At 40.3% G+C, this 144,179-nt stretch overlaps 1 long non-coding RNA gene and 1 pseudogene across 1 annotated transcript; both read right to left on the bottom strand.

The window, feature by feature from the left end:
- Window positions 1-22,095: 22,095 nt before the first annotated feature.
- Window positions 22,096-29,566, bottom strand: LOC110304132 (uncharacterized; annotated as a pseudogene).
- Window positions 29,567-39,820: 10,254 nt separating this feature from the next.
- Window positions 39,821-130,933, bottom strand: LOC147001587 (uncharacterized). Its single transcript, XR_015044885.1, has 5 exons — window positions 130,888-130,933; window positions 63,855-64,010; window positions 52,845-53,002; window positions 43,152-43,241; window positions 39,821-40,246 (listed from the first exon to the last, which is right to left on the bottom strand). It is a non-coding gene; the product is annotated as an uncharacterized LOC147001587 (long non-coding RNA).
- Between the last annotated feature and the right edge of the window lie 13,246 nt (window positions 130,934-144,179).

The following is a 144,179-nucleotide window of genomic DNA, read 5'->3' as shown; positions in this document are numbered from 1 at the left end:
TCTGCAACCCTATAGGAGGAACAACAATATGTACCCCTCAGAGCTTATGTTTCTAGTTGCATATGTAGCAAAGGATAGCCTAGTTGGCTATCAATGGAAGGAGAGGCCCTTGGTCCTGCAAAGATTATATGCCCCAGTACAGGGGAATGCCAGGGCCAGGAAGTGGATGTGGGTAGGTTGGGGAGCAGGGCTGAGGGAGTTTATAGGGGACTTTTGGAGAGGAAACTAGGAAGGGAATAGCATTTGAAATGTAAATGAAGAAAATATCTAGTAAAAAATTAACATTAAAAAGAAACTGGGGTATTAAAATTAGTATTGATAAATAACTTCTACCAGTTAATATTTTATTTGTTGACCCCTCTTTCTTGCACAAGATGTATATTCTTATGATATATTTAAAACTTGATTATTCAATCAAAATGTTAAGAAAGTTATTAATCTGAAGTTCCAAAGAAAATATTTATAACTCATTTATTTGGCATTTATTTGACTACTTTTATGAAAGGTTGAAAGTATTAATATTATTTTAAAGCACACATCAATTATAAATATCATTATTAAATATCTCAAATTGCCAATGTGGATAACAATTTAAGCATTTTGGAGGATAGGGTGTCCAATAGAATTATTTTTACACTTTATACTTTGAAGATTAAAAAAAAATATCTCAACATATAGAAAACAGCATTTTATGAGCAAGAAATTTAGGTGATGCATTTCAGGTTTGTGTGTCCTTATACAGCCCAGTCTCATCTCAATCATTAAGAAAAAGTCTAGAATGTTTTGTCTCAGAAGCTGATAGCAATATTGATATGCTCCATAATGTTAAAGCTGATGGTGGCTCTGATTAGTGGAAGTAAATTTTCTCGACTATTTTATACCTGATGTAGGAGAGATACCCCAATATACCCATCTGACTATACTCTAAGAGAAAGATGTCTTGGCCTCGACTATAAGATAAGCTAATTTTTTTTTTTTATTTCAGAGTTTCTTGGTAAAGCTTGAAAATTACAACACATTGTTCAACAAAGGCTAGCCACTATCACCTAGCATCTTTCTGTGACCAGAGTGAGAGAAATAAGAACACAGTTACCCAGAGATGAGTTCTGGGCAGGGACAACATATCTACTGTGACCTTCAGTGCTTGTTGTACTTCCTGGCTTTTATGAGCTGGTGTGAGCCTTTGAAAGTTTAACAAATAACATTGCAGCATAGCAAGACCTCTCATGTCTTACAGATATTGCATTCTGAATCCAACATTAGCTGTCAACATAGCTGTATTTGGTCTAGGCTCCATGTGCTTGTGTCTGTTGGCACTAAGATAGAGAGGACTGGTCTCTAAAATAATGGCTGTGTTGGGTGTTAAGTTCAGGAAAAAAGGAAATAATTTAATGTATTCCAAATAGAACCTCTGAAGATGCCCTAATGTAGCACATATGCTAGGCCCTAAAATTACAACTCAACTCCCATTGCACATTCAAGTTCAGCAACACTCCAGTGGGGATATTTTATCTGCCTGCACATATGAGATTATATTTGAACTCTTCAAACTAATATAAAGATGTGCTAACTGACCCTACATGGAGATTTGGTGTATGTAGGGTGAGCTATCTACTTGGCTTCCTAATGCAAGTAAATAACTAGTCCAGAATAGGATCTCTTGCTGTATCAACCTCATAACTTTTGTTTCAACCTCAACCAAATGACAGGCTTAAATTCCTAAGAACAGCCAGTTTGAAGACCTTGGCAACCATCATTCAGAAAGATTCCTGAACAGGACACAGTCACATGTCTTATTCTCTCTGCCATCACCTCCATAACTGCTAAGAAACAGAAGAAGGAAACAAATTACCAACGTGAAACTGAACCAGAGTCGAATACTTACGACCTGCAATTTCTGTCTAAACAGATGTTCTTCGAGCATCTGGGACTAGTCTAAATTCCACCAAACCCAGAACACTGCCTAAGCCGATCTTTAGCACACCTTCAAATAGAACTGAACATGTTCCTCATGGTTGCAGTCATGTTGTAGTTCTAGATGATTTCTACTTAGTTTTTTAGAAGTATATGCTTCAGTATCCCAAAGTCATCCTCTTTGGGTACAGGAAAGAGATTGAACAGAGAAGACCATACACAAAGGAAAAGCAGACCATAGAAGATGCTTTCGCTAGCCTTTAACAGTAAGACAACAGGGTAGATTTAAAGACATTGTGTATCTGATAGTGTAGAGCTAAGCGTTCAGGAAATTGCAGAACATACTGCACAAATAACAATTCTTAATCACCTCAGGGAAATCATGTAAAAAATACTGCATGTACCACATCTCAGACAGTGACCAAGCCACTGTGTCAGACCACACACACCACTGTGAATACTGCATGTACCACATCTCAGACAGTGACCAAGCCACTGTGTCAGACCACACACACCACTGTGAATACTGCATGTACCACATCTCAGACAGTGACCAAGCCACTGTGTCTTTTCCAAAGAGGAAGGACAATGGATCACACTCAGCAACCCTCTTTCTTCAGGGACACAAAGCTAGAGTCCCATAGGTTAATGCTTAAGCGATGGAGGCTGCATGAAAATAAAAGACAGCAGTGGCAAGAAAAACATTTTGCACCAAAAAGATGCAAACAAATTAGTGTGCTTAAGACTGCAAAAGTCAAACAGGGTGCCAAACCGCCATCTCAGATTTTCATGGAGGATCGACAGAGCCAAGGATGTAACAACTAAAATCTCACAAAAGCTAATATATTCCATGTGAAGGTTATCCACACCCTATTAGAACCATCGTGCTCAGAGCCATTCTGCAGCAGCATGTAATTTTTATAGTAAGGGTAGAAACAGCAAATGTGCTTAAATTATGCAAAGTATTTATGTGTTTAAGAAATAAATTTTTTCAGGCCTAAATCAGTGGTGAACCAACTGTTCGATTTTAAGTAAGAGCTCATGTGTCTTTCATAACTCTTGAAATTTGTGTTGATATTCAGCACTGTCCAGCCTCAGAGGATTGAGCTGTTATGATTTTAATTAAACTTGCCAAGTGACACATTAAAAGTAGATCTAACCAAAGATACAATGAGGCAACAGGGTGAAGCTTAATAAAATATTAAGCACTGGTGTTTTGTGGTTTCTCGTCAAATACCAAAGGAGATTGAACTGGAGTGAGGGAATATTGGCTAATAAATTTCCAGAAGAAAAATGGTACTGCCTCTTTGTGAGGTTTGAAGCATGGTAGGCAGGGGAAAAAAAGACAGTTGAAAACAGATTGCTTACAATGCTTTGTTAAGTTCAACTCGTACAATAAAGTTGCTGACACCCGAAGGAATTCTTTAACAAAGTAAGATTTTGTTCCCAGAATATAGTATGTATAGGTTACATACTGAAAGCTGAGTTTTCTGAGACAATGTATAGGAAAGTTCACAAGAACATTGTGATGAATTCTTAAGCCTTAGAAGGCTGGGATAGCCCAGTACATCAAAATCCATTCCCCGATGACTTCTGTAGCCATCTTCCTTTACTTTTCCTACAGAGCTAATCCAAACAACTTGCATGCATAAAAGATGCTCAATATACAGAATATTGCATTGAGTTTGCAATGTCAGCTTTGTTTAAGAGTCATATTTTCAACTGCTTGCCTGAAGCCTGCAGCAGTGCAGACTGGGTTTTAAAGGGACAGCTTCCATTTCCATGAATGCTCAATGAAAACATTTCAGACCTGGAAACGAAGTTCTTAGTTTATATTTTCTGTGTCTTAGAAACTGTAGTTGAGCTTATTTACCTTGCATAGTATTCCTGTTTGCCATGGTGGGCTTGTGGCCCTTGCCAGCCAGAGGAACTTTGTAGAGTTCCCAGTTCCTTCTCTCAAAGCATTATTTCCCAGTACAATTTGTTTAAGTTCAACCTTTCCCCTCAGTCTCTGCCAGGCCACCCCTGCTGTTAAGGAATTTCCTCACAAAGCCTTAGGGAACTCCTTATTGTAAGTCTAGCAGTTACCAGGTATTTAAGAAGGGACATGAATCCAGATAGCCCTTCCTGCCTTGATTGAAATCCTGCCATGTGTTTGGTATCCAGCCTTAACAATACATATAAGACACTGGAGAATAGGCAAGCTTCCTTGGGCACCACTTGAAAGGACAAGCAAGAGAGTGTGACCCTTTCTGAGACAACTTGTGTGTGTGTGCTCTGAAGTGGATGTGACACTGCACAAGTTTCTTAGGACCTTTATCTTGACTTTTCCCCAGTTTCTTTTATTATTTATTTGTCTGATTGATTAGTTAGTTAGTTAAGGAACATAAAAACATAAAGTACATGTAATCATTATGAAGATCTAGAAATTTGATGTAGCTGGACTCATCTGATAAGATGTACCTTTCATAGTGTGAACATTCTGCACATTTCTCTATGGCAACCTGAAACATCTGAATGTGTCAGGCCAAGTGGTCGTGATTCTCACAGCTAATTGCTCATGTTCTGGCCAGGAAGAATCGTTGTTTGTTTATACAAACTCGGTGCTATGGTGTCAAAGAAATTAATTACCCAGGGTAGATTTATGTGTTCAGGGCCACTCCTCAGGGCAAGCTTTCACTTTGGGGTTACCAGGAAAATGGGCAGAATGATGACCCCTCTCTGAACTGCTGGATAAAATTTCTCCATCACCTCCCTGTGGCTGTACCTCTACTAAGACCACTCTGAGCTCCCTCTAGGAAGGTCTCTAAGATGCTACTGTGAGCAGAGAGAAGCGGTACTGTACACAGGACCATTTATCCCTTAAATTTACATCCATTACTGCTTCTTGGAAGGACTGCCTCTAAGAGAAGACAGCTGTCTATCATTTAAAATAAAATAAAAGGTCAGACTGTCCTACTAATAATATTACCAAGGCCAGTAGTATTTGGAGCCCCTGTATAAAAGGCCATTCACACAATGCTCAATTACTAATAGTCCTATGATAACCTTTTTAATTAAAATGCTTCTTAAATATATTAATTTTCACTCATTATGCAAACACTTCAGACAGAGACAATGTGGTGAATATATGCAATTCTTAAAGCTTGAGTTCATGGTTTTTAATAGCTCTTGGATTTCTCTAGGAATATGTGCTCTTTTCTATTGTGAGACAGTTTATGGAAGCAGTTTATTGGGTTGCAAAGAGCCTTGAGAGCGCATTGGCCAGGGAGAGTTATGAATCCATCCTATTCAAGAGCTCACGGAGTCCCTCGGCATCCTCCTCTTCTTGTAGATGTTGATAATAGTTACTCTCTAAACTAATCCCCTGAGTACTTGTTTGCATTTCAACCTTTCCTACTAGCTGAACTTTCACAGCCAAGAAAGCACCAAGTGAGTTGTAGTCCATTATCATTTCTGGAATATCTTTTCCACCTCCTCTTATCATTTTGATTAGGAACCTTGAGGTGTAACCCCTAGCCTGGTACAACCAGTAGCTGGTCTCATCACCTGTTTGCCTGCCCCTATGCTCTACCCCATGCCTAGATTTGTAGTAAAAATTTCTCTAAAACAACTTGTCATAACTTTGTGATATATGCCAAGCACTCTTAAGGTTCACAATTTCACTGAATAATGTGTTTTCTCACTTTACAGAGGAAGATTCGAGTTCCAAATACTTACAAAGTTATACCTACTTACATAGCTAATACCTATTCTAGTCAAGATAAGAGTAGAATTTTATATGACTCAGATTTTGCACTCTGGCACAGCTGCCCAATCTCCTGACAGTGTGACACAATATTGTCATCTACAAAGTTCATGCTCAAGAGGTGTACAATTGTGTTACACCTTAAAATTTCATAATGTCAAGTAAACGCACTAGGTTATGTTGGGATGGATTCATAACTCTCCCTGGCCACATGTGATCTCAAAGCTCTTTGCTACCCAAATGATGTAGCAACATTCAACTTTATCCATACAAGTTAGAGAACTCATCTTTCTAAAACTTAAGTGTCACTATTTGGGCCCTGGCTTCCAATGTTGATAGTCCCCATCCATACCAGGCCACACGCTGTTTTAGTGTCCTGGTGATTTACTTCCTTTCTTGGTGGTCATCATGCTCATCTGTTCTCTAGTCATACTTGACAAGTTGGTATTCTCCAGCAACCAATATTCCGTTTGCCTCTCCATTCTTTCACATATGCAATGAGTTCGTAAGCAATGTTAGTCCTGCTTTCTCCCACCTGAAAAATACCCACACTAGAATACATGGTTAAGGACACTTTCTGTGAGACCAGCTGAGCATCTTCTAGTCAAGCTTACTTATGCATCCTTAGGCCTCCTCCCCATTATATATCAACATTCCCCTCATTGGGTTCTCATCGCACTGTACCATACGTTCCAGTTGACTCATCGGCCTTCCCGCTGGGCTGTGGCTTCAGCAAAGCTCTGAGCTTTATTGGTTTTCAACCATCTGCTTGTAAGGCTGATTCCCCAAGTAACTGGAGAGCCTCACACTTCAGGTTTAAATATCAGCTTCTCATAGGAAACATTTCTGTCTGCCTATATGAAAGACAAATAGGAATACACAGCCCCAGCCAGACCTTTGGCCTTCTAATCCTGACACTGTCACACATTGCCTGTATCTCTCTGTTGTCTGACACACACGTGAAAACACCATCCTACTAGGAAAGACCTGTATCTGCTAGGAAAGACCTGTATTCCTAATAGCTGCTTAGTGAGAATAAAAAGTGTATGTGAATCTCTTCCCCCACAGCAAATTGTTTAAGTCATTGCTAGTGACATTGCAGGGATTTGAAACATATGGCTGTTTACTCACTGGCTTGTGCTATACACTGAAATTACCATACATTTTTCAACCCCAAAATAAAAAGTCAAAAAGACTACACTCAATGGTGCATTTTAGAAGTTGGTTAAGTGGCAAGAGGATGTGCATTTGACTGACAGTGGAAAATGAAGGAAAGGAACAGAATTCCCAAGCCCCTAAAAGCCATTAAGTGACCTCAATCTTCAATGTTCTCCTATCTCTCCTCCTTTGATCAAGTCCCTCTACTCATAAATGTTCCTTTATATCCTAAGGATTGGATCCAGGCCCTTCATAGATTCCCTAATTCACTCACTCCCAAGGTCCACATACATTATGTAGTTTCTGTATGACCTACACGCATCTTCCTGCACACTTTAGCTCTTGTCCAGGTTACTGATAACACATAATATTATGTAAATATTGTAAATACTTTATATGTTGTGACAATCATAGGATGGTGTCCAGAAGAAATTCTGTGCATTTTCAGTACATAGGTTTCCATAGTCGTTATCCATGGATGATCGAAACTGTGCATGCAGAATCTATGGATATGGAGGGTCAGTGAAGCCCCATCAAAATCTTGTTTCCTTTGAGTACTATCTCTGAAAAAACCCACTCTTTCTAATCTAAATTTGGGGGTAAACTACATGAATTACTATCTCGTTGTTCTTTTTCTTCTGGTTCCAGAATGGTGAATTGGCCTGTGAGTTTCATCAGCATCAACACAGCTGGAATCCACGAAAATGATGGAGATTCTGCTTAGTGAAATGATCCCCATGTCAAAGAATGCATAATGTTTACACCCCGACAGGATTATGTCAATTTTTCTCCTGCTCAAAATAATATGCCACAAGTGAAAGCCCTAGATTGGATGAGAGGGCATAGATAGAAAGGACTTTCTAGAGAATTCCCTTTTCACATGAGTAGTTGGACAGCTAGGACCTCCTTTACATTTCCAATCAGACTATGGGGTGGTCCCTGTAGAACATAAAATAGGTATTAGTCAATGCCAAGTAGAGTCTTTGATGAAAACCAGGATTCTAGGTACTTTCAGAGTGGATTATGAAATAAAGATAGGAAGGACACTCACAATATCATTATGTCACCTTCTTCTCCTAGATTTGCTATGAGGACCACTCCTGGCCTAAGTAGGTTCTTGTATTCCACTCAAGTGTGCTCAGAAGAAAAGGCTCTAGAGCAGTTGAGAAACTGAGTCTCTTTCTTTTGCTTCCTTTACAATTCCCTCTCATTTTCTTTCCTTGAACTCTCTCTTTTCTCATTCCCTGTCTCGTACATGATCTTCTTCTCATGATCTTTCTTTCTTCTTACTTTCTACTTATTTCTATTCTCTTCAATTATATGCATTTGTGTATGAATGTTTTGCTTGAGCGTATGTATGTATGTCAGTTGAATTCTTGCCCCCCCCCCCCAAAGCCAGAAGAGAATGTCACATCCCCTAGCACTGGAGTTAGTGACAGTAGGTTGTAAGCCACCTTGTGGGTGCTCAGAACTGAACCCAGGCCCTCTAGAGGAATGGATAGTATTTTTAATTGCTGAGCCACTTCTTTCTCACCTTTCTTCTTGTTATTCTCTTTGTCATATTATTTTCCAATTTGTTTAGTCCGCAAACCACTTCAAAGAAATATGACTTCCTCTGTCTAATCCTTTAGGGCCAAGACATTTTCTTCAGGATAACTCTAATAAAACTTCATTTTTCTCATCTGTTAAGCTTTTCACATTGTACTGTACATATCTTGTGTTTACACTTACAACATTACAGCAGACATACAAGGCAAAATGAAGAATCAAAAAAAAGAAGAAGAAGAAGAACAGAAGAAGAAAATCACAAACATAGCTGTACTAGTGCATGCTTAGAGAGTGTTCATACATAGTGGACATCAGGAAAGATTTTGTTCCTAGAGGAAACCATTAGGGAGGGCATAAATAGACATGCCTTGGTGTTATAAATATAATTGGGAGGAAATATCCCACTCAAATAAATTATCCTGTACCTATACTGGAGGGTGGCTGATTCTATCCCCCAAATGATATTCACCTTATCTTTACCATGCCATAATATTAGATCGGTGTCTATGTAATTAGGATTTTCCCAGAATCACCCCCACTTAACCCACAGACATGGGTAAGCAGGATTTCCCCCATCTTAACAGCTAGTGCATAGTGAAAGTGGCAGGCCACCAGCAGCCACTGTAAGGAATGGCTGAGTGGCAGTTCTAATTGACCACTTCTACCCATGCTCCTCTTCAGAATGTACAATATGAGCCAAGCTGTCACAGCATCCTGCCAATCACACGAAATCTGACCTAGAGGAAGCACTATATCAAAGGCAGCTGTTGATCTACTCAGTAAATTCAGGTTTCTTTGTAGTGTCATCCATTGCATCCAGGCTATCACAGTGAAGAGAATACATAATCAAAACATGAAGATGATGAATTTAGTGAACTACAGATGACGACTTCAAATCTAAATATGTTCTCTTGCTGCCCAAACAAGAAACAATTGGGTACTTGACACATCGAGTTGTAGAATTGCATATTTGTTCTTTGGGCTACTTAGCTTGTGCAGAGGCATGGCCTAGGTGGCATGTAGCTTTATAACACCAGAAAGAAAACAATGAATTCACATCATGATATGCAATGAAAACTCAAGTTGAGTGGTTTGGCTGTCACAAAAAGGAATTCAGACAATTTAAGAGACTTATGTAGGCAAATTCTATTCTACCCTTTCCTGTTTTTCCATCTTTTTATATCCAATGAGAAGTTTCTGCTGACACAATTCCAGCAACAGACATGTCATAAACAATGGGGACTGGAAAGAAGGAAAGGTTCACAAAGACAGAGTAACTAGACAGACAACAGCTTAGCAGGAGCACAGATTCATGCTCAGCTATGGTGGCATGATGTTCTCATAATAAGGCCAGACACATTGCTATTTCATTGCCTCTACCAGGGGTTAGCAAAGTGCCATTGTGTGCTAGATGCATTAAAACCACATAGAAAACATGGAGATTCAGTTAGCAATTATCACCCACATTCTATTAGAAAGTGCAGCTTGTGCCTTCAACTTCTAAAGTTATCAATAGTCTGTTAGAAAGATGACAGGCTGAGGATGCCCCATCCAGTCACCAGGAGGAAAAGAAGGTTATCAGACAAAGATGTGTCTATGCCAATTGTCCATCTATGTGTGGGCACATACAGGTGTACTTTCATTCTCAAGGGTCACCTAGCTTGTTCCCAAATGGTAATTAATTCATGGAAGCATGTGTTATTATTCACAAATATTCTTGGTTCTTCACTTGTAGAGAGTTATATTTCTATACCCCTTCAATGAGATATGGCTATGTGCTCCGATAAAGCGGGAAAAAAAACTGTGTAAGAAGTGATGTGTGCCATAAATATAGAGAAATTTGAAAACAGTGTGTGGTACCTAAGCTATCTTTCCCTCTTCTTGATGACCAGCAATGTCTCTAGGAGGAATTGCCCTATCAATCTTATCCATCAAAATTCATAGAACCAGAGATAACGCTTTTCTAAGGTGCAGAAATTTGCACACTGTTACCAAGCCATAACTTAGTCCATTCTAATATATGTGTTTTACTAAAATTAATGGACCATCTATAATAAATCTAAGAATGATGGTATCCTTGCAAGGTTCGAGACAGCTGAGTTCAAGCACCCCTCTTTCTGTTGCCATGTTCTCATTTTCCATTTGTTATTTGGATTGACTCTAGCCTTTATTAACCTAATCTTCCTGAAGAAGAGTAGCAGACATAGCAGCTCCCAGCTTCATTAAAGCAGATACATGTTCATCAGTTAATAGTGCTTAATTATCTAAGAAGAAGCAAACATGGACATTAATCTGATTAAAGTATCCTTTTCCAGGGTCTGGAAAGATGGGTCAGCTGTTAAAAGCACTTGGTACATGTGCTGCACCTACAGAGGACCCAGGTTCAATTCCCAACACCTACGTTAGGAATTCTCCAATTGTCTGTAACTCCAGATCCAGGGAACTCAGCATCCCCTTCTGATATGAGTACCTGTAGTCATATGCATAGATATGCACATACACATATACACACACAAACTAAATAAATAAAATATTTTATATAGCTTCTTTCAAAACTAATTAATTGCCTTTACAATGGACAGATATCCTCATGTTATATAAAATTCTATACTGTTAATACTAGAAAAGCTTGATTAGAGAGCCACATGCCAAGTAAAATTGGTAAGAATATAATATAACCATGTTAGAAGCTGTAGAGGAAAAAATGTACAAACTTGAAACAATTGGAATTTATGGCAGTATTCCCATTATAAAGGTGAATAATAAACTATTTTGCATAAAGACTATTGCATAGGAGGATGGGTTTCTTTTTAATTCAGCATCTAAACATTGGTCACCTTATAGGTACACAGCATTGGGGTTTTTTGTTTGTTTGTTTTTGTTTTTAGTTTTTCGAGACAGAGTTTCTCTGTATAGCCCTGGCTGTCCTGGAACTCACTTTGTAGACCAGGCTGGCCTCGAACTCAGAAATCTGCCTGCCCCTGCCTCCCGAGTGCTGGGATTAAAGGCGTGCACCACCATGCCTGGCTCACAGAATTGTTTTATTTTATGCTTAAAAAAAAAAAACCACAACTCTTTGAACTCCAATCTTTATTTGTTACTAAAAGAAATGTCTACCTGTGTCCCATTGAAGATGAGCGGTGTGCTCTTCATATGATAGGTGCTAAGTCCCTTGGCACACAGAGTCTCTAGACCTGAGAATGTGAAAGAAACTCCAGCTTCTTAGTCACATAGTAAGAGATACAGTAGGACAGAAAGGCTTCAGTTAGATGTCACAGTTAAGAAATGGCATTCAGAACCACCAAATGTCAGATTTTATTAAAAAAAAAATCACCTGGAGTCCTGAGGTTGGGAGTCTTTCCTGGGCAATGATGGATTTGAGGTCTTAGCTCTGATTTCCCTCCTGGACCCAGTCAATGCATCTCCTTTGAGATGATGGAAACATCTTTCTCAAAGAACATGGAGTTTGAGAATTTGGCATAGTAGAAATGCTAAACCTATCAAGCCACTCGGAAACGACCTCACTCTTACATCCTTCACTAGAATGCTTCCAGCTAACAGGACCTAACTGTTTCCTCTGGTCCTTTCCATTCAGCTGGGGAAACCTGTAGGGTGGAATGAAGTTTTCCTGGGGATGAACAATACTCATGTGCAATTTCATAATCCAGTTCTATTCTGATTGACAAAATTAATCTAGTCTATGTTCAAACAAAGAAAAAGTATTTTGGCAGCCAGGAAGCATTTGACAAAGTCTGCAGACACTTAGTGTTGTTAGAACTACCAGAACTGCAACAGAAATATGAATAATAGGAGCCAAGCACACCCTTAAAAATTACACAATGTGATGCACAGAACAACCTCCCATACTAGAGAACAAACTCTCACATCAGGACTGTTCAGACTGAGAAACTCTCATCTGGACCAACTCCCACTTGACATGGTTCCCTTTCGTGTGTCTAAAATAGCCTGTGTTGTTCCTAAATTCTGCCTCTGCTAATTCCCTGCAGGGTTCCCAACATTCTGTGCATGACTTTACTTACCCACTCTGCAGTGACCTCTCTGCTCACACTTCAGTGAGCCCAGCTTTCTTATTAGTTGCCTCAGAACATACAATTCTCCAGATCATACATGGAACCTGGTCATCCCAGTTACAGTGATCACAGTCCACAATGTGCTTGGTTCAACAAGAATGAACTAGCACTCGATGCCTAAAGAGTGACTTGGGTCAGAGGGTAACTTCTTCTAGATGAGGGTAGAAACAAAACTACTAGCAAAACTCACCTACTGTTTCTTGAGACCTGTTGCCAAGGCCTTTCCATGCATTGTCTCATTTAATCCCAGATATAATTCACACTATAGCCATGCTATCCCTTACCAGAGGAAGAAACCAGTCCTCAGAGAGACTGGAAAACTTTCCTGTAACTGTGCATCTGGTGAGCTTATGGCCAAGACTCAAAACCTGCCTAACCTCAAACCAGAAACTCTTCATTCCATCCTCCTCTATTCAGGGTCAAACAACATATCTTACAAAGAATAAAGTCACAGTGAACGAGTAAATTCATTTATCTTCATGTGCATACACATATGTTGGCAGAGGGCACCATCACTTCCAACCTAAGACAAGAATCCTGTTTTCAAATACACAAAGTGATAGGGCCAAGGAGGTCTCATATCTTAAGAGGACAAGCCTTTCTGTATGTTATTGCCCTTTTGTATAAAAACAAATTAACAACGATATGAACAAAAGCAAAACCCAACACTTCATGGCCTTTTGCTTTAAAAAGTTATTCCACTTAAAACTGAAAAGGCCACATCTGTCACCTCAGAAATGTGTGAGTGACAGTCAAAAATGGTTGCAACTTTTTTTTCACTTTTTTATTTCTTTAATTAGGTATTTTCTTCATTTACATTTCAAATTCTATCCCAAAAGTCCCCCAGACCCTCCCCCCAACTCCCCTACCCACCCACTCCCACTTCTTGGCCCTGGCATTCCCCCGTACTGAGGCATATAAAGTTTTTAAGACCAATGGGCCTCTCTTCCCAATGATGGCCGATTAGGCCATCTTCTGATACATTTGCAGCTAGAGACATGAGCTCCAGGAGTACTGGTTAGTTCATATTGTTGTTCCACCTATAGGGTTGCAGACTCCTTTAGCTCCTTGGGCACTTTCTCTAGCTCCTCCATTGGGGGCCCTGTGTTCCATCCAATAGCTGACTGTGAGCATCCACTTCTGTGTTTGCCAGGCCCCCGCATAGCCTCACAAGAGACAGCTATATCTGGGTCCTTTCAGCAAAATCTTGCTGGTATATGCAATGGTGTCAGCGTTTGGAGGCTGATTATAGGATGGATCCCCGGATTGCATCTTTGAAGTATCAAGTTTATCTTGTCTCCAAACTGACTATTCTTTTTCCAGGGCTTCTACATTTGAATCCTAAAGACTGAAACCTTCATGGGTCTTTCCTTTAAAAAGGGTGAACTATTTATTTCCTTTGTGTATTTCCTAAATGATTGCCTTAGCATATAATCTTTGAGTTTCATCAAGTGTGTTCAAGGATTAAATTAGTCCAGATTAGATGCTGGGGTTACAATCTTTCACTGTGCTGCAATGTGACCATGCCATTTCTGTTCTCCTGCAATGGGCTCACTTCGGGTGAACAACCTTTCACAGGGATCACACCCCAGCTATCCTATATATCAGATATTTACACTGTAATTTATCACAGTAGTAAAGTTACAGTTATGAAGTAGCAATGGAAATAATCTTATGGTTAGGGCTCACCATAACATGATGAATTGTATTAAAGAGTTGTAGCATTAGGGAGGTTGAGAATCACTGTTTTAGGTTGAATTTTTTAATTGTTAAGATGGGGTATAACATTTCTTTAATTGGGGCAAAACAATTTAACTAATTCTGCTTCTAAAATCCCACTTATCCAGTCATGATTGAGTTTCTCCTTTTGTCTTTGCCTAATGGCACATCTTGGTTTGTATTAACTATAAGTCAGTTAACTGACTATGAGTGTGTACAGCTATAATGTACCAAGGCCCTGTACTATGCCCAAGGGATGAAGATAAGTTAGCTTCCTGTCACTAGTAAAGAACTTTCAGTGTATTGGGGACAGGAAATCATGGGTCATTACACAAGTTACACCTATGAGCTGGAGAGCTGACTCAGTGGGCAAGAGTGTGCTGCTCTTCCGGAGGCCCCAAGTTTGATTGCCAGCACCCACATGTCAGGACACAACTCACTTTAACTCCAGTTCCAGTGGAGCTGATACTCTTTTGTGGCCTCTATGGAGACCAGGCATGCAGGTGCTGTGTGAGCATTCATGTAGGCAAAACATCTATACATGTTAAAAATTTCAAATAAATCTTGGAAAAGTTATACCTAGAGAATGCTGTGTGGGGTCATGGGTAACACTCCACAGAAGAGATTAACTAATATCTGAGGTAATGAGTCAGGAAACGTCCCCTGGAGAACTGATAATTAGGCTGAGGAGTAGCCATGCTTTGTTTGCTTGTTTCTTATTTTTAATTTGTGTGTGTCTTTTATCTCTGAGTCTGAAAAATGGGATTCTTTTACCCATACCCTGATACATAGTAACAACATTCATTCATCCCTGTAAATTGAGACTGCCTGTGACTAGTTTTCCAGGATCATTCTTTCATTCCTAATTCAAATACAGACTGTTTCTGCTGCTTCCCACTGTAGTATGAACTTCCTTTGGTCATCTACATCCTTCGTTATTACTGAGATAAAGACACATTAATATAAAAGTCATTCCCAGAAAATAAATTCCAATACGGAGAGAAGGGAGTGTCCATCTTGACTGACAACTACATAATAGACAGATCTGGAGTCACATTCCAGAGTCTCATCTTATTATATACATTGCTTTGTTCTGTTCTTTGCTCTGGACCAACATGCTGACTGCAAACAAATGTTATCCGACAAGCATTATTGAGTGTTTATTATATGATAGGCACTGTGGTGGGCATAATGCCATGGCCAAGGCACAAATTTTTACATAATAATGGAATTTGCTGGATGCTAATTTATACTTTATTGGTTTTGTAAAACTGGCCATCCTACCGAAGGCTATTAACAGAGTCAATGCGATTCTCACCAAAGTCCCCATGCCATCCTTCGCATAAAAAAAGAAAAATATCATAAAACTCATATAGAAGCCAAAAGGCCCTGGACAGCCAAAGCAACCCTGAGCCAAAAGAATAGTGTTGGAGGTATCACCATACCTTATTTCAAGTTCTATTCTAAAGCTCAAAGCTATAGTAATAAGAGCAGCATGGTACTGACAATAAAATTGATTCAGGATCTTTGTGAGAAAATGGGGAGCCACTAGGCAACTTCATCCTATCATTATTCACAAAGATGCCAAAATATACATAATGAATAAAAATTATCACCTTTAACATGGTGCTAAGAATCTGCATGCTCTACATGTAGATTGCTTGAACTAGATCCTTGTTTCTTGCCGCAATAAAAACATCAGCTCAAAACAGATAAAGAATGTCAATGTGTGACTCAAAACTCTTTCAGAGCTTTAGCAGGAAAAGTTCAGAATTCATTTCAATATATATGTACAAGAAATAACCTTCCAAATAGTATTCCAGTCACTCGAGAAATAAGGCCAAAGATGGACAAATGGAGCCTTATGAAATCAAAGGACTCTCTACATCAAAAGAAACTGTGGCTTGAGTGAAGAAGAAGCCCACAGAATAGAAGGAAAGCTATACAGCTTAGAGAGGGTTAATAGCTAGAATTTACAAATAACTTAAAAGAACTAAATATCAAGAGAGTAAATGCAAAAGTCAGGGTAGGACAGAGAGTTCAGGGGGTAAAAGTCTCAACAATGAATCGGACAAGCAGAGTCTGATCCCTTGAACATACCTGGTGGAAAGATAGAACCAGCTCTCAAAAGTTGTCCTCTGTCCTCCGGTTCCATGCACATGTGTACTCACACAACACACATACACACAATAAATAAATGCCACAATAAAAATGCACATTTTAATTTTTTCAATCGTGATGTTAAATAACTTTGAATCTAATGTCAATTTTACAAAATGCCCACTATGTGTCAAGGACTATAATTTTGTTTGGTAGGCTGCAGTTTTCATCAAAAAGCAAAACAATAGCTGTTCTTAAGAGGCTGATATAGGAACATTGTGTGTTTCCTTCCACCTTTCTCCCTGCTCCCCCTTTCTACCTACCTCTTCCTCCTTTTGCTCCCTGTGTCTGTAGCGTTGGGCTGCCTTAGTGTGAATCTCAGCCCTACCATTTAATAATCAGATAATTCTCAGCAATGCTTTACCTGCTCAAGCCTCTGTTAGCTAGTGGTACCTTCCTTCCCGTTCTTCATGGCGCTTTGGAAAGTCTCAATTTGTCTAGAAATCTTCAGAGTTGTTTCAAGGTAGTGAGGTTTGACTTACTCCTGCCTGGGAAAGTGGGTCTGCCCACCTAGAAGGAGGGAGGAGACATGGAGTGAAACAGCTCTCTCAGCTGAGGCTCTCAAGAGCAAGGCATATGAAGAAAATCCAGATGAAAGCAAAGATGGATGAGCATGGGCCGAGTCCATGTTCAGCATGGTCCTCCGTGCCTCAGTGTTTTCCTGGGCTTATTGGTGGAAAGAAATCCACAGGGAAACACAGGTAGTTCTGTCAAGCTCGAAAACACCACGTGTCATCCTGATTTCCAACAAATGATACCACAGCAGAAACCTGCTAGAATCTCCCTCTCTCCCCAAGTCTGTATAGGAGATCTCCATCAGTAATGCTTTCCTCTCCTTAGAGGTTGTTATAGTCTTGTTTTCTCACTGCATGCAAATAGTTGCCAGTGTGTGTGGGGGGGTGGGGGGAGATGGCATACATCCCTGAACAGTAATCCCTATTACTCTTAGGAAGGCCTCCAGTATCCAGGCCTCAAATCTCACAGAAATTAACCAGAATGCTCCTGAAAGCAGCAACTTGAGTTGGTGCCTGCCTACAGGAACCATTTCCAGTGTTGTCTGCTGGTGTCTGTTTGTTTCTCTGAATTGAACACCAGAGGTGACAAATGCTCTGCCTGGAAAGGCTGAGCGCTGAGACTACCCTGAAACCAGCGCCATAGCTGATGAATCAGTGATCTACAGACCTGAAGACTTGGGTGTAGAATAGTGAATTTCACACTGCTGTTAAAAAGATGTCTCACAGAAGCAATGGGCAGAGGAAGCCTGAATTTGGCTTAAGTTTCCAAGGGAATAAACAGTCCTTGGTAGAGGCAGGAAAGGCATAATTGTATGCGCATGCACAGAATTCTGTGAGCATGCTTGAGATTGTGTTCACAGTGGTAGAAGCCTGCTTTGGTTACTCTGTACACAGAGTCAGTATACACAGGCTGAAAGTGAGAACAGATATATCTTCAAAGGGTGGCACACCCTCACCTTCCACAAGCACAGCCCTGCCTCTTAAAACATCCCTCCTCCCGAAGTCTTCAGTAAACACAAGAAGCTGAAGTGTAAGCTCATGAGAACAAGGTCAAGAAAGACATTTGAGATTCAATGCGTAGATAGAGATGTGGATAGAGAACTGGAGTAAGGGTCCAGGAACGTGCTCAGGAATGGGGCCCTGGGATAGGTGGAGGTCAGGAACGCTTGCTGGAGAGAGCTGAGGGATCTTTGTGGGGCAATAAGTGCTGGGGTTCAGAAAGGAGCAATGCAGAAAGGAAGGACCAGAAAAGCCAGAGAAACTCAACTTTTATACTATCAACTTTACTGTTTTGATTAGTAGTCAAGCATCTGTTACTTAAAGAACTGGTCAGGGTAACCACATAATTCTCGTTTATTTTCCCTTTCCTAAAAGGGTGATTGTGAACCTTGGAGAACTGGCGAAGTTAAGTTACAAAACTGCCAGCATCTGGAAAGATCTAGGACAGCAAGGCGTGGGCCATTCCCTGCTCGGACTTTGAAACAACCTTGCCTTGTATGGTTTGGGAGTACTGGAGATCCTTCTATCCCGTGCCGTGCCTCCTGTTTAAATGCCTCTTCAGTCTAAGCCATGCATCTCACTAAAGTGCCTGTCATAGAACACCCCAAAAGGAGCTCAGACAGCAAGCACAGAGTGGTGGAGTGGCAGAGTGGCAGCTTGCTCCCCTGGAAACACTTGGCTTTCTGCTTGGAACTCAGCGGCAAGGTGGGGTGTTCTTCAGTGAGTTAGCAAGGGGGCAAATTGACTCCCTTCTTCATTAACAGCCTTAGGAACCTGAAATTTCTCAGCAGACATTTGTAGTTAAAGCATTTCACAGAGCTGTAGAAAGGACAGCCTTGGTTTTGCTTGTTTTCATTGCTTTCATTATTCAGGAAGGGGCTTAATGGGGGGTAGAGGGTGTTGATGTTCAGAGGAGAATGCTCCCCTCCAACTTGGCAGCACTCAGGCTGTGCTGTGTGTGTGGAAGCTGAAGATGTCACCCACAATAAATGTGAACTGCTACCTGATGGGGGTGAATGCAGAGGAAAGCAAGAATGTATTCGATTGTGTTTACACGATTCCTTCACAGCACAGCAGGCAGTATTCACACCATAGTACTCACCCTAACATAGATAATTTGATTTTCAACCTGGTTAGCATGCATTCAGACATAGCAATACATGAAAATATATGCTTTAGCAGTGCATGCTAAACAAGGTTGCACACTTTAAGTCAGAATTTATTAGAGGTGAGTGTTGAAGTTGGTGATTGTGGAAGTCCTAAAATTTTCAGTTCAACACATGACACCTGTGTTGAAATAAAGAAAAAAATACAATTTATTTTTGCTCTCTTGCATGAGATACAAGTATACACTGTATACATATGCAGTGTCTATAAAATAAATTTGTTTCCTTTTGACGTTTTTTTAATGATTTAAAAAGTTTTAAAACAAAATGAGAACATAGTCCTATCCCACATGATAAAAAATATCACTACTATAGCTAAGCAGGAGACTGTAAAATACCCAGCTAGGTCTGGTGCAGGAGGCGGGGGGGGGGGGGGGGGGAGGTCAAGGAAACCAATCTAAAAGCCCTAAGGAGGTTTTCCCACTTGTGACAGACACAGCAGCCCTCTGTGTGTGTTGCTTCTGCCTTCTTACCATTAGGACTAAATTAAATCAAGTGTAGGTGACCGTCTATTTGTATCACCCGGGTAAAATCAGAGCTTTGCCAGGGCAGGTCAAGTATGCTCAAGCCTCCACCAAGGCCCTGCCCCTTCTGCCCTGTAGACCACAGGCTTACTAGCTAATATAACATATGACAGACGAACTCACTGTGCCATTTGCCTCCTCATGGGGTTACGCAATGCTCTAGATTCATTTCTATTGGTATGACAAACACTCTAACAAAGAGCATCTTTGGGGAGAGAGGGGTTATTGGAATTAATACAAAAAATTTTATTAGTGCTCATGCATGAGAGCCAAATACATATATACACACATGCAGTGTATACGAAATAAATTTGTTTCCCTCTGAAACTTAAGTCTTTGAAGAAAGAAATTGAAGAAGATACCAATACTCGTGAATCAGCAGGATGAACATAGAAAACATGGTCATCATACCAAAATCAGTCTACAGATTCAATGCAATTCCCATCAAAAGTTTTACACAATTCTTTATAGACATTGAAAGAATGATACTCAACTTCATATGGAAAGACAAAAAACTATAGGATAGCTAAAAATAATACTGTGCCATAAAAAATAAAAACAAAAAACAAAAACAAAAAATACTTCTGGAGGTATCCGTGATTTCAAGCTGTACTATAGAGCTATAGTAATAAAAACCACATGGTATTGGCATAAGAAAGACAGGTTGATCAATGGAATTGACTTGAAAAGATCTTCACCAACCAACCTATACCTAGTAGAGAACTGATATCCAAGCTAAATAAAGAACTAGAGAAATTAGACACCAACAACCTCAATAACCCAATTTAAAAATGATATATAGAATAAACAGAGAATTCTCAACAGAGGACTCTATAATGGCCGAGAAGCACTTAAAGAAATGTTCAACAGCCTTAGTCACCAAGGAAATGCAAGTCAAAATGACTCTGAGATTTCGAATGGCTAAAATCAAAACCTCAAGTGACAGCTCATGCTGGTGAGGATGTAGAGCAAGGGGAACAGTCCTCCATTGCTGGTGGGAGTGTGAACTTGTACAACCACTTCTAAAATCAATTTGGCAGTTTTTCAGAAAATTAAGAATAGTTCTATATCAAGACCCAGCTACACCACTCCTAGGCAAAGACACAAAATATGCTCCACCACACTACAAAGGACACTTGATCAATTATGTTCACAGCAGCTTTATTCATAATAGCTTCAAACTGGAAACAACCTAGATGTTCCTCAACTGAAGAATGGAAAAGAAAAATGTGGTACATTTATTTATACAGTGCAGTATTACTAAGCTGTTAAAGACAATGACAGCATGAGCTTTTCAGGCAAAGGGATGGAACTAGAAAAGACCACCCTGAGAGAGGTAACCCAGACCCAGAAAAACACACACGGTACGCACTTACTTATAAATGGGTATTAGCCATAAAGTACAAGATAACCATGCTACAATCCACAGGCCCCAGAAAAGCTAAGTAACAAGGAAGGCCCAAGGGAGGATGCTTGAATCTTATGTAAAAGGGAAATAAAAAAGACATTGGGAGTGGATAGAGAAGGGGAACTGGGTGGGAGAGGGGGTGTCGAGGGAAAGGAGGAATCAAGTGTGAAGAGGGTAGAAGGAAAGAGAAGGGAATGGGTACGGGGCATCTCTAGGGTGAACTAAAACCTAGGACGATAGAAACTCCCAGGAATCTACAGAGTGGTAGCAACAGGGGATATAGAAACTGAAATGGTTACCTCCGGTAATCAGGCAATACTTTCTTTTTTATTTAAATTTAGAAATTTATTCTGTCTAATCCACAAGCTTTAAAAAGCTTTTGTTAAAATAAAATAAAATAAAATAAAATAAAATAAAATAAACAAGTCAAACCAAGACACTGCCCAGGCCCTTACAGCCTGCCAAATAAATGAGCTCTTCAGTTGTGGGTACCAATTGGAAGAGTGAGGAGAAACATGAATGGGAGCCACCATAAAGCAAATGTATATAACTGAAGGGTCCACCCTGGGTCTAGGAAACTGCCTCTACAAAAGAGGAAGAAAAGGGAAAAAGGAAACAAAACAACACAACCTCACGGAGAAAACCCAGAGTTCCAAATCAGCTTAGGAACTGTCCCACAGGGCGGCCCTGCAGCTCTAGGGCTGAGATCCTGCCACACAGCAGACTCCACAAGCAACAGAGTGAACACTCAGTCACGCAAACCTCTGTGGTGCTTCAACAGTGGTCTCACTTCTGGGCAAGCTTACAAACCTATACAAGGTTGGAAGCATAATTTACGTGGGTGCTAAGATTCAAGAGAAAAGGGAAGAAAGAAAAAAAGAAGAAAAAAGAAGAAGAGAAAAGAAAAAAACCAACCTCTTGGGGAGGCAAGGGCATTTAAAGGAACCACAAGAATGATAACAATATTCAAATCTCCCTTTTTTAAAAAAGATTTTTTTGGGGGTGGGGACTTTAAAGTATTTCACTCTAAATGTCAATGGAAGAATGTCACTAATACACCCTGGACACCTTTGTAATGTAAATCCATGCCCCCTCCCCTTTTTTAAACATGGTGAACTTCAGCCTAGCAATTGTTACAACAAATGTTATAGTCTAAAGCTCAAACACATTTGAGCAACTTTTGAAATTGAACTGAGTACAAACCAAATAAAATTTACAACATAACAAACATGTCCGCCTAGGACTGGGAACACTTGAACCTTCTGCATGGATCCCAGGGCCTTCTCCCATAAGTGTCTCTCTAAGTCATCAAGGTTGTCGTCTTCAGCTTCACTCTCAGACTCCTTCCTGGGCTCTGGTGCTGCTGCAGGCTCTTCCTGTGCTGATGTGGTGGTGGCAACAGAAACAGCTGCAGGGACTGCAGGAGCTGGGGTGGCCAGGGCCTCAGCCTTCTCCTTCTTGTGTCTTTGTGCTTCTTGTGTTTCTTGTCCTCCTCCTTCTTTTTCATTCCACCTCCTTCTTGACCAGAGTTCCTGGCAGGGGATGGGCTTGGTGTTGGTACTGCAGGTGACCAGTTTGTGACTGGTAACACAGGTGACCAGTTTGTGGAGGGTGACTGAGACTGCACAGGAGAGGGAGGTGCTGAAGGCTTTTTAGCTGCTGGCTCAGGAGATCCAGAGACAGATCTGGAAGATGAAACCCTTCTTAACTACTGAGGGCTCCAGGAGGCAGCCTTTTTTATCTTTTAGGGCTCCGGAGTTCTGGAGACTCTCTTAATAGGCCTAGTACTTGGAGATGGAGACTGCCCTCCTGGGGTGACTCTTAAGTTCCTCTTCGTACAAGGAGAGGGCTTGAGGTCTGGTTGTGGTGATTGGGCCTCCCAGGTGGAGTGGCCTGGGGAAGACCCTTTCCTATGCTTTGAAGATAAGACGGCTGAGTGTCTCTTGGTGACTGGGGGTATGGGAGGGTGTTCTTTGTTTAGGAGGTGGAAAGTGGGAGACCTGGCACTTTGCTGGTGGAGATGGTGCTACCCTTCATTGGGAGGGGATGGGGGTGAGGTGGTTCTCCTTTTTGAAGGTAGGGAAGGAGAGTATGTCCTCTGGATGGGAGGAGAGTATCTTCTTGGAGATTGTGAGCAGTGAGCAGCGTCGGGAAGGAGAAGGGGTCCTTTATTGTGGTGGTGGGTTGGCTGAGCCACCCAGGAGGCAGAGGTGGGGAGGAGCAGGGGCTGAAGAAGGGGATCATTGGCCTTCTGGTAGGAGGCAGGTAAGGACTTTTCCTTCTACTACTCTTAGTCACTGGCGACTGCCATAGCTTTCCCATCTGCATCCAAGGGGAGGTCTCTCTTTGGCACTTTGGAGGTGATGGAGAGGCTCTCTGCTACCTGCCTACCTCACCATTCTTCACATGGTGAGGATCTCTTGGGCTGTTCAGACGAAGGCTGCTGATTCTGGCATCTGTATTGTCTCCTCTGCTGCACAAGTAGCTAAATATCATTAATAGTGTCAGCTTCTTGTGGACAGGACCTTAGCATAACTATCATCTGAAAGGCTTCACCCAGCAGCTAAGGGAAACAAACTCAGAGACCCACAGTCAAGTATTAGGTGGAGCACAGGGAATCTTGTGGAAGATGAGGAGGAAGGATTGAAGCGTCCAAAGGTCAAGGATGCCACAAGAAAACCTACAGAATCAACTATCCTGGGCTCACAATTGCTTACTGAGACTGAGACTGAACCACCAACTAGAGAGCATATACATGGGATTGACTTAGGCCCCTACATATATGGAACAGATGTACAGCTTGGTCTTCATGTCAAACCCCTAAAAGCAAAAGCAGAAGCTTTCTCTGACTCTGTTTCCTGCCTTTGGATCTCTTACCCATAACTGGGCTGCCTCTTATACCATCAATAGAAGAAGATGCACCTAGTCCTACTGCGACTTGCTACACTAAGGCAGGTTTATATCCATGGGACTCCTCTCCTCCTCTGAGGAGAAAGGGAGAGGGAAAAGGAAATGGGGGGCAAGAATGGACTAGGATCAGAGGAGGAAGTGGAAGTTGCAATGGAGCTGTTAATTAATTAATTAATTATCCAGGTATAGCCCATTATTTCAGAAAAGTTGTAGGAACTGAATCAGCTAGTCATATAATAACCAAGAGCCAGTGAAATGGCTCAGTGGGAAAGGGCACTGATCACTGAGCCTGACTATTTGCATTTGACTCCTAGAAGCTACATGGAGAAAGAAGACATGAACCCAACTTCCACTAGCCATCCTGTGATCTCCACAAGTATTCCATGACATGCTAACATGCAAAGAGAGAGAGGGAGAATGAATACATGAAAGAAAAGAAGAAGAAGAAGAAGAAGAAGAAGAAGAAGAAGAAGAAGAAGAAGAAGAAGAAGAAGATGAAGAGTTGGCTCAGTGATTAGGAGTGCTTGTTACTCTTGTAGATGACTAAGTTTGGTTCCAAGCTCCCATGTCAGAAAATTAACAACCTTCTATAAGTACAGATCCAGGGAATCCTGCATTCTCTTCTGGGCTCCATGACTACCTACACAAAATGGCTCTCTCTCTCTCTCTCTCTCTCTCTCTCTCTCTCTCTTTCTCTCTCTCTCTCCCCTCACTTTCCCTCACACATATATACAAGAAAAATTATAAAATTAAAATCTGAAAAACGTAGTAACAAAACAACAGGACAATCTTCCACAACTGTGCTCACCAACTTGGTCAAGATAATTTCTCATTAAGACTCTCTTCCCGGATTATTCGAGGTTGTGCCAAGTTGACATTTAAAAGTAACCTGCATAGTCAATATTCGTAATTCCTTGGCTACTCGGAAATATAATAGAAAGCACTGATCTTGGAGGGGTTTGGTCTTGAATGTTACGGTGACCTTCTGAGCCTAGTTATGGCTTCCAAGGGAATTACAAAGTTAAGAGCTGACTGACTTGGCTTTTCATTGCTGAGAGATAAGTTCCTTTCTCGACCGTTTTGACTAGAGTCTTGAGCCAGTCATATTCAACAAGATAAGTACATTTTCTTAGTTGGTTCAGACAACTAGGACACAGCAGAAACACAGGAAACTTCATAAGGAGTGGAAGGAAGAGAGACGGGAAAAGCCACTCACCTCTTCTCAGACTTTGCATACTGTTCTATGCCTATATCGCCTTCATATCACAAATCAGCAAAGGACCTTTGATCACAAAGGTCTGAGAAGTAATGGGACAGAAAGCCTCTTAAGGAGCAGGATCATTACCAGATGTGACAAGGACCCAGTTATGGCCTCAATCCTCTCGTCTCTATGAGGCCACAGAGGACCTGTGGGAGAAAGTGTTTTAATTATTTGACAAGAGCTGTCTGAAACAGTAGTTTCTAAAACAAGTGTGAAAAACATACTTAAGGAGCAAGATGCTGTGCAATCTTTAAAAATGAATTATCTCCTAAACAGTCTAGTGGTAGATGAACATAATTGTTCCCCAGTGATACATAGAACCAGAGTGGTTTGCAGAATCTAAGCCCCCATTGCTTGGATTCACTCCTGCCTCTAGCACTCACTTACAAAGATGTTGGGGGTAGGCAACTCTTCATATCATATTCTTCACCTATAAGGAAAATATATTCCTCATTGGGTTAAAGTTTGGAAACATAAATTATTAGAAAGCAGTGCACATGCTGAACACTCATTAAAAACTTTAATTCAAGGTAACATTCTGCCTTGATGCAAAATCCCCAGGCCAGAAACCGAAGATGACAATAATTTCTTCCTTAAAGTTTTATTACTCATAAATAACTATAAGAACCAGACTCTAGAATCTCTTCAAGCATCTTCCTACCAAGCTACCCGAGGTTCTCCAGAAACACATTCTGCTGCTGAGAAACAAGGCCTGGGTATTGGGATGGAGCATGCTGTTGCCTTATACCACAGTGTGCTTGTGTTTAATGACTATTTTTATTAGTCTGGCATTGGTGACAGTCAAAGAATTAAAGGAGCAAAGACCTAGTAGCTCCTACCCCAAAGGGCACCACAAATGCTGTACACAAACCAATATAAAAAGGCACAAACTTTATACTCTGTTCTTTTCTCTCAGGCTTTCTCTATAGGCTGAGCTGTCCCCAGACAAAGGAGAGAACTGCTCTGTGGAAAATGATGGTCTCCACGGTGCTTCCGACAGAATGCATTCATTTTCCTGGAATGGAGTGCCAACTAGGCCCAGCCACCTTCTGCTCCTAGAGAATGATTGCCTCAGCCCAGTACTCAAGAGACCAGCGGTAAGTCCATGTTCAGTGGGGCCTGGGCTGAGCTCTTGCAGCCTTCCCCCAGCCCTGGAAACTTTGGCAGGCATCAGTTCTGAGCCTACATGTCCCCACCGATGTGGAAATTGTCATGTGTTACGATGCTTTAAGGGTATTGTTGAAGCTTTCATCGAAGTATAGCAGGCTCCCACCTCATGCTAAGTAAAGCAGCTGGTAAATGTTACGCTGTGGCTGCAGATGGATTGGTGGTGGCAGGCCCAGAGCTCACCACCTCTACTTAAACAGGTGTTTGACTCTGTATTTTCCAGGTGGCCAGAAGGAGCCTGATTATTCAGCGAGAGTAGAAGCCATGCGGGATAGGAATAGCTCTCCAGCACTGGCAAGAGGGAGCAGCCAGCCACTTGGCTTTAATCCATCTGTTCACAAGACATGATCTTAAAGCCAGAACTTTTCCACTGGAGATTTCCTACTTTGAATTTTAATGGTCAGGTCAGCAAGGGCATTGCGGTGCCAACTCCCATGCTTTGTCAAGAGCTGCCTTGTTGCCTGGGGAAAGGGGGTTGGCTAACTAGGTTACAAGAGTCAGAGGCCATTGGAGTTTCCAGCCAGGGTATTGCTGCTTCATCAGCCCAGCTGCCAGGTGGAACATGAGAAGATAAAGTTGCCACAGCATGTTATATTTCTCCACAGCCATGGACCTACCTTTAAGAGGGAGATCCTCTGTAGTCACTGGGAAATGACAGGCAGCATCAACAGCTAGCCACAAAATCACAATGCAAAAATAAACAGATGTTCACTGGAAGGCATACAAGCATCTTTTAGCAGCAAAAAGATTCACAAATAAGTTTTCAAGGCAATCAGGGTAAGGGAGATTGGAACCACCTGTCTATTTGAGGGATTCCTGAGATGAGCTCAAACCAGTCTGAGACACTCAGAACATCTTAATTGAAAATCATTAAAGGAAAATAGCACACTGGCAAGAGGAAACATATTTAAGTGTAGAAATGAGCTAACATCAAAAAGTCCCTGGCAAGGATTCTCAAGCAAGAAGAAGCTTGAGAAAGCCAGTTCATTTTCTTCACAGCTCAGGGTCTACAAATCTCAGGGGAACCCCTGAGCATAAAGGAGTACAGGACCTCCACATTCATATACAGGATGGGTGGGTGAGCAAGGGATACACAGCTCTCAAGTCCTTTCCAATGGCTCGGAGTAAGATGAGTAAATCTGTCATGACTTATAAATGGGAGAGAAGAGTGGGGACAGGCCTTCTCATGGGGCCACCTGCCCCAAAACTGGTGCTGTGGGTGCCCCTGCCTTTCCCTGACTCCTGTGACACAGCAGACTGGAGGGGACAGGAAGACAGCTGTCAGATTTCACATGGCACTCACTCTTGGCAAAGAGACAAGTCTAGCGGCGGCCAAACCCTTGTCATGATCCCATCAGTCCCACAATGGTGGGGCTTCTGCTGGCTAGTGGCAGGTCACAGGAGTGTGGGAGCTCCTCTGACCCCCACATCTGAGTCCCTAAATCAAACTGCTTTCCCTCCAGAAAAGCCTGGGTGAGGAATTTCTTGTGCCAACTTTGTTTATACAATGAAGAAATGTTGCTGGGATCATAGGCAGGTGTCTTCCTGCTATTGTTTATTTATAATTCATAGCCTAAGTTGCTTAGAAATGGATTAAAGAATAATAAAACCTTATATAGTCATATAAACAATTGGTCTTGTTTCTACATCAGCACTCTTGAAATTTGGGTTTAGATGACTTCTTTGAGAGTACTGCTCTGTGTTGGTGTAAGATATCTACCACTACTACTGCAGCTACTACCCAATGGATGAATGGTGTACAGCCACCTTCAATGTAGCAGCAAGAATAACCCCAGACAACACCAAATGTTCCTGGAGAGAAGAGATGTCCAAACACCCTCTGGTTAAAAAAATTGCCACATATACAACATAGAAATATGTGTAAGTGTGTCAAAAATTGTAGAAAGGAATGGCAGATCTAACTGAACTTAGTCTGAGGAAGTTCCCAATGTGAGGACCTAGTGTGGTGACTTTTAACCCTGGACTTGCCAAAATTATTGAGCACTTTCTAGAAACTCCGCTCCATGCCCTGGTTCAGAGCAGACTCCATTTCACCATACATCATTTTAGAGAAGGACAGACAGCATGTGGGGAACCAGGAGGAAGACTCTCCTGGTCAGTGAATCCGTTTTATTATCTGTTATCAAAGCAAAAGATAAATACAAGTAAAACCAGAGAAATGATTCTGGAGAATAAGACATTTGTAAAACTGACAAAAGGCCAAAGGAATGCAAAATAGTTCATTGATACAAAGTATTGATATCTAAATTCACCAAAGCTTCATGGTCCTGTTCATGTTCACCAGCATCCACATGTGCTTTACTGAACTCACATCTTGTCTGGTTGACCCCAAACTCAACCTAGGAAAGGCTGCTGTTGCACCTGCTTATACAAGTCACAGTGTCTGCCATCATTCCATTGGCATTACCTGCCATCCAACCTCATTGACAGCAGGTCAGCGGGTTCAAGGCAAAGGCTCCTGCCTTGGGCCATATAGTACTTTCTAGTTGCTAGTCTTTTCTGAAAATACCATTTGGGTTATTTTTGGTTGTTGTTGTTGTTGTTTTGCTTTGTTTTATTTTGTTTTTAATTTCACACAGACTTTTCATGGAGGACTGATCTTCTGGGTGGGCTTGGTACTATAGCCCATTAAATGTTAACTGAAGTAAGGTAAGAGCTGTCTAAACCTTTAGCCCCTAGAAGTATCAGTTATCTATGGATTTGAAACACATCAAGATATCTGCTGATGCTCCCATCCAAGCCCCAAACCTGTGCCCCCCCCCTCTCTCTCCCTTAGCACTTAAGAAGGTGGCAGGGAGCAGACCCATGGAGTGGGCAGAGGAAAGTCTCTTCTCTGACCTGGTACCAGGGTTACGGAGTAACTCTTTGGGACAAAGCCTGGTGATTTCTTTTAGATTAGTAAATCCCCAGGGAAGGAAGGCTGCCAAGCAGAGGTGGAGGAGCACATCCAGGAGGAGCACATCCAGGAGGAGGCAGTGGGTTACAGGGCTTGCTTCAAATGCCTAGGGGGACGAGGTTTATTCCTGCTCAGAACTGTGCCTCACAGGGAAGAACAAAAGCAGGAGACAAGGAGACACATGGGAGACTGGAGCTGTAGCAAGCCACCTCCAAGTCAATCACTTAGTACCAGGAGACAAATGAAGGTATCCCTTGAGTCTTTCTACCTCACCTCTTTTATGTGAAGGTTTGACAAACGATGCAAGTGAAGGGTACACGAAAGTGATTAAAACCAGCCCTTGCAAAAGCAGGGTAACCATGCTGGGCTTGAGTCGCCCGCAATTCTCTGATTCTATTATGACCCCCCCAACCCCATCACTACCCTAACTTTCCCAGAATGTTTTATGCTTTTCACATATCGACATTATCTGCTCGTCTGTATCCCTCCTTCCTTCCCTAATACACGAGTTTATTTGCCGAGACTACTTTCAAACAATAGGATTGTGCCAATGGGCTGATAATGGAAGTATTTGTTTAGTGTGCTAAAAGGCTCATCCACTTGCTGCAGTGGTGGTACTTCCCAACATGGATTACACCACAAGAACTCCTCCCAAAATCTCTCACAAGGAACCCATGCTATTGGTGAAATCCCCTGGGGATCCTGTTAAAAAGAGATTGTCCATCCTAAAGGAAGACAAACAAATTGAGAATTCCTCCAAGCAAAGGCATCCTAGTCTAAAGGAACCATGTCAGTGTCTCAGATAAGCCAAGGAAACTGCTGGGCTTCTTTATTCTGTGCCCTCCAGCTGCTTCTGCCACACAGGCAAGGCAAGGTATGGGGTGCAGCTCTGCTGATCTCTGATTGCAAGGCTTCACTTCGCCCTTGGTTTGGCTGCCTGCTTCATCAAAGTACAATGGAAGTGGTGACCTGTAAAAGGAACCAGCCCCATCAATCGAAAAAAAAAAATGCAGGGCTCAGGAAACTCCCCCACACTAATGGCTCATGCTAACCAGGCCAAGTCAGAGAACTGTAGTCACACGAGGTTCTGTCTACAAAGAGGCCTCGGATGAAGTGAGAAATATCAGACGGCATTGAGAGTGGCAAGGGAATGAGTGATGGTGAGAAATAGCAATTCAGGACTTTGTCTCAATCTCACCCGAATTCCTCAGAGCTATTGGGAAATGTCACCATGCCCACTGGTCAGGATGAGTCTCCAGTCCCCTCCGCCACACTCACTAGCAGGAAATAACTCACCAAAGTACCAGTGAGGTTCTCAGGGGAAGACAGGATACGGCTGCTTATGGTGTGTAAGCAGGTTACAAAAATGCAATTTGAAATCCAGGTCTAAAATAATAAATGATTTAATTTCACAGAAATGTGTGGCTTTTCAGAAATCTAGTCTTTCCTCCCTTTCATCCTGGGTAAAATGAGATATGAGTTACTGTTAATAAACCCTTTCTTGTTTGTTTCCATCTAATTAGTTGGTCTTTGAAGACCATTACTCTCAAGCCCCATCAGCATTTGCTCCTTGGAATAAGCTTGGGGAGTGATTCTAACCTAAGCCACAGCTAGGGTTAGCATATAGATTGCTAATACCTGCCAAGAAATATGTTTTTAAAGTGGCTCCTATATGCTCTTCCCCATCTACAGCCATTTTTAAAACATGAGCTATATTAAAACTAACAGTTATTATTGGTGGTATTATTATGTCTCAATACATGTTCAATAAGCCTATGTAGGGAGAATGGGACAAGTGGATCCCCTTCCAGAGTGGACAGTGGGAAATGTTAAGCCCATGAGGACCAAGGAGCTATGTGTCTCCTCTGGGATGGAGGATGTCTGCTATCCACAGTACTGTGTGCAGTGCCATGGAGAGTGTCAGACAAGTAACGTTGCTGAACTTTGCCTGTTTACAATGACAGCTGTCATTCATAAAAACATCTATTGAGTTCTCAGTAGACACAGGAAACATGGGTGTAAGGTGCAGATGGCCTGGAATACTGCACAATAGCAATATGTGGACCATGACCGGTCTCTGCACAAAACGACAGCATGGCATGCATCAGAATGAGGCTTACAAAGGAAATCCTAAAGAAATCCTTAGGATGAACTCTCAGGAACTGCAAAAACGAGCTTGGTGTTTGTTACCTATCCAGTCTCTGACCTTTTTCTTTTCATTTTTAAAAATCTGTCCTTCAAGGGGGCTGAAAAGCAATTTTCATGGTATGGCTCTAAATATCAGTTTATCCCTCTGACAGGGTTCTGGGCATGCCCAGTAGGGATGATTTAACACTGCATTGATGGCTTGCAACAGAACAACGTCATGAGAAAAGGTAGTGTGCCACAGCTAATGGGCTCTTGTTTCAAAGGGATGCTGTGTGTACATTACCAGTGTGTGGAGAAGGTGCGGAAAGGCCCAGGCAGCCATTAGGAATGGAACGTTGCTGATGATGAAGAGGCACTTTGCTGGTGAGGGAATGGTGAGAGAGAGAAGGCTTATCTGTCTTTTTGATTAGAAATGCATGCTTCCTTTCATCATCTGGGCTGAAAAATTGGCTTCTGCTCTTGGTTTATGAAACCATTTTTCTTTTTCCTTTCTTCCCAGGTTTGCAAACTGCTTAATAAATTAGTTACTGTGAGGTGTATGGGTGCCACAGTAACCTTAGAGGCTTTTCCCAAATGCATCCTTAATATTTTATAAGTATTTAAATAGATTTATTCAATTTGAAGTGGCTGATTTATTGATGTTGGCATTCTGGCAAGAAGCAGGGGTTCTATGCAGATTTAATTGATCAAAAGAAACACTGAAGAGGTGTTTCTGATGCATTGAAAGGTTTTAGGAAATCAGAGCAAAATGTTTGGGGTAACTAATTGAAGAGCGGAAAAACATCTAAAGCACAAATGCGTTAAGTGGGTGAATCAAGTCTAGGGTTACACAAGTGTTCTGATGGCTCATCCATGGACTAATTCACTTGTTCTTGTAGCCAATCAGCGATACAGAGTGTATTACTGGTATATTTCTATTATTCTCTCAAGTCCAGCCTAAAAATCTAATAGAACAAAACCATAAGTGCCTATTTAGCTTCAACATTTTCATCTTGAGTAGCATATAAAAAGGTAACCAACCAAAGCCTCTTTGAAGTCTGCTAAAATGCCCAAGATTTGGGGGTCCATTGGGTGGTTCTCTCCAGAAAAAGTGTTAAGTCCACAAGAACTTCCTGAAAAGTGACCCTGCATCAGAGATCTGAACAGGCTGGCAGAACAGTCAAACCGGCGGAGTCCATTAGACTCTCTACTGAGGTGAGAGTGACTTAAAGGCCACCCTGGGCCACTCTTCATTTAGCCCAAGTTCAGAAAATCAGATGCCCGACTCCAGTGGTGTCAAGCATTCAGACAAAATTCCTTGCTATGTGTCCAGGCAATTTTTGCAAAGCTAAATTCTGTCTGATTAGACGGAAAGCCAACCTGAGGATTTAGATCAAATCATGAAGCTTCAGGAAAAGTCATCAGAATTAAGAAGAGCATAAATAAACCATTTTAAACATGTTTTCCTTATTTGCTATATTCTACATGCTAATACTTGCTGAGCATTAAATCTAAATACTCAGGTAGGAAGTCCTAAAGAGAATAGAGAATGCTGGAAAGTTCACAGTGATCAGTGTCTTGAGGTATGATAGTGCCCCAGTGACACCTCAGAGAGTATGTTAACAATTGCAGTAATTACCCATTCTGAAACTATTTTATAGAATTATGCTACAAAAGAAAATAAATTACATTAGGGTCTAGATGATCAGAATGCAGCAGCCTATGTGCTGCCTCTCTGAGGCCTTTTCTTTTCTTTCTTAGTGTCTCTTTGACTAAGAGTTGAAAATTATACCATTTGTGTTAGAATCAAATGCAAATGGAATAATTGTCCCTTCTCTAATCAAAACACATTTGTGGATTGAAATACCACATGGGGCAATTTTCAGTTAATCATGGATGTTAATAAATATGACTCTAAGCTCATAAACAAACATTACTTTGGATAATATAATATAGGAAATTATTGTTAAGCTTGATCAGACATGTAACAAAAACTGAACTTTGCAGAAAGTCAGTAAATTAACTCAGCTACAGAGATGAGCATCAGCATTAATGAAAGATTAGATTGAGCTGCAGAGCTTAGACACATCAGGCATTTGCATTAGGAGACGTTCAAGCTGGCTTGGCTAAAAATGAAAATATTAATATTATGTGAGTATTAGCTTCTTCAAAGAGCATAAGCTAGAAGCTTTGTGATTAGTGAGTTAAAAGACTAGAAAATCAGGTTTACTCCCCCCAAGATTACCCAGAGCCCAAGCTGTATTAAAGCTCTAACAAGCAAGGATGCTTACACATAGAGGAATGTTTGTACCCAGTTTTCTTATGTGGTGGGGCTTGCAAGCCAGTATATGAAGCAGTTTGCCACCCTTTTCTCTAACCTTTTCTAATATGGTGTGTGTGTGTGTGCGTGTGTGTGTGTGTGTGTGTGTGTATTTTGATATTAAAATATCCCAGTCCACTCTTTATAAGACCAGGGGTAGAAAGACCTGCAGAGCTGTTGAACCCAGAATAGCTTTAGATCTCTCTCACTCCCTGCTACATATTTAAGTAGCATCATGGGTGGAGAGATGGCACAGTGGCTGTCTTTACAGCTAACCTAGGTTTGGTGCCCAACTACTGTACCTCCAGTTTCAGGACATCTGACTACCTCATCTGATCTGAACATGTATAGTACACATATATTCACAGAGGCAAACACTTGCATGCAGACATAAATAAATCTTAAAAATAATGAAAATGAATATGAATGAATTAAACTACAAAACTGGAGCATAGGATACACTAAACATTTTTTTTCTAAATTTACCTTTTTTTTTTTTTAATTGTAATGTGTTCCTCAAAAAATCATTTCACTCCCAAGAACAGGTAGGGTGCATCTTCATGCACTTGTGGCTCCCTAGGCCAGGCATGCTGGGCACTCTTCACAACTCTAAAAGAAACTGCCTAGAAAGGAAAGCAACTGCAGAGTGTTCCAATACCTAGACTTTAGGACGAGCATTGCCGTGTCGGTTGCTAGGTTTTACTTCTGGGTCAGTGTGCAGATCAGTGTGTACACCGTGCATCAGTGCAACTGATTCTAGGTCAGTGTGCAGATCAGACCTCACACCAATGCAACCGCGTGCAGCTCACAGTGAGATCATGCATTCATTGCAGCCTCTAGCTTAAATGCAAGCATTCACCTGCTGGAACATTCACCTAGTATAGTCCAGCAACACAGGCAAATCTAAGCACTTGTTGTAGGCTGTTCAAATAACAGCTTCTCCTCTCTAGCTCTGAAGTCCCAAGGCCAGAAAAGAAGACAAACCTTATATATCAAATCAGGCTTGGGAGAGGAAAGTGGAGGATATTTTTTGATACATTTACACACACACAAATATACATACCACACACACACACAGAAAAACTACAAGCTGCTTTGTACTTTATCAAAGCTTCATTACTTAGTAAATACAACCATAAGATAATAATTGCTCCTAATTTCAGAACATGATGCACACAAGAGATACTGTACTTTTGTTTCTTGTTAAATCTTTAGTCCTCATTTTGAGCTGGAAAAAGTGAAACTACAGAGGGTGGAAGACATCCCCTAATTAAGAGTGTGGCTGGATTTGAATGTGGGAGGACTCCAGTGCGATTAGTGAGGGCTGGGGAAAGTTCAATCCTCAGAGTAGACTAGTTTAGTGTTATGATCACTTCCTTTAAAGTATTCCGTGGGAATCAAGATTTCTAAAAGTCCCACTCCATAGTATGTGTCAGAAGACAATTTCTCCCCTTAACTAGAGATTTTCTTTCAGCTTCAGGTTCCTCACTTATTACTTCATCTCCTCCAATACCAAGAGCAGCAAGAAAAGAAATTTAAGTGGGCTCTATGTAGGTCCTTTGCTGAACCCATTTTTCCCTTCTTCCTTACTGAGGAGCTCAAGCATTTACGAATGTCCATGTTTTAAATTTAAATAATGAATAAGGCCTCAACCAAATCCTAAACTGTTACCAAACTACTGTGCTACTGATTAGCTGTATCACCATGTTCATGCCTGTCCGAGTCCATCCTGGGTCTTTAGTCAGAGTCCATCTAAGGCCATCTCTGAAGATGGCTGTTGGAAGACCATCAAGAAGGCCATGAACTTTCAGGGCATAGTGTCTTAAAGGAAACTATAAATGAAATAGGTCAAGGATGAGCTGGGTAAGTGGCTGGGAAAAAAATCCCTGTTTAGTTTATAGAAGTTTGCTTGCCTGTCTGTAAGCAGTCCATATAAGGAAAGTAACTTTTCAAGCCAGCAGCCTAGACATATTTCTTGGTCTTATAATTCTCACAGTTACAGACATTCCAAGGTAGAGGGTCATTCAAACAGAACTGTAACTTCTTGTGTATGTTTATTTCCAAAGTATCTTATGCATAGTTTCCCAGTGAACTCATAAATGTAGGCTAGGGGAATGCTAACTGGGTAATTTTTCAAGCATGCGTAGAATCAAAGATAGAAAAGAGTAGCTCTGGGCTTATCAAGCCCCAAGTATCACAATGTAACTGGAGCTTTCCCTAGGAGGCTCATCTAAACTTTAGCGTTTACCTTGGAAATTAAATTAGTGAAGGGAGAAGAGAAAATATTGATGAGATTTAAAGACTCCTCTGTGGTCACAAAGAGAACAGTATGCATAACAAACAGTCAGGGTGGAGGGGCAATGTGACAGAGTCAAGAACTGGCCAGGAAGTCAACCATATGCATTCAGGTGTCTCCTCAAAATGCTATCCACTAGCCAGCAGCACAGACCCGTGGTCATCCTTATCTGTGAAGTAAGGTGGGCAGACCAAGATGACAACACATCCTTTATAGGACTGACAAATTTTGCTCCTAGTCAAAATTTCAAAATTTGTTTCACTATACTTGAAACAGAACCATGTGACATCTTGAGATGAACATTGGAAAGGCAAACATAATAAAATGAAGACAGCCTAAATGAAAACTATCACAGCTGATGGTTGCTAACTCCATGATATTGTGAGGTGTGTCTGTCGTCAAAAATATTTCCTTATAAAGGCTGGATTATCCATGGAAAAAGAATCCGACAAATGATTTTTGTTTTTTCCTCCTTCATTCAGCCATTACAGAACAGAAATTGGAGTTTATGCTATCAGGAGGATAAAACTCCATAATCAAGAAAGAGGAAAAAAAATAAAGAAAAATTCCTCCAAGTCAGAAGCTATCATGTGTTTAAAGGAAAGAGGAATATGGGATCTGTGGAGCAGGAGTTTGGGAGCTGGAGAGGAGGCTGGGGTTAGGTTTTCCCATTACAGAACCATGTCAGAGCAGACTCTGTACAGATGGTTGCTGTCTGACCTATGCCAGTATCTAGTAGAGTGAGCCCTGGTGACCAGGAACAGTGATTGAATGCAGAAAGCATGACTCTGCTAGAGAAGCCACTGGACAAATCAAGCTGCAGTAGAGCCTGTTTCTGAAATTGAAGACTATACTAAAGCTCATAGAGATGCCCTTGAGCAGTTACAATAGGTCTGTGTGTACGTATGGCCCTTTATATTGTTAATGCTACAAAACAACAGGCAAGAGAGTGGGGAAGTATTGTTGTATTTAAATTAATTCACTTATTAATTGAAAATACTGTCTCAAGCATCCACAGAAATAAGTTCTAGCATTGATGAAGGACCTATTTGGATGTTAAAAACTGAACTAGGGGCTGAGGAGATGATTCAGCCACTCACACTTACGTTTGGCTTTCCAAAATGACAGTAAAGCTGGACACTTGATAGCAGGTGTATGCAGTCCGTGTTACTCATATGATATGATGAGAGGTAGAATCAAGAGACTATCACAGACAGGCACATGCAGCTGTGAACAAGAGATCCTATCTTGAAGAAGATAGAAGGCAAGGACTGACACTCAAGTAGACTCAGCACAAATAGCAATGAGAGATCCCAGGGGAAGAGAGCACAAATCACAGCCCACTACTTAGACTTTACAGGTGTGAGCTTTTGCAATACAGAGTATCTTCTATGTCCCAAGGATAGGAATGGGATTAAATGGCATGAAGGATACAAGGAATATATGTTGTGCACATTCAACAAGTACTGCTTGTCTATTGTCTGAAACAATGAATGAGGACTTTTTTAATGCTATTGAGATGAAGCCAAGAAGGGTAACTCAGTTGCACTGGGGAAGGTAAGGTCTGCCCATACACGATCAGCTGAACAGGATTTAAAGATATATTCAGAGAGAACTATAAAGTGGCTATGAAGACTTTCATGTCTTTCAATTTAAAGTGAGTCAACATGCAGGCTTGGTGGGGAGAATTCCCTGCAAGAAATTTTAGTATCCTTCTGTGTACATGTTCTCTAACACCCACTGAATCTACATGTGATAAACGACAATGAAACACACAACCACGGCAAGAGATCTATGCTCTTAAATTATATGTCTTGTTTCAATTTGGCTTTATATCTTAGATGCTTTAGCCCAGGATGGCAGAGTTTGATGTGTGGCAAGAGATGGACTTTGGGTGCTTTTGTTTGCTATGACTCCACCATCTGAGGGTCAACACCCAGGCATGCCATTCACGTGATGGCACCCATGGCACCTGGATTCCTCATGCCAGGGATGTCCTCTAATAACTTTTGTTGTATGAATTCATTTAAAATCCAACATTCATACAGAAAGTGTCTACTCCTTCCCCCTCGTTACATATTAAACGCCAGGATATAGAGTGTTATGTGATTTTCCCATGACTGGAGAAAGCAGACTCAGTCTTAGTTACTAATGTACTCAGTAAATGGCTTTGTCTTCTCTCTCATTCTCTCACCTTTCCCTCTCCCATTCCTCTTCCGTTATATCTGCTTTCCCTCTCAAATCCTCCTTTTCCCTCTTTTCCTCTTCCTCTTCTCTTCTGCCCTCTCATGAGACATGAAATACGGGTTGGGTACATGGTGGTTTTGACTGGAACATGACCTGAGAAAAGTTCCGGAAAGCTTATGGCTAAGAATTCCTCAGAGATATTTGACTCCTTTCCTCTAAGGATGTCTCCTACCTCCACTCAAACCTCTTCAAGTTGTCAACTGTGTCTACTTGAGATGCTCTGAAGAACTGAGACATTAAGCGGATAGAATGTGATACAGAGAACAGCTATATGTTACAACCTGTACAAAAGCGCATACATTTGTGGGTACTCACTGGGATGTAATATAAAGCAGCTACTGTCATCTGTGAGCCACTTCAAGCCACAGCATGACTGATGATAAAAGAGACCTTACCTGAGGTGGGCTGAAACCCTATAACCAGGCCTGTGGTAAGAGACCTAGTCTTGAAATCCAAAGTCAGGTGCCATCTTACTGGTTCAGCCATGATCAGACCAGTTTTGGCATGAGCCATTCTGCAGCATCTCATTCTGAAAGCCTATAACCTCACTAGATCCAAGATAAGAACTCTTGGGCAGACCTGCAAGGGAGCTGCTTTAGCTGAAAGCAAGGAACCAGTGGAGCCTGGAGGCAACATAGCTTCAACATTCAATTAGCTGGGAGTTCATTTAGCAAACACAATTCCCTTTATTTGATCTACTCCTTGTGTTGCTTATGAGCTGTATTCTACTTAGGAGTATGAACTCACCAATTATTTACCTTGCATTATGAATCATTTATCTAGTCAATCTAATATTCTTCCCTTATGCATCTTAATACCTCAATTAACTATTATGAGTCATTTGTTATTTGTATACCAGAAAATTGTTTTCCAAGTTATTACTTATTGGTCATAATCAATTAGGGAAATTTTTAGACTATAGCTGTCTTGTATAAATACACTGGTAAAGTTCAACTCCTACAATTTCTGAAAATTAAGTTGTTTTGTCACTTGGGGACTCTCATTAATCTCAACTTGTCAACCTTGTTTATGAAGGGTATAATGGGCTGTGTGTACGTGAAACAAAATGCTGGAAGGCTTTTCTTTTTAACTCTTTGACGAAATTAAGATTGAAGCAGTTTATTAAGGTGGAAACTTTGGTTTGTAGTATCTGAAGACACTGTCCTGTGGCTAGCCACCTGTCTATTCCAGTTCAACCCACTAGAATCCCAATGGAGATTTGTAAGTATGAAGTCAGGAAAAGGCAGACTATATCTTGAACACTGTCAGTATGTGTCCAGAGAGAGAAAACTCAAGGAAGAAAATGAATTTGTGTTGCCTCTCTTCCTTATCAATAGCTTCAAATGCTCTAGATATATCTATCCTGTGGATGAGAGAAGAGAGGAGCCATACTGGTCAGAAGAGGACTGAGCAAACACACAGCTGTGAAGGGCTACTGATGGGGATCTGATCGAGCGGAGTTTTAGATGCAAGTTCTCATGAAGGGCTGTGGGCTTAGGACCAAGACTTCATTTATCAAACATCATTATTGATGATAAATGTATAGTGTATTTATTAAATTCAGGTGTCCTTTCCTTTAGCAAAACCCCTGACAAAAATTAAATCATAAAGGGAACCCAGTTCAACAGATTATAAATATGAAAAGAAAAATCTAAGGACTTTAGTAAAGTCACAAATCACTGTGAAGGTCATGGTAGGGATGACTACAGCATTGCAAACAAGTCTGTGCACAAAGATTGTGCAATCACAGAGCCAAAGAAGAATGGCTCTGAAGGGTTGCTTAGATGCCCAAGGGAGACTGTTAATCAGAAGCCAATCTTAGAAATAACTGTAGGATAGAAATACCCAAGGTTTCTCTTAAAAGAGAGACAGAAAAAGAGCAAATACAAAGCTTTGGGATTTTCAAGTAGATGTTGGTGGCCTCCTAGCCACTGAGTACTCCACATGGCAAGATGTCCAAAATTGAGAGCTACAAGAGGACATTGTCATTGTTGGATGAAATATTTAGTAACTTGGAGTCTTCTGAGTGTCACAGTGTCCTAGAGCTGCCCCTGGAAGGCAAAAGAACCACTGTCATACAAAGAAGTTTGTACAAGGAGTGGCCCACTAAATAGCACCAGTCACCACCATTGCTTCTTCCTAGGTTAAGACAGCTAACCTCGATTGCTATGTAAGCACTATATCATAATTTCATTTATATGCACATTACCACTAGACAGTAGAGATTTGCATTCACCGGCATAGACTCTTGCTTGAGTATTTGAAAACTGCAATGTGGCTAGAGAATCTGTGGTACCAACTACTTGATCAGCATCTTGTTTTCTTTTCAATCTCTCACAGTGGCTAGCACAGATCAGATAGAGAAAATGTTGGAAAAGAATGCAAAGTGTTTACTGAACTTGACCTCTTATGCCAATCCAGTGCTAAAGTCACATGATAGAGGAATGCTGTGGAAAGCTTCCTAGGTATTACTGGCTGGCTACATGTGCTTAACCAAATAATTCAATTTATCTGAACATCTCTTTCCCCATCTATAAAGCAGGAATTTGAATCCAGGAACTACTATGAGGCTGTATGCAACGTATGTTCTCTGTCTTTATATTTTCATCTAAGGTGTTTCTTTGTCTACGAGTGACCCTGATAAACTTTCTTTTGTACTCAAGCCCCTTCCATGTACCAAGTATCTTGCATACCTGACCTGCTGTTAGCACAACAACCTGTGAAGGCAGAGCTACCACCCACATGATTAGTAATTAGCAAGAGGGCAGAACTTGATCTCATGCACTCAGAAACTCCCCAGTCTTCCAGAGCTCTCTTATTTGCTGACACTTCTAGTTAAATGTCTTCTTAGAAAGCACAAAATACAGCCTGTGCTCTTGTATGGTTTCCAATATCATCTCAATCAACAGAGCTTAGAACTTCAGAAAAAGGAGATCATTATCCAGTCGTGGCTTTTGGAATCACTGTTTCCAGAGTCACAACTATGTCTCCAACATAGCTGGAGCAAGCATCTCACAGAAATATCAGATCACTTCAGGCCTGTCAACACTTGACAGTTACCGCCAACTCTCCGAGGACCAGGCCTCTGGAGCACTTTCTGCTGTGCCGTTCAGTTGTCACTTAATCATATACTCCCCCGGCTAGCCTGGTGCTTCATGTGCCTTAGTGCCTTGCCAACACAAACACAAGTTCCTTATGGCCTGAAACTGAGCCCTAGATTTCCTTCCAGAAAACCATATCTACACCCGCAAGAGACACATTAAGTGTCCTTCCCTTTTATTCAACCTATTCAGCATATTCTCAGACATGGATAATCAGTGTGCTCTTTCTCTGCTCAACTCTCCTGAAGACTTAGCAAAGGCCACAGGCAGCAGTTACTCAAGGAAAACCACACGGAAGGCTCTCCCAGATCACATCATGTCATTCAGCCTATTGCTTGTCTACCAAAACTAGCAAGCTACAAAGACAAAGAAGGCAAAAAAATGTTGTCGTCATCTAGTGAGTGGTTCAAATAAAGTTCTTCCAAGAATAGTTAACTCCCTTCCAGATGACCACACCTGAACAATTGGTGACCAAGTGAAGAACAGCAGCACATTAAGATGTCCTAGAAACATTAATCATTAATTAGTCATTAATTCCAGCTTAACAAATCTTCCACAGCAAAGTCTTTTTAAAAATTCAAAGAACTAAGAGCCAAGTATTGTAAAAGTTGTTATTTGGTATCATAAAGGCAATTTTATCCCTGTAAAGCAACTTCGGCTTGCAAAAAAAAAAAAAAAAAAAAAAAAAAAAAAAGTCTTTATGTCTCTTGAAGCACCTGTGAACTGTGGGTAATGGCTATGAAAAGGTTACTTACAACTTTGTCCTGACACTTGGCTGTCTTTGTATATAATCCAGTATGTGTACTGTGTTTATCTTAGTTGCTTTTGTATTGCTGTGATAAGACACCATGACCAAGGCAACTACCTTATGGAAGAGTTTATTTAGTGCTGACTGTTTCAAATGGTTAGAGTCTGTGATAGGTAAGAAAGTTGCATAACACTACAAATATAGGGCCAAAGTAGAATCCTTGATTGGCCAGCAACTGAGAGCAGGCACTTTCTCCAAAGAAACTCTTAACACTGAAGCTTAGGAGTACAGAATGACTAAACAGTGTTCAGTGCTGAAATGGAGTTTAGTTTCTGTAGTTACCAAAGTTTGATGGAAAGGGAACAGTTGCTGGACGTCTTTTACTGAGCTATGCTAAGCAGGCTGCCAATGCCCTTGAGATTTGCTAGTTATCAGATAGGAGGTCAGCTGAAGGTTGGTATCAATGAACAGTTTCAAAATGCTACATTTGAAATGTTCTTTGAAAGTGCCATTATTTGCAGAAGCTGCGAAGTGTCAGAGCTAATCAGGTATCTAGCCAGGAATAGCACTCTGAAGAGTGTTGATGGAGTCTAAGCTGTCCAGCTGTGAGCGGTCCCAAAGCACTTCAAGAGGTGACAAATGTCAGAGGCTTCCTTTGGCCCTGTCCAACAACTGTTACTGACAGTAGAAACTAAAGGGACACTACAGCCAAATCCCACAACCATACATGCTTTACCTCATGCCCTGTCTGGAGTCCACCAGAACCAACCAGGGGGATACAAGATAGATACCAAGAACAAGTGTACCCTTGGCAGCCACAGATAAGAACTTAAACATCTGACTACCTAACTTAGCCTAACACAACCAGGTCCCTTCTTAGTCTTTCCACAGCCCCTGAACTATGAAGTGTGGGAAGAAGCTGGAAGTGAAGTGTCACTTTTCATTCAAGGAGAGCATGGAAAGTCATGAGAAGTAGTCACTGGACTATCTAAGTACTAATCTAAGGTACTGTGTTTAAACCCTAATCATTCTATGGGCTAGCTATGAAATCTTGATGAAATAAATAGTATTTTTCAACCTCCCATTCTTTGTTTTTATTTTACTCACATATTTTATTGTGTGCATACGCATGCACATGTATGCATATGGAGGTCAGAAGGCAACTTGTGGATGTTTCTTCTTTCCAGCATGTGGGTCCTGGGGATAGAAATCAGATTCTCAGGCTTGGTGATAAGTGCCAAGCCATCTCAATGCCCCATCATCTCCATTCTTCATTCTTTATCTCTTGAAGAAAATTACAACTTCCTTTTAGAGTTCTGACAAAACATAGATGAGTTAATTTTTAAATTGAAGATATGTGATCAATTTATTAACATGTTAACTATCTTGCATCCCTCCATACATTCACCCAGTAACAATATTTAAAAGTTTCTGCTAAGAAATTTCATGAGGCTGAAGTCTAAGAGTGCCTGGTGAAACCCAGTAAGTCATGAAGAGAGGCAATAACATAGAGAGTGCAAGTGACATCAGGGTGACTGATACGTTCAACATGAAAAAGATGCCCCCGTGTTCACAAATCCTTTTCCAGTCTTGATTGCCTCAGAGTCCTAGAAAGATTTCAGATCCAATAAACAGTAACTCTGTCCAGCACCAGCATCCTTTGCATCTTTGTTTTTACCTCAATTTGAAAAGTGCATGTAATACTGTCAGATGCAGAGATTTGTATGCAGATAAACATATTTGGAAGCCATGAGCTAGTAGTCTTCATCTGTGAGGATACTGTTACCTTTCAAAGCTAAAGTCTCCTATCTGATGCTCTGTCAATATCTCTGGGACAAGTGGCAGAAAACTGGGACTCAGTTTTCTGAAGCTGAAAATAATAATAGTTGTTATTAATAATAATATCTGATTTGAACCTAAACAACACCTGCAAGGTCCACCTCTCCAGATTTGGCTTCCCCACATTAGCTGCATTTGGGGCTCTGAAGCATGGTCCCCAGTAAATTCTAGCTCACTCTGTTGCAAACAAAACAAAACAAAAACATCCGAATGTAACTAAACAGGGTAAACTCGTGGAGCACAAGTGAGAGCATTATGCCCGTTGGTAAACCCAACTTGTTGAATTACTTGCATTGTTATCCTTGTGTGGCCATGAGATCCTTCTGATGATCAGTGTCTTACAGAATTGGTATCTGGCCTGAGGGTGAGGAGGTCTGGGAAGTGACAGAAACAAGTATCATGGTTAGCAAAGCTATCTAAAGTCTGCATTCATACTTGAGCCATGAAGAACAAAGGCCTTTGCAGCACTGCATGGTAACTTCTTCTATACTGTGTGTACAGTGCTTATCATATCCAAGTTTATATGTGAGGTGTGACCACTGCCTGCAGACAATACAGAGATTATAATTCTTTGTCTCCAGAAACATTGTTTTTCACAGCACTTTGCCCATAGCAATTAAATGAAGATATGATAATAGAAATTAATAAATTTAATACACATACACACTGAAAATGAATGACAGATGTCAACAGTTGAAATAGTTGATCTGGGGAAGAGATTAAGAGGACAAGATTTTAAAATTATGCCATCCTAGAAGAATGCAAAAAAAAAATATCAGAAGCCCTTTGTTCAAAACCCCACCTTGCTGAAGGGATTGATTAGTGGGGGTGGGAAGACTCTTCCTTATGTGTATCTAAGATCCTCACATATAAAACACATCTGACCTGTCCCAGTCAAACTACCATAATCAATAACTAAAGGGAAACCACTCCAAGAAATGAAGAGTCAGTGAACAATGGGACTGAAGACATCAGACAAGGGCTCCAACAAAGGGTCATGCTTTTCCAGTAAGTCTACTATAGGACCTTGGGAGAAACACAGCAAAGGTTCAGATAGGTCAAGTCACAAATGGAATGACTCAAAAAGGCTTTCTTAATGATTAAATATTGTTACTGTCAGACTGTATCTGGAGAAAGTCTTTATAACTACACAACTACTCCCCAGTCCCAGTAAGATATAGAAAATAGATTACTTCTATTTATTTTAACAGTCATCAATTTCACTTTGTCAGGACTACATGAACTACAAACAGGTGTAAAAAATTCATTGTTGCCTCATTTAATAGGTCTGGGATGTAGCTCAGTGGTAGAGCACCTGCCTAGCATTGTAAAGCCCTGGGGTTCATGTCTTCCTCGATAGTACTGTGGCAGGGCGGGGTGAGGTGAGGTCAGAACACAGACTAAGATGTGGGAAACAGGGAAGAGGGATGGATTCAGCAGTGTTTGCTTAAACTTTTAAGTAGTTGTATTTGTTTTATTTTAAGATTGTTTTGCCTGCATGTATATGCACTAGTTTATGCTTCGTGCCCCAAGGATGTCAGAAATGGGAATTAGATTCCTGGAATCAGCGTTGCTGATTGCTGTGCACCACCCTGTAGGGGCTGAGAGTTGAACCCAGGTCTTCTGCAAGAGCAACAAGTGCTAAGCCATCTCCAGCCTAGCTTTGTTTGTATAAAATGTTATTGGCATACGGCCATGCCCAGTTGCGTACTATCGTCTAACGGCTGCTTTCTGTTGCTGATAGTGCAGAGTGGAATAGTTTCAATGATTGTATTGTCCACAAAGCTTAACATATTCAGCATCGATTAAAATCCTTGACCAAAAGAAAAGAAAAGAAAAGAAAAGAAAAGAAAAGAAAAGAAAAGAAAAGAAAAGAAAAGAAGAAGTCCTGGCAGCCTATGACTTTCTAGACTCCTGAAAACAGGAAGCCGTTCTTCCAGTTCCTGGTCAGGCATTTCAAAGGCAAGGGAATGGCACACTTTCATCTACTTGCTGACGTATAGACTGTAAACTGGACAACAAGGAGAGAGGGAGAAAGGAGGAGGCAAGGTCTTCATTGGGGAGAGCAGCCACCAGAAGCGTGCACTCTCTTTGTCTGCCTCAAAGTGTTCCTCTTGCATGCCACTGCAGCCCATTGCAATGCTTTATGTCTTCGACCCTCCAAGCATTACGAAACAGTTATTATCTGAGCTTCTAACAAACAATTATTCCAGCTCCTAATTTATATTTCAATCATTTTAACTACTAATCTTATGATCACACCCAGGCTCTGATCACATTAGTGCCATTAACTATGCAGCAACCAATAAAATCTGCATGAAAGACTCACTCTGTATATACTCCCTTAGCACAATTTATTAAAATAATGTCGACTATTAACATTTAAACTAAATGTAATATATATATTTAATATAAAATTTCTCATTACTGTGATTAATAAAATTTTTACTGTATGCTGATATTTAGTTAGAGGAAATGAACAAGTTAAGCCAACTGAAGTATTTCAGTTACATTAATTTAATTAAATATGACTTTTTACATTATGTAGAATTACATATATACCACTGATAATTTTAACATATTTAAGGAATCAAGGAATAGAATTCCACTATCAAAGTTACAATTGAATCATCACAGGTCTTTACAGACAAAGCACACTGCCGTTCCCTCCTGAAGACCCTTCTCTTTCCCAGATAGGCCCTAAGGAAGAACACCAGCTAAAGCAACAGTGATAGATTTTCTTCCTTGAAAGAGATTATTTTTAAGTTCTCTCTCTCTCTCTCTCTCTCTCTCTCTCTCTCTGTCTATTTGTCTCTCTGTCTCTCTGTCTGTGTGTGTGTGTGTGTATTTAGAGGGAAAATCTGAGAGAGGGAGAAGTTAAAACAGACACAAAATGCAAAACAATTGACAATCTGCCTCTTTGGACATCTGTTTATATACAGAAACATCTCCCAAAATGACTCTAATGTGATGTTGGTCAATCCACTTTCTTCCTTCTGGCTCTTGCATCAGTATCCAGGTTGATATTACTTCCCTGATCCTTCCTAATTGCGGGACCTGGGACTGTTCATGTTGGTTTCTAGCTATCACTAAAATGGAATGAGGGGATAAAACAAGCCAGCCTTCAATTGCTCCCCCTCTGAGCTATGCACCTTCACAGCTGCCCGGGCAGAGTTTATATGATGGTATACCTTCTCTGAACATGATCACATGACCTGTGTGGTTTATGACCATCTTCCCTTCTGGAGTGCCTCTTAGGCTGCTCTTTTTTTCTCTCTTGATGTTGTCTCTCTGTGACTTTCTTCTAACTTCAATCTGCCCCATGAGCAATCAGGATTTCATGGAAATGAAAAGAGACCTGGAGGAGGTGGCTCTGTTGATAAAATGCTTACCATGCAAACATGAAAAGATAAGCAGGTAAAACAGTCACCTAGAAGAGTCAGCTAGTCTTGCTAGCTGTATTTCTAGCATGAAAAAGAAGAGGCAGAGAGTCTCTAAGATGCCACGACCTGCTTTAGTAGGTCCTAGGAACCAGTCTAGGTCAATGAGGAAACACAGAAAGAATAGACACATAGACACAGGACATCTGGGATTGGGCAGGCTGTGGAAAAGCTACGGGTCCAGCCATCTGGGAGGAGAAAGCTAAAAGAGGAAGATACCCAACATTGATCTCTACAATAAAAGCCTTAAAACCATGGACTGCCTCTTCTCATCGGGACCCACTGTGCTAGAGCAATGGAGCAGGTCTTCCTCTAACAAGCAGCACGTCTAACCTCCTGTCAGGAGACCTCCCTGAGCCCCAGCCATGGCTTCCTCCAACCCAAGCTGCCTGCTCAGCAACACAAGGACTCTCGACCTACGGTAACCTACCAGAGCTCTCTCCTACCCCTTTTCCTTCTGCCTGGGCCAGAGCTGCCCGCGGGTCCACACTGTCTGCATCCAGCAGCGTCTGCGATGTCCAAGACTGAGAATCTGACGTCCCTGGCCTCTGTGAGGACCAGGGACCCCAGAACCGGCTCTTCTACAGCACCCAGCGGCATCTGTGGTGCCCAAGAGTGAGCCTGACTTCAGCAGGTCAGCAGGTACCTGAGACTGAGCCTTCCCAACCCACGGGGCAGGATCCTGGGGCTTCTCACAGCCCAATGCCTGGCGGTGCCGTGGAGGTGCGGACAGTCAAAATTTCCGTCGTCTGCTTCCATGAGTGGCCCTAGCCCTGTGGCAGGCCAGACGCGGCACCCCCTTTTTAATCCACAGGCAACTGTGGATATTAAATGATTGCTGAAGATAAGAGCTTGGAAATATAAGCCTAAACTAGTCATACAACCACAATGCTCTTGACAACAAAGGAGGCAGTAACTCAGAAGAAAATACCCCTTTCCGAGGGACTGGTAACATTTCAATAGTTAAAGAGACCGGTAATCTAGTTCCAGACACAAAAGTTTCCAATAGTGAGCAAAAATATGGAGCGCTGGCCTTCTCCGACTCCCTTTCCGTTCTTTGACACGAGCGTGCTGAATGAGACAAGCCCTGCCTGGGGAAGCCATGATGCCCCTCCTCAGACTGTCGATTTGTTTGTTTGGGTTTTTTGTTTGTTTGCTTACTTTTGTTTGTTTGTTTGTTTGTTTGTTTGTTTTGAGACAGGGTTTCTCTGTATAGCCCTGGTTGTCCTGGAACTCACTTTGTAGACCAGGCTGTCCTCGAATTCAGAAATCTGCCAGCCTCTGCCTCCCGAGTGCTGGGATTAAAGGCATGCACCACCATGCCCAGCTGATTTGTTTGTTTTTTAAAACAAAAACAAAACAAAATAAAACCAACTTTTGTTTGGGGATGGCTGAAGCTACAAGTCTAGCCAGAAACACAAGTTCAACATGAAAGATGAGAATCTGTCCTTAGAATCTACTTTGAAATACAACGAGAGCCCTGATGATTGATAACTTGTGGTTTCACGCTACAAGAAAAGGTACTTCTGCTTCTGCTGCTGAGAAGGGCCAAAGATGAGCTGAAAATAAAACCCTAGCACTGGGGCTGAGATCAGCACTAATTACTGTAATTCTTAAACTGAGAGGCTAACCAGGACATAGCCTGAATTATCACCAAATCTCCGTAATAGATGTGGACAGGAAAATCTCAGAAAAGGTGCCAGCTAATAGGCTGGAACAGATATTCCCACACCAAATCCATCCCAATCAGGTGAATTTATCTGGAAAGGACAGCCAGGCTACAATGGGAGGCAATCATTAAATGCAGCAAGGTGAACTTCTGGAAGCAGAAAAGAGGCGGTGGCTGCCATTTCCCATCTTGCTATGCAGGGCCTTTGATCATCTAGCTGCTGCCTCCCACCCCTTCATTCAGCAATAATCTGAACTGAAGGCAGCATTGTTCAGGGAGAACCCTAGGATCTGCGACCTCTCCTCCTCCTTTTGTAATGAACGAGCTAATCGCACTTGTGCTTCGCCTCTGTCAGTTCTCTCGGCCCATAACCCTTACTGTATTTCCTAGTTACATTAGAAACCTCTAGAAAGGCCTTTCTCTTCTGTTACTTAACCTCCATGCCCCACCCCTAAATCCGCCCTTTCCTTGCAACTTCACTATGAAGTACTGTTAGGGACCGGTACTTGGGTCTCTGGATTTGGACTTCCTGATCTAAATTCTACGTTCGACATGGAATAATTGGAAAAATACCTTGCGCTTTCTTTCTTTCCTTGGGGTTCTTACCTACAAAATCAGGACAGCAAGGTTTCAAGTTCCTTGAGTGGAGAAAGGGAACACAAGTCAACTGAGCTTACAGAAATGCAGGGTCATTAATTTTTAAGAACTTGAACATCATTTTTAAGAACTTGAACATTGATGAGTGCTCAGTGCTTTAGGTATCATCGCCATCACCACCACCAGCACCAGCACCAGCACCACCACCAGCACCACGACCAGCAGCAGCAGCAGCAGCAGCAGCAGCAGCAGCAGCAGCAGCAGCAGCACTTTTTCAGGATTCCCAGATTCCAATTTTACAGGGTATTTTAAGAACGTTCTCTTGCTTATTTTACTTCCTGGATGTTAACAAGCTTTATTTTAAAGCCTTATGTTGTTCTACTTCACAGTCAGTGTTTTTTTTTTCTTCCCTCAGTTTTTAGACTTATTTTAATACAACCATTTTTGTACATTATTTAGCATCTAGCTAATGGGTCACTTCCTCCGAGGCTACTCTCCCTCCTCTCACTTTTTCTTTTAAGTACAGCCTCGCTTTCAGTATAGAACAAGAACTTCAGAGTCATATTGGTTGCCCCTACTTTCAAATGAAGCACCTTCTTGAGGAGAGAGACAGGGGAGAGAGAGAGAGAGAGAGAGAGAGAGAGAGAGAGAGAGAGAGAGAGAGTCGGTCTGTGTTTCTGTGTGTAATTTTTTATTTTCCTATTTGTCCTACTTGGGTCCCTTTTACTAGTATGGTTATGGATGCTCACATTTGTCTTTTCTTGTGAAAGTGAAATCATGTTTACTTTTACCTTCCAGGATGACCACTGACCTTTAAAGAACATTACAGTCTAAAATAATGTATGTGCTGAAATTAATCTCCACAATATCAGTGTAAAACGAGCAAGGTGCCCAATAGATTGCATATAGTTTTCCAATGAACCATGCAGTCAATGGCAGGTGTAAGGATGTCAGTGACACTAGTTCTAGTTGGAAGCATCCACCCAAGATAGGGAAGGATGTGTGTGTGTGTGTGTGTGTGTGTGTGTGTGTGTGTGTGTGTGTTTGTGTGAGAGACAGAGAGACAGAGAGACAGAGACAGAGACACAGAGAGAGACAGAGACAGAGAGAGACAGAGAGAGAGAGAATTAGAACAGACCATGAACACAGAAGCAAAAAAAAAAAAATGTCACTAGCTAGTCTGAGTTCAGGAGACAAGTAAGCTATGTGGTCATTGTCGGATTAAAGTTTATGTAGGTATATGTTGTTTTGTTTTATCTATATTTTAAAAGAAAACCCTATCTTTGATACTTAAATATGGTGGCTGAATACATTTATAAAAAAATTGTTCCAGTATCCAAGCAAATGAACCCAATCCTCATCTTAAACCTTTTAGATAAATCTGTAAGCTTGGGTGGGGGGATTAGAAAGGTTTTGAGCATGTTGCCAAGGACTGCGATATCTACCCAGTACATGGATCTGATGACAGTCATAAGCAGGACAGCTTGGGGAAGATAATCTGGACCCACAGGGGAAGATGATGGACATAGAGACTCATTAAGAAGCTCCAGTAATAGGTTGAAACAGAAATGGTGAAGGTTTAAATAGGGGTATGTGCCTAGGAAGAGTAATACATCTTGGGTTAATATTAAAGGATTCGGATATTGATCAGATATGGAATCCCAAGTCAAAAAATACTGCTGAGAGCATTGTTCCAGCAAGGCAGATATCTGTGGGTCCTCAGTGTGATAGAGAAGAAGCACCTATGCCTTGACCTCAAAACCCACCCTTGGATCCATTGCCATAGGCTCTGATGAAGCAGAACACCCCAACAGAGAGGGTGAGATGGGACAGAGGTACTCAGTTCATGGCATGCGGGAAGGAGAGAACAATATAAAGGATCCAGGGCAAGGTACATACACACCTAGTGTTCTGCTTCTCTAACTAGGCCTAGTTTCTGGACATTTCCATCATCTTATAGTACTAGCATCTGACTATGAACCCCTACATTGACCCATTGACTGGATCAGAGCTTCCATGACCCAATCAGTTCTCAGTGATTGGACCCACCATCTACAGGCCAAGCCTGTGGTACACACTCAAACCCCAACACATAGACATGCTTTGTATTGACTGATGTGATACTGAGGTATCTAGAGGGAGAGAAAAACTCAGAACTGACGGAAATTAACTTGGGAGTTGCAGGTGCACAAGGATGGGTAAAGTAAAATTTCATACAGTTGTAGGAAGAATCTAGTGCCTTTCAGAGAACTTGGTCACAGAAAGATTGGGTCAGCAGTTAGAAGAGGAGCACTGGCAACTGTAAATAAAGTTTTCATGGGACAGTGGAAGGCAAATATGGTCATAAGCAGTGGGCATAAAAGATACTGCATCTGAGCATTTAATAAAAAAGCATAAGCTACTCTTGCTTGTAAGATATTTACCTGACAGTGGTAAACAGATAAGGTACAATTGAGAAGAAAAACTCTAGTAGCAGGGTGCTTTGTGTTTAGCTAAGATGCTTGTTGCCTAGGATATAAAAGCCTCTAATAAAAACTAAAGACAGAAAAGTTATATGTTTTGTATTTAGGAATGGCCAAGTCTTTTATGCTTAATCTGCATGAAGAATTAAGCAGACATAGAGAGAGATCAATAGCCAACTCTTTAAAAACTAGTATATTTAAATGCAAACCCTGGGATATTATACATGCAAAATCCTGATCTTTAACTTATCTTCAAAACAAGAACATAGGACAATATTCTTTCCAAAGTTCCCAGTCACTACCTCTCCGAGTTCTTTAATTGCCACAGACTCAGAGCTGAAGCCCTATGCAGAGAGACCAAGTCTTCTAGTTTGCTGTTTTCTCCTGCTCCCAAAAGGTCCTAGTCATTCGCTTAGTTCTCCAAACTCACGTTCAGATCCCGTTTCATCTCTCCTTAGGAAGCCTTACAGCATAGTCACCAAACCTTTCAATTTGACTTAAGGTACCTGATTCTATAAACTCCATGAACTAAGGCCAATTAAAGGAAACTGAAAAATCTGTCTTCCTAGTGGAGATTCATGATGAGAAATTAGGCTGATAGTATCATAGCTCAAGGTCAGAATGTTCTTCCTAGGCTTCTCCACATTTGCTGACTAGGGTGAAGAATGGTGTCTGTAGGATCTTGGTTTAGTAGAATGAATCGTGACCTCAAGTTGACTATGAGCTATTGAAGTCTTGAAGACACAGAGCCCAAGACACAAAATACAAGTGGCAATCTTTTTTACTATCTTACCTGGACTTGTTTCTCCTAGTTCATTTTTTATTGTCTTTGTCTATTTGGAGGAGAAATGCCTTATTTTTGCTGAAATTTTCAGATTGCAGTCCATCATAGACAGGAAGTCAGAGTAGCAGGAATTTAGATGTAACAGCTGCTTTCATCATATCTACAATCTGGAGCATATAGAAATGAGTGCACACACATGCCTATTGCTCAGCTCTCTATACTTTTAGCATCAGGACTGAGTGGCTCTTACAAGTTTCTACACATGGCATCTGCACTATGGACTAGAGATCCATCAGGAAAAGAGGGGTCCATTGCAACAACAAACAGAAAGCAAAAGAAGGAAAAGGAAGCCAGGTCAGTAATAATTTGGTTATACTTAAACTAAATCTATTTTCTGAATGTACCAGAATGCTCTGAGATTTACAGACTTGATTATCTATGCATCTTACAAGCTAAAGGTTATAGGAGCACTCTGAACCACAGTGACCCAAACTAGTGGTCTCAACCTTCCTAATGCTGTGACCCTTTAATACAGTCCTTCATATTATAGTGATTCCCAACCATAAAATCATCTCACTGCTACCCCACATAACCTTAATTTTTCTACATTATCAATCATAATATAAATATCTACTATGCGGGATATCTGATATGTGACCCTCCTCCCCACCAAGGGGTCACAACCCACAAGAGAACTAGACCCAAAAGCTCTCTAAGGAAGATCATCTTCATGCAATCACAGTTGCAAGCCCAGTCAAGCCAAAATGATGTGCCTTTGGCTTAGTAGATCAGCTCCCGGGAACTCTCTCATATCAAAATCTGTCTGGACTCAGATGCCATAAAATGATAATCATGATTTCTTCTATTAATAACTGAGCATGTGTTTTCTAAAATAGTAGAGAAATTTTTCTCATCCTGATTTGTTGTGTGAGGCTGAATTTTGAAGAGCTGTATCTTTCAATTCTACCCCAGGTTTAAAATACGGTGCACCTGGGCAATCTGGCTCTCTCCAGGGACTGCACTAACTCTGCAAGTTTTATGTATCTAAAGTCCACCATATGGAACAACAGTGCCATTAAAATGGGCATTAAAAAGATTTGTTCACTCAGCTAGATTTAGGCAGATAATAATACTTGGCACTTATATACTGCCTTTCACCTGTCTACTTTAAAGTAAGCAATTTGTAAACATATATTGTTGCAAAATTCCAAGCCAGAAGTATGCTAGCTACAGAAAACAGTTCCTGCCTAGTACACACTCAGTCCAAACCACACTATGACGAAAATCAAAAGCCAGAGCAGAGCAGTGGAAAAGTGTTCTTTAGCATATCATCATTTCATACAAGCAGTAACTGCAGCTCTTCTCCTTGGGGAAAGAAAAGGAAGACACTGAGCACCTGGCATGTGTTTGCTTTGTCTTATCTAGCCTTAGATCCACAAACACAGAATTTTCATAATAAGTAAAATACTGTTACTTAAATTAACTGTGAAGGAAATTGGTTGAGACCTCATAACCATTCTCTATTACTAATTTAGTCTTCTGACGATAAGAATTAATAGGATTTCTATGCAATTTCAATTAGCTTTTCTATAAATGTCATTTTGCTTACAGTCTAATTTTATGTCTATTTTGCAATAGATCATAAACTCAAATCAATAATTCACTATGTCTTCTTAACCACTAGCACCTTTCACAGCTTAATGTGTGTATATAATCTGTCATCTAAGTATCGCCTCTGTCTGCTGTATATGCCCCCTCTTCTTTGTGATTTCTTTACTTGTATAGCTGAAAAGATTTTTAAGGAACAAACTTTACATAACCAAGAGAAATAGTGCGCTTTCAACTGTTTTAACCTATTGCACATATCTTAATATAAATTACCAAAGCATAAGCATATGTTAAAATGTATTCTAAAAAATATGTGTACATAGCAAAGTCTGATAAGGGAATAAGATAAAGTCCAGAGTATAACATTTGAATACGAAGAGGCATAAAATGCAACCAGTAGCTGAAGTAGACTGTTCAATTACATATTGTTTAAGGAAACAGAAAAATAGAGTCAAGAATCTTACATACTTAAATAATATCTTAGTTAAAATTCCAATTACCAAATTTCATATTTCACTTTTTAGAGAGGTTGCTTATTATTAGCACAGAGGTTATAATGCCAAAGAAGGGGATTGAAACTCCAATAGATACATGGGCTAGATAGTTAAACAAATGAACCAAGTATTCATATGCACAATAACAAGAAGTAGTCCATAAAAAACAATAGTTTGTTATGATTTGCATCTAAAGGAAATTATTTCCTTAAGCACATAAACTTATAGGCTTAAATGTTTATATACAAACATGGTAAAAAACCAAAAAACAAAACAAAAACAAAAGAAAAGTGTGCAGACAAGCATGCTCCTACCTCTACGAACTGAACCCTAGTATTACCCTAAGAGACTGACAGCACACAGGAGCCCTTGAACGTGGCCTCTGGCCCTCAGGGCTAAGCAATTATTTTCACACCCCAAAGTAGGTCAAGTGTGGACAATCTCTCACTTCTGGATAGAAAATGGAAATGTCAAATATATTTTTTCTTTTACAGGAACTAGATTTGTTTCTCACATATCATGATTACAGTTTTCCTTCAGTCTACTCCTAGTTCCTACATTCCTTGCCCCTGTCCATTATCCATCTTCTTTTCATCTGTCATTAGAAAGCAAACAGGCTTCTAAGCGATTAAAATAAGATAAAATGTAAAAAGACAAAAACAAAAAATAAACACATTGAAATAGAATAAAAGCAAACAACAGGAGGAAATGAAGTCAAGAAAAAATATCAGAGAGATCTTTAAGCTCTGAATATTTGATATGCTCATTAAACTGTTCTCATGACTAAAATCTTACATATAGACCCTCTAGTGTTCAGTAAAACTTGTTTATCGTGTCAATGGAGAAAATGAAGTGTGGCAGCCTGTGGAAACCAGGAACTGTCTCAAGTTTGCTTTCCAGCACTCACAAACACATTATTTTCAGTTTAAAAAAGTCCACTATTAAGAAATTATTTTGTTTCATGAAAACTGTACATAAGATTAGTCCTAAGTACCAAATGAAAAAAAAAATCATGTAAGCCACTGAGAAAATGCCATAGAAATCTGGGGGAATACATAAGTAAATGTTATGAACAAACAAATATTAAAAGAAAAAGCACGTGATCATCAAACAAAAAAGTTGTTCAATTTCTGAATCATACAACTCAAACTGCAACTTTATTAAAGATCATGAGTATGAATTATATGCAGAAACAAACCATATATTTAGGAATTAAAATATATGGGTTTTTGTTGTTGTTGTTGTTGTTTGGTTTCTATTTTTCTTTCTTTCTTTTTTTTTTTTTTTTTCTTTTTTTGGTTTTCGAGACAGGGTTTCTCTGTGTAGCCCTGGCTGTCCTGGAACTCACTTTGTAGACCAGGCTGACCTCGAACTCAGAAATCCGCCTGCCTCTGCCTCCCGAGTGCTGGGATTAAAGTTGTGCATCACCACCACCCCGCTAAAATATATATTATATGTTTATGTTTAAATTCAAACAGAACTGAACATTTTTCATTTGGAGGATGGTCCTGGACTCTATCACTGGAGATGATAGTAAGATTGAAGAAATAAAATTTAACCAGGAATCACAGAAACTGTCCTCACTCATGACTTCAGTGACATTGTATAGTTCTCTTATCTTCATACTTCTTTACAACTGAAACATACACACAACACATTATCATGTTCGTCCACATGCACATATACACATATGCATACACACACATACACACACTAATTCATGTCCAGGACCACGTAGGAAAATCAGTTATGAATTCGAATTTGTGATGTTGTTTGTTACATTTGGTCTTAGTTATGGATCCTTCCTAAGAATATAAGGAAAATAACTCCTTCTTGTACAAGACTGAATGTGTGCGAACTCTAGAAAGTTGCTGTTTGAATGCTTGGTTTTCGTAGTTGTTGTTTATTTGTTTGTTTGTTTGTTTTTTGCTATCCCAATCTCACCATGTATCTGTTTTGTATCTGTACTATGTGGGCACACAGAACTCGTGAACTTTGCCTCCCACCTGGGAAGTGGCACATTGATCTCTTTTTGTCTTAGACCCTACCTAGATGTACTTGTCATACAGCTCATCCCAGTACTTAAGCCCATTACAATGCTAGGTGGTAGGCAGGCACGAAAGTTTCTAGAGATCGAGACTGTGGAGTACATGCAAGCAGTTGTCAAAGACAAATGAAAATGTAACTGTGAATAAGTAGAAGCTAAATCAAAATCATATGGTGTCAGAAGATGCAAGAAAAGGCACACAGCTGCTGCTAAAAGATCTAAGATGACTCCTAAAAGGGAGGACCCACAGGGCATGATCACTGTTGAACTTAAAGAAGAAGCTGTAGTAAATAATTAGCAAAGCCAAGACGAGATTTATTGAGGACAAATAAATGGGAAGAAGTGGGGAAAATAATGGATTGAAAATACTTGTACAATTTGGGTCTCAAATAAAAGTCTACTAGGAAAAAACAAGATAGTCCTAAAAAAGAAAGAGTGGAGAACAGTACCTGGAAATCCTGTCTCACAGCATCTATGGCAGGTGTAACAAGACTTGAAACTGTGGGTGTGTCCACCAAAAGGGGAATAGACAGGCCAGTCTGCTGCTCAGTAAATACATCAATCCTCAAGATGTGCACCAATATGGAAACATCTTAAAAACCACATTGAATGCTACACATTAAGATAGAATATACTACATGACTTCATTTATGTGAAATCTTTTTTATTAGATATTTTCTTCATTTACATTTCAAATGCTATCCCAAAAGTCCCCTATACCCTCCCCCTGCCCTGCTCCCCTACCCACTCACTCCCACTTCTTGGTCCTGACATTCCCCTGTACTGAGGCATATAAAGTTTGCTAGACCAAGGGGCCTCTCTTCCCAATGATGGTCAACTAAGCCATCTTCTGCTACATATGCAGCTAGAGACACAAGTTCTGAGGGTACTGATTAGTTCATATTGTTGTTCCACCTATAGGATTGCAGACCCCTTTAGCTCTTGGGTACTTCCTCTAGCTCCTACATTGGGGGCCCTGTGTACCATCCTATAGATGACTGTGAGCATCCACTTCTGTATTTGCCAAGCACTGACAAAGCCTCACAGGACACAGCCATATCAGGGTCCTTTCAGCAAAATATTGCTGGCATATGCAATAGTGTCTGCATTTGGTGGCTGATTATGGGATGGATCCCCAGGTGGGGCAGTCTCTGGATGGTCCATCCTTTCATCTTAGTTCCAAACTTTGCCTCTGCAACTCCTTCCATGGATATTTTATTCCCTATTCTAGGGAGGAATGAAGTATCCACACGTTGCTCTTCCTTCTTGATTTTCTTGGAAATTCAGAAAGTTTTGGAAGTTGTATCTTGGGTATTCTAGGTTTCTGGGCTAATATCCACTTATCAGTGAGTACATATCAAGTGACTTCTTTTGTGATTGGGTTACCTCACTCAGGATGATATCCTCCAGATATATCCATTTGCCCAAGAATTTCATAAATTCATTGTTTTTAATAGCTGAGTAGAGTCATTGTGTAAATGCATCACATTTTCTGTATCCATTCCTCTGTTGAGGGACATATGGGTTCTTTTCAGCTTCTGGCTATTATAAATAAGGCTGCTATGAACATAGTGGAGCATGTGTCCTTATTACAAGTTGGAACATCTACTGGGTATATGCCCAGGAGTGAAATCTTAAAACATGTAGAAAACACTCTATAGTACAAGGATCTGAATTGCTATCACCTTAGAAGATGGCACTGTGGATAGCCATAATGAAAATGGAAAATTGGCTGGGAATGGGCAAAAGGAATCTTTCCGGTAAAATGAAATTATAATGCATCATAATGACTTCCAGAGATGTTTACGTAGTGTATACATTTAAATTTCTGTGAATATCGTCTTAACTGTAAAAAGTATTGAGCTCAATTGTATAGTATTTGTAAACAGTGAATGAAAACTATTGACTATAAAGAACTTTGAAAGGCAACAAAATACAGTAGGTGAATAGGCAAGTATCTGAAAAGTTTTGTGCTACAATTGAGATGGTGAGATTCAGGTATTCATGGTAAAATTCTATTTTGCTTTGAATTTTTTTATTGACGTGTTGGAGATGGTAGGAAAGGTTTTGTATTTGGTCCTCTTTCAAGGTTCTTTATTCCATTACAATATCTCATTATTCCATTATTTCCTAATAATTGAGTCATTACCACAGTCTCTTTGCTTTTCCACTTTATACTAGGGTCTTCTTCACCATATTTTGACCAGTTTTAACTGTGTGCTCTTACAGATGCTGCAATGATACAGGATACTGCTATGATCCAGGATGCTGCACTGATGCAGGGTACTGCACTGATACAGGATTCTGCAGTGGTACAGGATACTACAGTGATGCAGCTTTCATGAGTTGCCTATGCTTGGGAGTGGGGATACCTCTGTGTAAACTGTGAGTAACCTCTCACCCATGCTTCCACAAGCAACTCCAAGAAACTTTCTTGGATCACCAAGTTAGATGGGTGTAGTCATTTGTTTGATCTATCATTGGTTCCCCATCTTATGTAAGTAAAGGAAAGCCAAGCCACTGGTTTTGATTTAAGTACATCTACAGGTCAACTTGGGCAATCCTAACATTTCTATAACATTGAGTCTTCAACTAGCAAACATTCTATGCTCCTCTGCTCAGTTAGGTCTCTGGTTGTTTTACAAGGTCCTGAACCTTTCAAAGCCATCTTGTGTTGTGAATAGCCCTGGGCTAATTATATTTTATATTAATTCTGTTCTCCTGTGAGTAGCTGCAAACAAGTAATGAGTCAGCACTCAGGTGATTTCCTGTAAACCTGCTTCCCACCTTAATTTGTAAAATAAAGAAGAGATGATGATTGGGCAGATAAAAAGGAAGGTGGAGCAGAAGGTAGAGAGAGAAGAATGAGAAAATGGAAGAGGGAGAAGATGCAGAGAAGGAGAAAGAAGAAGAAAGCTGAGCAGAAGCACATGGCCTGGAGAAACCGCAAGTTCAAAGGAATCTCATAGATGTAGAAGATGGTAGTGTAGCAGTAGATCTGCCCAACCTAGGCACACAGCATATATTCGCATTAACTGTGTTGTGTTTTCATTGCCAGGGCATATTTGGGTTGAAGATTAACCACAACAATCTTAAACCCCCATTTGGAATATACGTCCATATTTGAAATTTCCATTACTGTATTAAAGTGCTGACAGGTATGAGGGCTTCTCCCTATAAGGATAGCTAAAAGAAGTATGGCAGAACCATGGAACGAAAGCTACCTGAGCACCTCTCTTGCTCCAGCTGTGATATCAAGGGCAGAGCAGAAGGGCACCAAACTGATACTCTAAGTGATATCATTTTCTTGGTTTGGAAGGCTCTGATTGGTCCTTAACTTTCATCATGCCAACCAATTAGAGTCAGTTTAAGCCTACAAAAGCCTATATGGACTTATAGACTCTTGGCCAGCCCCTCACTTTGAAAGGAACAGAAACAGACTGGGGGAAAAAAAAACTGTTTCCACATACATTTGATATCAATAGTTAAACCATCTTGAAAAATTAAAAAATGTATTAATGATTTGTTGCCCTTTTAGATAATCATATTAAAATACAATTTAAAAACTCACTAAACATACTTAGGAAGGATGAGAACTTTAGCATATTTTTTAGAATCGCCATATATAAAAGTGTTTGCATGTGCAAACATATATGTGTTTGCATGTGTGTGCTTTTTAAGTCTCCATATGTTCCACTCTTAAAAATAAGAACTAGTGTTTGTGAATTCCTGGTTAAACTGCCCATTGACTTCTTCAGGCAAATAAAGCTTGGAAAGAGACACATTTCAGTCCATCTGTAAGTACAGCATGTTTTACAACACAACTAGAAACACAGGCATCTGAACTTCAAACGAGCAAAAACAAACATAAAATTAACACTGGTGGGGGTCCCTGGCACTCAGTCTGTGCTGGGTTTAACACCTTCTTATTTTATATGCCCTTCCACATAAACAGTTTTATATTAGCCTCGGCTATGGTGCTTGCACAGATTCAGTGTGGAGTTGTTTAAAGGCACTAATTAGCAGCTTTAGAATAGAAAGAAATATATTTTTTTAATCCCATACATTCAAAAACACCCTTTGGGCCCTCCCATTTATGTGTGAAGTAACTCAATAGAAAATGTATTATATGGTTAATTGCAAGGCCTTCCAGGAATATAATCAATCACAAAAGAAGTATGAAACGTACCTTTACAAACAAACAAACAAACAAAAAAAAAGAACCACGATAAAGCTCATTTAATCCAAGCAGGGCAGCACCACTGTGAGTGGGTGTGTTTACTGCATCTACCTTCACTCAAGTCACGGCCAAGTGTCACAGCTGTGGACACAGCCAGTTGACCTATATGTATTGTGTTCAACTGTTGCTCATCTGGGAACAATTTTACTAAAAAGACTTTACTTATCTCTGTATCTTCCAACAAAATCCAACAGCCATACAAATTAACTTAATGTACACCAATGTGAAAATACAGAAAGATTTCATTTCCAATAATTCCAAAAACACATTCTCTAGTAATGTAGAATGTTCACGGAACCAAACTACTTCTTTAAGTACTGTGGAAAGCTAATTATAACTGTAAGGAGGGCTTTTTTATTTACAATTTTTCACATACCTTGATCAAACACTTCTAGTTAATATTTAGTACCTGTAAATAATTATGTCCTTGAGTGCTTTGAAATTACGTTAATTCCTATAACATTAAGGAAGGAAAATGTTTCTAGTTTTTGATGCCTTATAAGTAGGAGATATTAATTTCTACATGGAATTATGCATAAACAGGGAACGGCTTAGTGCTGAGGTAATGTTTAAACTTAAAATGTTAAGTATCTCAGGATTTACAAGTGATTAAAAGCAAATAAGAGAATGTGATCAGGATTATACAGTATTTGGATTGGGGAACCCTTCCCAACCCATGTGATTGTCTAGTCCCCAAGCCAAAGCCATCTTTTCATTTTAAACATAGTTGTCAAGATAAATGGTTAGCACAGTAGAAAAGTTTCAAAAGCAAAACATAGCATACTTAATTTACAGGATTATAAATATAATTTACAAGTTGTACAATATATAATAACACGTAAACAAGCAGGGATGTTCTGTTTTTGTTGTTAATAATTACTATGGCCTGCTGCTAAGCAGTGAAATTTCTAAAGCAAGGATTCAAATTTTTAATAAATGTAACCTGTCAAGTTCCAGTTACTATTTATATTATCTACTGATATAGTACTAATTGCATCTTTTTTTATTTAATAGCTTCCTAAAATGATACTGAAAGAATAGTTGTTCCATTTTCTTTTGTTTTGTATAGCCCTGGCTGTCCTGGAACTCACTCTGTAGACCAGGCTGGCCTCGAACTCAGAAATCCGCCTGCCTCTGCCTCCCAAGTGCTGGGATTAAAGGTGTGTGCCACCTTCCATTTTCTACAGAGTTCCCAAACTTGATAGATAATATTTCTTTCCTGTTCTATAGACTTAGAACCTCACATATTTGCTGTAAATCTATTTTTTTTCTCAAAAGGATAATGTGGCTTGACCCTGGGTTAGTTGCTTCTCTCAACTCTGTCTTTAAATATTTTATGTTATAAATAAGTGGGGTTGGCACAGTGCACTGGGCATACAAGACATATATACACCAAATGCAGTGACCATGTTATTGTCACAGCATCCTGACCCTTAAAGAACAGTTGTGCAAGTTGGGAATGTGTTCATACTCATCCAGCCATTGAAAGGCAGATTCCTGGGCTGGTGAGTTGGCTCAGTGGGTAAGAGCACCCGACTGCTCTTCCGAAGGTCCAGAGTTCAATTCCCAGCAACCACATGGTGGCTCACAACCATCTGTAACGAGATCTGGCGCCCTCTTCTGGAGTGTCTGAAGACAGCTACAGTGTACTTACATATAATAAATAAATAAATCTTTAAAAAAAAAAAAAAGAAAGAAAGGCAGATTCCTGTGTGCAGGAGATATAAGAGTCCATGTCACCACATGTGCTGATTGCTTCTTAGTAAAAGTGTGTTGTGATGATTTGAATAGGAATGGCTCTCATAAACTCATGTGTTTGATTGCTTGGTTCATAGGGAGTAGTGTTCTTAGCATATGTGGTCTTGATGGAGTAGATGTGACCTTTTTGGAGGAGATATGTCACTGTGTGGGCAAGTTTTGCGCTTTCAGATGCTCAAGCTTAGGCTCAATGACTCACAGTTCAAGCTGTAGAACTCTCAGGTTTTTCTCCAGCACCATGTCAGCCTGCATGTCACCATGCTTCTCACTACAATGATAATGGACTAAATCTCTAAACTGCAAGCCAGCCCCAATAAAGTGTTAAGATTTCCTTTACAAGCTTTTTTGTAGTCATGGTGTCTCTTCACAGCACTAGAAACCCCAATTAAGGCATGTACCTTACACTGTGGTGGAGTTGGGCCAAGACTGTGAGAGTTTAAGATAGAATAGAGGAAAAGACATAGTCTCTAGTTTATAGGCTGGAAATGATACATTCCATGACAATTCTACTAATTTCATAGTAGCCATCATTACAAAATCCTACAAACTGGAGTCTAAGACAAAAAATTAGTGTGTCAAAGCTCTGGGGTCCATAATTCACAAAGCAAGAGGACTGTATGATTCTCTTCCCTTTCTAACACAAACTGGGGAGCCAAGCACCTTTTGATGTTGACTGCCATCAGCCTTGCTTGTGTGTGGTTCTAGTCTCTGCTGTGTGGTGCTCCCCCTCTGCATGTCTGTACTTGTCTCCTCATAACGGGACAGTGAATTCAGGCCTACATTACTCCAACATGTGCCCATTCTAACTAATCACATCTACAATGAACCTCATTTCCAATAAAGCCATGTTCAGAGGTATGATGTCGGCATACCTTTCTGGAGATAGGCACAGTCCAAGCCACAGATGACAATTCTCTGGTGTCAATAGACATGCAGGGCTATTAGCTATCTTTCTCCAGTCATGTTCTCTCTTCTGTGCAGAGTCCTGTTACCTGGAGATGGCTTCCTGGAAAGGCCATTTTCCTCCTCTGGACAAGAGGAAAGGGGATAAGAAAAGAATAATTTAGAGGCTGGGATTGCTCAGAAATGTTCCTACTCATACAACATCCACGAACATGCAAATATGAATGCAGGAAAGTCTGTTAATATTGTTTCTGCTGCTGTTGATGCAGTCAAGTCTTTTGGGAAAAAAAAAACTTAAAATGGATTGTCAGGAAAAAAATAAAAGCAATTTTTACCACACACTGCTAGACACTATTTCTCTAAGGGCCAGCTTACTGGAAAAATCCTTGGTTGGGCCACTATGAGTGCCCTGTTCTTGTATCCCCAAAGTGACCATGTATCTATAGTCACAGGAATCTTCCAATTCACTAAGGCCAAGAATAATGTTAAAGATATGCTATAGTAATAAGGGCCAGTGAGATGGCTCGGGAGGTGTGAGCATTGGCCCTCAAGCTTGATGGCCTGAGTTCGATCCCAGGTACCCATACAGTGGGAGGAGAGAACTGATTCTCAAGCTATCAAATCCACTGACATGCACAGGGGCACCAGGGCATTCCCATGCTACTCCATAAGGAGATGTCATAATAATTAAAAGTGAAGACATGGCTGGAGAAAAATGGAGGCTGGGGTGAGGGTGGGGTAGTGCTACCACGGACAGCTGACTGCCTTCAAGTTCTTTCTGCGAAGAATTTAAGGTATGTCTTGTGGGGTTTTCCCTTTCATGTGTGTGATTTTCAGAAGAGAGAAGCAATCAATTGGATTTTGAAAAAGCTCAAAACAGAGGTCACTTTCAAACGGAAGACTCATAATCAAGAAAAATATCATTTTTTTTCAGCCATCATGACAAACAAGGAAGGCTTTATCTGGGACTCGAAGAGGCTGTGGACGAGGAGCACTGGTTTGCTATTGGCTGTGATGGGCAAACACTTGAGATGCTGCATGAGCAAAAGAAAGCACAGCAGTAAACTCAGGCTGCTCATCCTCAGCTCTCCACAAAGGCCTTCCATCTCCACTTGAAATGAATATCAGAAAACCACGCAAAGCCGGCCACTCAGTCACGAGCAAAACACTAACTTTTGAGATTTGCCTAATTGTCTTTTCTCAGTGAAAGTCAACTCTTGAAGTCTCAGCTTCATTCACATGCCAGGTATTTCCAAACCCAATCCTGTTATTGAAAGCAGCATCTTTTCATGTGAATGGAGTCATTATCGGAATCAGAAAGCAACCCCACTCCTCCAAGTAGGAGGAGCCCATTTGCAGTTTGTTTGAGATCTGGCATGGTGCATCTTAAGAAAGATTCTTCCTGTTAACCTCCCAGTAAACAGGAGGAATCCATCATGCTGAAACTGTGTGTATGCACACACACACACACACACACACATGCAACCAGCTCAGAGCCTTAGGCTGCCTGCATGTTAATTTGCCCCATTGTTTCAGGGTGACTGCTTTTCCAGTATTTGGGAACAAAGCCTTTTCTGCATAAGCCCCTTTGGACAATTATTGAATGTCTGCTTCCAGAGCCCTCGTCCCATCTTTATTGCATCTATATTAGGGAATGTCGGCCTTCTTTGTCTCCTTGTAAGGCTAAGGATTACAGGCAGGATTTACCATGTTATCCAGTATACTCCTCTTTCATTTAAAGACATTCTACAAATGTTTGAGGATCCTGTGCTGGATCAACACGTGGCCTTGCCTGGCCTCTGTCTAAAATCAGAGATAAAAGGAGAGATGTTTCTGAGGACGGGATGAATTGCAATCCAATGCAACTTTTAAGTGAGCGGCATTTAGTGTGTAACAAATGGATAAATGGTGAATAGAGAGCAAGACATTCCCAAGGGTAGAAGTCACTGTGAATGTTCCGAGAGCAGCAGAGAACTGTGTTTATCCAGATTTCCTGCACTGCCTAGGATGCACTTTCTAATCAGCTAGTGGGTGTACATGGAATGGATGACCTAGAACATCCGCCGCAAGCACCCAGCCCCTCCTGAGTGGAGAGTGTCCTGACATATAGGGAAAGTTCATTTTGCATCCCATATCTCCTTAATTTAACTCTGTGCCTAAAGAAGCAGGTGCTGCTGGGCTCATTTTCCTCTGGGAGGAGCAAAGAAAAGTAACATTAATTACTCACAACCTTTTCTCCTGCATGGGAATAAAATTAATGTTGTGACTTAAACTGACAAAAACCAGAAAATTAAAAATTAGAGCTGAAATCCCTTTGTGATTTCTTCTTTTTTTTTTAAATTGGAAAATGAGTTTAGTGAGAATAGTTTGGCTGGGGAAGACCTAATTATAAAGTTCAAGGAAGGAAAAATGTGCTTTAAGACAAAAAAGAAACCCTTCTCTCCTTCCTGCCAACTTAGAGAGGTTTCTTATCTGTACTTCTCAGATAACATATTCCATTCCCCTAGCCTGGAAACTTCCTTAAACCAAAGGAAAATGAAATTCTACTCTCCACAGTCTCCCTAAGATCTAAGCAATCTTTTTTTTTCTCTAAGCAATCTTTTTTATCAGTCTTCATAATAAGCTAACATATACTTAATGAAATATTCTAAATCAGAATTTTGAAAAGTACAGAGTGTCTGGAATTTAGAAATACTGTTCTACAGTGCTCCTTGATGTCTAACACCCAAGGGAAAAAAAAAACAAGCACAAAAAAAGCATCAGTTTTTGAGGGGTTGTATTTAAGAAAGGCTCAGCCCCTCCACTGTCTCTAGTGTTTGAAGATAAGCCAAAGAAGAGGAAAAGGGAGTGTGATTCAAGGAATGAAGTTCTAGACTGGAAGCCAGAGACTCTGAGCACCCATCTTCCCATTCCCTGGTTCTGGGAAGGAAGTCCCACAAGAGAATTACATTTCTCAGGGCTCAATAGGACTAAAAATGACTAGCGACTCCCATTTACTTATTCCAATCTGTCTTGGAATTCATATTCATCTTCTGCTCTTGCAGTCTTCGATTCTATGGTTACAAACATACATGGTTTTGTCTGGTGTACCTCCAGGCTTTGGGTTTTGATACCTCATTGCTACTGTCTCTGTCTCACTCTGGAACAATACCAACACCTCCTGGGTTGCTCACAATTTCCAGAGGTTTCTGTACAACTTGGAAAGTTGTTAAATTCCATACAATACTATGATGTTAAAAACAAAGTCGAGCTGCCTTACTTTTCTGACCGGACAAATGCAAATACAGCCATAAGCCCACTCAGATCCTAATCCTTAACACGTGAGGATTGAGATGTATTTGTCTGAGCAAACCATGTGCTGTGTTCTTATAAGAATCAAATACACAGGAACTTAACAGCATCCTGGATAAAGAAATAAAAGGGGGAGGGTATGAAAGAAGATACCAAATAAGCTCAATGTAATTTGGGGTTTTGTTTGTTGTTGAGATAGTCATGGTATATGGCTGTGCTGGACTCTAACCACCCTCCTGTCCCAGTATCCCAGCTATTGGAGGGTGGCACATACATGGAAAATTTAAGATGAGAAAGTACATTGTCTGTAAGGAGATAACAAAGACATGAGACAGAGAAGTGTCTTACCATGAATCAATGTCTTAACTCCATGAGTTCCTAAAGTGTTCTAAACTGAATTTTTATTCCTGGGTTAGGCTGTTGTGTTTGGAGATGAGTTTTTGTGTGAAAGGGAAGTCTACAGAGATGAGGGCCTTTCTTGCTGGCATTTTGGAAAGCATTGTTTTTCTAAAAAGGGATCCCAATCAAATAGAACTGGATGTTGCTGAGCCCACCATTTGAGCTGGGATTTGAGAAGCTGTAGCTGAACTAAAGATTATTACATCCCCCCACCTCCCAGTTCTACCTGTCTTGTTCTCCAAACCTTTGTTTTTTTTAAAGTTAGTTTTATAAGTTGAATTATAATTTCTTAGAAAAGCCACAGTCTTCCTATGTAGTGTCCAGCAACAAGCTGCAAGCATCTTACAAGAGAAAATTTCTAAGATGACTCCTTTTTCAGAGTGAAGGGCTTTGGTTTGCCACTCAGCCATCCTGGTACCAGTCATCCTACGGTGTCATGAGCTATCTTAATTTATATGTATAATTCCTCAGACCGCAAAGCTGATTTATTTCATAAATTAATCAATCTCAAAAACAATCTCTGCAATTTATCCTGCTTTTCCACCAAATCTATCTCAACCTTGAATGCTAATAGAGTAAATGAAATGGTTTTCCCATGTCTGAAAAAAACCATTCGTACATTGCAATCAAGACCCTACACAATGAAAACGGGCCTGCTTCTGAAGTATCTCCTACCAGAGGAAGGTGGAAGGGGTATCACTTTACAGCTTGATATGCGTTTTCTTTTCTGTCATTTCCTTAAGTACTGCAGAAGAATATGTAATTTAAAGATTAGTGTATCCTAGACCTAGTGGCATGCCTTAATGTAATGCATGCAAATGCTGCTGGAATATACATGTAACTCCTTTTTCCTCTTAATATATCTGGTCTTAATTTTTGTACTAAATTTTGATGAATTTTAGAAATTGTAGCTATAATGTTATTCTAAGTAGTATTTTTACTGCTGTGAGATCAATCACTTCAGGTTAATTTACTTAATTAACCAAACATCTACTAGCTAATATGTACATACTACTATACTCTATTTACCTTTAATAAATAGCATACAATATATACAGGAAAGAGATTAGGGCTGGGCGTCAGAAACACATGTTCCTGAGGAAGAGCTGTATATGATAACACACACACACACACACACACACACACACACACACGCGCGCATGCACGCACACAGACACACGCGCGCTCACGTGCACACACTCACATGAGCAGACACATAGACGTTCATTCCCACATGTTTATATGGTTTTCATACAGACTTCCTCATAGCAGTAGTCTGGCATGGAATGGGGATATGATCCCCAGAACCCTTCCCTCCAGGCATTTCTGTTACTCACTAGCTACAAGGTGTTGGCCAAAGCTATCTAACATCTCCAGGTCTCATTTGCCTCTAATATATAATGAGACAATGTCAGATCAAAGGAGGGGGTCTCTGAGTAGTCTAGGGAACGGCTTTTGCCTTTTCTTCATGATATCTATGTCTAAGCTACTTCCCAAACTTTGGCGCCCCTCACATGTGCCAGCTATTCTTTACTCTCACAGATTTATTTCTTAACTAATTTTTAATGTTAAAATGATATCTTTGATCATCGGGGGCTGCTTGCTATTCAGTCAGAAGGAAGACCCCAGTGCTTCTCACTAGATAATTGATAATTAGAATGTTAATTCTGTCAGCCTCTCAGAATAAAGTCGGCTACTTTATATTACTTATTTTTCTTTCATTATCAAAATGCTTTTCTGTTATTAGTTACTGTGTACAAAGGGAATGCCACCAACTCCCTGGTGAGCTGGCCCAGTGTAAGCCACACATTACATTGTGCAGTCAGATAGCCCCAGTGAATCAGCATGACATGGCCCAGCAGACAACTGAAGTCAGACCACAAATCTTCTTGCCTGCAGTGGCAAGGAGCCAGCCCCTGTTAACCAGGAGCCACTGGTCAGGGAGTGAAAGAATGCAGGCATGTCAAGCTGGCCCGGTGCACACTAAATGTGGCTTTCCAAGAACATTTTCACATTTCTGAAGGTCAAGATGGGCAAGATCCAAGTGGGAGAGGTTGTGAATATATTTTGTTCACAATTTGTAGGTTTTCATAGCTTAGCTTTGATGAATGTAGACATAGATCCAGCATCAGCAGCTTGGATCAATAAATGAGAAATGGGTACTAACTGGGAGAACTCAAAAAGAATATATGAACACACACACCAAAAAAAAAAAAAAAAAAAAATCAGCCAAAGGACTGCCTACATTGGGAAGTGAAAATTTATAAAACAAAGGCAGACATAAGAGAAGAAATTGTTTATTTGCCTTTATATAAGCCATTTGGGAGAAACATACATAGATACACATCCGTTATCTGGCTTGTCCCAGCTACACTGACGCTGGAGATGTCCTTGGTTAGAAATTAATGTGTGTAATAAAGTTTTACATTTTTCATACATTTTGAAGTATATGAGCTATATTTCTTTTGACTGCATAATTACTTTTTGTACACAAGAAAAATGAGGTGCTTAGTCCTAAGTAAATAACTTCAAAACAAACAAGAAAAATAGTTACATTCTTTTCATCTGCTAGACTGCATACAATAAATATTTACAGAAACTTTTCAAAGTTATGGTATTGGAACTTTTTGAGAAAAAAAAACAAGCTTGTATTGAATCAAAGCTGAGTTCAAGCAAAAATATGACCCACTCTCATATTGATAATTCTGTTTGCTAAGATAGCTGGCCTCTGTAGATATCAACCTTTTTTCTAGCTTATATTAACTTCCCATGTGGTTTCCTTTTACATTTTTAAGAAACCTTTTGAAGTAAGAGAACAAATATAAAACATTTAAAGTGGTTTATTCTTGTGATTGAGTTCTTTTAATGACTCCTAAAATCCTGACAGGTGGGGGTTGGGGGAGCTATCATCAATACCATTATCTTCTGCACTGACTATAGTCACACTTTTTTCAGATAAACTATGTATATAAGGCTGCAGCATTTTCCCATTTCTAAACAAAAGAACTAGCTCTGTCATTCACATCTTAAAGGTTTCATTTATATGGAGGCTATAAAATCTCAAATTGGGGTAGAGGAGCCAATGTTGTGATTTCTAGTAGCCTGATTAGGAGCCTTAGCCCTTTCTGTTAGCTAACCCATCTATAACCCCAGCCCTCTTTGCCCTTTCTAGGAACATTCATTATGACCTTATTTTATTTTATTTTATTTCCATAAAAAGCACATTGTATTAAATTTTGTGAAAGATTTTTTAAGCTTTATGGAGCTTCAGTAGACCAGGAAGATGCTGATATCTTAAGGTGCATGTAATGAATCCTACAGAAAAGAGCCGATGCCATATATTTTCCTCTTGTCTAGAGTAATAGTAATTATATGACATTTACCTTACCTAAAAATCCATAAAGTTCCCTTTCTCCACTTCCCAGATCAAATTTTGGGTGAACACATGAGCACTCATGTATAAACAAATAGAAAAACAACAGATCATGTATATGCAAACAGATAATAATACAACTTCAACCAACAATAATGCTATGTGGTTTTGTTGTAATACTTTTTTCTAATTGAAATATTCCTGTGACCATTGGAATTTTATTGTAAGGAAAACTATAGATTGTTTTCAAGACTAATTAATTATAACTTCCTGATAAGATTTACAAGATGAGTTAAAAGAAGATTTTAGACCTTTTTTCCCAGTTTGCCTCTCACATAAAACTGCATCTGCATTAAAGACGGGGAGCACAAGTGGGTAGAACTGAAGTGGGTAGAACTGAAACTATCCAGTGGGGTTTGTACAGGCCAAGAGACTTCAAAAAGGTTGGAAGAGAAAAACTGACCTGTGTCAAGTGAAAGGCTTTGAGCTGGGTAAATATAAAGCATATTCAGAAAAAAAATAGAAGATGTTGAGTTGATAGTGGAGGTGGCACTTCATGGAAGCTTGCTTATTTGTGTGAGGACCTGCTATAGAGAAGTTTAATGCTTTTTCAGCAGTTAATATTGAGGGCATTCAAGAGACTCTTGAAAAATAACATGATCTCGTTTTGAGGAGGACCACCCATGAATAGACAAAATGCCTTGAGCATCATCATCATCATCCCTGGGCAGCACTGCCTATGACCGTAGCTTCATACAACCTGACCGCTTACGTCAGGACACTCAGCTGACGTCTTTCTGTTGTTAATTGTTTGTCACTGCCATAGAAGCCCTCAGCCATTTTGAAGGCTTCTAGGTGATCAGTAGGCCAAGTTTTGTTTCACTCTCTTTGATTTGGAAATGGTGTGTATCACTAGGCGGTGTCTAGTCTGTATCTCTCACACAAGCATTTTGTATATTGCTTTAAAGGTCCTCTGTGTCTTCCTATTGCTAGTAGAATAAGTCACATATTCTCCTCCTATCTTAATGGTCCTACCTAACAACTATTGGACACAGACTCATCTGAGTTCAGACCACTCTTGTCTCTGTATTTACCATCAATTTTTCAGAGACTACAAATACCTTCCAGATATTTCAAGCATATCTGTTTTGTGCATTATGTCAGAAATACTTTTTCTAGTATCATCTGCTACCTACCCTTAAAGACTCTATCAAAGACCTCCCAAATCACTCAACATACTTAAAAGTTCTTTTTCCATATCTTTATAAGAAAGTAGCTAAATTTCACCATGCCTATGACTATGGATGTCAATTCGTGAACATATTAATGCTAATGACTTATAAAGAGGAACGGCTTCCTGCTTCCCCCATCTTTGTGCTACAGTAGAAGTAGGACATTGTTCTAGAAATGTGATCTAAATGCTCACATCTGACTGACTGTTGTTTCAGACTACAGATCTGTAAGCCTGGATCATTGGAGGCGAAATAAAGTCAGATTGCCTGCTAAAGTAATCTCTACTTCTTCAACCCTCCCCCCCTCATGTCCCCTGCCACTGTAACCCTCCCCCCCCTCATGTCCCCTCCCACTGTCCTTCTACCTTGCTGTAACCAAGACTTATATTAGTTTAATTGGACAGTTTCCCTTAGGTCCTGCCACAAGTAAAAAGTAAATAAAACAAAGATCCCTCTTCATTGCAGAGATAATTTTCTTCTTTTCCATTTACAAAGAAAAGCCAAGTTTCTCCCTTCAGGTCTTCACAGCTGGCTAGAAGCCAAAGACAGAGGTTAGAAGACAAAGGTTTCAACAATAACTTCTCTATTTATAGATGCCGAACTATACTTTGTGCATGGAACTTCAAGGCAGTGACTCAAAAGTCCAGTATTTATCTACATAAGTCACAGAATGTAATGCATTTTGAAATATAAATTACAAATGTTAGGAAAATATTGTTTCTATATGTGTGTAACTAATATTTATTTGGAGACATTGCCTCTTTTCATTGAGAAACAAGGAAGATATCTGAGCAGAGTTATTCATGCAGAGTAGGACACAATAATACTGTGAAGGAAAACAAGGACATGATTGTGAGATATAATACGAGGTGTCCCTCTCAGAAATGGTATTTTATGTAGATGAGGCTGTTTTTCTGAGGTGCTCAGTATTTGGGTGTCTTGAAACTGTGATACTGGACTCACATGACAAGATATCCTTAAGGTACAATAATGGTTCTTAGATCTAGGGCCAACACACAAAATTATCTAATTGGACCTTTTTTGTTTTGTTGTTTTTGTTGCTGTTGTTTTTGTTATTTGGTTGTATGGTTTGGTTTATGGTTTGTTTGAGACAGGGTTTCTCTATGTAGCCTTGGCTGTCCTGAAACTCACTCTGTAGATCAGGCTGGCCTCAAACTTTTAGAGGTCTGCCTGCCTCCGCTGCCCAAGTTGTTATATCACTACCACCTGGCTGTCTAATTGGACTTTCAAAACCTGCTGAGGAGAGGCAATTTTTGTCTTATATTGTAAATCTAGATAACTACCCATGGCTGGTGAAGTCATACAACCTAGAGGAGAACCTACTATTGACATTTTTCTAAGCCCGTAAAAAGGCAATTGCATTCAAAATATATCTCCTTTACCCGCAGATAAGTGTAGCTGCCACCCCTTAAAAAGGAACTTTCTCTTAACAGCAGATGAAGACCATTATAGACGTCACAATTGATAAAATGCAGAGACAAACCAATGACAGTGTCCCTAGTCCCAAATAGATGCATATACAACATAACTCCTACACCTAAGGCTCAGGGAACATCAGAGCAAACGGAGGATGAGAAGATAGTAAGATCCAAAGGACCAGGACACCTGCTGTGAGATTATCTCTTATATATAGCACTGTCTTAGTCAGGGTTTCTATTCCTGAACAAACATCATCACCAAGAAGCAAGTTGGGGAGGAAAGGGTTTATTCAACTTACACTTCCATACTGCTGTTCATCACCAAAGGAAGTCAGGATTGGAACTCAAGCAGGTCAGAAAGCAGGAGCTGATGGCAGAGGCCATGGAGGGATGTTCATTACTGGCTTGCCTCCCCTGGCTTGCTCAGCCGGCTCTCTTATAGAACCAAGACTACCAGCCCAGAGATGGTCCCACCCACAAGGGGCCTTTCCCCCTTGATCACTAATTGAGAAAATGCCTTACAGTTGTATCTCATGGAGGCATTTCCTCAACTGAAGCTCCTTTCTCTGTGATAGCTCCAGCTGTGTCAAGTTGACACAAAAATAGCCAGTACAGGCAGGAAAACTATTCCCTGGAAATTGCCAGAATATGGTGTCTAAACAAGACCTCACAAGGCTCCATCCCAATATGAAGAGCTACAGGGAATAAATGACTGCATGAATGAGCTCTTTAATTTGTTATCCAGTACTAAGTGACCCATCTTAATATCATGTGCAACACTAAATGAACTCATCAGGTTATATTTATAAATTTTATATACTTACACATATGTGACCATGTTAATTAAGGAAAAAGAGGACATAAATTTGAGAGGAGGACATAGTAAGAGTTGGAGAAAACAGAGTGAAAATATGTAAGTAAGTCACTAAATATATAAAATTTTTATTCTTAAAGAATTATAATATTTCAAAACCAAAGTCTCTCTTACAGGTGAATTAGCATTTAATTTTATTTTCCACTATCTTTGCTTGTTTGCTTATTTTTAAAACTTTTTATTGATTTTCTGTGAGCTTCACATCATGCAACCCAGTTCTGCTTAACTCCCCATCCTCTCATTTCCACTCTTTGCCCTTGCAAACTCTCTCACAAATTAAAACACAAACAAAGCATAGATAACATCTCAGCATAGTGTGTCTATGTGTCCCACAGTCTAGCCCTATGTCCACACATCTTCACTTGAAGTGTTCATTGCAATGAGTCATTGGTCTGGTTGGAGATCTCTGGCTTCTCTGACACTATCAATGCTCACTGGGATTCCTCCTGGTTATCCTGTTGTTGCCCTATGTCATAGAGGTCCTACATCCTTGGAATAGCAGGACCGGCCCTATCATGAGTCTGAACCATTCACGGATGACGTAGATTTCAGGGTAGATCAACTCAGAGCCCTGGATCTGGCCTGGATGGTAGCTGAGCTAGTCAGCCCAACAACCCTCCCTATCCAGACCACCAAAGCAAGTTCTCCAGCACTGCTCTGACTGGACCACCCAGTGCCACCATCTGCAAGAGGCAGGGTCAGCTCCCCTGCTTTCAAGCTCTCAGGCTGGCTAACCTGCACCCAGGCCTCCAGAACCAGCTCCAGTGTGCTGCCTAGTCAAGGTGTGGGCCCTGTTCTCCCAAGTGCTGCAGCCTGTGAAAGACTGGTCCAGCTCTCCTGCTCCCACACCCTCAGGGCTTGCTCACCCAAGCCTTCACTATCAGAGCCAGGCTCTATCATGTTGCCCAAGCAAGGGGCATGGGCCCCTCTCCAAAGTGCTACAGTGGTGAGGGGGCAGGGTCAGCTCTTCCACTCTCAGGACCCCAGGGCCAGATCTTCTGGCTACTGTAGGTGGTGAGGTGTCAGGGGAGGACATCACCCCTGTGCCTAGGCCACCTCATGGAAGACAAGTGTCAGGGCTAACTCTCCTTTGCTCTGTTCTTGAGGCTGCTTCACCCACAGCCTCTTGACCAGGGCCAACCCTACTAGGATGCCTAGGCAAGGTGCAGGGCCTGATTTCCTAAGTGCTGCAGGTGGTACAGGGCAGGGCCAGCTCTCCTGATTGCCACGAGTGGTGAGGAGCAAGGAGAAAAGGCATCACCGGCACACCCATTCCACCATACAAAAGACGAGTGACACTGCCAGATCTCCTATACTATTACCCTAGAGGCTGTCTCACCTGAGCCCCTGGACTGCTGTGCTGTCTAGGCAAGGTACATGGGTCTGCTCTCCCAAGTGCTATAGCTGGTGAGGGATAGGGCTAGCACTGACAAGCTCATAACCCTATGGGAAGCCTTTTTTTGATTGCTGAGAGGTGGGGGGAGGCAATCACCTCTCTCCCTGTGCCCCCCGCCCCATGGCAGATAAGTATTAGGGTAAGCTCTCCCATACTCATGCCCTGAGGGCCTACTCATCCCATCCTACCCACACAGTTCTACCATGCTTCCTGGGCTAGGTGCACGGTCTGATCTCCTGAGTGCTGCCCAAGGGAGAGATGGGGCAAGCTCTCTAGTGCCCCACATCCAGTGAGGGACAGGGCCAGTTATGCACAGCCCCTGGACATCCACATGGTCCCTGCTGGATGCCCTGACCAGGGACATCCCCGTTTTCTCTAGTGGTTATATGAGCCTTGGACATCTATTTTACCGCTGTTGCTGCATAACCACAGGAGTGAGACACAGCACTCAGCAGTAGCTCAACCTGGGACCTCACGATGGCCTCAAGTGGCAGCACTGGCCACTCACAACAGGCTACTCCTCTCCACTTTTGAGTGTCCAGTTCCATCTCACTTCATAATGCTCAAGCATTTGTCTTTCTCTCCCTTCTAACTACCACATACTCGTACATTGTGATGGCTCCTGGTTCAGGATAGCACTGGATGGCATCTCTATCCATGCTTTGTGGTGTGGGGCAAGTGGGTGTCCATGGCCTTCCTGTGACAAGCACTGGTGGGCAGGTATGTGGGTGGCATGGCAGTCTCCAGGTGTCTGTCTTCCTCCAGCTGCTTTGCCCTGCCTGTATTTGATTTGATTTGATTTTTATGAGTTCTAGGCATAAGACAGCTTTGACCACCAAGCCAGGCATCAAGCTAGCATGAATAAAGTATTGCCATCTGCTCTGCCCCTGATTGTTACAAGAACAAAACCACCAACAGGGTGCCTCCTTGCCCATTTCTAGAGAAGAGTGAGTTGCCCATTGACAGGGAGGGTTTCCTTATTTTAATCATGGATATTATAAGAGTCATTTGAGATGCTGTATATTTATGTTGTGTTTTCCGTGACAAAAAATAAATCAAGTATGACACAGAGACAAACTTTTACAACTTGTGTCCTATGTTTATTGAACAATTATATTAACGCTTCCCATTTATTTGGAGGATGCTCAGGGCATCTGGCCCAGATCACAGTAAAGAGGAAGCAAGCTGACTATTTTAGAGTTGAGTATGCTCTCAGAACTATTCATATAAGCTGCTATACACCAAACTGACCTAAATTTGGAGAGAAACTCAAGCAATGCAATGCTAAGTGAGGTTTGGGCACACACTTAGCACATGCTACAGCGCTGAGCCATGCAAAAGACTGCTAGGAGGTCACTAAATATGGCCCTAGACTCCACTTCCCAGAGCAGCAGTCAGGTATACGCAGTTATCTCACCAAGCTCTGAGCAGCGCAGTGTAACTGAAAATGTTCTTCTGTGTCAAGGAAGGCCTGGTTTATAAAATCACAAAAGGTAATAAGCTATGCTCTTTCTCTTTATTTGGCTAGATATTGATATTGTGGTGACTCTGTGAGCATATACTGAAAAGGGCACAACCTCTGTCAATCTGAGTCCCTGAAAAATAGCAAGAGATAAAACTTCTACTTGCCTATTAAGTTTAAAAAAAGAGTTTGATCGTGTGATATTTTGTAGAGAGCTAGAAAGGAGTCTAAGTGCCTACTATCTTAACTAATCCAAGCAGTGTCTCCCATTCTGCTACACTGTCCCCAGCAAAAATCCCAAAGGAAACTATTCCTTGGTAGCAATACTAAGGCAGGTGGGTGTGAATGAAAACAACCATGTGAAATGCTAACAGGGAGAACTCACAGACACAGACAGACAAGAAGACCACAATTCAAAACCTGGGTCAGAAACTTCTACATCAGTTTAATACTCAACCAAAGAGCAGGTATTCAGAAAGTACCTCATAAGTGAATGAGGATGGAGTTAGACCGGGATATGGCTCTGTGAATTTGAGTATTCCTCCTTCAAAGACTGAATTTCCTTTTTGTAAAATTTTGGGCTCAGTCATAGTTTCTACAAACTTAAAATCTGAATCCTTTTCTAAAGGTGACAGTCCCTTCTCATAGCTAAATTAATAAACTGTAGATCCAAGGTAACTGCACTATGATAGCTTATGCTCTCTGTTGCTTCTGGGTTATTTCATTCTAAGTACCTTCAAAAACTCACAAAAATATACTGTTACGCCTATAGGATGCTCTAGAGAATTGTGTAATCGACACTTCCACATCACAGGTGAAACAAATTAGACCCCTCGAGGCTCCAGCTCACTGTCACTTCATCCAGCCAAGGCTGGAACTCAGACCTGCTTGGCTTAGAATCCAGTTTCCCAATTATCCACATTTTTACAGTTAGACACACTGGGCCTACTCCATGTTTGGCTTCATCAAGGTTTACAATTGTCTCTCGTCCTTAAAATAATATAAGAACAATTTTTATCTTTGTGATTGGTTGTTTTTTAAATCATGATAGCCAACATGGCACACCCTTTCTTATATATCAGCTCTGTAGCAAGCTCAGAAATCAACTCACTTCCTAGTTTCCTTTGTGATGAGTATACTAAACACAACGCCATATTGATTGTGAACATAATGGCAGCTTTCTTCAATTTGCTCATATTATCATTTGATATGGGGTTCTGGAGGTTTTACATGAAGGACCACTCTTGTGTGAGCTTTTCCCTACCAGACTTCAATGGGTTGATGTGATCAAATGATCCTTCAGATCCTAGACAAAGATTAGTGATGCCTGTGAAGTTAGTGTGGCTTTAACCAGCAAAGTAGGAAATCTGCAAGAAAAAAAATCATCCTACAACATCCACAGCTGCTCAGCCTGCCAGTTCTAAGAGGAATGTCACACTGGATGTGAGTCAAGACACTGAAGGAAGGAGAGGCATGGTAGAATAAAAATCATGCCAAACACAGAAAGAGAAAAGCTTTAGCCAAGTCACTCACACAGTTAGCAGTGGAGCCATGGCAAAACAGCACAAGTTAGGCAGAGAAGAAGAAAACACAACCTGCTCTTGAGAGTCTTGTGGGCTAGCTACCTACTACAAACTACCTAGCTACCAGCTACCTACTGCCTGCTACTACATAGACACACACACACACACAGGGAGAGAGAGAGAGAGAGAGAGAGAGAGAGAGAGAGAGAGAGAGAGAGAGAGAGAGAGAAAGAGAGATTTTCTTGTTTTAGCTCAAATAGATCAAATTCAAGTCTGTTGTAATAATTGATGGTGACTTATTTTGAATCAAAATTATATTGATTAATATGCTAAGCCATGTGGCTCTCTTTGTCTGTGTTCTACAACATGAGAGAATTGCTACAGGACTTGGGATCCAACAAGAGGTCGTAGCCTAGATGAGAAAGGGCATGTGTGCTTTAAAAAGAGCTCTTGAGAACTAGACACTGACCACATTGCCTCTCCAGTTTGACCTGAGTACATTCAAAGACTAAAGTGGAACTTTTGGGTTCTCACAGGCTGTATTTAGAAAGCAGTTTTAGTTTACTGCAAAATGCAGCATGAAGTTCTGAGAGTTTCCATATACCCTTGTACCCATGTATGTACAGCTTATGAATCAAAACCACCCAAGAAACACCAAATGATTCACTACAGTTGTCTACATCAAATTTGGAAGCGCACATTCTATAGGCTTGAGTCAACACAAGGCATGTGTCACTCCAACAACATTATAGAGAATAGTTTCCCTGTCCAATGTTCCACTTTGGGAGGCTAAATGGTTATGGTTTTACCCTTTTGCATGGGCTATTTCTTCGTTTTTTTTATGAATATTCTCTCCTGCTTCAAGATTGTTATTTTTCCATTCATCTTCAGGGAAGCCGGGGGGGGGGGTGTCATTTTCTCTCTTATTTTCTAGAAGAACCAGGTAGAGATCTCTGAGAGGGTCTAACTCAAAATTTGAAGATGACTGCAGGGGACTAGAGCCTTTTAGAATTTCTTTCGATCAAACTTGTCCACACTGGACCTCCAGCTACTTTTCAATGGCAGCCAAGGTTTCCTGCTTCTGCTCTAGTTTCTGCAGAATGTTCTGCTCTTATAAGGTCGGATTCGCAGCATATGCCACTAGAATTATGGAGACAAAAGAAGACTTCCTATTACCTCATTTGTCCAGGATTCCTAAAGAGTTGTTGGTTGTTTTGTAAGTTAAAATATACATCATTTGCCCTTTTCCATTTCCAAACTCTAATCCCTACCAAGAAACCCCTAACCACTCCTCCTAAAATTCTTGGCTTCTTTTCTTAATTATTATTGTTATAGGCATATGTAGATACATGAATATATAAATACAACCTGGTGAGTTCACTTAGTGTCACTTGCTTGTATATACTTTCAGAGATGATGACTTGGTATTGAATAGCATTTAGGGGGCTTATGCCTAGAGAAAACTAATTCTCTCTCTCTTAATAGTCATTGCTTGTCTATGGTTCTCTGTCTAGGAGTAGAGATATCTACCTCTTCTATGTTAGCATGTCCATTGATGTTGTCATTGTTTAAGCAGCCATATGTTTCATATATAATAGGTATTCTTTCTCTATCATATCCAAGGAAACACAGTCTCACAATAAACTTCCAAGTCCTCTGACTCTTACCATCTTCCTTTTCCAGGATGCTCCCTGTGCTTTGAATGAAAGAGTGGTACTGTAACTGTTTCAGTTTAGGCCTGGCACCTCAAAAATGTTGTTCTCTGCATTTGCTCTGTTGTGACTTCCCATAAAGAGTTGTTGATTTTTTCAATTATATTCATATTTATTTGTTGTTAAGATGGAATGATGACACCTAAGCTCTTTACATGCTGGGTGAGAGAAGTTCCTTTTTTATTAGAAATAGATTTTTAGGTAAATAGAGAGAAAACCTGGGCCTGAATAGTCATCTACCATTTACAGTCAGAACTCAGGGTCATCTTTTACGTATTTCTAACCTATGGAAGATTTATTGCACTTCTTTGAGTCATGCTTCCTCTCTTACAAAAAAAAAGAAAGAATATTAAGTTTTAACACCAAATACATCTATGTACATTCTCAGTTCAGGATCTAATTAGTCATAAGTGATTAACAATTGTTCTTACTTTCAAGCTCTCATCTTGACAGTTGCCATAGTAAAGCAGTTAATCTTTGGGAAGCTGTTCTTTTATCTTTGATCTGGGAAGACAGAGACAGAAGCTTCCCTGGGACAAGCTGGCTCTACAGACTCAATAGATTGGCAAGATCCAGGTTCAATGGAGGAACTTTACCTCAGTGAATAAGATGAAGAGCCATTCAGGAAGCCTCCTGATGTCCACTTCAGGTCTCCAGATACACCTGTACATGTCTGTGCACATACATGCTTGCTCACAAGCACACACACATACATATGTATGTGTGCCCACACATATGAACATGCACACAAAAGCATATGTACCGCACACATGCACATGAAAGAGTAAGAGAATATTACCATCATTATAATAATAATTATTGTTATTACAAATATTCAAAGCTGCACCTAACCCAGCTGTCTTTATGAAACTCAAGAATAAAGCACAGAAGTCTTATTTGACAATCCACCCTGGGAGAGTTTCCAATCCAACCCAGTCTGCATGCCTTGACATGTTTTCTTCAATAGTCAAGCTTGTGCCTCACAGCATCCACAAGAGTGGTCAAGAAACTTTTCTCTTGTTCACCCTGAGTTTAACTATTCGGTGTTCTTGATGCTAAAACCGAAAGCTATAAGTTGAGTTTTGTTCACAGAAGCCATCTTGTTGCCCTTTCTCTTGTCACTCCCAGTTCAACGTGAATACATGTGGACAATGAGCCAATGAATGAAAACCCCACAGGAAACGGTATTCTTACACAGCTGGAAGGCAGGGAGGGGCCTGAAAGCTACCCAGTGTCTTTCTCCACTCTCCTCATTTTACAGGGATCTCCCTGACAGCAGTTTCATCTCCACAACAGTCCACTTAGTATCATGGCCCTGCCAGGTTTAACTCATAAACCCACCATGTGGAGTGTTGTAAGATCTAAAAATAATGTGTCTTACCAAAATATAACTCCGCCCAAAACATTCTCCTGAAACCCATGCCCTTGAGCCTACCAAGTTATGTTTTTCCCAGCCCAGGAGCTACAGCACAACCAGTAAGTTTCCTCTGTTGCCTCCTTAATGCTGCTGTGATGGGGAAGCCCCAAATCACCAAGAAAGGCACTGCATTTCACACAGTCCCTTGTCACTAAGCTACACCCATGGGTTTGAATGTTTGTAAAAGAATGGTCCTTACTGGTGGATCTTGTAGCATCAGCAGGTTCCTTTATGGGGTTGTCTGTTACTGTCTCTAAAACAATCCAGTGTACTCTAAGTCCTCCCTGGTATGAGTGCTCCTTGCTTCCTCAGACAGTCTGCTTCCTTGGCATAAATCAATACAATGCACACCATAAACACCAGAAGTGCTAACCCTGCCAATTGGCTCTCTTTAATTGGTTTCAGCTAAAAAACCTGTAAAGCTATTTGAAGTGAAAAGGCAGACATATCAAAGGCAAGATGAATGGCCTGTAATTGCTGAGCTGGGGTTTGCTAACACCAGCATGGTGTTTTTCATCTCTGCTCTGGGTTCTTGGGGTTTTGTTTTGTTTTGTTGTTTTTGGTTTTGGTTTTCATTTCCTTCTGCTATGGTACTTCTGTGTTTTAGCAGTGTCCACATTTGTGCTTGGGAGAAGAGTGTGTAAATGTTGCTCAGGCTGAACGGTGAGTTTCAGGAACTGTGTTAATGGAGGAAACAACATAACGAGAGCCAGTGACCCACAACCAGAATGATAATGGCGATTTCTCGCAGCTACCTTCCATGCTAACTGCATAGAAGACTTCTTACCTCACGTGCTGAAGCAGCCCCCTCATATGCTACACAAAAATGGCAGATTAGCACTATGATTTTTATCTTGCATCATGTTGATCTTTCAAATATAAAAATCAGAGGCTTACATTCTTCTTTGTTGTCCTCAAGTGTTAGATTAGAGCACAAGACCCTATCACTGAAGATACCATGTGCTTTGGATATAGGACAGATACAGAGAAATCAAGCTGGAACTAAATCAGAATATTGGTTTCAGATGACTAGGGTTCATTGGTGCAATGGTGCCTGCTGAGGGAGAAAACTTACCAGTGTTCTTAGTTAGCTGTACATTCTGTGTGCTGGCCTTCCAGGCAAGATATGTCTGGAGATACAATAGTGTCAGAACAGCCTAAGAAATAACCAACAACTTTCTGATTTGATTTAATGCTAAATTCACAGGAGGAACATATGCCTAGTACTATAAACCTGGCCAAAAGTCTTTGGCTGGGGAAGTCATAGGCATTAATAGTATGACTGTTACTATTGATAAACAGATATGTTGTCTAACTGCTTTCTAATTACTCATTTTTATGACCATTGATTAATAATATGACCAGCCTTGAGCCAAGAAGCTGGGGTTTGGTTCAGGGTTTAATTTATTCTACAGTGTGTAATGGTTAAGGTTCATATGTGGTCTAAGTGCTGAAAATAAGGAAATGGAGAGTTCTTGGCTCTAAATGGGACATCTATTGTACTCCCTTGAGGCAGATTGACAAGGAATGGCCAGGAAGACTGTAAGAGCCAGAAGACAAGCAGGAGAGCCATGAAGTATTGTCATCTGGATATTACACAATGATTTTACTCCTGAGCTCACTGCATCCATATTTGACTACACAAGGCCTGTACAAGATTGAGCTTTTCAGCATTCCATCATGTCAGGGAAAGAGGCTATCCCAGAATCTATCAATATCCAGTAGGCCAGTGAGAGGGTAAGGGAAAAGGCTGAGTAAGTTCACTCCTCTTCCATGATTAATTGTTACTAAGGCCAGTCTTGTATGGGCTCAGTGCTGGTGACCACAGATGTGAGTTAATAATTGCATTAGTTTCTGGGTCTGAGGATGTCATTTACAGCCCTCATCCTATCCCTTAGCTTCTTCTGCAATGCTCATGAGCCTTCCATGGGAGTGGTGTAAAGATCACACTTAAGGCTGAGCTCACAAAAGTAACGTATTCTCAGCCTCTTAAGGAGCCACAAGACTTTGCATTTAGCACTATTTGTTAGAAGGAACAGTCCTTCTGGTTAGGTTTGAGCACAAGTTTCATCAGGATAGGGGTCAGACTACATGATTTGCAATACTGCAAAGATAGAGCCTATGGTTATAATTCTGACATCCCCCATGTGACAGTGGAGCCTCAGAGCTACTCCTTTGGCCTTCCCCCAGAGGAGCCTCACTCAGGCAACAGGAGGAAGCCATTTCCCTGTGAGGTCTGAGCCAAGGATGGACAGGGTATTTTTTTTCAACCTCTTCATCTGCTAGGACAGCCCTCTGTTCACAACCTCACAGCACAGAGGGTGTACCCTAACACCAGAGCTGACCTTGACTGATACCAATGTCATTGCTGATTGGCACACCTTGTGCTGACACCCATCCCTCCTAAACTGTCTCGTAGGCAACGCAGGAACAGCTTCATTCATGGTAGGTGCTGTTTTCAAGTGAGTTCAGAAAATAGCCCACAACATGGCCTTTTTATCCCTCCTAGACTTTTCTCTTTCTGTCCAGTCACTGTTGTGGAGCTAGAAGTGGGGTTGGTAATAACGTAGCAGAATGTGTGCCTACCAACAGACAACTGGAAAGACTTAGAAAATGCTACATTGGGTGGCCTATTTTTACAAATTTATCAGGAATGTGATTTAAAGTTTCCTTACCCACCCTGTCTTGATGAACTAAGCAATGTAAAATAGACCATCAGGACAGTGGCCAAGTATAAGCCACCATGAGTGTGTCCATACACCCAAAGAACTTCTCATTTCCATTAATAGAGCTCTGCTACACACAAACACAGATATGCTTTGAGTACAGAATCCCCATCCTAACTTTCTCTACCCCTAACATCCCCACCACCACCAAATGTGAAGAGCCAAGTGTCTGGTTTTGGACAATGCTAACTTGACATTCACTATCCAGTTACAGGCTGGAGAGAAGATTTTTCTCTGTGTCTTTTTCTTCTCTTTTTCTTCCCATTTCAAATTTAATCTTTAAAATGAAGAGAAGCATCTATAGAAAACTCCCTTAACAAAAGTATATACATTGCTAAATATTCTCATTAGAATGGCTCTTAGATAGCTAAAGAGCTTCAGTACTACTGTACACTGAAAGACTGAATGCAGGACTGCATGCAGCTGGTAGAACGGCCAGTTTCTAGCTCTAATTAAGTTTTTGTTGCACTATAGACCCAGGAACATGAACTCCTCCACCTTGTGAAGGAATTAGCTACAGTCTTGTGTTCAGAAGTTGGACTCAGTGATTATGTATTCAAGCTGCCATTTTTGTTAATGGGTCCCATTCATCTTTCCTCTCCAGAATGGTCTAAACAAGCCTTCAGTGATACAGTCTGAGAACTAGCATTTCCAAACCATTGAAAACAACTGCCTACAAACATCAGTGCATTCTAGCCAGCAGCTCCTTCAGAATTCTACTGAGTTCTCTCCCATTTCATAATCATGAGCTCAGCTCTCAGACATGGGTCTCATTTCCCTTATGATTTCTTCATTTTGTCTCCCTTTACTCCATCAGTATGGACATTCACAGAGGGAAAAGGCTTCAGGCACCCTCTCCCACCTTCCCAGCAAAGAGTTCTTCCCCCGTGTGTTCTGACACTTAAAACCCCAGCAATACCATGCACTTTGGTGGTCTGCTCAGATGGTTGAGTAGCTGTTTGGTTTCTCGGAGCTAGGGTCTTTATAGGTAGTCCTCTGGTCCTTAACCTTAAGAACTTCTTGCCAGTACTGAGACCATAATCAGGAACTCTCCTCACTATCTCCATGCAGGAATTTCGCATCCTCACTGGTGAAATTAACTAATTCTTCTATTGTCATGGAGAAGTAAATGAAAAGGAAGATTTGGTGTAATAAAATTATCCCAGACACCTGACTACAGTTACTGTTTTTTTTTAATCAAGCAAAAGTTTGGTTTCAGGTTTTAATAACAAGACTCCCTAGTGGCTTCCAAAATAAATGCATCAACATTCTTATTTGGTAGCATCTGCAAAAAAATGACCATGGTCAGCATTCAAGTTCAATAATGTAAAGATGAAAATTATTAGTTGGGAAATAGGTTTCAGCATCAGGTCTATGGAGGATATCCATAAACAGAAAAAAAAAATTCTCTTGGAGTTTGAGTCTTCAGAATACCTTGCTGGTGTGCTATATTTAGAATCAGTGTATTAGCAACAGTCCCCCTTTGAGTCATGAGTGTTCTTTCAAATCAAATAGCTTTTAAATACAAACTGAACTTTCTAAATTATAGAAATCTATTATATGTCAGCCTTTCCTGACGTGTTCCTCCAGAGAATTGAATCTCATAGAAAATTATGTGAGTGACTTTTCTCAGTTACCCAAAGAAAGATACTCTGTGGCACTGATCAGGAGGCAACCGTTAATCCGTGAGATATGGATACTTTGGCATGGAAACTTTATTCTCTGGGAAGTCTTGAGAAGGATGCTAGATATTTCAATGAGCATAGAAATGTCATCATAAGCTGATTTGAGTGCTGCCTTAGCATCTCTCTTGTTTTACCAGCATGACCTCCACTAGAAGATCTACCTGCTAGCCATTAAAGGAAAAAGGCTAGATTTTGTGTGCCATGTATGAGACACTGTCAGACATGTAAAAATCACCAAAACAATGAATCATAATATGAGTTAAGTTGTTGTTGCTATGCTGTTTCACAACTGAAGAGCTGACCGAGAACTCAACTGGCAAATGCCAAATTTGAACTTGATTCAATCTGGCTCTTACCTGCCAGAAAGGAGATGAAACTTTTTTTGAGAATGGTGCCAAGGTGTGGTAGGGTTAGAAGACTAACAGAATAACAGCCTTATTCCCCTGCTGTAACATGCAGGAAAGGGGAAGATATCAAGAAGGAAGTTATGTTGGTCAAGAACCACAACCAGAAAGATAAAGCCATAAAATGGAGAAAAATGCCTGAAACAGTAACTGGCACCCCAAAACCAATGGGATTCATGGCAGTTCCTGGGACTTCCTGAAGAGTTGACCCATGTAAAGGCCTCAGAGAAATAGTACAACAGATAAACCAAAGGAAAAAATTTTAATGGTAAATAAGACCAGTCTCTTCTTTTCAAGGAAAGCATAAAGACTAGAATAACTTTTAAAAAAATCAGAACACATAACCCCAATATATAGCACCCTGTCATACTGATTATGTTGAGCTGAAGTTAACTGAGGAAAAGCAGATGAGATTACAGCTTTCTGGTCTCCAATTTACTGCCTAAAAACTGAGCATAAATATTCCAGAAGATAAGTGCCATGCCGGTACCAGGAAGAGGCAGGAGGTCAGGGGAGACAGGAGTTCACAATGAGATGAAACTACACAAATCTGCAAGCCCCCTTATCTTCCATTAGCTTCCCTCTATATATTTCCCAGAACCTTCACCACAATTTACTGCTGGGATCCTAAATAGTTACCCTTTCCTAGCCTTGTGCCTTTCCTCATTAAAGTAATATGTAACCTCTCAGGTAGACCCTCCTTGGGAGGGAATTTTCATTTCTTGTCTATGGAGGCCTCTGTGTACATGTGAAATATTAATATCATGTACAATCCATAAGCCTTTCTTCTTTTACTATGTTTGTCTTGGTTTAATGCTTATGTCCAGCCCAGGAATGAGGAGGATAAAAAAAAAAAGGGAAATGTTTCCTTATACATACAGTCTTCTCTCCTTCCTTTCTACTACCTGCCACCATTTTATTCTAATACTAAAGAATAATGTCTCCAGCATGACTCCAGTAATAATAACATGACATTAAACAAAATGTATAGTGTTGAAAAAAGAGGAAGAGGAGTACGATCATTAAAAAATAATAATAAGTTGTTGGTGAGGGCACAATGTCCATGCTCAAGACTAACAGCTACAGACACAATCTGCCCTTTATTCTTATAATTTCTTGTCTCAGTTTCTTCCACTTCACAGTCTTACAAATCAGTAAAAGTTCTATAATTTCAAAAGAGAATAAGTCATTTTGATGTTCTGAATTTAAAACAAAATTTCTATCAGTTGTGCCCAACCTTGGGATGTGGCAACATGACATTGTCATCTACGTAATTCATTATTAGAAACCACCCAATTAGGGTTTCCATCTCTGCCTGTAGTAGATCCTCTGCCACTGGGATCCATAGCCAAATAGTGCCGGGAGGGAAGGAGCCTCCCAGGGGTGTGGATAAGCCTGGGAGTGCAGGTAGGACCAGCACTGCTGCTTAGAAGGACCCACCCTTAACACTCAGGACACAGGAACCCAGGGGCTGCCTGAAACAGGAGTCTTCCAGTCTCCATCTGCCTGGAGAGCTGATCCTGTGCCACAGAGCTACATATACAAATACAGCCAGGAGAGAGTTGGTCTCCCAGGAGTGCATACATACATTTGAGCACAGGTAAGACCACCATTTCTCTTCAAATTCCTGGACCAAGAGGGATGGACCCTCACAGAGCCATCAGAACACAGGAATTAAGGATCATCTGGGAATCAAATCCTTCTGATCTCTCTTTGCACCCAGAGCAGACCCTGTACCATAACTCTCCATACCCAAATTCCTCATGGAGAGAACTGGTCTCCCAGGAGTACTGACAAACAGGCTTGCAGGAGAGACTAGCCAAAGTCTGAGACAGCAAGACCAGCTAAATCCAGAGATAACCAGATGGCAAAAGACAAATACAAGAAAATAAGCAACAAAAACCAAGACTACTTGGCATCATCAGAATCCAGTTCTCCCACCACAGCTAACCCTGGTTACCCCAACACACCAGAAAAGCAAGACTGATTTAAAATCACATCTCATCATGATAAAAGAGGACTTTGAGAAGGACATAAATAACTCCCATAAAGAAATACAAGAGAATACAGGTAGACAGATAAACGGCCTTAAAGAGGAAACACAAAAATCCCTTAAAGAATTACCAGAAAACACAACCAAACAGGTGAAGGAAATGAAAAAAAAAAAAATCCAGGACTTAAACATGGAAATTGAAACAATAAAGAAATCACAAAGGGAGACAACACTGGAGATAGAAAACCTAGGAAAGAGACCAGGAGTCATACATGCAAGCATCACCAACAGATTACAAGAGCTATAAGCAAGACTCTCAGAAGCTATCATAGAAAACATTGACACAACAATCAAAGAAAATGCAAAATGCAAAAAGTTCCTAACCCCAAAAATCCAGGAAATTCAGGAAATCCAGGACACAATGAGAAGACCAAACCTAAGGATAATAGATATGGAAGAGAGTGAAGATTCCTGATTTAAAGGGCCAGTAAACATCTTCAACAAAATTATAGAAGAAAACTTCCCTAACCTAAAGAAAGAGATTCCTATGAACATACAAGAAGCCTATAGAACTCCAAATAGATTGTACCAGAAAAGAAATTCCTCCCATCACATAATAATCAAAACACCAAATGTATAAAACAAAGAAAGAATATTAAAAGCAGTAAGGGACAAAGGTCAAGTAACATATAAAGGCAGACCTATCAGAATTACACCAGACTTCTCACCAGACACTATAAAAGCCATAAGATCCTAGACAGAGGTTATACAGACCCTGAGAGAACAAATGTCAGCCCAAGCTGCTATACCCAACAAAACTCTCAATTACCAGAGATGGAGAAACCAAGATATCCCATGACAAACCAAATTTACACAATATCTTTCCAGAAATGCAGCCCTACAAAAGATAATAGATGGAAAATGCCAACACAACTACACCCTAGGAAAAGCAAGAACGTAATTTTCTTTCAATAAACCCAATAGAAGATAACCACACAAACATAAAAATAACATCAATAATAACAGGTATAAACAATCATTATTCCTTAATATTTCTTAACATCAATGGACTCAATTCTCCCAATAAAAAGACATAGACTAACAGACTGGATACATAAACAGGACCCAGCATTTTGTTGCATACAGGAAATGTAAGACAAGGTAAGTAAATACATCCTCAGAGTAAAGGGCTGGAAAACAATTTTCCAAGCAAATGATCTTAAGAAACAATGGAAAGTAGCCATTCTAATATCAGATAAAATTGACTTTAAACAAAAAGTCATCAAAAAAGATAAGGACACTTCATACTCATCAAAGGAAAAATCTACCAAGAAGAACTCTTAATTCTGAACATCTATGCTCCAAATGCAAGGGCACCCACATTCATAAAAGAAACTTTATATTCAGGCAGTGGTGGTGTACAACTTTAATCCCAGCACTTAGGAGGCAGAGGCAGGCAGACTTCTGAGTTCAAGGCCAGCCTGGTCTACAGAGTGACATCCAGGATAGCCAGGGCTACAGAGAAACTCTGTCTCAAAAACCCACCAACCAACCAAGGAAAGGAAAGGAAAGGAGCTTTACTAAAGCTAAAACCACACATTGCACCTCACACAAGAATTGTGGGGGACTTCAGCAGCACACTCTCATCAATGGACAGATCAGGGAAACATAAACTAAACAAAGACACAGTGAAGCTAACAGAAGTTTTGGACTAAATGGATTTAATAAATATCTATAGAACATTTCATCCTAAATCAAAAGAATATACCTTCTTCTCAGCACCTTATAGCACCTTCTCCAAAATTGACCCTATAATCTTTCACAAAACATACCTCAACAGATATAAGAAGATTGAAATCATCCCATGCATCCAAACAGATCACTATGGATTAAAGTTGGTCTTTATAGCCACAAAAACAACAAAAAGTCCACATACACATGGAAGGTGAACAACACTCTATGCAATGATAACTTGGTCAAGTAAGAAACAAAGAAAGAAATTAAAGACTTTTTAGAATTTCTTGAAAATGAAGCCACAGCATACCCAAACTTAAGGGACTCAGTGAAAGCAGGGCAAAGAGAAAAACTCAAAGCTCTCGGTGCCTCCAAAAAGAAACTAGAGACAGCATACACTAGTAGCATAACAGCACACCTGAAAGTTCTAAAGCAAAAAGAATCAAATATATTCAAGAGGAGTAAACAGCAGAAAATAATCAAACTCATGGCTGAAATCAACCAAGTAGAGAAAAAAAGAACTATACAAAGAATCAACAAAACCAGGAGCTGGTTCTTTGAGAAAATCAACAAGATAGATAAACCCTTAGCCAGACTAACCAGAGGACACAGAGACAGTACCTAAATCAACAAAATCAGAAATGAAAAGGGAGATATAACAACAGAAACCAAGGAAATCCAAAAAAAATCACCAGATCCTACTACAAAAGCCAATACTTAACAAAACTGGAAAATCTGAATGAAATGAACAATTGTCTAGACAGATACCAGGCACCAAAGTTAAATCAGAATCAGGGAAATTATCTAAATAGTCCCATATACCCTAAGAGAATAGAAACATTCATTGATAGTTGCGCAGTGGGGATAAAAAAAAAAAAGCCCAGAACCAGAGGAGTTTAGTGCAGACTTACAAAGATAACCTGATGCCAATACTTCTCAAACTATTCCAAAAAATACAAACAGAAGGAACTCTACCCAATTAGTTTTATGAAGCCATAGGTACTCTGATACCTAAGCCACACAAAGACCCAACAAAAAAAGAGAAGTTCAGACCAATTTCCTTTATGAATATTAACGGAAAATATTCAATAAAATTCGCACAAACCAAATCCAAAAACACATCAAAATTATCATCCATTATGATGAAGTAGGTTTTATCTCAGGGATGCAGGGATGGTTCAATATAGGGAAATCCATCAATGTTATCCACTATTAAAAAAAAAAAGTAAAGAAAAAAACCATATGATCATTTCATTAGATGCTGAGAAAGCATTTGACAAAATTTAACACCTAACACTCTTTCATGATAAAAGTCTTGGAAAGACAAGGAATTCAAGGCCCATACCTAAACATAGTAAAAGCAATATACAGCAAACCAGTAGCCAACATCAAGCTAAATGGAGAGAAACTTGAAGCAATCCCACTAAAATCAGAGACTAAACAAGGCTGCCCACTCTCTCCCTGTCTATTCAATGTAGTACTTGAAGTCCTAGCCAGATCATTTAGACAACAAAAGGAGGTCAAAGGGATATAAATTGGAAAGGAAGAAGTCAAAATATCACTATTTGTGGATGATATGATAGTATACTTAAGTGACCCAAAAAAATTCCACCAGAGAACTCCTAAATCTGATAAACTACTTCAGCAAAGTAGCTGGATATAAAATTAACTCAAACAAATCAGTGGCCTTCTGCTACACAAAGGTTAAACAGGCTGAGAAAGAAATTAGGGAAACAACACCCTTCACAGTAATCACAAATAATATAAAATACCTTGGTATGACTCTAACTAAACAAGTGAAAGATCTACAATGACAATAACCTCAAATCTTTGAAGAAAGTAATCAAAGATCTATGCTCATGGATTGGCAGGATTAATATAGTGAAAATATTCAACATCCTTAGTCATCAGGGAAATGTAAATAAAAACAACCTGGAGTTTCCACCTCACACCAATCAGAATAGCTAAGATCAAAATTTCAGGTGACAGCAGATGCTGGTGAGGATGTGGAGAAAGAGGAACACTCCTCCATTGTTGGTGGGATTGCAAGCTTGTACAACCACTCTGGAAGTCAGTTTGGTGGTTCCTCAGAATATTGGACATAGTACTACCTGAGAACCCAGCAATACTACTCCTTGACATATACCCAGAAGATGCTCCAACATGTAATAAGCACACATGTTCCACTATGTTCATAGCAGCCTTATTTATAATAGTTAGAAGCTGGAAAGAACCCAGATGCCCCTCAACAGAGGAATGGATACAGAAAATGTGATACATTTACACAATGGAGTACTACTCAGCTATTAAAAACAATGGATTTATTAAATTTTTAGGCAAATAGATGCATATGGAGGATAGCATCCTGAGTGAGTAACCTAATCACAAAAGAACTCACATGATATGCACTCACTGATAAGTCAATATTAACCCAGAAACTCAGAATAACCAAAATACAATTTGCAAAGCACATGAAACTCAAGTAGAAGGAAGACCAATGTGTGGATAATTTGACCCTTTTTAGAAGGGCGAACAAAATACCCATGGAAGGAGTTACAGAGTCAACGGTTGGAGCAGAGACTGAAGGAAAGGCCATCCAGAGACTGCCCCACCTGGGGATTCATCCCATAAACAACCACCAAACCCAGACACTATTGCAGATACCAACAAGATTTTGCTGACAGGAGCCTGATAAAGCTGTCTCCTGAGAGGCTCTGCCAGTGCCTGGCAAATACAGAAGTGGATGCTCACAGTCACCCATTGGACAGAGCACAGGGTCCCAAATGAAAGAGCTAGAGAAAGAACCCAAAGAGTTGAAGGGGTTTGCAGCCCCACAGGAGGAACAACACTATGAACTAAGCAGTACCCCCAGAACTCCCTGGGACTAAACCACCATCAAAGAAATCATATGGTGGGACTTGTGTCTCTAGCTGCATATGTAGCAGAGGATGGCCTAGATTGTCATCAATGGGAGGAGAGGTCCTTGGTCCTGTGAAGGCTGGATGCCCCAGTATATGGGAATGCCAGGACATGGAAGCAGGAATTGGTGGGTTGGTGAGCAAGGGGAGTGGTAAGGGGATAGGGGGTTTCAGAGGGGAATCCAGGAAAGGGGATAGCATTTGAAATTTAAATAAAGAAAATATCTAATTAAAAAATACCCAATTGAGTTATCAAAAGTAATCAGAGGAAAACTTCATTGAAATTAGCCTAGATATCCATCAATTGATGAATAGATAAAGAAAATGTATTACCCATGTACCATGTAATTTTATTCAGTTGTAAAGAAAAATTAAATCATAAAAATTGAAATGGGTTTGACTGGGAGAAAATTATACTGAGTATGGTAACCCAGACCCAAAAAGACAACCACCAAATGTTCCCCCTCACTTGTGAATCTGTTACAAATGTCTTGATTGTATTTGACTTGGAGTACTTGAAAATGCCAAGCAGCTAGATAGAGCTGCTGTAAGGGGGAATACCTTCAGCAAGGAAGAAAAGTAGACTCAGGCAATATGAAGGTAAGGAATAGGAAAGACTGTGGGTGGGAAGATTTAAGAAAGGATATGAGGGGCATAGGTGGGTTGAGAGACAATGAAGGATGATGAAAAGTCATATGGAAACCTACAATTTTATGTCAGTTTTAAAATATAAGTAAAAGTTGTCTTGTTTTAAGTAAGTTTATAACTTGTGTTGGACCATACTCATAGCTACCTTTTGCTGACCCAATGGGCCACAGGTTGAACATGAGTGCTATATAAAGTCATCCATGTACGAGATACCTTTTATCCAACTCTACACACGATAAGTGAAACTAGACATTGGCCTGGAGAGATGGCTCAGTGGATCAAGTCTTGATGTGCCGTCATAAGGACCCCCAGCATCAATTTAGTAGGCTAGGCACATAGTGGTATGTACCCAAACCCCCAGACCTGGGAAACAAAAATAGATCCCCTCTCACCCCACCCCCAGAGTAGGGCACTGGTCAAAGAATATAACTGGAACAGTAAGCTTCAGGTTTAATGGAAGACCCTATATCAAATAAAGAAGATAAAGAGCCATGGAGGACAATACTTGAAGTCTATTTCTGACCTCCATATATGTTACTATGATTGAGCAAACACACACACATACACACCTCATACATACCTCACCTTAATTTTTTAAAGGTTGGTTAAGTAATCTATGTACTGAAAGAGTCTGGCTGAACATGCTTAGAGTTCTGCACAATTGGAATTGGAGGTGTTCAATGTCATAGTATTTTTCATCATGACTAATATTTTATTGGATGCAAGACTTCAGAGATCATAAGATGCACCATTAATTTGTATATCTAATGCAATGGAGTAGACCCACATACCACCACCACCCAAGAGAGAGAGAGAGAGAGAGAGAGAGAGAGAGAGAGAGAGGGAGGGAGGGAGGGAGGGAGGGAGGGAGGGAGGGAGGGAGGGAGGGAGGGAGGAAGGAAGGAAGGAAGGAAGGAAGGAAGGAAGGAAGGAAGGAAGGAAGGAAGAAAGAAAGAAAGAAAGAAAGAAAGAAAGAAAGAAAGAAAGAAAGAAAGAAAGAAAGAAAGAAAGAAAGAAAGAAAGAAAGAGCAGCAGTTTGAGCAGTGAGCAGCCACAAACTATAGGATATCCCTGACTTCAAAGATCTTACTGGAAGGATGTTCCTCAACAAAAATGAAAGAGCCAATTTGTTGTCCTTCACTGCACCTCTGACAGGGTTCATATACCTCTAGAGAAATTTGCAGCTTGTTATGTTAAATAAGGACAGCACTGCCAAGTGTTCAATGTGTCTTCCAGCTTTCAGTTAGTTTCTAACCCACTGAAATCTAGGGACTGTAGTCTGTAGGTCTTATACATCCCCAGGGAACCTAGCATAGTACAGAAAGAGAGAAAGCACTCAGTCAAGTGCTTTTTCAGTTTATAGAGTACTTTTAAGACCATTTTAAAGGAGGGGAGTCCCTGTACTACCTAGTATATGCCAAGTCCTGATGGTATATAGGAGTTACTATATACCATTCACAGAACAGAGGTTGGCACAGCCAGATTAAGTAACTCCACTTGCCAGTGATCCATGTAGCCAGTAGTGTCGCTGTTAGGAAAGCCTGAAATGTCTGCCTCCAAGATCTATGCTTGCTCCATTTCTGTTACCATTCAGTTTCTAGAATGAAATGCCTAGTGTAAAGTGTCCACCTGGTGTTTTCTCCTCACCCGGAGACTGGGACGCAGCAGGGGTGGCTGAACTTTGTGCCCTGGGCACTGAGAAGCCCTCCTGGAATATCTGCCCTTGGCTTTGAGCTCCTTTCATGTTCTGTTCAGTGGAGCTTCCCCGGATCACCAGCCACGGAGCAAAGGGAAGCAAAGCCATTCGATCAGAGATAGTATCCTCTGTTTAAGTATTTTCTGAGACACACCGCGTTTGAATCAAAATGCATTTTAAATCTCCGAATACCTGTTTCTCCTTGTTAGAGAGCAAACATGATAGCAACCTCTTGAACCCCATGACCTCATCATCATCCTAACTTGCATCTCTCTCAGGAAGGAAAAAGAGTCGAACACATCACCTTTTCTCTAGTCCTTGCCATCAGCAAACACCAGAGCACACCATATACAAAGGTTTTTGGGAAGAGTGTTCAGGGGTGATTGTCTCTTCATCCCTTTTGCCCCTGCCCAGATTTGTCTAGAAAATTCAGAAGACAGTGAGCTTTTCCCCAATGGGGTATCTATCAGGCAAGACTGAGCTTGTGGGAGCTTCACTGAAGATGCACTGTCCCATTAAACAGTAAAATACACTGTGCAGTTTCCCAAATCCTCAGACCCAAGGGCATTAAGTGGGGCTCATCAAGCAGCATCCATGCAGAAAGAGATGAATACATTTTTTACCTAGCACATACATATTTCCTCTGTAGCTGCCTCACAAGCTTACCTTCCAATGGATCCGTGCTCACTCCTTCCCAAGGCAGACAAAAGGGAGGGAAGAAGAAACAGGAAGGGCTAGATTTTATAGGAAATCTAAAGGAAAGGAGACTTGGAAAGCCCGTAGATAAACCATTATGTAGAATTATTAAACATGTAGTACCTTTAATTCATGTTGTTTTGCTTCATTCACATTTATAATGTGAATTTCTAAGTAATTTCATTTTAATTCTCTATGGCCAGGCTTATGGTCTGTTTCTGATCTGCTAATTGAAATGATCAAATATTTTATTTCCATCATTATTTTTTTTTCTTCAGTTGTGGTACAAAATCCCTGAAACCTTGAGTGGCTTGTTGAGGCTTACATAGTGATTTTAAATAAAGATAAAGTCGTGAATTACATTGCATTGCCCACTAATTGTCAGACTGTGTAGAAGACTCTAATTAAATCCCATAGGAAAAAAACCAGCAAGCAGTGGAAGACAGAAAAATCAGCCATTTCAACAGCCTCACTAAGCTTCAAGTAGCTATAGAAAATCGTCCAGAAAATGGTTGTGTGCCAGGTTTTTATTTTGTTTTCCATTTTTCAGTCAAGGATAAGAAAAATCAAGAACAGAGAAATGTTGGGCTAGATAATGATATTCTAAGCATTTGAAAGGTAATGTCTATAAAAACTTTATGAGATGTGCTAAATTTATTCCAGACAAAAATCCTCATCGACTGACTGCCTATTAGATTGTCTTTACTGTCTGTCTTTCTTTATAGAGCTGTCACAGGGAGATTCCTCATGCTCACCCAATCATGGAAGATTCTTTAAAAACCCCAGAGAAGAGAGAGATTGGTACATCAACCTAATTCATGTAAATGAAAGCCCGTTCTCCTGTTCTAGTGATAACAGCTACCAAAGATTTAAAATTAAATAAAAAATAACGTCTCAAGAGACAATCCCAGACAGCACAAATGATAAATCTTCCCAAATATAAAACACACTTCTCCTTAAAAGATAAAAATCACTAAACTTGGACCACAGCACTAAACTATTCCTGAGATTAAAAGAAGGAAAGGTGTGCCATGACTGGCAGGCGATTGGCACAGAGACAGATGCAGATGGCAGGAGAATGGCACAGAGACAGATGTGGATGGGATGCTCATCCGTACCTGGATACACAAAGAGTAGGGAGGTACATTTTCACATGTTCTATCTAAACACAAAAACCCACAGGGCTGAGCATCTTCCCAAAGCTGTTCACTACTTAGATCAAAGCAAAGATCACTCTGCTCTTGCTCTCTCCCCACCCATGGACCACGGTGACCAGGATGTGATAAGGACTGGTAAAGAAGAGCTGGCTTAAAGAAGCATTGTTCTATAAGCTCTTCCACACATCCAACTTCCTTGAAATAGAAACAATAAGTTTTTGCTTTTACAGCCCACTAACTCTGACTGGATATTGTCCATCTTTCCTAGCCAAGAGCTCCTTATATGATTAGAAAAAAAACTAAACCAGGAAAGGCCCCATCTAACAGTTCTACCAGCCACATCTCCTGGATATCCACTCTTGCCTCCCTTCACATGACTTGCCTGAGGAGAGCTCCTGCCTCCCGTTAGAGACTAACACCTCTCTATACTTCAGTATTAGCAGAGGCCATGGTTCTCCAACCATACCCTCTCTCACTGGACAGTTCTAATAACATTTCCCTACTCTATATAATCATACTTACAGATAGAGCCCACAGCTACATTCCCAAACATCTAGAGAAAGCTGTATTTATCAACAGACCTAATACCCTACAAAGGATTATCTAAGACTCTTTTGTGACTTCTTGGAAACAGGTGTTCACTTCAAACAATCTAGCTATTGTTTGTGCTTTGTAAAGAGAGATGTTGCCCAGGTCAGCAGAGCCCAGGTACAGCACAGAACAGTTTACCCTCCTCTTCCTAATCCCTTCTCTAAGGGTTTGATACTGTGTCCTAACTTCCTATGGAAACTCTTTCTTCTGAAATCAGCAAGATCTTCCTTTCTGTCTGCCCACCCCTCTGCTTCCCTGGATACAAGTTAAAAGGCCAGGCTGTCATCAAGTCAACTTCATGTCCAAGAAACAGAAACTTACTCAAAAGGTCCTGTCTTCTATCAGCTCTTCAATCTGGTAGATTCATTAGGTTTTAAGTTCGGTATTCCCACACCACACTCTCTTACATGGTTAGCTTCCTATGATCAACATGTTGGACATTCCCCATCTGGATCTTCATCTTCCCAGTCTCCACAATGTATTTGTTTATGTCCCTAAATAAATTTCACAGAAAACATACATTCCATTTCCCTCTTGGTCTTAAAATTCATATAATTCAGTCACTAGAGAGATAGCTCCACATTTAAGACCACTGGCTGCTCTTCCAGAGGACATGGGTTCAATTCCCAGCAGCCATGTGGTGGTTCACAACCATCTGTCTCGCATGCATTTAAAACACTCACATGCCTATAATAATAATAAAAATAACAATAATTTCAAATAATACTTGAGACATAGCATCACCGCACTCTCTTCGAAGGTGCCATTTTTGTGGGAAAGAGAGCAAGAAGAGAAGTCAAATATTTTCTGTCTCATGTTTTCATTTATTACAATGATTTTACATGTAATAGCAAACATCCCCCTACATCAGATGTCAGGCGTAGAAAAATGCCCTGACAGTTTTCAAACTGCACTTATACTTCTACTCAATAGCATAAATTCACTCTTAGGTTAAGTTTCTATGTCTATTTTTCCTTGCAGTTTTGATGGATAGTATATCCATGTTTTTAAGTCCTCCCATGATTTATCTTTGAATACCTTGTGAGTCTTCTCTGCCTAGTTTGAATTCATTAACCAAACTAACCCTAAGAACAATGAGGAAATATTAAGGCATACAGGGAGTGGGAAAGTAGAAATTTCTAGTGTAAATACAGGCTCCAAATCTATTTTGTTTGACAGGGATACTGGTGCAGGAAGTATGAATATAAAACAACCATTCTCAAGGCTGCTCACCATATAGTTAGGAGCAAAGAAAGCTGTGAGCTTTAAGTGGACCTTGTTGAACATTTCAAAATTTGGATTAAAGGAAATAGGATCTACATACAGCTTAAGAGGCTGGGCTGTCCATCAAGTGACCTTTAGTTCAAGAATTTAAAATGACTATTTCACATTGTTAAATTTCAATAAATACGCCTACTTGCTTGTGTTTACATTTAAACATAGGTGCATCTCGATGATGTCTTTTGACTAGTAAAAGGTGAGTGAAAAGTGGATGCAAACTGAAGTCACAAATCTTTGAATGCAACCCATAGTATTATCCCATTGGTCTTCTGTCATGGTCACCGGTAATGCTACAGAAAGGGTGGTTGCAAGCAAGAGTCCTGGGGCAAAGTAATGTAGAGAAATACCTCCCAGCCAATCTGCAAAGAATGCAATCCATGAGCAACAAGGCCTTTGTTCTTAGCACACAATATCTGGCTCTACACTGAACAATACTCTTCCACCAAATCTGGCATCCTAAACCCTCACTAATTAAACATTTATTTGTGAAGTCTAGGAACACATTGATAGTTTCAGGAGATTTCTCATGTGATCCTATGATAGGAGATGGGGTGGGAGTAGGGTAGAGGTAAAGAGTGGCAAGTGTGTAGGAAGAAATCCTTCTTGTCCTAAGTCTCCTTGTCCCAACCAGTGGCTTTGTAGCTTTTGAACTCACTCTTCTCAGTTCTGGTAATACTCTATTTTTCATGACTAGGTTCTCATGAGTCAAGTCCCTGTTATTGTCACCTCTTCTGGAAGGTCTTTCATGGTTGCCTTTCCAAATATTCCCTCTACTGTGTACTTTCCAACATTCACATACTCTCAAAACTGCTATCACCAATAGAAAGTATCTTTCTTGTCTGTCTGCTTTTATATTATATTGTATTGTATTTATAATTGAATTTCTTAACAATGGTCCTTTTTCTTCTTTTATCCCTTTCAACCTAGTCATTTGAAAAGCATTTGTTGTATAATATGCACCAAATAAACATTGGTAGAAGCAAAATAAGGATCTTGCTCCTTATTCTCTATGTATGAGGGCACATGGGTTGAGTCTATAAATTCAAATCTACCGAGTGGCTAGTAGTTGACATGTTTTGAGGCTTGTGACTCTCTCTCTCTCTCTCTCTCTCTCTCTCTCTCTCTCTCTCTCTCTCTCTTTCTCTCTCCTCTCTTTCCCTCCTTCCCTCCCTCCTTCCCTCCCTCCCCCTCCCTCTCCCTTTCCCCCCTCTCTTTCTCTCTCACACACACATGAGAGACAGAGAGACAGAGAGACAGAGAGAGAGACAGAGAGACAGAGATCTAGAGAGAGGAGTTTTTACTCTCCACCACTCTTTCAAATACACAATGCCTATTCAAGGGTTACAGACTTTTCTCTATTCTGTTGCTTATTTCTGCTACTAATACTGATCCCTCCTGCGTACATACCCATCAGCTTTCTTATATGACACCCATTATGCATACATAGTCTGCTGCAGCATGGGAAAAGAGGCTCCTGCTCCTGGGGTGGTTGGGCCATGTGATCAGAAAAGCAGATTTTGCTAGTCACAAGTATCCATTAAAAATGGGAAGCTGCTTCTTAAATGTCTGTGGAGTCTGTAGTTTAGTTCACAATATCTTAACAGATTAAGTAAATGCAAGTAACAGATGCATTTTGTAGCAAGAAGACAAATGTTGGGCAGAATTAAAGTTATTCATATGTAGTCACAGTGGGAATATTTTTATGATATTTTGTTAATTGCTCCAAAACATGACTTGTAGAAAATAAACAAATGGGAAATAAAGCTATCAAATATTAGCTCATTTCTTTCTCTTTGAAACCCTGATGTCTCCCTTCAAGTGCTCATCTTTGTTCGCCTAGTGATACCATCTCGTCTCTTGGACTTGTTACCTCTGTAGAGACACTCACAGCTTACCCTTAGTGATGCCATGACACCCAGAAGCACTTAAGAGACCTTCTTTCCCTCCTGAGGTTCTGTTCACCTCCTTCTATGCATCTGTTTTCTCTGGTGTCCTGATAACATGATCACACTGGTAATCCACTATACTTGTAAACATATTGAGTCTGTTAGTTTTTCTTAAAATATTTCAGTTAGCTTGGTCTTGTTGTTGGTTTATTCGTTGTGTGTTACTTTATAAGACACCATGAGTTGGAGAGTTATAGCAACATACATGGAGTGTATCACACTTTTGGTACTTGAAAGAATAAAACCAAGAAGGCTGCAAGGTAGACTCCATTAAAAGCTCTTATAAACAACGGACTACATGTTTGTCTCAGTTTCTGTGGCTAAGGTAATCCTTCTCATCCATTGTCTATAGATAAATGTAGTAGTTTCAATAAAAATGGGCCCATAGGCTCAAATATTTAAGTACTTAGTCATCAGGGAGTGGAACTGCTGGAGAAGGACTAAGAGGTGTGGCCTGGTTGGAGAATGTGTGTCCCTGGGGAGACTTTGAGGTTTCAAAAACCCAAGACAGGCTTAGTACCCTTTCCTTCCTTCTGCCTGCAGATCCGAATATAAAACTCTGCTTCTCCAGAACCATGTCTGACTGCACATCGCCATGCTTCCTGCTATGATGATAATGGACTAAGACTCAAACTGTAAGCCAGCCCCAATTAAATGCTTTCCTTTATAAGAGTTACCCAAGTCGTGGGGTCTGCTCATAGACAGCTGACTGAGACAATATCCATCCTTTCTGTGTGTATTAATGTGGCTCTATACTTCCAAGGACACCAGTCATATCAGATTTGAGACACATCCTACTCCAGTTTGACCCCATATAACATAATTACATCTACAACTACCCTTATTTCAATTAAGTCGGCATTCTGAGGAATTAAAGGTCAGGAATTTAACATATCCTCACCTAGGTTTTTCTTTTCTTAGTTTTTGTAGCAGAACATATTATGACCCATTATACTATGAATCTCCAACAGGTTATGACTATATAAACTTATAAATATGAGTATATATATTATACTAACCTACTTATATTTTGTTTTTGTTATGTCATATATTTCATAAACACAAAAACAGAAATTTAAAACTTAAAAAAAATTAGGAGGGGACAATACTTGTTTCCTGTGATCCCCAGTGAATCATCTCCACCTTCTTGTTTTGAAGAATACTGCCTGACTGACCATAACAAAGATGAACTTAATTTTGTGAGGCAAGAAAAATTCAAAGAGATTCAAAAGAGAACAACAACATAACTGAAAATTACAATTCTTGAAAGAATGTATCTGACTGAACTGACAACCAGAGAGCCTGCATGCCTCTGATCTAGGCCCTCTGGATATACTACAGTTGTGTGGCTTGGTCTTCTTGTGGGACTCCTAACAGTGTGAGCAGATGCTCTCTCTGACACTTTTGACTGCTTTTGGGACCCTTTTCCTCCCACTGGGTTGCCTTGTCTAACCTTAATATGAGGGGTGGTGCCTAGTTTTACTGCAACTGGATATGCCATGTTTGGTTGATGTCCATGGGAAGCCTGCCCTTTACTAAAGAGAAAAGCAGGGTTGGGGGAGGGGGCTAGAAGGACATGGGGGAAAGAAAACTGTGGTCAGGATGTAAAATATATAATTTTTAAAAAGGGAGGTGAGTAGCATGTTTCTGAAACAAAGCTGAAGTTTGTGATTAAATGCCCTAATTTTAACTCACCATAATTTAAACAATCAGTGTTTCATTAGAAGGGTGGTAAAGAAATTAGAGTCGAAGGCTGTATTACTACTCCAGTAGTAGAATGCTTGCCTTGCATTAACAGGAATTGGGTGTTGTCATCCATAACCATAATGCTGTCACTCTGGAGGCAGAGGCATGACAGTCACTTTAAGGTCATCTTTAGGCACAGAGCAAGCAGGAGGTGGTGTGGAGCACGTGACACATTCTACACGCTCCATTAGAAATCAGGAAGCAGGCATCCATTCTCATTCCACTTCTGTTTTCCTTCTTTGCCTCAGTAACTGACTTTTTACTCGTGTTGTTTAAGCATCATTAAAGAGCTAAGTGTGATGGCAAACGACCTTGAAGATCTTAGTTGTGCAAAGCCTAATAGTCTGAGGAATCGTTGTCTTTGCCCAGAGATTCAGTTTTGTGAGTAAGACATGGGTAGCAATGCCTGCCTTGGGTAGTAACACCATCCTCCAGGTTTCTTTTAAATCTGAACATGGCACCAAAAACAGGTCAAGCTTTAAGTGTGTCACACAAAGACCAGCTGTGACTATACAAAACAACTAAAAGTACACCGGTGGCTTACTAATCAATACCTGAGGTGAAAACACCATCACTGTAAATCACACCAGTTGGGTATCTATAAGATGGAGATAGTAAAACTCATCCTGAATCACCCAGAAGGATTTGGTTAGAATGTAATAGGAACACATAAAGAGGAGACTTTAAAACTGTAGAGCTGGCTAGTGTTGGGTTGAGAATATAAATGTAATTTTCTGATTAGTTTGCTACACAATAGCAAAAGCTCTGCACTAAGCCTGAAATGGGAAGAGAAAAGTCAGCATCCCTCAGTTGGCTGCTGTTTAAAGCCAAATCTCAGAAACATTAACAACAAACAGAAATAGGAGTGGAAGGCTCCATGCCGGAGAGCATTCCTGGTGCTGAGGGACATGACCAAATGAAAGCCAGGCACCTGAGTGGCACCAACATTCCCACAGTGTCATGTCAGCAGCTAAGAAACTTTAGTGAAAATTAGAAAATCCTACCTTGTAGTTGTTATTCATTGTCGATGACCTTTGTTGTTTGAAACCCTCATTCATTTCTGGTTTCATTGATCTCACCTGAAACTTATATTTATTTTAAATGTTTGGAGTAAGGGGATGCTGAAACAGACTGCCTTGTTTGCAGACATCACACTGAATAGACCCTCTGTCTCTTGAATGCCCAAGTGAAGCCAGGTGGAAGCTGAAAGACGTTCCCTATAGTGTGAGAAATCTACCATGATTCGTTTTGATTCTAAACTTGCTTGGTTTAAGAATGACCTGGAGCACTAATGAGTCAAGCATTTGGAAAGTCTGAAAGGAGGTTCTCTCAGAAGATTAATTGGAATGGAAGTGCTAACATGAACTTGGGCAGCATCATCCCTGAGGCTGCATGCAGGCTTGGACCCAATGCGAAGAGCAACAAGAGAAAGCCTGCCAAGCAAGGGGCAGTGTCTTCTCTGCCTTCACCTCTGCCAAGATGTGAGCAAGTAGACTCTGGCTCCCCTAGCACACTAACGGCTGAGGCCACTGCTCATGACAGCAAATGATATCCTCTCTTGCCATAACCCACAGGAAACCCATCCTCCGTAAGTATTCATTTGGTCACAGAAATAAAAGGAACTCATATCCTGTCAAAATGTCACCTGCTGGTCCCCTACCCCCCACAGACCTTATAAGCCAAAATTTCTCAAAATCCTGTACACACCAACCTACTCTCCCCATACATGTTTATATAGCTTTGGGAAGATATGTGTATAAGTAGATATATCAATCAAGTACTCACCATAAATCACAAAGTAACATATTAAAAGTTATATGTTCATTTACTCTGTGTCTATGTGTATGGTGTAAGTGGGAATTAGGGCACACATATGCTATGGCATAGATGTGGAGGCCAGAGACTTTTTACAAGTCATCAGGGCTCTACATTTTTGAGGCAAGGTGCCTTGTGTTTCTGATGCTGAACTAAGTACATGAGATGCTGAACATTTTTTTTTCTTTTGGTTTTTCGAGATCACCTGTCTCTGACTCCCATCTTACCCTAGGAATGAAGAATTACAGATGTATGCCACAGCATCTATTTTTGTACACAACTTCTGTAGATTGAATTTACTTTGCCGGGCTTGCATGGAAACAGCTTTTACCAACTGAGCCCTCTCCTCAAGCCAAGAAATTTATTTTGCAATTATTACTTGTTATAAACATAATTTTACCATTTTCTTAAAGAGGAAGCAAATGTGTACATGGATGAGACAGATGTGCGTGTTTACTTGCATATAGAAAACTGAATCGTGGCTGCGTACTTTACATTACAGGATGAAGACATTGATCATCTTCACTTGTTTTGAAGTTGACATACACTTTGGTTTTGTGATTGCCAAAGGTGAGAATACAGATTTATATACATATGAATGACACAGAAATGACAGAAGTATTTGGAGAGCCACTTCAGAGACTGTTTCAAATCCTGCCCTAATCCCAAAATAAAGTCAATTAATGAGAAGTTTTAATTTTTAAGTTGACAACTCAAGAAGCAATTCTTAAAAAGAAACAGTCCAACACAATCCAAAGACCAACTAATTGACTCCTTTCTTGATGGAAGAAAAATGTTTAAAGTCTTTGTTTCTCATTATTAAACCATTATGTGTTTCTGTAAGGGAAAATTTTGCTCAGTCAAACTTCACATAACATGTAGTCTCAAGTCAGAGCCAAGGTGTTTCAGGTTGTATTGATGGGTATTCTGTGATATAACGGTGGTGTGTTCAGATCCAAGGCTTCTGTGAATCTACAGAGATTCACAGTATACACCAAGGTACCAGCAACACTTTGGACTTCTTACACATTTTATTTTGAATTCACATTTGATCATTTCATAATCAGAAGTGTGTGAGTCATTGCAACTCTCAGTTAAAGGCTTTGACCTCTGAGCAGCAAGTGAAAACTACAACCAGGGAGTCCTGTTCCTCCCGTGCCATTTACCTCTCGTTCCTAACCCTGTCTCCGCCTTTATCTTTTATTTTCCTTTTTATTAGATATTTTCTTTATTTACATTTCACATGTTATCCCCTTCCCTAGTTTCCCCTCTGAAAATCCCCTATCCTCTCCCCTCTCCCCTTGCTACACAACCCACCCACTCGCACGTCCTGGCCTTGGCATTCCCCTATGGGGCATAGGACCTTCACAGAACCAAGGGCCTCTCCTCCCATTGATGACTGACTAGGCCATCCTATGATACATGTGCAGCTAGAGACACAAGTCCCACCATGTGATCTCTTTGATTGGTGGTTTACTCCCAGGGAGCTCTGGGGGTACTGCTTAGTTCATATTGTTGTTCCTCCTATGGGGCTGCAAACCCCTTCAGCTCCTTGGGTACTTTCTCTAGCTCCTTCATTGGGGACCCTGTGCTCTGTCCAATGGATGACTGTGTTCATCCACTTCTGTATTTGCCAGGCACTGGCAGAGCCTCCCAGGAGACAGCTATATCAGGAACCTGTCAGGAAAATCTTTTGTTGTTGTTGTTGTTGTTGTTGTTGTTTTGGTTTTTTCAAGACAGGGTTTCTCTGTGTAGCCCTGGCTGTCCTGTAGACCGGACTGGCCTTGAACTCAGAAATCCGCCTGCTTCTGCCTCCCAAGTGCTGGGATTAAAGGCATGTGCCACCCACCACTGCCTGGCTGTCAGCAAAATCTTGTTGGCATCTGCAACACTATCTGGGTTTGGTGGTTGTTTATGGGATGGATCCCCAGGTGGGGCAGTCTCTGGATGGTCATTCCTTCAGTTTCTGCTCCAGACTTTGTCTCTGTAACTCCTTCCATGGGTATTTTGTTACCTCTTCTAAGAAGGACTGAGGTATCCACAATTTGGTCTTCCTTCTTCTTGAGATTCATGTGTTTTGCAAATTGTATCTTGGGTATTCTGAGCTTCTGGGCTAATATCCACTTATCAGTGAGTGCATATCTTGTGTGTTCTTTTGTGATTAGGTTACTCACTCAGGATGCTATCCTCCAGATGCATCTATTTGCCTAAGAATTTCATAAATTCATTGTTTTTAATAGCTGAGTAGTACCCATTGTGTAAATGTACCCCATTTTCTGTATCCATTCCTCTGTTGAGGGGCATCTAGGTTCTTTCCAGCTTCTGGCTATTATAAATAAGGCTGCTATGAACATAGGGGAGCATGTGTCCTTATTACATATTGGAACATCATCTGGGTATATGCCCGGGAGTGGTATTGCTGGATCTTCCAGTAGAAGTATGTCCAATTTTCTGAGGAACCGCCAGACTGATTTCCAGAGTGGTTGTACAAGCTTGCAATCCCACCAGCAATGGAGGAGTGTTCCTCTTTCTCTGCATCCTCGCCAGCATCTGTTGTCACCTTAGTTTTTTATCTTAGCCTTTCTGAATGTTGTGAGGTGGAATCTCAGGGTTGTTTTGATTTTCTGCCTTTATCTTGAGGAAGCATTTTGGCTTCTCTCCTCTCATGTTAAACTCCAAATCCCCACCACATAAAAGCCTTTCTGTGCTTACTCCATTGTCCCTCTACCAATCCCCAAATGACATTCCTGAAAGACTCCCTCCCAGTGCTCAAAAAGTTTTGGAAATGCACAGATAAATGACAAGAACGAACTTAAAGAAGAATGTGTTTCTTTTGGCCTGTGGTGTGAGAGGTCTGTCATGATGGAAATCCATGCTAGTGCCTCAAGCTGTCACCAAGAGCCCAAGCCTATTTGCTCATGCCTTGACAGATCTGAAAGCCAAGAGTAGAGAATACGGCTCCTCTGCTCACTTTCTCCTGTCCTACTTCTGGATCAGTCCAGAATCCCAGACAGGGGGATGTTGCCTCCCACCTTCAAGGCAGGATTTTCCTCCTATGTTCTGCCTCTTACACAAAGAAAGTCTTGCAAGTCTTGTATGAAAATATAACTTTAGGCCATCCATCTTCTTCCAATTGTGCCTGCTCTCCTGTATCTTTATTTAGCACTCTTACCTTCAGGTTGCCTCTGCATGTAATCAGTGATATGTGTCCCTGCCTTAGCTTCCTGTCCATTTCTAATGTGTCCCTTACACATTTGTTTCTGAAAACCCACTCTGTATCCTGGAAGGCAGGATAGAGACAGCAGGTAGAGCATCGGTTCCATTGTTTCCAAGAAGGAACTTTAACAGGATGAAGAACTGCAATCCGAACCTTGTGGTCAAGTGCTCTGTGTTTGAAGGAAAACTGTTTCCACCATCTTGGAGATTCTATGCACTTAACAGTAGAATACAGAAAGTACCTCAGGACTTTTTATGAAGGACAAATGCTGCAAAGTAAAGTGCAAAACTCTAAGTTCCCTGGAAGTGTCAGCCAGTTGTACCTTACGTTCTATCTGGCCTGACACTTAGCATTGAAGAACAGGCAGTGAGCTTTTCTGATGACAAAGATGAGGCCAGCAAGCCTTAGGTCAGAGGTCTATGATATCATCCTGAGAAACAATCCACCCTGGGCATTATAAATATCATGATGTTCACACCACGCTACTGACCATGTAAATCAGACACATGCATGAGGGACAGAAGAGGACTGAGACATCAGCTGGCCAACTACAAGGATAGAAATAAGGAGAAAACAGAGAAAGAAGGAAGGACAGTTTTCAGAAATGCCTCATCAACTACAATTAATTATACTCTTAAGAACAACCCCATGACCAAAGTTATTCTTGTCCACTGGGGTGATACACATCTAAATGAGCTCTTTTAGGTCACTGTGTTTTGTTGAGCAAAACTATAGGTGGTTGACACCAATGGTAGACACCAAGGCTGAGCTTTTAATGGTAAGACTTCATTACAACAATATGAGCAGTAACATTGCTCCTCTTGAACAAAAGTGTGCCCCCCCCACACACACACACCATGGAGGCATGCATGCATGTATGTGCGCAAAAATCCTAAATATAGAGTTTGGTACTGTTTTCTTTCTAGATAACATGTGTACTAAGGAAAATACTTCAAAGAAAAAGCTTTAACCGGCAGGTATGTAAAGCATAATGTGATACTTCAGAAACCCAACCCAAATACAACCTGGTGTTTCTTTCACAAAGAAAAGAAACCTAAACCTTATTCTTATAGGAAGCAAAAATTGTATTGCTGGAAGTAATAGCAATCTCTTTAGCAACATCCCTCCAGGACTCACTTCAGTCTATTTCCTTAAGTGCTGTATTTTTAAAAACCCTTTTGCATACTTCCTTTTTAGACATACAGAACTGAGCATTCTAAAGTCAAAGCATTTAGGAATACAAGGTTGGCTGAAGATGTACCCCTAGAGGAAATGAGTCATTTCCATATCAGTCATCACTGCTGTGTGACTACAGAGGAAAGATACTATTTACAGATCCTCCGTTCTCAGTTTAGAACTTCCCACGTTGTACTTAGTGGTAGGATGGTTTCCTCCCCATCTTCTATCTCCCCAGGAAAAGGCAGTCCCTGACTTCGGACTCTGCTGTCTAACTCGATTTGCACTGGAATATTGGCAGCTGGGATGAAGCAAAGGAATGAGCTTGTGCGGGTGTGCTTGCTTTCCCATAGCCCCACAGCAATATTAGCGGAACGCCCCCCACTCCAAGAATGAAGACACAGACAACAGAACTGACTGTGACATGTAATGTAGACCAGGGTGTGAAGCTGATCTACCCAGGCAAAACCAAGCCAGACTAGCAAACTCAAACACAGCCTACAGCTGTGCAGGCTGGAACAAATGACTGATATTTAAGCCACTGTATGTTTAGTGTGGTGTATTATACACTGATAACCAGGGGTAAAAAAAAATACAGCACAAAAACTCATAGAGGAAAACTGGCTTAGAAACTCGCTTGGGGGGACAGACTGGATCAGTGATTAAGAGCACTCCACATAAAATATTTGCAGAGGGCCTGTGTTCAGTTCCCAGCACTCACATCACGTGGCTTACAAGTGCTTGTAACTCGAGCTTCAGGCGTCTAATTTTAGCCTCTGAGGGCACCTACACTCACATGCACACACCCACGTATTGATTCCCCCACAAACACATAATTTAAAGCTAATAATAGGGAGCTGGAGCAATGGCTCAGAAAGTCAGAGCACTGGTTGCTCATCCAGAAAACACAGGTTTGATTCACGGCATTCACATGGGGGCTTACAACAGTCCAGCGCCAAGGATCTCATGCATTTTTCTGTTCTCTTTAGGCCGCAGATATGCTTGTGATACACAGACATTCAAGTAGATAAAACTCCCATACACATAAACTAAAATTGTAAGATACAATGACAGTAGTATTAGTGATAAAACTTTAGCAATGCATTTTCTATAGCCAATAAATCATATTTTTTGCTATAAGCTGCTAATGAAAAAAAATCATATTATTCTTCAAAATAGGCACACTGTGGTCACCAGAATTGAATCTCTACTGTTGTCTTATGGAAATGAACTGAATTATTTATTTAAACAATTGTTTGGAATGTGCAAGAATTTGAAGCTGAGCTGAAAAAAAATCTGGGATCACTATCATAAAATAGCAATTTGGCTATTAACTGTAAAATGGTAATCAGCATGCCTGTTCTCCACTTGGCACTCACCACTTACATTAAACAGGATTTTTTCAGAACACTTCAGGATCATTTAAGCCCATTTTAAAGATGAGAAAACTGAGGATTGGAATGTACAGGTAATGACTCGAGGTATCACACTGTGAAGAAACAAGACTGTCTCACCTCTATTCGACTGAGCACTCAAGCTTCAGTCTTGCTCTCAGAGTCAAGTAATAAATGTGAAGGGGTGGCAGCAGTGAGAACAGCTCTGCCCCCATGAAGAACAAATCACAGTGTCAACCTCAAACGTGTGGTTCTTCCGTCTCCACCTCTACTGACAACCATGGCTTATGTTTTTCAAATATAAATACCCAATTCAATTAAACAAGTATTTCTTTGGACCAGTGCTCAGGCTCAGGATGTGTGGATGGAAGACACACTTCCTTCTTCCCAGAAACATTGAGTCTCGTAAACCATCAATATTGAAAGGATCTTAGCTTCGAGTTCCAGTGTGGGCTCTCTTGTGCTAAGTGCAGGGTGAACAGATGTTCAACTTAATGATAGCTGGGGTGGGAAAGAGAGTGAGGATTTGGGACTTAGTCACATTTACTCACAGAAAATGCATACTCCTGCCTAAAGGTAGCACATTTCTTAGCACACAGCTAAGAAAGAAGACAGATTATACATGAAAGAGAAGACAAAAAGCTCTGTGTGCCTGTTGGTCGGAGCAAAAGATGGAAGACAGTGTCAAATACCAAATGCCAGCTTAGGGTTGTCCATATGTCGGGTCAATGGAACTGCTGGGTAGGCTAGATACACTGATCCAACAAAATAAATAAATGAATAAAATCCAGCAGGAGGGTTAGTTAGAGTTCTGGAGGAGGTTATAAGACATTTCCCTGTGTAAAAGGATGAAGAGTTTATTGAATCTATGGAATTTGCTCAAGAGATGAACAGAAGTTGTGATACAGTGTTATCCTGAATCTGTTGTCAAAATGGGCCCCATTTGCATCGGCCCTTGGGTTTTAGAAATCCAGGTGTAGGATTTTTCTTCTCTTTTTTCCCTCTTCTTTTCTACAGCCACAAGACGACTTCATCTGGCATGTCCTCGACCTTGTCATCTGACTCACAGAGGAAGGACAGGATACTTCCTGATGGATTTCACAGGAAGGATGATGAGTGTCTAAAGAGATTTATCATGATGAGAGAGCATGTGCTCCATAATGTTCCTTCACCAATTAAACTACCCTAGTACTGAGTACTTAGTAAACAATTTTAATCAGAGTAAATTAATACAGTCCCACACAGAACTCCTAGGCATAGTTAACAAATTGTGCATATCATAAAATATGGGATCTCTCTTTGCTAAAAAAAAAAAAATAGGCACAACAGAATTAATTTTGTGCATAGTTTGAATTCTGATTCCAAATTTAACACCATCCCTCCAATGTCACTTGTAACTGTATGTGATTTAACTGCTACAAACCTTAGATGGCTGCCCTATGAAAAAGTAACTACTGCCAGAAGCCAAGAGTCAGAAACCAGGGACACGGGTACCTTTGCCCGATAGGAAAAACACTAATAACTCAAATCATCAGCATCAGTATCAGTATCAGCATCAGCATCATCAGCATCAGCATCATTTTGACACTGCCTGTATTTAAATTTTTCGTGCTCCAATTTTTTAACCATTCTGAGACATACATTTAAAAATATAGCTTTGTTAGGACATAAAGTATATTTAACTACATCTGCTTTCTGGAACTCTTAACTAGCTTTATCCTATGTGCAATCACTTTGTAGTCTTGTCCCTTCAGCAGCCCAGGTTTCTCAGAGTCTTGAAAAGACCAAAGTCCTCTGTATCGACTTGTTCAGATTTAGGATCTTATGTAAAGTTGATACCAACATTAAATTCTGAACGAGAAGTGGGATTTAATGGTGAATTCTGAAAGAGATGAGTCCCTTCAAAATCTTAGAAACTTGTCATGTCTTGGTTACATGAGCAGACATCAAGCATTTTTAATGAATACAGATCTGGTTCTTCTCATAGGCATTCACAGTGGTAGAGGCTGGAAGTTCATGACTGTTCTGACTGCTCTCAGTCATGGACACACAATGTCCTTCCATGAGCTGAGCCATTATCATCTTACCTTCTTACAAAACTCACCTTATAATGTGTTCACTACTTTGACTTAAAAAGACTCAGCCAACATGAGTGTCAAATAGTTAGAAAACTAACTCACTGGACTGTTTTCAGTCTTCCTATGACTGTATGAACAGCATGCACCTGTTCAGTTGAGGTGTTTGATCTGTTTTGCTACCCTGCATCCTCTCTTTCTTTGATAACAGCACCCTGACTTTCTTCCAGGATTTTGTGCAGTATCCTTAGGACCATCACCCAAGAGTTGCTGACCTACAACTAAGGAACCTATTCATTTGATATTTCATCAGTTTTATACTACTTTGCACAAAATAGCTTTGTTGGGCTTCAGTTAGAAGAAAAAGCTAATACGCCTTGCAATTACACAATGCAGAAAAATAACATCTATCACTGTAGGTGTGCTACAGCATTCATTAGCTACAGAGTCTAAAATTAGCAGGCTTTTAAGGAAGACTCAGGACACTCAATCACACTGCTCTACCTTAACAAAGAGAAGATCCAGTACTCGCTTGGTTTTCACACATCTGTTATCTGCCACTTTTGAATTTGGTGAAAAAAATTTTAATCAGCTGTTTATTTCTTGTTCTTTCTTGTTCTTGTTCTTGTTCTTGTTCTTGTTCCTGTTCTTGTATTTGTTGTTTTTGTTGTTGTTCTCCTCCTCCTCCTCTTCCTCCTCCTTCTTCTTCTTCTTCTTCCTTTTCTTCATCTCCTTCTTTTTCTTTGTCTTCTTTTTCTCCTCCTTCTCCTCCTCCTTCTTCTACTACTACTACTATACTACTTCTTTTCCTTCTTCTTTTTCTTCTTCTTCTTCCTCCTCCTCCTCTCCTTTTTCTTCCTCCTCATAACCTTGTCTTTCTCCTCCTCCTTGTTTTAATGACAGTTTATCTTGCTAGTTAAAAAAAGAGGTGAGGTCCACTGAATGACTCAATTGGTTAAAGCCTGATGACTTTCTTGGTTCCAAGAACACATGAAAGATAAAAGGAAAGAACTGATTCTCAGACTTCCACATGCTCGTCTTGGGCTGCAAAGTACCTATACTCATGTACACACTGAGGAGCATTTACAATAAATATTTGTGGAGAAGTTGAATCTCATTAGCAGTCATAGAGATATAAGCTAGGTCCACAAGATACCAAATATAAGCAATTTGACAAAAGCAATTGTAATTGATATCAAATATTATAAGATATGTACCTATGGGGACTTTTATTTTGATGCATACTTATAAGAAAGTAAACTGAAACTGGTATTTCTATTTTGGAAAAAAAAAGTGTCATTGTGTTGCAAAGAGGAATATTCATGAGCACCAAAGCCTGGGGATACCAGAAAAACTCCTCTCAAGTGTTCCAGGACACATGAATAAGAATTTTCATAGTGATTTTATTCACAGCAGCAAGTACTGGGACACATTTCAAATGCACATCAAAAGGATAATAGATGAACAAGCTGTAGTATAGTCACATAATGGAAAGTTACAAAGCCAGAAAAATAAATGGCCCAGAACATCACAAACAAAATGCATGAAGTACACAAAACTGAATGAAATAGCAAATCCCAACAGACAAGGCAAGACATGTGCTATTTCATAAAATTCAAAAGACCATCAAAATCATGCAATACACTCTCCATGTATATGGAGTTTAGCAAAGTAACCTATATTAAATTTATTTTTGGCTGAAGAGAAAGCAGAGAGATGGGGTGCAGACAACAGAAGCAATTGCAACAGCATCTGAGGGTTTAAGTCTGGGTGACTACTGACATTTGCACAGTTTATAACTGTAACATTTGCTTTACTGCTTACATGTATGCTGCATATATCCTCACACTGAAGAATATATAATTTCATCCAAAAACATGAAGAAAAAAGTCATTGTACAGATCTCCGAAGAAACTGGATATTTGGAAGTATTCTCAGTGACCATTTCCCAACAACCTCTCTTTCTTTAACTTTTATTTACTTTTATTTTTGAAAGCTCCCACACAGTATGTTTTTCCCAGGCCACTTTTCCTGGAAGCACCCATTCTCACCACTCACTAGTTCCCATAACCTACAAGAATTCAGAGAAGGTAACTAGTATTTCACAGCTTTGTTAAGTGCACATGTTTAAAATACATGTGTTCTTCATGACATAAGAAGCCATTGTTCTCAGACACATAGAAAGACTGCTTTCGTCCTTTTCCTTTCCCATCCCTACACAATCACAACCTTTCAGGGCCCTAATATTATCAGAACTCTATGCTTTGAGAAAATGCAGCGATGTTTTAGTAGCATCACTAACATGTGTGGATGACAGTGGATAGTACACTACACAGAGAATGTTGCTTTATGCTGTGCAGGCACTAAATAAAATTGCAGAGTTCACGAGTCCTCTCTCCTTCAACAGCTGTCTTCTTAAACCTCTGGAAGGGTCTCATCTTAACAGAAGGCTTTTGAAGAGATGCTTGCTTTTTAAGCACAAGAGAGAAAGACTCTGTCTGCAGCCACTGACACTAGAACTGCTCAAACAGTTGTCAAGGATGTAGGACAAGACTTGGTCTCTCTGAGTTTAAAAAGAGGTGACAAACTGTTAACAAGTATAATGCCTGGGATTCAAAAATCAGTCTAGGCATGGATTAAGTGATCTGAAATACACAAAAATGTGTTTTTCTGGCTAAATCTTTGCCTCAGCTACTCCTCCACTCCTAGCAACTGTACTTCATGCAATAAAAACATGGACTGAAGCACTAATCCATATTTATATTATCCTGTTATGCTCTGCTATGTTATGCTGAAAGCGACCTAATTTGCTAATAGCTTGTTATTTTCTAGCTGTATTTCCCCCAGGCCTAAGACCACTCAAGTGCTCCTTGGGCAGCTTTGCCAAGGAATGCTGATTGAGAGTTGGACCATCGTTAATACATTCAGCTTCTAAAGTAATCCCCCAAATGCTGTTTCTTGGTAATAAAACAAATAGAGAACAAGAAAACGGCACAAAGTGAGAGGACAGTACAAAATCCGTGTTGCAGCCTGCATCCACAAGGCATGTAAAGACATGACGAGAACACCATGCCACAGGTTTACATGTGTTGCTTTGGGAAATAATTGGTTATTTCTTCAATATTAGTATTTACTTTCACTACAGAGAATGTTTAAAAATAAGGATGCTTCAGAGATACTGAATTAGTCAAAAATGAGCAGGTTGTGAACATTTGAACAGTCTTATATCAGCCATATATCCCAGTGTCCTAATACACAAATGTTCTTTCCTGCTCTAACTCTATAATCTGCTGTCACATACTGAAGAGTCACATTCACACCATTATGCTGACAACCCAAAGTGATGGTGAAGTATGATTGTCAGCATAATTATATCAAGAAACAAGAGAATAAGGGACACTTTGGGTAGGCCTAAGAGGGTTTTCCAGTGAAGATCAACTGAGATGAAATTTTATCATCTTGTTGCTGTAACAGAATACCTGACACCAGCAACTTAATAAAGAAAGGGTCCATCTTGGCCTACAGTTTGAGGATATTTGTGATAGAAAAGGCACAGTGATAAGATTATGAGGAGGCAGAGGTAGGAAGGCATTGCTGTGCCTGAAGTTAAGGAACAGGGAGAGGTGAATGCTGATACTGAGCTCATTGCAGCCCATTCAGAGGAAGTGTATCTTCCCTGGTCATTGACACAGTTCCGGAAGTACCCTCATGCACACACCAGAGGTATGTTTTCCTGGAGATTCTAAGTCTCATCATGTTGACAATGAAGATGAATCATCATGGGAAGGAAGGCCTGTCCTGAGTAGGTGTTCCCATCCCCTGGCTGGGGCCCTGAGGGGAAACAGCTAACGAATGGTATTCTTCTCTGTCTGCTTCCAGGTCCATCCAGATGGTGAGGGAGTTTCCATCACCACACATGCAAGCAGCCCTCTCTGCCATGCCTTTCCCACTGTAGTAGATTGTGTATCCTTTGACGGTGAGCCAGAATAAGCTTTTTTTCTCTTAACCGTCTCCTTCTCAGGTTTACTCTCACAATAATGAGAACAGAAACAAATGCAGACACATTTCAGAACCTAAAATATACTTGATATCACTGTCGCTATGTCTAGAAAGAGAGAGAGCCATTACGGATATTCATAGGTGGGCTTTAAAAACTGGCAACTGGACCCGATGCGGTGTTGTATAACAGCAAGCAGTGAACTAAGAAGGGTCAGTCAAAATGAACTACCTGACAAGACCTTGTCTCAAAATCAAAAAAATGAATTAATTAATAAAATAATAAAATAAAGAGGAGAAATAAAATCGCTACAATCAGAAATAGCAATGAAAACTTCCTTTCTCCGGAAACCTCACTCTATGCTGGTGGGAATCAAACAGACAAACCCACTATGGAAATCAATGTGGATGTTCCTCAAAAGGTAGAAAGAGATGTACCATATGACCCAGCTATTCCTGTACACATACACAAGAGACTCCATCCTACTACAAAGAAACCTGTTCGTTCCCGTTCATTACTGCTTTATTTACAACAACCAGGAAATCAAAACAGCCTAGATGTCCATTGACTGATGAATGGATCATGACAAGGTGGCCATACACACCAGGGAATCTTATCCATCTGTGGGAAGAAAGTGAATTGTTATCTTTGCAGACAAATGGGTGGAGTTGAAAGACAAAATCATTCTGAGTGAAGTAACCCAGACCCAGAAAGACAAACCCGACATGTTCCCCTCTCAGATGTAAATCCTAGCTTCAATTCTTAATTTGTGTATTTATCATGGACTACCTATAGAGTCCAGGAAACTGGAAAGGACCCACTGGGTGGGAGAGGGGAGGGGAGAAAGATCTTAAGGTCGAAGGGTAGTAGAACACAGGTGACATGAAGAAAGAAATGGAAATGATAGGGGGAGTAAAGTAAGGAGGGAGAAGGGAGAGTAAGGCAGAGAGGAGGGAGTTAGGGGTCAAATAACTTACACTGGGATGTTTGAAAAAGACATTCAGTGTATGCATGTACGACGTTTTCTTTATCCATTCTTCAGTTGAGGAACATCTAAGTTGTTTCCAGTTTCTGGTTATTATGAATAAAGCTGCTGTGAACATCATTGACAAAATGTCTTTGTGGGATGGTAGAGTATCGTTTGGATCTATGCCCATGAGTGGTGTAGCTGGGGACAGAACTTGAGGTAGAACTATTCCCAGTTTTCTGAGAAACCATCAAATTGATTTTTAAAGTGGTTATACAAAGAAAGACATCATGAACTTTGCAGGCAAATGGATTTAACTTGAGAATATCATCCTGTGGGAGGTAACCCAGTCCCGTCCTGAAAGGACATGCATAGTATGTACTCACTTATAAGTAGATTTTTAACCATAAAATACAGGATACCCATGTTACACTCCACAGACCCAAAGAAGCTAAACAAGAAGAAAGGCACAAGTGAGGATGCTTGAATCTCACTTAGAAGGGGGAATAAAATAGTCCTAAGAAGGGGAGAATTCCAACCTAAAGAGCTACTGACATCTGATGGTTGTTAGTGAAGGGATAGTCAGCATTTTTTCAAGGTACACCACCTGGTAGGTTGACCACAGTACAGTGGATGGCCACATACCTGTACATACATGGATCTTACTAACTAGACTCAGTGGGTTGTGAAAAGTTTTGAAAATAGGACATGAAGTCGGGATGGTGATGTGGGGAAAATCTGGGAGAACTGGAGAGAGGAGTTGATGATATGATCAAAGTACATTTATCCAGGTATGAAATTCTCAAATAATAAATTTAAAATATTGTGTATATTTTTTAAAAACTTTCTTGCTCACTTCACTGGTCAGAGTACCAACTCTCTCTAACATAAAGAAAGAAGAAAAATATCCTACCATCAGTATGGAACAAAAACATTTGTAGATGGCAGAATTGCTGTCCTTTCCAAATTGAGGCTAGGCACAACTTCTCAAACAGGTTAACTTTTAATGCTTGCTAAAGCATGAGTTTAATCTAAAAGAAACACTATGGAGCCCATAGAGGAACTTCTTAATTATAATCAGTTTCAAAGTTGCTCTATTGAGTGGATGGATGTTTTGAACATAGCTTCAAACCAGGTTTTTAAAACAATTTAATGATACAAGCCCAATGAGCCTGGAAATTTTCAAGTTCTGCCCATTAGAAGTGAAAATTTTCAAAAGAAATATTTCCTTCTATATTAATATATACCAGAGTATCTTGAGCTATGATTATAGAGCAAAATTATTCATTATTCTTAAGGAGCCCAGAAAGAAAATGTTGTAAGTGGGATCTTTAAAAGATGGGTGCAGAAAGCCGAATGACATAAATGTTCTCTCTGTAACGCCTGAACTTTCCACTTTTACTAAATTACATCTAATGTAAGCACATTGGCCTTTTCTTTCCTTCCTCATACTGTAATACTCCAATCAAAGCATTTCAACATAAACTAAATCTTGATCCAGTACTATTATCTCAACGAGGAGCCCATTTTTAGAGCAACATAAGCTTTAATGAGACATGTGAACAATGAATATGAGAGCTGATAAGCCTGACATGCTTTTTCCCCACAAAGAGAAGTTAGATATATGAGTCCATCAGCACCTTCACAAGCTACTTACCATGGAGCTGGGGCTAATAGCTGAGCTCTCTAGTAGTGGCTGGTAGAATTTCCTTCTTGTTTCTTTGTCTTACACAACACTTGATTTTTCAGGAAAGGTATTTAGCCTCACCTTCACATTGAATGTAGGTAAAAGGAAAGCAATAGGCTCTGCTAAATGAGAGTTCCCTTTACCATTAGAGCCAGAGCGGGAATCTCAAGGCCTTTTTACATTAGGAGCTAAGTGCTGACTTTTTGGGCTTTGCATGTTGTAATGGATCTTTGCTGAAACTGGTTCCACCGCTGTAACCTGAATGAGCCATCAGCTCTAGTTAATAAAAAGGCATGAGTGTGTTTCAATAAACTGTATTTATAAAGGCCAGGCACTAGCTATACGGTCTAGGCCTCTAGGGGTATAGTTTGCTCATTTCAATTCTAAGAAAGAAGTCCAGTCTGGCTTAGACTATGACCATGCTCAGCTTGTTTTCTCACGCGTTAGCCCATTTTGTTTTTGTTTGGTCAGACTTTCATGTCCCCCTTCTGTGCTTTCAAGGCCATGATTTGTAGTTGAGTCTTATGGGAAGATGCTGAGGAAGAAAAGGAAGAAAGTCTTTGCCCTGTATTGTCTAGAAGTAGATGCAAAATTACCTGGGAATTCCATCACTCAGCATCATTTACTGGTCAAGATTGCTCCTGACTGCTTATGAAGGCAGTACAAAAGGAGCCAACCATCATCAACTCTGGCAAAATCAAAGCCTTGTGGGAATATATTAATAAGTGACCGAGACAACAAAGCATTCACACAAATCTCAAAGTGTGGTCAGGTGGGGACAAGCCACCAACAGCCTCCAGGTTAGTGCACTGCCATCTCAGCAAAGGTAAAGGCAGTATGGAACAACATAGTGGACTTCTCTGTGACTAGTGACAATCAGAGGTTCATTAGAAGTTTCACTCAGGGAAGGAATGTAAAAAATAACAGCCAAGGAGGGGCCTGAAGATTGGATAAGTCTGAGTACCACAGGCTCCCCAAACTGATGCTACAGAACTTCCCTCTGAGACAGAGACCCACAATGCTGAGGAATCCCTAAGAGTGGGGTAACATCTGATCAAGTAAGGGGTGACCAAAGTGGAGAACAAAGAATACAGACAAAAACAGCAACAGAAGCTGGCGCAGAAAACAAGCTAGGGTTTATATATTTATATATTCTGTACCTCAGAGCCACAGAAGACAGATCTATAAAATTTGGAAAGCTGTACAAGTCACATCTTTAATGCAGGGAAAACATTATTAAAACATCATTTGCATAAAAGTATTAATGTTAAGTTCTACACAGTGTTCCATGTGAGCTGAGGGGGAAATTGAATACAATTGCAATCAAAACGAAAATTATGTCACAAAGACATTCAAGACATAGAAATACACATTATTCCAAATGAGCTAAAAGAGACTATGGTAATTAAATTATAAGGCATGCAAGATGAATGGAAGCCAACATAACAACACAGGAATAAGGTGATAAAACTTAAGAAATAATTAGTCTTGTTTTAATTATGAAAACTGAACTCTACTGAAATAAAGATAATTGTGAACTCGAACATAAATATAGAAAGAAATGCCCTCTGAAGTCCTTTACAAACCAAAAAGCAAATTGTCATGTCACAATGAGTCAAGGACACAACTGAAGAAGATTCCCACTGGCCAAAGATGCAACCACTGTCTAGGCATTGCAGGGAATGCACTTACAGTTGAATTTATAAAGAAATTGCTTTTAAAAAAAACACAACAATAAAAACAACACCAGCAAAAACAAAAACAAACAAACCAGAAGCTACAGTAAGGGCATCAGTTCTAAGACACATGTTTACTTTTCACATTTCAACATATACAAACTTGAACTGCCTCTGACATCCAGTAGCATACCACAGTTTAATTGAGCAGCATTTTTGCTTCCTTATCAGTCCTCCTCCTCATCCTCCGTCATAGTGTTCTCAGATTCTAAGAAATAAGGTGTGTGTGCCTTCCAGCCCACCTGCTTGCCAGTTTCCCACGGTGTCCTTCTTAATGTCTCTCAGCACTAAGCTCTGAAGAGCACCTGTCAGGCAATGGTTTATTCCAATAAGTGTACAAGTGTATGTATCTTGCCTTCATAATCTCCCAGAGCTCCTATAACATAAATATTTTTCACTGCTACACCATAAAAAGTGCGCTCCCACTGCCTGTAGTCTAAGTTTGTCGCCACTGGGGTTCTTTGCTGATACACACAACTCACATGCTTTTATTGGCATGTGTGCTTGTTTAGAAGCAAATAATAAGCAAATTCAGAGTAAATACTATTATTCTCTTAGGCAATTATTCTGCAGACTAGAGAAATAAAATTGACCAAAAGAGATTTGAGGTCCAATAAGATACAAAGGCCCTTTTTACTTTTAGCTTATATAAAGTGAACTTTGCCTATTATTGTTGAATTTACAGAGGCCATTGAGGAGTGCTGCTTACTGGCTTGTTTCACATGGATTGCTCAGCCTGCTTTCTTATAGAACCAGGACCAAGAATACCAAGAATGAGACTATCTACAAATGTGCTGCCCCTACTATTGCTCACTAATTGAGAAAAATGCCTTACTGTTGGATCTCATGGAGGCATTTCTTTGGCTAAATCTCCTTTCTCTCTGATGACTCTAGCTTTTCTCAAGTTGACACACAAAACCAAGCAGTGCACTGGATAACTAATAGAATCATTTGAGTTAAGATTTCCCTTTAGATTCCACATTGAAAACTTCTGGCATTGCCCGTCCTTGCCTTCAAGGCTTCCATCAGCTCGATGCCACTCTAGGATGTGAGAAACCACAGCTAATGAGTTTGTAAATGTCAGCAGCTTGCTGATGCCCATCATTGTGAAAGAATATTAAGGTAAAATTTGATGAATTCATAATGAGAGGAGGAAGACATTTTCAAGTAACAACTCAATAGATACAAACTAAGGCAATAAAATCCAAAACAGCATTTTCTAATACATAGGCTATTTAGGAGAAAAGAATAGAAAAATTTTAAGTTAAAAAGTACAAAGCAAGCTCATCTCCTCTTCTTCCTCACCTTCCAAAGGTGAGGCTGGTGCCATACCAAGAATGGGGAGCCTGTGGAAAGATTCAAAGCAAGCCTGTCTTTTGTAACTAAAACAATCACTGAAGATTTTCCCCCAAACCATGAAATCAAATCCAACAACACTAACCCACAATGAAGTGGGCGGTCACCCTGCCCATTTCTTCCCCAAGGACCAGACAGAGATCTAATTCAGAACGCAGAAGCCTCACAGTATAGCACAGGGTTGGGCTGGAACTCAGAACTTCCTGTTTTGGTCTTCCTAGGGTTATAGGCAAGAGCTTCTTGCTAACAGGAGATTATCTTGATAGCCATTTTTCTCTGAATATTGGAGGAAAAAAGGCTCTTGGCCCTCTCCTTCCCTTCTTGCTCCCTCTCTCAACACCACTTCAGGACTTGGAGCACACTTAGGAGCAGCACAAAGGAATCCTTACCTTTTGCCTCTCTTCCCTTCCTTTTCCAGCCTTCTCCCCTTGGTAGCTTTCTTCCAACTAAAAGGATTAATATTCCTCAAGAAACATTAAAAGTTTGTTGGAGATGGGAAAAGTCAGTAGGAAGAGTATTAGTCCTATCATGGAACTTATTCCAAGCAAAACTTCTAGAGAATATGGGACAGTAAAGAAGAGATGGAATGAATCTCAAGTTTGATTTCTGAGTTCAGTCATTCCTAAGAACTCAGAAGCTTGTTAGATAGAAAGAGGAGGGGAAGGAGAAAGAGGGGAAGGAGAGGAGCAGGCGCAGGGAGGGGACAGGGACAGAGAGAGGGACAAGGACAGGGAGAGGGACAGGGAAAGGGAGAGACCTAACAAATGGCTTTATAGCACTTGCAAGGAGTCACTTGGGAGAATTAAGATTCAGGTGGCCTTGGCATGCTTCTGGGCTGGCTTTGAAGATGATGCCCAATAAGATGAACAAAGTATATGCCTCAGCAGGATGGAGTCCAACCTACACAGCCCCATAAGTCAGGACAGGATCACTGGGCAATCCCAGAGCTGAGCACTCAGAGCAATCTATGAGGAGCAATCGGCACTCTTCTCTTCCCTGCTCTGCTCTTTGTCCCTCCCATCTTTTTCCCCTCTACCCTCCACCTTCTACCCTCATCCCTGTCCCCTCTTTAGCTCAACCCTGCTCTCCCCCTCTATCCTTTCCTGACTTCCCCTGCCTCAAATCTCTCCTTTAAGATAGTCATAATTTTACAGTGCTCTAAGTGTGACACAGCATATCTGCTGATAGATTTAGTGCATTTAGTGCCCTCAAATTTCAGTATCATATTTCTTTCGTGCCCTCAACATTACCTAACACAGTACCAAGCACATTTGCAAGAGTACAAGTTATACTGATACATGCTGAGTTTAGAAAACCACTATCTCTCTCTGTCTCTGTCTCTGTCTCCCTCTCTCGCTGTACATGTGTGTGTGTGTGTGTGTGTGTGTGTGTGTGTGTGTGTGTGTGTGTATCACAAATTTGCACATGCTGAAGACCCAGCTGCACTGGTCCTCTTGGTGCATCCTCTGCTCTCCCTGGAACTTCTCCCTGCACAGCACACTGGGACATGGCTTCTCTGTTTGTTTCTGTCACTCACTGTGCATTTTCATCTTTTAAAAGCATATGAAAATGTGTGATTTCAGGTTCATAAAAGTCTTGAATACATGATTTTATATACCAAACATAAGCTTTGAGTGCTTGTATTTTCTGGCTTTGCATATTGGTTTCTATGAATAATCTTTACTTTTGCCAAATTGATATTATATATATAATATTTATATATACATATGTACATATATAAATATTTGGAGTCATATATACACATATGACTCCAAAAATATGAGAACAAAACTATGCAAGAAAATACAAGCATATAAATAAAAACAAATGAGCAAATGAAAAAGCATCATGCTGATAGAAAAACGTATACTTCTAGGTTGAAAATGTAACAGAAAAACACAAAAGAGAATTCTTCAAGCAATTGTGTGCTGTGGACACTCAGAGTTCTCACATCAATGATTTGTTGGGTGTCTTTCTTCTTTTTTTTCCTTTCTTTTCTTTGTAACAAGTGCAGAATCTCAGGGTACTGAACCAATTTTCTCTTTACAAAGTAGAATTAACAATCCATCCCTCTCCTCCCTCCCCATATTAGCCCCTTCCCCAGTGGCCATGCACAAGAACCATTTATATTTACATTAAAAATGATTTGGCCTGTGTACACGGCATTGTTTGACAGGAAAGATGGATGTTCACTTATAATTAAGTTTCGGCATAAATGACATCATTCAGGGGGATAAGCAATGCCTTATTCCCTCACTGCTGGTTTTCATGTATAATATTATGGGTTGCATGCAGACTCCAGTGACTTCCTGGGCCCTGTATTCCACAGATAGTCATGGAGAAACTCAGCTTTCCTGGAAAGCCTGGAGATCCATTGTGTGGAGGTTTTCTGTTTTAGACAACAGACTCTGAGGGTTAGGAGATCAAACTCATGCATTCCTCACTCTTCCCATTGCATGCAGTGAGATTATTGTCTTTTGTTTTGGGTTTTGTTTTGTTTTGTTGCAACTCTTACTCCTATGAGTAAAGCCCAGTCTTCCAAGACAAGCTACAGAATAGCCATATCAGCATCAAGCATCCCATCTGTATGTGTCTGTGGTATTTAAGAATTAAATCTACAACCTCTTGGTTATGACAGGAGAATTCCACAACCAGGTTGTATCCAAAGCCTTCTTTTTACTGATTTTTTTTTCATTCATTCTTTTTTTTTTTAATGGTATCTCAAATGTCTGGGCTGGCTGGGAACTCATGCTGTAGCCCAGACAGGTACTGAACTTGTGATCCTTTCCATGACCTGAATTACAGGTGTGTTCCACCAGGCTTGTCTTCACCCAACTCTATTACATACTTGCTGTGCTTCCATCGAACTGGATAGTCAAGAAGATGTAAGAGTCATCTTTTTAGTCATACTTGCTTGGACTTGGACAAGTCTTTCTAGTCCCTCATCAACATTAAACTATCAGTTCCAGGGCACAACATATATTTCTTATTGCAATACTTGGAGCGCATACCATAATTCCTAATGCAAGCTTAGTGGTTTGGGATCTCTTTGTTATTTTAAACAAGGGCTCACTCTGGCAGGCCTGGAGATCACTGTGCAGCAAAGGTTGGCCTCAAACACATCAACACTCCTGCTTTAGCCTTCCAGTTACTGAGACGACCAGTGTAATCCACCACCTCAAGAGAGTCACAGACATTCTTAACAAATTCATGACTGGAGAAGTTGGTAGAAAATGAGATTCACGGGTTTGTAAAATAAATAAGTATGGATTTTATTTCAGGAACATTATCCAGAGTTTTTCTCATCTGCCTAAATAAGAAAGAATTAGTACTCCACAAAATTTCTGTTAATAAGATAGAAGGAAGATTCATTTTAGTTATGTGTGGTTAGTATTACTGTGATACTAAAAACTGAGCGAAAATATCACAAGAAAAAGTCTACAAACTCATAGTTCTTGTTTTGAGAATATTAGGGGAGGAGAACTCTCAATACAAGCAAATAAATACATCAGTATGTAGAAAGAATTTCATACCAAACCCAAGAAAGAAACAGTCTAAGAATGCAGGCCAATATGGACATTGATCCATGTAATATGACATATTTAGCAAATTAAAAACAGAACTTATATGATCATCTTAACACGGTTGGGCACTAGATAAAATTCAACACCACCCTTCTGTTATTTAAACAAATAAATTAAGAAGAGGAGAAGAGAACCAAGCCCACTTGTTCCAGCTCCACATTCCAGGCCTAGCTACAGATATGCAGCTAGCTCACCCAACCAGTTTTGATTGGTGAGCTCCCCAGAATCTTGCCCACCAGTATCATTGCAACACTACCCAGCCTACCTCTGACCATGTAGTTTCTGCACAGATCATCCCTAGTAAATGGGTGAGGCTGGAAAATATTATACTGAGTGAAGAAACCCAGGACCAGGAGGGCAAACATAGCATGTTCTCTCTAATTTGTGAATACAAATCTTTAGATACAACCAGGGCTTTCATTCTTCATCAATCAAGCTTATAGCAGATGGATAGAGTATTTCAGATATGCACAACTGGTCAAAAGGCAGCAACAAAAGACCATGGAGTAACCAGCTTCAATTGATATATATATATATATATACAATGCAATCCCTACACCTAAGGCTCAGCCAACAACTCAGAAGGAGCAGAAAGACTATGAGAAACAGAGGACCAGGATGTCTGCCTCAAGATAACATTTTCTATATATGACAGGGAAGCTGCAGCCCTGAAATTTCAACAATATGGTTACCTAAACAATACCTGAATCATTATACTGCCATTTAACCTGACAATGTCTATAGGGGAAATCTTAAAAGGACCTATCCTTAGATGAAGAGCTAAAGTTATTAATGGTTGCTAAGAAAGGGAAGATAACTCTTCTCCCAGGACAAACTCACCAATATTTTATCTAATCCCAGTGTTCATTCCCAAACATCAATACACAGAAGCAACACTAAATCGACTCAGCAAATTGTGCGTGTCTATGTATGTGTGTAAAATGCATGTGTGTGTGTGTGTGTGTGTGTGTGTGTGTGTGTGTGTGTGTGTGTGTAAAACAGAGCTTAATAATCTGATAGTGAATTAGAAGCATAGAATGGAAGGAAGGTAGGTGAAAATTATGTAAATAAAGTATACATATATTAAATTCTCAAAAAAAAAATAGAGGGCTACTCCCTCACCTTGATGAAGGACACCTGCCAAAAGACAAAACAAACAAACAGAAAAACCCTATTACTAATATCACAACTGTGATAGGTGGAATTATGCTTTCCATCAAGACTAATATGTCACAGAAGCCTTCTTTCACTTATAGCTATGCATCCTAGCACTGGAAATGCAATTCAAGGTAATCAGACAAGAAATTAAAAGTATCCAAGTTGCAACTGAATAAATATTGCTTGTATTTCAAAAAATACAATTTTGTTTGTTGAAAAGCCTAAAGAATCTGTAAAAGCACCATCAAATCAGATGAACAGCTTCAGCACTGGTGCATGGGATTATGGGCTAAATCAGCTCCCACATCTGTACACTTGCAGTGGACAAAAGGAAAGTAAGCCCAGTCTCAGATGGATCCATCACAGAATCTACTGGACTTTCAAAGAACTAACACCTACCTGCCTCAAATTATTCTATAAAATAAGAAAGGAAGGAACGCTTTTAATTTTTTTACGAAGCCAGGATTATTCTGCTATCAAAATCAGACAAGACCCAAGGAAAAATTATTGGCCAAACTCTCTAATGAATATATGAACAGATAAAAAAGATTAGTCTCTACAATCAGGTTGGCTTCTTGCTAGCGATGCATGGCTGGTTTAACATATAGAACCAGTAAATGCAATGAGTTTCATTTATATCAGGATTCAAGATATTGCTGGGGCCTTGGGCATAACCTCTTGAAGACTGTTAATAAAGACACAGAGATATCCACATAGTTTAAGGCTGTTGGCCTTTTGCTGGGGCAGTCCCTCAGCTACAATCTAAACTTCACCTAGCTTCCCTGCCACTGTGCATCTCCATGCAGTCCTATAATATTCTTAAAAATAAATTTGACCAAAAAGTACAAGATTAAAACACTACAAACTATGAATATGTTGAAAGAACCTAATTTAGACCTAGAAAAATGGGAAGATACCCTATGGTCACAAATGGAAATCTTAATGTCACTGAGAGTGCAGCATTCTCTAAATGGGTCTATAGATTCACAGCAATGCTTATCAAACTACATGTGCCTTTTGTGGTAGTGGAAACAATCACTCCACATGACAAAGTAGCATGAGTCATAGTTCCCTATGTCAGAACTTACTATAATGTTATAAAGTTAAAAAGGTTGTTTGATTCTAGAATAAGGTTACATAGTTAGGTCAAGCAATGGTGTTGAACCCTATCTCACATAAACCTCAAAACAAATGAATCAAAGACCTAAACGTAAGGGCTAAAATTACTTAACACATAGAAAAGGGCACAGTGTAACTTTTTAATGACCTTAGATGGCTTTTTACATAAGACCAAAAAAACCCACAAAATTTAAAAAATATATATAGATAAATTAGATGACATCAAGTGAAAAAAAAAAGTTTGTTAAAACACAATCAGGAAAGTGGGGGGCGGGGAAGAAATGCACAGATCATACAGAAATACTTGCAAACCATTCATGTGATGAAGGATTAAGATCTGGACTATACAAAGATCCTCACAACTCAATAGTAAAAATATGAATAGCCTACTTTAAATTAAATGTCCAATGCAAGTGATTCATAAATTCAGAGGCAAATATATGCTTGTCAGGATCTTGACAGATATTAGAATGTGTTTAACTGGCAGCAGTTACAAGTTTCTTTGAAGGGTAATTAAAATCATTTGGAATTAAAGAATTCTTATTCTCAATTAAATTGTAGAAAGAACTCATTAATTTGTTAAACAATAACACATTTTGTGATAAATTAAATATGATTTTAACATAGAAAAATGATTTCAAAGAAGTTAGTGACTCTATTGTTACAAAATTCCTTCAGTTATAACCTACTTCTTTATGTGAACAAATCTCAAAATTTTATACTTCTAATGATGAAATGTAGCAATAGAAATAATGTTAACATCTTTATTCCAATAGCAATTATCTTCCCCAGCATCCAGAGAAAAAGATTAACCTGTTTCACTGACAGGAATCTTCAATAGATTCACATTATAGATCTAAAAATAGATTTTTATTTTAAAATATATTTTCTATTCTAGCCATTGATAAGATGGGTATTTGTAATATTAACTGAGCCCAAAATAAATATTTTAACATATCAACCTTCAGCTTGCTTTTATATATAATCTAGGAGCACCTGCTCAGTGGCCTGTCCCTCTCACATCAATCATTAATCAATTTAAATAAAATAAAATATACACATGCCTAAAGGTTAATCTGATGGAGGCAATTCCTAGACCGAGGACACATAAGTCTAGTTTATGTCAAGGTGACAAGAACTAAGATGGGTAACTAAATGTCAGAGTTACCCACCATAACTACATGGTAAAACCCTTTGGTTGAAGATATCACTACACCATTTTTGCTATCAGACACAGAGAAGTCAATATTCAATCAACCAGAAAACTTCCTTTTTTGAAGTTACCTTCCATTGTATCTGAAGGTGCTGTACAAACTTTAGAGAAAGAAAAGGCACCAATGGTCTTACCTAGCCATGGACTCTGCCTGCTACAACACTGACCCACCAGGCAAGACATGCCTATTGGTACACTATTGGCTCAGCTGTCATGGATTGAGTTCTGTTCCACAGGAATGAACTCCTGTCTGGTTCTGTAATCCTGATCCAAAGTCCGTGGCTAGGGAAATCTTAAGACCCTAGGGTAGAACAGGCTATTGTTGTTTTGCTAAAGGGTCACACTGACAAATTCCCTTGTAAACATTTATGTTTATACCCATAAGCATGGGCTGCTCTCAACCTTAATCAGAGCATCTTCATTTTGCAGGGCACAGCAGTCAAAGGAGAGATGCATGGCTGGTCAACATGCTGAGAGTAAGAGACTCAGTGTTCAGCCACAAAGGGGGCATCTGCATTAATGCCAGTACCACCAACAATTGGCTCAGAGAGCATTGTGGGAGAGGAGATGAAAACAATATCAAGATTGGAACACAGGGTGTGAAATGCTGTTCTCTGGACCTGCCATGGCTATTGCAATCATAATAGCATATCAGCTGTGCTTGCCTGTACAAGTTCAAATCAGCCAAAAGTCTGCCAAAGATGGGGTAGAAGATCATCAAGGCTCCACCCCACACTGAAGAGCTATTAGCAGTGGAGAACCATTCTACTGAGCATGTGGCCACAGGTAGGTTTCCTGTGCTCCAGTGGGTGGTCACATATCCTGCAGTTATGTGCAGGACTAACTGAAGCTTAGTGGTTTATCCAAGAAGAAAACAACAAAAAGAGGTATGATGTCGGGAGGGAGCCTGTTAAGGGAGAGAAGGGGAAAGTTCAAGGGGAAAGTGAAAGTGAGGGCAGATGGGATTCTACTTTATCATATACATATATGAAAATTTTTTAAATATTTTTTAAAACAAAGGAAAACTGGAAGAGATGGAGGAATGCATCAAGAAGCATAGTTCCTAATTTTTCATATACAAACTCATTGAGTGCTTCCCATAATCACCTATTGTGAGGCACACCTTAAATTTAGGAAAGTTAAATAACACCACCCTTTTGCCCACTTACCTGGGATATCTCTTAATCCTCCAGTTGCAGTTCTCAATTGGATCACGGTTCTGTGCCTTTGCAGAGGGAGGGAGAGAAAGAGAGAGAGAGAGAGAGAGAGAGAGAGAGAGAGAGAGAGAGAGAGAGAGAGAGAGGAAAGAAGAAAGAGAACCCAGTCACTGAACTTTTTAAATGGATTGCATGGCATTTGGGGATTTTTCTGGTATAGCTCTAATTTTGCCAGACCTGCCAAGCCTCTTTCTGGGGCTTCCTCCAAGTATCGGTTAGAGTTCTGTGCATGTGAGAAAGCTGGGTTCAGAGCCCACAAATGCTCCAATAGGTGTAGGATTACAAACCAACTTGAATCTTCTGGCATTCAACTTTGTTTAATCTTGGCAAAGCTCAAAGAACTTATAGGACTCAAAAGATCTCTTGGACATGGGCTTTAAGAAAAGTTTTTTGATGAGGGAAGCATAAATGAATCAGAATCCATATGGATCACATTTTCCTCAGATGCACATGGGTTTAATAATTAATGGGGAGAAGTGCTTCTGGCATGCATTTCGGCTTTTATCAAACCCCCAAATATTTAGGAAAAAATAGTTTGATAGTTTCAAAGAGTTCAAACTTTGATTTGATGCACCTACATTAATATCTGTTGGTATCGCTATCTCTTGAGTAAAAATGAGAGCTACTTAGGTTTAACAGGAAACCAACAGGATTTGCTCCAAACTTGCATGAATGGAAGAAAATAATTGAACAAAAATGGTCATATTTGGTTTCTTAAATCCTTCTGACTTTCCAACAATTTAACTACGCTATTTCAGTACATTAAATGTTTTTGAAAGGTGATTTCAGCTAAAAAGAAAGAAAGGAAGGAAGGAAGGAAGGAAGGAAGGAAGGAAGGAAGGAAGGAAGGAAGGAAGGAAAAGAAAGAAAAGAAAGAAAGAAAGAAAGAAAGAAAGAAAGAAAGAAAGAAAGAAAGAAAGAAAGAGAGAGAGAGAAAGAGAGAGAGAGAAGGAGGGAGGGAGGGAGGAAGGAAGAGAAAAAAAGAAATAGTAAAGGTAGCCCTTTGAGGTACAGAATACATTATAAAGTTTTCTATGTTGTTTGCAAATATTTTTGTCAGTATGACTCGTCTCTTATCTCACAGGATAAATTGTGGCCATTAAAGAATGATACTATATATTTAGAAAATCCTGGAAGATACTGTGTTGCTTTGTGTTGTTGTTGCTTTATTCACAGTAGTGTTCCTGTGTGCCCAAGCACAATTTAACATTTATGTCTCTTTATTTCAATAAGACAATTACATTCAGGTGGGTGGGCATTTTCTAGTGAGAGCTAGAAATTTGGACTTTATGAGAAACTAGTGTTTGTGTCTCTAGGAGCTACTGTCCATGGAAAGCACATTGAGTTCCTGTCGTGCACACAGACCCTCGCATGTCATGACATTCTGGTTTGTTTATATATATTTGAAAACTTTTGTAGAAAATAATGTTCACTGAGTATTATAGACAATGAATGTAGGAATTTACTATAACTTCAAGCTAAATATGAGCCTTATACATCCAGTATACAACTACATTTATGTTATATCATACTGTAAATGCTAAAGAAGCTGTTGAATTTTATCATAATTATTGGGCATAAATAAAATAAATTCAATTTCAAATATACTGAACACAAAAACTTTCTAAAGAGACAAAATACTTTATTCATGAAAAAAAAACAAAAATAGTGTTGTAGGGAATTTTACCTGTCTTAAGAAAAAATAGGTAGGATGAAAATTCTGATTTTCTGATGCTTTCTCTGGCATATGAGCCAGGAGTAATTCAGCCGTGAAGAGCTTAAGGAGGTTACTAAGGCTGGGGGAAGGGCCAGACTCCATGAGCAGGGAGTACTGTGTAGCAAGCAAAAATGATTGCTTAGAGACTCTTACGTGTAAGCACTAAATGGAATTGAAAGCTCTCCCTGCACACCCACACAATCTGTTGTAGAAGACAGCCATGTGGGTTGCCTGAAGTCCAACAAAGTCATATTAATGATATGACCCTTTATCATGGGTGTTTATTTATATTCAGTGAACTAGGTTACTGACAATTTGGCCATTAATTTGCTGTTTATAAATCATATTTTCCCACATGTAATAACCATAAGGCTTTGACATTCACGGTGGTGTTGAAAGAAAGAGTTTATTAAAGAAGGCAAAACAAAAATGGTTGGTCTGTTAAAGCTCACCAAATTGCACATGTCAGCCACGAAGTAAAATTCTGCAAGTGAAAAACAGCCAAGGGACCAGTGTGGGGGTGGAGGAGCAAAATGTGCCGTGTGTACTTACTTCACACTTGCAGCAAAGGAACTCTAAGTATCCCAACCCCTAAAGAAACATAATCCGAAGTTTATATCAGATGGTTTATGGGAGTTTATTGGAATATACAGCAGGGTTCATGTCATGTGTCACAGGTGAAACCCGTTCAGTGGTGATTTACAAGCCTCATGTGCCAGTGTTACTGGGATTTATGGAGCGCAGATGGTCCTGGGAGACCTGCTGACTTGTAGCTGAATCAGGATCGGCGCGCTGTGTGTCATCTGCTCTGAGTATTTCAAGCTCTCGTCCCAGAATTACCCAGTGACACGTTTCTGTTCTGAAGTGGGAGATGCAGGGGATTCTTACAATTTTATTAATACATCTTCACACCGTGCAACTTTGGAAGAACGGGAAAACATTACGGTAGAAAGCCTCCCCTTTCCCTTCTTCCCTTTGAAGAAATGTACCGTCGGTCCTTTAGCTTCCTGGGGGTGTTTTTAACTGATAGTTGACTTCTTATGTTGTTAAAAAGAGAACAAAACGACTCGTTTTTACTGAGTCCAAATGATGTATCTCCACTACACCTTCCTAAACGCTTCAGAATTGAAAAGAGAACCACAGTTTTAATGGTGCCACCCTGAAACCTTCCTGCCTAGTGATGAAGAATCCCATGTAACTGTGCATTTCTTACAACTCCCCCTTCATAACTTCAAAGCATGTGATGCCAGGAGCTGGTGTAATGATGTAAGATGAAGACTTACGGACTATGATGTAAATGGGCAGACCTTTCTCAAAAGTTTGTTTTACCAGCAGTTTGATTCACAAATTAAGGCACATATGTTAGTATAGAATTGTTCTCTTCACCTTCATTAGAAGTGTGTAACTTTCTTCCTTCTGGTGATAACTCATGTTTCACAATATATTTGACTGTCTTTTTCCAAACGTCTGCTAGAGAAAGAAGGACCCATGAAGGGCCTGCTGCTGTCAGGCATCTCTCTTTATTGAGTAACTGGCTCAAACCACCCAGCAATAGCCAACATATGTCTCTCTAACTCTTTCTGGTGCCTTTTCTCACTGCCATCAAGGGATCCTATTTCTCCATGTAGGCCACCCTAACAGCTCTTGGAATGACAGAAAGAACAAGAAAAGTTGTTCTTTGCTCATTGCTTCAGAATTCAGCAGAAAACATAAGACCCAGTTCCAGGCCAGTGTGCACCAGGAAATGCTGCACGGGCCACATAGGCACTTTCAAGTATCCTAATGGGCACTCTAAATTAAAGAAAGATGGACAAACTTAGGTTTTATATACATGCAAGCCAGTGTGGTAAAATAAATAAAAATGATGCCATTTGTAAACAATCTAGGTGACATTACTTACAGTTTGTGTACTGTATTTTCAAAATTGAGTATGTATTTGATAAGTGGGGTCCAGCTGTTTTCAGACTATTCACAATCGCAGGGCTCAACAGCCACACATGCTGCTGGTGGCTTCTGGGCTGGATACAGAGCTTATAGACGATTTCTGCTATGAACAAGCTCATTTTGAAAGGCTGAATCAGGTAACATCCTAAGTGACCTTTTCTACAAAAAGGGGGCAGCGGTAGGAGCTTTAAGACCCCAAAAGGCATGCGTGTGCTTGCGCGTGTGCTTGTGTGTGTGCTGGGTGTACATATATATTGTTTTCCTCTCAAGCAAAAGAAAATAAAAAGTCAGGAGGAGAAACAGAAGGAGGGCTGTAATGGAAATAGAATTGACAGCCTCTCAAAACTCAGGTGGCACTTTCCTTTTGCAGTTAATTACGGTTTTAATTACATGGCTTCTTGCGACTCCTTGATACCTAATAAACCAGCCTCTGAGGGGGGAGCCAAGTTGGGTTGGCTTGAACTGCAGCTGTAAGACTCAGCATGAAACATAAATCAACTTCTTAAACACATTCCCAAGGTGGGTGAACGCTTTTTCTTCCTGTTTGCTTGTAAAATCATGTCTTTTCACCATTGCTGGTGGAGAAACGATGGAGGACTTCTATGGGCTGAATAATAGCTTTGTGTTTTTGACTCACTTGGCTTGGCATAAAACATTTTACCTCTGATGAAATAGAAAAGCATAGTATAAGATTTGGGGCATGTTTTCCTCCTTCAGTCTTATAAATAATGTATATGCCTAGGTATCGACCGTTTCATTTCAACAAATAAATACCCATTCAGGAAAGCAAAAGTGAAGGTGCTGGGAATGGACCCTGGTTTGAGTATTTGAAACCCTACCTAAGGTGGTGGGAGATACATCTGACCAGAAAGGAGCCTGCGGGGTCAATCAGGTTCAGACAGGGTCAAATGTGCATGGACTTTGCAAGCACACTATGTCACAGGGCTCCACTGCAATAGGAAACAGGGAGGGAAGAGAGCATTCCCAAAGTCCTCATTGGCTGCAACCCCAGCAGCATCTGATGGCATTATAAGCAGCTTGCAATTTAGCCTCAGCAGCAGGAAAATCTGCAGTTGATCAGCTCTGCCATAACTAGTAAATGTCACCATGGTAAATGTGGGTTTCAGTGGAAGGGTTTGCAGTGCCTAGTGATAATTCTGCCAGGTCTCTCCCTGCCCTTCCTCCATCCATAAAGAGAAAGTGCAGCATATGGTATTTGCATGTTATCACAAAATATGAGATACTGGGTGAAATAAATTATGTGTGAAAGGGGTTTAGCCCATAATTTCTAGTAATTTCAAAAACATGAAAATGGCTTTTGAAGTAGGAAAGAGGACTTCTCTCCTCAGAGGGAACTTCAAAACATATCACATGCTATATAAACACAAGTGCATTTACCTCACTGGGGCCTCCCCTTTTTATCCTCAGATTCCTGGCTAATTGTCAACGATGTCTGTTCCAACAAGAAGTTTCTTTTCCAAACCTGAGCCATTTGAATCCAGCCTTTCTAACAGTGAAGTTCTTTTATAAATGGGGAAGTTCAGGAGAAATGAAAACCAGGAAGGTCAGTGAAAGGAGGGAGTCACTACCCATCAATCACTGTGTTTGTAAGAAAGGATCACCAAAGTTCTAATGGACTGCTGCTCCTCCCAAGCTCCTCCAAATACCAAGTCTTAAAAACAGGGCTTGCTTGTTGGCAGAGATCTCCATTTGTTCTGAATCTCCATTACTCATCAAAGCAAGCAAATGCCTAGAAAGGCAGAGGGTCAGACCCAGAGACCCAGAACTGAAGGTGTGGTGTAATTCTTGGAGAACTCTCTGCCCTGACTATTTCTGGCCCCAGACTATTGCTGCATTTTGGATACACCTAGGATGTGGATGGGTGAACATAAACTCTGGGGAAGCATACATGTGGTTCATTTTTGCATTAGCAATAAAGACATAAAGACTGGCTTCTAGACACTTATTTTAACTGTAGCCACAGCAGCTAGTGGGTATGTGGCGGGCCCATCCTTTATTAATATAAATGTGGTTTGCTGTGCACACTGGTCAACAGATATTTGCTGAGTCTGCTCCGATTTCACCTCCAGGGAACTAGTGACTTACCCTGAGTCCCCAATCCAGGGGCTGGCATACAGCTGATGTTCAATAACTATGAGTTGAACAAATAAGGAATTGGAATGTAATTAGACTTTCCATGTTCTCTAGGTACGTAAAAGTGCTATGAAGATTCAGAATGCCAGCTCCACAGTCATATTTGGGTTGAGTGGAGGGAAGGACAGTAGATGCCAGCATAGACCTTCCTTCAACTCCTCAGCCTTGCTTCTCTGTCAGTTCTCCAGCTGCCTTAAATGCTATGGAGATTATTATCCCTTTATTACCAAAGCAACTGCCTCTGAGGTAGCAGGATGGGGCTAATAATGAGGAAATATTTTTACATGGACATTACTGTTGTTTGAAGCTCTGGGAAAGCACTTTGCTGGTCCTTTTCATTAATCTGTGTGGATGGACGATCTAGTGCCATGAGCATTGTTGCCTGGACTGTACCTAGAAGCACACTTGGGTGTAGAGAAAGGATGGATTTATCATCGCAATTTGTGACACTGAGAAATAACAGATTCTGCTCTGACCCATGATGTGGAGCATGAAGAGTAGTCCTCCTTGTTTGGTTCTCGTTGCTTGTTTTGACAGTCCTGGGGCTTGACATACCCTAGGCAAATGTTCTACTACTGAATTAGGTCCTACCTTCTCTGTTTTTAACCTTTATCTGAGAGAAGGCATTACTAAGTTGTACCCATGCTGGCTTGAATGTTCGATATAGACCTTTTAGGCCTTGAACTTAACAATTCTCCTGCCTCAGCCTCTTGAGTATTTTGGATCTCAGGATCTGGCCACCAGGCCAGCAGAACTTAGTTTCTTTTTAGGTAGTATTTTTCAGTGAAAATATAATATATATGACATTTTAAAAATGTCAGTTTGTGGAAATATCTCTATCACAAGCATTCACCGTATCCTTCCCAATGGTAACAAGCATTTATGGTTTCCTTAATATTCCTAAGGAAATGCTAAGTTTTATACGAACATATACATACACACTAGCACACACAAATATGCCACAGTCTTCTATGCATAGCTTTCCCCTGTGACCTAAAGGTTGACAAATAATTATACAAAGATTTCTATCACATTTGGAACCACATAACTATCTTCAGCTTTGTGAATATTCTGTATTTTACATTCCTCCACTACTAGGTATCAGTTCACAGGAATTTGATGTCGTGAACAATATTCATACAAATATTCATGTGTGTGCTAACAGACATTCAAGATGCCTCACACTGTCCTGACCATTGCACTGAATGCTCAGATTCCCTGGGCTGAGATGACAGATCCATACCCAGAGCTATCTAACACTACCTGTGCGAGGTTCACAGAATCCTTTGTACCCTCTAACACTCAGAACTCCTCATTCTTCCAGAACAGTCTACTTTCTTGCTGATAGATTTGCTGTTAACACATGAGATTCAAGTTGGAGCTTGTGATCAAGTCTTAAATCCAACAGTGTAATCCCTTCCCTTGCTGATAGATTTGCTGTTAACACATGAGATTCAAGTTGGAGCTTGTGATCAAATCTTAAATCAAACAGTGTAATCCCTTCCTTTCGTCATAATTTCTAGATGGAATAAAGACATTGCATTGACAATTTGGATAGAAAAAAGTCACAGGCAACTCTTAGGCAAGCTACTTCTAGTCTTCCTTTAGGGGGAACGTGTAGATCGAGCACGTGCTTGTGACCATCTTCCCACCATAAGGAGACACCAGCAAAGAGAAGACAGTTTTATTAAATGACAAAAGCAAGCTTACCTACTTATTTCCCATTTATATGAGCTAGTAAGTCTTTTTATGATTTAAGTCTATAAGTTTGATTTCAATTTTACGCTATCTGCAATTGAAGGCATATTAAGAGACAAAATGTAACAGCAATGTAGATATTTCTACAGACATACAGTTTATATTTGTGCTTTTGGAAGACAATGTACTGTGCTAAGTACTTCATAAATAGCACTTCCTTTACTTGTGATTGCACTCTAACAAAATTGATAAAAACAGTATACATCTAGAGGACAAGAAGCAGCTTGAGAAATTTCAGTAGCTGTTCTACTTTGTTACTAGTCATCATAAGAGGGAAATCCCACTGTTGCAAAGCTCTTGCTTTAAACAGCTCACATCCTCTGGCCATGACTCATATAAATATGCTTTTCCAGGCAGTACCATCTAAAACAACATGGAGAATGAGTCCTATCTCTAGTGCCCATCCTGGTAGATCTTCCTTCATCAGACCCTCAAGGCTTTCACTGTCTCTCCCCATGCTCTGACCCCCTGAGCTTCCTGTCATCCATACTGATTGTATTTGTGCCCTTTTTTATGCTAAGCATCCACCCAAGTTAAGTCCACCCTAAGAGGGAACTAACTGAGAAAAGCCCAGGTACCAGGTGCACTGGGAGATGGAGGGAACCGACTAAGGAGGCCATCCATGGAACAAGTACACTGTGTAAGGTACTTGAAATCGTCTCCTCAGGTGACTACATTTACCACTGGAAGGATTATGAAAACATCAAAGTCATGTTGTATTAAGTGGAAATTGAGATGTTTATTCAAAATCTGGTAATAATCAAGATCTACAGAAATAAGGCATAAACACTAGCATCACATTTGTGGTAGCACAAGATAAGAGCCCTTCTCTGATCATCAATATGCAGAACCATACATAAAGAAGCATGCACACATACACTTGCATATGTGTGTACATCTCACATATGTATATAACATTAATGATATTTCTCTTGCTTGCCTAATTTGTTTTCAGAAGAAAAAAAACTATTTATCCATTGGCGCCCATGTCTTTGCTTTTATTTGCTCAAGGCTTAAATACTGTAGAGTAAGTCCTTCCATATAACACGATCCTTATGACTGTGCTTCCTTTATATAAATAGAGGAAGGAAGGAAGGAAGGAAGGAAGGAAGGAAGGAAGGAAGGAAGGAAGGAAGGAAGGAAGGAAGGAAGGGCTAAAAATAAGGAAAGGAGGGGCAGAGCAGTAAAGGGAGAGAAAAGGAAGAAACGGAAAACTCTAGTTAACATAAATATAAATGTCTAAGCATACTTTGGAGATAAATCTGAAAACTGCAATTATATTTATTAATTTTCTTTTCTGTCATAATCTATACAATCTTTTATTGTGTGGATTCCCATCAGGAAGAAATAAAAGGACCTCACCAATAATTAATTGTGCAATTAAAATCACACACCTGAATCTTGTGCAAATGCTTAAATCAATCATTTTAAAAGAATTGCTGCATAGTTCCTTTCCAGATGTTCTGAAGTCAAACAAATGTATTAATTAGCATATTTTGGATCTGAACTATATTTAAGTCTCTTCCTTATAATTTCTGCCTTTACTTCCAACCTTAAGTTCTTTGGATGAAAAGAGGACCAAATCTTATTTGACACCAATAACTATCATTGAAAAAGAGTAAACATATGTTTGATGAGTCACTAATTAGATTTAAATTACAAATATGGTATATATCATTTGCATAAATTGGGCAAAGATCTATCAAAATAAAATTTTTTAAAAAATTGCCTGTTGAAATAACAATGAAAACATTCATAAAAATATCCAAAACCAATTTTGACAGCTTAAATAATCATTACAAGACACCTTTGTAGTAAACCTATCATTCTTTTTATTCTCTTGAGTAACTGAGGACACAGCACCATGGTACTGAGATCTCTGCAGTTACGGAGTAGCCAAAGGTGACTCTGGGGTCTAAGCACAAGGCTTCCTTGCCTGCTCTGCTCACTCCCCAGCTCCTCCCAGGAAGTGAGCATTTCAGCACAACCATCTAGAACTTAAGGAAGCTCTGTGAGGAAGACAGGCGGGCGACATTCTCAGAGATGAAAGAATCTGAGAAGCTATCGGAGTTGAGCATGCCTGTAACCTTGGCATTCAGGAAGCTAACGCAAGAGGAGTGTGAGCTGAAGAGCAGACTGGACTGCACAGCTACACTGCAGACCAGTGTGAGCCATTAAACAAAACTCTGCTGAGAAAGGGGAAAGGGAAGGAGAGTGAAAAAGAGGAAGGGGAGACATGGGGAGGAAGGAAAGGGAATAGACAGAGAGGGAAAAAGAGAGAGAGAGCATGGAAAAAAGGAAAGGGGAATTATTTGATCTGTGTACAGAAAGCTAATAAAATAAAGAGCCACAGGAAGGATAAGAGCATTATAGAATAATTTGTTTCCAGGTGAATCCATCTAAAATTGCCACTGCTTTAGAAAAAAAAAAAACATATTTGATGGTCTAACAAGAGCAAAGGAAAAAGACGTCAAGGAGAATGAGATCTACTTGCCAGTGTTCTGAATTGCCCTAGGGTGCCAGAGAAAGGAGACAGGAGGAGCCTGGAGAGAGATGCCTCTGCTGTAGCAATGGCCACCAGCACGTTCCCTTCCAATACCGTTTCTTTGAGAAGAAGACTGATGAGGCTGGTATCAAAGGTTATACAGCAATTATCAGAATTTCGAAAACAATCTACACATGGGCCCAGTGTCTTGAATCTCACTGATTCACTTTTTAAATCCAGTGTATGGGTCCATGCCTATAAAACACAACAGGAGAGAAAAGAGCCATTCCCAGCAAGGAGAGTGAGCCCAGGTCCTAGCTGGGCAATTCCTATATCCAAATCACAGCACCAAAGCCTTGGCTGCCATGTGTGAGGTCTGGAGACACCAGAAAACTTCTGAGTGAGGCAGCCATGGACCCAAGTCTAAGTCTGGCTTTAGATACACTTCGCAAACACAGTGAAAACTTCAAATCTTTTATGCTTGTCAGGCAGCATCACCAAAAAGAGTAGAAGACCTGGGAAGAAGATGTAGAGAGAAATGTGATGGCTTAGTTTGCTGCAAAAGTAAAAGGAGACATAAAGGGTCTGACTTGACTGGCTACCTAGGAATTAATAGATGAAAACAAGTATAGAACCCTTATCCCTCTGATTGTTATGCCAAGCATAATAGTCACCTTGTTGATAATAGAAATTAGGGTGTAGAGAAGTAGGTCACCCCAGACAAGGACAGTGTAACACAGGGGTCAAGGACACACACCTGTCATCTGTTTTCATTTGGAGTGCCCCTATTCACTTTTCTGTGTATGAGTAGCTGACAAGTCCTGAACTTCATGTTTTCAGTTTTTTCATTGAGCTACCTCTAGCAAATGTCCGGGAACCTTACTAACTCATGATCCACTTCAGCAGCATAGTCTCTGAAGAAGCCTCACCGCCTTTCTCCAGCAGACTCAGAGCTCAGGACTCTACACTTGTTTTTCCTGAATGGTCTCCAAATGCTCTGATGTTTTTACTACAGAAGTTCCGATTTAAATAATATTAAAAATAATTTCCCAGTGAGTAGAAGGCATTAACATGGTTAAACTTGGAGTGAGGGTAGCAGGGAAATTAAATACATCTATATTATATTTATTACATAATATAGAATATATATTATATTATTTAATGTGTATAAATGTGTGAATAATTTTTCTGTATGTGTGTTTGTGCATTAGATGCATGCCTGCTGCCCACGGAGGCCACAAATCAGCACCAGATTCCCTGTAACTAGAGTTGCAGATGATGCTGAGCCACTATATGGGTGCTGGGAACCAAACCAGAGTCCTCTACCAGAGGAACCAGTGCTCTAAAGCACTGTACCAGCTCTCTAACTCCAGAGGAAGATTTTTTATAGAGGACTTGATGGCTAAGTATCAGGCTTCCTTATGCAACTTGCCATATAACAGTGGAACATCGAAAAACAAAAAACAAACAAAAACAAAAAAACAACCAAGATAAGTAATTCATTGAGAACAGGAGGCTGGAGGAAATCAGGTAACTGTGGAGATCTTATCCCTTCCATATCCACAATGTCACAGCCAAAGAGAGGGAATATACTTATAATGAAGACAAGGGGGAGCTCTCAGGTATTTGTCAGACATGATCACAAATATTTGAGAAGATGAAAAAAAAATGGTCCTGGAACATTTGCAATGAATTAGAAAGGATCTTGTCAGACTCAAGAGAGAGAAAACTCTGTAGCTAAGAGATGTGGTTGAAAAATCTGCAGAGGTATCCACCTCAGGCTGAGTGAGCAGCCTTGACGAAGAGCCAAGGGCTCTCTACAGTCCTGTCCTGTGGCTTTCACTGGACTTTTGAGGGTGCCTTGGTGATGTAACTAGCCTGGAACAATAGCATATGTGTCGTGTACAGCGTCTAAATGTGAACAAGAAGGAGGTACTCAACTGACTTGAGGAAAGTGATCGCAGATCTCTGAGACACATGTAAATGACACAGGCTGAAGAACAAGAGAGGAGATGGGTCCTGGGCCGCTTCCTAGCAGTTTCTCAGTATGCCTAGAAACTGTGCAGGGTCAGAGTCCAGCACAGAGGAGAGAGCCACTTGCTTTACTGCCCTACTGCTGTCATTTGAATCCTAAGTAAGTTTTGAGCATGAAGCCTTGCAATTTCATTTTGCACTCAGCTCCACAAATCATGCAGTGGGTCTCCGGTCCTCTGATAGAGCACCATGCAATCTCAGGGGCTTCTGACTCCGGAATCGCTACCAATAGAGCACAAAGAAACACAGCAAAGTCAAGGCCGAGATTCAAAGAGATGACTTTTTTTTTTTCTGCTAGGTAATAGCTTGGCCAAGGATTTATTTTCTCTTCTTCACTAATATTATATATATATTTAAAGTCATTATGGCTGTGCTTTGACCTGCTGCAGCAAAAGCCGGGGTTGCAATCACCAGGGTAACAAGGTAGAAAATGCCCTTCAACTCCTCTGGGTTCCATAGGCATTAATCTCCCTGGGACGGAAATCTCTGTTAGAGCTCAGAGCGTTGCTGCAGTGACTTTTGAAAGGGGGACCAAGCAGATCCGTTGGATTGCAGAAAAACAGCCCTGACCTTGCTGCCTACCGAACCAGGTAAATGTTTCCTATGGACGGAAGTCATTGAGCAGTAGGCCTTGAGACTCGGAAGGATAGATCATGCTGGAATTGCTTTGGATTACGATCCTGCTTAGCACCAGTCCTCACTCCAGCAGCATCCTGGCAACAGCTTCACAAAGGAGTGTGCTGCTTCTGTAGCACAGAAGCTCTGTAGAAATATATTTTGTTTCAATAAATAAGTAATATAATTAAGAATAATCTTTTCCATATCCCCCACTCGGCACTAAAATTAAACAAGCCTGCACATATTCCAGAGACAATAACTGAGAGGGAGGGAGGCAGAGCACAGATGAAAATAATATAAAGACATGCAAAACTGCTATTAACTTGGGATAGATAAAAGAGTGTCAAAATTATAGCTTTTGGTAATGTTTAAGTTGAGACTCTAGTAATCTGGGTATAATTGTACTTGGGCATTTGTTCTTTGTAGCAAGAACTATATTAAGAAATAATAATAAAAAATAGACTCACTAAGCTCACAATGAGAAAACAAACCTTTAGGGGAAGTGCCAGCCCTTTGAAAGGATGGGTAAAACCC

This window comes from Mus caroli, unplaced genomic scaffold (assembly GCF_978045245.1).
Source record: "Mus caroli unplaced genomic scaffold, Mus_caroli_1 scaffold_13, whole genome shotgun sequence".
Classification (NCBI taxonomy): domain Eukaryota; kingdom Metazoa; phylum Chordata; class Mammalia; order Rodentia; family Muridae; genus Mus; species Mus caroli.
The sequence above is the reverse complement of the archived record's forward strand: the minus strand, read 5'-3'. Positions and strand labels throughout refer to the sequence as shown.